At 33.1% G+C, this 108,373-nt stretch overlaps 1 protein-coding gene across 3 annotated transcripts; it reads right to left on the bottom strand.

Annotated features, from left to right (window-relative positions):
- Nucleotides 1-13,969: 13,969 nt before the first annotated feature.
- On the bottom strand, nucleotides 13,970-90,632 carry LOC133322012 (proton-coupled amino acid transporter-like protein CG1139). Of its 3 annotated transcripts, none has more exons than XM_061531081.1 (6): nucleotides 56,235-56,328; nucleotides 24,088-24,170; nucleotides 23,586-23,741; nucleotides 15,812-16,630; nucleotides 15,581-15,740; nucleotides 13,970-14,264 (listed from the first exon to the last, which is right to left on the bottom strand). In XM_061531081.1, the coding sequence occupies exons 1-6, from the start codon at nucleotides 56,286-56,288 to the stop codon at nucleotides 14,007-14,009; spliced, it is 1,530 nt and encodes a 509-aa protein (XP_061387065.1). In that variant the 5' UTR covers nucleotides 56,289-56,328; the 3' UTR covers nucleotides 13,970-14,006. The 3 variants fall into 3 exon arrangements, with proteins under 3 accessions (XP_061387065.1, XP_061387064.1, XP_061387066.1); XM_061531080.1 differs by lacking the exon at nucleotides 56,235-56,328 and adding an exon at nucleotides 90,516-90,632 and having other exon boundaries at nucleotides 13,971-14,264; XM_061531082.1 differs by lacking the exon at nucleotides 56,235-56,328 and adding an exon at nucleotides 28,621-28,840 and having other exon boundaries at nucleotides 13,971-14,264.
- Between the last annotated feature and the right edge of the window lie 17,741 nt (nucleotides 90,633-108,373).

Genomic DNA, 108,373 nt, shown 5'->3' with positions numbered 1-108,373 from the left:
AGCAAACAAACAAAATTATCAAATAAGTCGTTAAAAATGTATGAGAAAAAGAATTAATACAATAAAATTCAATTATATAAAAAATAAAAATTATTTGACAATTTCAATAATTATACCCTTCACCACACTGTGGTACAGGGTATTATGCCTTCGTGTATATGTTTGTAACAAGCAAAACCAGTAAGGGAAGTAGTAAAGTCGGGCGGGGCCGACCATATGATACCCTTCACCACTTTGGCTATATTCAACACATGAATCGTAACAGACGTCGCCTTTTTAAAGGCCTAGTAAAATAAATGGGATCCATAAACATGTCATTCTGGAACCGACACTAAATTTTCATTTGGTCAGATATAGAAGTTATATCTAAATCTGAACCCATTTTCAGGAAACTTAACACACATCATTCTATAACTAATTCATTACGCTGTGCCAAATACTGTACCGAAAATTGGGGGTACCCTTATATGGGGGCTACCCGAAAAAATTTACCTATATTTATAACTAGCTGGACCCGTGGCGCTTCGCTGTCCCTACTTAAGTATTAACACAGGGTAGTCCACGTAAATGCAATATTTTTTTAAAGAACCTACCATTTGATGGAATTTACCCTTCTGCAAAACCTACTGCAGTACCCTTCATTCCCATTACCACCTACTTTTATTTCCGTATTTTCAGCAGTTTAACCATAATATGATTTGGATCCCTTTCTCGCTCCGATTAATATCACAAAGATCCTTGCTGCATAATCCTTGCTAGCTTAAAATTTTGTATCTTTGTTTTATTGCCAAAAATAGGTTTCAAAAAGAATACATCATCACAACTTTATATTTTTACCGAACTTAGATATAGATATATATAATTGGACTTACCACGTAATTCCATGGTATTTTTAAGAAACTAAGATCAATTCCGAAGATGAAGTGACAATTAAGTTACTCATAATCATTTCAAGTTAGCTGTGATGATAATCCACCAGAGATTTTTGAATCTTATAACTCTTTATCCAAAATCCGTCTTTTTGCATTTGTATATCTCACTTATACTGTTGATACATACTTTTATAGAATTAATACGCCTTTTCCCCAATAGATGAAACCTAAAAACAAAACAAAATCTAAAATTGAAATGTTTATACCCTTCGCCACACTGTGGTACAGGGTATTATGTCTTTGTGCATATGTTTGTAACAGACAAAAGGAAACGAGATAGACACATGGTTCCTTTTGAGAATATGCATAGAATCACTTTCTAAGTCGATTTATGCATGTCTGTCCGTCTGTATGTCTGTCTGTCCATTTTAAATTGTAAACAAAGTACAGGTCGCATTTATGATCCGAATTGGATGAAATTTGGCATAGGTCACTTATTCGGCCCAAGGACGAACCCTATTGAAATTGGGAAAAATCGGTTCAGATTTAGATATAGCTCCCATATATATATTTAACCGATTTAATGTAAACGGTCCCTATATATCTTTCGATTTGCACGAAATTTGGTACAGCCTAATCATTTAGGTTTAGAATGATGTCTGCCAAGTTTCGTGAAAATCGGTCCAGATTTAGATATAGCTCCCATATATAGTTTAGTCCGATTTCATGTAAATGGTGCCACAAAGTCCCTATATATCTTTTGATTTGCACGAAATTTGGTATAACGTGCTGAATTAAGCCTAGAGTGATGTATGCCAAGTTTGGAGAAAATCGGTCCAGATTTAGATATAGCTCCCATATATAGTTTCGTCCGATTTCATGTAAATGGTGCCCCAAAGTCCCTATATATCTTTCGATTTGCACGAAATTTGGTACAGCCTAATCATTTAGGTCTAGAATGATGTCTGCCAAGTTTCGTGAAAATCGGTCCAGATTTAGATATAGCTCCCATATATAGTTTCGTCCGATTTCATGTAAATGGTGCCCCAAAGTCCCTATATATCTTTTGATTTGCACGAAATTTGGTATAACGTGCTGAATTAAGCTAGAGTGATGTATGCCAAGTTTGGAGAAAATCGGTCAAGATTTAGATATAGCTCCCATATATAGTTTCGTCCGATTTCATGTAAATGGTGCCCCAAAGTCCCTATATATCTTTCGATTTGCACGAAATTTGGTACAGCCTAATCATTTAGGTCTAGAATGATGTCTGCCAAGTTTCGTGAAAATCGGTCAAGATTTAGATATAGCTCCCATATATAGTACCGTCCGATTTCATGTAAATGGTGCCCAAAGTCCCTATATATCTTTTGATTGGCACGAAATTTGGCATAACGTACTGAATTAAGCCTAGAGTGATGTCTGCCAAGTTTGGAGAAAATCGGTCCAGATTTAGATATAGCTCCCATATATAGTTTCGTCCGATTTGATGTAAATGGTCCACCAAAGTCGCTAAATATCTTTCGATTTGCACAAATTTTGGCATAACGTACTGAATTGAGTCGAGAATGATGTCTGCCAAGTTTCGTGAAAATAGGTCAAGATTTAGATATAGCTCCCATATATAGTTTCGTCCGATTTCATGTAAATGGTGCACCAAAGTCCCTATATATCCTTCGATTTGCACGAAATTTGGCATAACGTACTTAATTGAGCCTAGAATGATGTCTGCCAAGTTTCGTGAAAATCGGTCCAGATTTAGATATAGCTCCCTTTTATTATAGATTAATTTTAAGTAATTGACGTACTAAGGAATCAATAGGAACAAAACGTTCTGAAATTAGTATAACCTAACCTGTGACAAGTTTGTTTGACATCGCTCAATATTTGGATAGAGCTTCCATATATATTTTCGCCCGATTTCAAATAAATTGGACATCAAACTCCTCATGTTAGTCAGATTGACATCAAATTTTGCACAACTTACAAAATTGAGCATAGAATTAGTTGCGTTTTCTAGAAGTGCAGACATAGCCCAACGGATGACCTATTTATATTTGTTTGAAGTCGATTGACATACTTTATGGATAGATCTAGGTAGATTCACATTTAGATAAATATCACATTTTTTTCATCCAGTTTTATGTTATAGTCCTGTTTAATATACCCATAGTGGTGAAGGGTATCATATAGTCGGCCCCGTCCGACTTTACTACTTTCCTTACTGGTTTTTGTTTTCAAACTGACAAAATGAAAAAAAAATAATGTCAATATTTTTCATTTTACACATATATTTATCAATTATATGATGATAATGAAGAGATGAAAAACAGCAGACGTTAACGGAATTATTCAACTGGTGGTTATTGTTATTACTGATAATGACATAATGTGACCAAAAATTATCAGTCGAAAATTCTTGATTTGAATTAATTTTTTAAATCCTGGTCATTTAAGATTGGATGTGTAATTATCTGAGTATAATACACACGTTTATGAACCAATTTATTTAAGATATGCATAGAAACTATATATTAGTTCAGAGGTATGATTACTTTTGATGCTATAAATTTCCCCCCATTGTGTCACGCCAATTTTTATATGGATGATGCGTATTTGTCACCAAGTTACACAGACAAATTTGGAAGTTGGAATCTGTAACCCTTCTTAATATATAAGCATAGAAATGTAATATTATTTCAGATGTACGATTACTTTCGATGCTATAACTCTATATCCACGCGGACTTTTTAAAGTGTGTATAGTCTATGTTATTTCCCTGGGATGGTACGACATGCGGTGAAAATCTCAGTAAAATAGGTTTAACGGTTTTTGAGTCTAGAAGCGAAACATTTTTTATTTCCTTCATGTAAATTATTTAAGTGCAACGGAGAGTGCATTTTCCCCCAATCGTTCCACGCTCAATTTTGTATGGATGATGTGTATTAACACCTACGATATTCAGACAAATTTTAAAGACGGTACATGTAACGGTTCTTAAGATATACGCATATTACATGTTCAGAAATTTTGAGGTATGTTTACTATTTATGCTATAACTCTGCATCCACGCGGAATTTTAGAAGTTTATATAGCCTATGTTACTTTCAGGGCATGCCCCGACATACAGTGTAAATCTCATTAAGATCTGTTCAGCGGTTTTTGCGTCTATCGGTAACATACAAACAAACAAACAAATTTTTTTCTATTTTATATATGGGCAATATTGCAAATTTTTTAATATTCCATTTTCAAAAAATTAGCTTTTTTGTTTTTGTGGCACATCAATGATTTTTGGTACACATATAGAGAAAAATGTTCTGACTCCGAAACCGTTCACGATCAAATTTTTGGTTGATGCGCGCAAAAGTTATCGAGGTTTTAATTTTGGGCATAAGAAAAAAATCTTAAAATTACGCCGTTTATTATATTGACCACACACTTTGATATATATCTTCCTTCGTAAAATTAGAATATGAATATATTATAATAATCGCGAAAAAGTTGCACATCTGCGCGAAATATGAGAAAAATAATAAAAATATAGGAGATTACGTCAATATTTTCATTATATTAATGACATACACACACCTAAAAATTAATTGAAAAATATCTACATAATCTAAACTCCATGATGAATCAAATGATATCAAAATCACACAAGTCCGTGTAGCGGTTTGTAAATCACACCGACAACAAAACAAGATATTGAGGAAAAATATTTGTTTTTAGTTTTTAGTCCTCATATTTATTTTTTTAATTTTATATAAGAAATTTCAGAAAAAAATGTTGGAGTTATTCTGCTATTTTACCCGAATTTCGCCGAAAAATTGACATATTTAATAATAATAACTTTTTGTGTATAAGTATACGCCTTGCGGATTATATCAAGACCCTTCCGATAAATCTTAGAATTCTATAAATAGGAATAAATCTTAAAATAAGATAATATTATGAAATATACATTTTAAATTGCGTCTAAATCGCGTAATTCTCAAAATCATCTGATGCGCATGTGGTTTTCAGGAAGTACTGAAGTTTATCTCCCAATCCATATATATTTTGCGAAATTTCATTTCACGGCTAAGATGTGCCACACGTTACATTGAAGTACCCAAAAAATCGTAAAACGCGAATAATTTCCTAAAACTCCATATGCCATTAACGCGCATCCGATTTAAGTGTGCACCCTAAAAAAATACATCGATCTATACCGATTTCAATGTGGTCCATTAAGAACCATGGATGTGCCAGCACAATCTATTTTTGAGATAAATTTTTTTTGAGATTGGCTGAAGTTTTTTAAGTTCTCTTATCGAAAAAGATCAAAATCCGTATGAGGTCATTTATTGAAGCGGAAATGATACACAGAAAACGCAAATAAATCCGCTATATTTTCAAAAACATTTTTTGCCAAATTTCATGTTTTTGGAAGGCCAGTTCCCGCCGTTCTAGTAGATGGATGGATATTGATCGCGGGTACCCATATCATTCAGTTGACAGATCTAAAAATTTGGCCCGAAAAATAGTTTTTTTAGAAATTTGATCGCACAAAATTCGCACCTTCGGATGAGTATTACTCTGAAGCTGTGCATACTACATACAAAAAATACATATCAAATTACGCAGATTCGCGACTACAATAATCTTATAATCGATTTTTATAAATTCCTGTTTGCGTATTAAAGCTAGAAGTAAAATTATTTCATATTTCATCATTTAAAGCAAGATGCAGTTAAAATTTTGAAAAATGATACATAAGGGGCGCAGTCCCCATTTTGTTGGCTTCTAGTTTTACTTTAACACGAAGACAGTGAAATGAGTGGCTTAATCACAAATCGATAGAGAACATAAAAAAACTGGTTCGCCTCAACCTGTTTTTACACATTTTTTTACATTAAAGTAGACACAGCTTCCACCAAAATAAAGTTTGGAGGTCAATATCATGAACACTTTGCAACGACAGATCAATTAACCCAAAACTATTCACTTTGTTTCATATACTTAAGTAGTTCCCGAGTTAAAAAGGGGTGAACCTCCGCTTCAGCTATGTTAAAAAATTGGCAATATTGCCCATATATAGATTTATAGTAGAGAGATTTGCTACCTAATAAGAACTCAACGTACTAAATTACAATCATTTCGGTCGAAAAATACGATCAGAACTCCCAAAATACAAAAAAATTGGGGGTACCGTTATATGGGGACTACCAGAAAAACTGGACCTATATTTATAATTTTTAGTGGAGTAATTTGGTGTCCAATAAGAACCCAATGTACAAAATTTCAGCGAATTCAGTTATAAAACGAGCCCAAGAACCCGAAAATACCGAAAATTGGTGGTACACCTATATGGGGGCTATCCGAAAAAATTGACTTTTATTTATAATTTTTGGTAGGTAGATTTGTTACCCAATAAGAACTCAAAGTACCAAATTTCACCGAATTCAGTTAAAAAACGCGCTCAAGAACCTCAAAATACCGAAAATTTGGGGGTACCCTTATATGAGAGCTATGCCTAAACGTGGACCTTTTTTATAATTTCAATAGGGTTCGTCCTTGGGCCAATTAAGTGACCTGTGCCAAATTTCATCCAAATTTTACCTGTACTTTCAGTTAAAAAAATACATGGGCGGACAGAACATGCATAAATCGACCAGAAAATTTATGCATATTCCCTTATAACCATGGGATCTCGTATTTTTGCCTGTTACAAACATATGCACAAAGCATAATACCCTGTACCACATTTCAAGGGTATAAAAAAGGGGTAGATCCATGGTTCCTTTTGGCCAATTTCTGAGTGACCTGTGTCAAAAATTTGGCACAGATCACTTAATTGGCGGATCATAAATTGGGAAAATCGGTTCTTTGTTAGCTCCCATATATAGTTTCGTCCGATTATAGGTAAATGGTGCACCAAACTTCCAATATTTTTCCGATTGAAAAAAAATTTTGCACAGCGTACTGAATTAGGTCCTGATTGATATATGCGAAGTTTTGTGAAAATCGGTTTCAGATTTAGTTTTGTCCGATTTTAGGTAAATTGTGCACCAAACTCGCAAAATTTGTCCGATTGAAACAAAATTTTGCACAGCCTACTAGATTAGGTACAGATTGATGTGTGCGAAGTTTTATGGAAATCGGTACAGATTTAAATATAGCTCCCATATATAGTTTCGTCCAATTTTAGGCAAATTGTGCACCAAATTCGCAAAGTTTGTCAGATTGAGACAAAATTTTTCACAGCGTACTAGATTAAGTCCTGTTTGATGTGTGCGAAGATTTGTGAAAATCGGTTCAGATTTAGATGTAACTACCATATATAGAATTGTCCGACATTAAATTGTACACAAAACTCGAAATTTTTGTCTGATTTGGACAAAATTTTGCACAGCGTACTAAATTAGGTTCAGTTTGATGTACGTGAAGTTTTGGTTCGGTTCGGTTCAGTTTTAGATATTTTTCTTCCATATATAGTTTATCCGATTTTATGTAAGTTGTGCACCAAATACAATACAAAATTTTGCACAACGTATTGAGATGGGTCCTTATTAATGTATACGACGTTTTGTGAAAATCGGTTCAGATTTAGATAGCGCTCCCATATATAGTTTCTTCCGATTTTTGGTAAATGATGCACCGAGAAACCTACGTCTGTTCCATATACATAAGATAAAACTTTGAACAGCGCTCTGTGCTCCAACATACCAAACGGTATATGCCACGGCTGCTCAATTAGGTCCAGATTTACATATAGCTCCACATACATGATTTTGCTCGATTTCATACAAATGGTACACAAAAGAATCCGATTGACATAACATTTTTCATAGATTTGAGAAAGGTATGTGCATTGAGTTTTTTACTTGATTCTGTTGTCTGTTCTTGTCTGTTCTATATACAGGATATTGTATATATTAGCATCTCTTGTATGTATCCAAAGTGGTGAAGGGTATCATATAGTCGTCCCCGTCCGTCTTTTGAACTTTCCTTACAGGTTTTAATATACGTTGCATCTGAGGTTTTATGGTTTAATATACTGCATCAATAGATGGCTTCCCAGTTGTAATTTTGATAGATCGTAACGGAAAATTGAGGTATTAGTAAAATTCAAATAACTTTAAAATGGGTAGACATATTTCGAAAAATCCAACGATTGTGTAAAGCTTCAAGAGTTCTTTTTCGATATAAAATTTTTATAATTCCGTTGACCTCCTTTATTTAAACCCCTGTTTCAAAAAAGAGGCAATGGTGTTTCTCATCATCAAATACCCAGAAAACCAATCACTACCCGGTAATTTCACTTTGGTTAACTATAGTTCCGTTCCAGAACCTAAAAGAATCTACTCATTTTACATGTTTTGTAACTTTTTACTCGAAAACCGTACCTCAACCCACAAAACTGTTAAAACATTGACTCAAATTTGAGAGAGCACAAAACAAAATGGCGTTCTCTTTGTAAACTTTTTACTCGAGAAATTTGGCCGAGTAAAAATGGTAAATTGGAATGCCTACTTCTGATTGGCTGTTATGTTGATTTTGAAGTATTGCCGTCTAATTTTGGCATATTTACTAGATTTGCGTTCCGGAACTTTGCAAATTATTTTGTACTCTGGGAGCAATTTTGAAATGTTTCCCTTTTACTAAATGTACTATTAAAAAAGTACTGGAACAGACCATATGCTATGTTAAGTAAATGGTTTGTGTCTTCGATAATATCATATTTATGGATTAATGTGATGTCAAAAAGAAAGTTTTTAATATTAGTGTAAAGGCAAAGCATACTTTTAGGAGTATATAATAAAACGAGAACAATTTTCATGTATAGATGTCGCGAAGTTGAATCTTGTAAAATGAAGTGCACAGGTCTACGCTTTTATTGTTATTTTCGAAACTATAAAATTACAAGTGAGGATTTCAAAAACTTATGAAAATATATGATCTATGGTGGTATCATCAAGTGGTGGTTATCATACTTGCATCCCAATTTTTTCACGAAACTGAGTTGTTACGACTACCGGATGTAATTACAAAAAACATATTTTTGGAAGTCCCTATCTGATATGAGCCTGCTGGGCGTTTGAACCCTGGTGATTATATCTCTCTTGTTGCCCTGTGCCTTAACGTTCAAAGGCACCTCCTTACAGAATACACATTTGTATACCATGGAAGAACAATATTGTAGGTTGTATGGAAAAAAGTCAGGTTGATAATGAAAAGCGATGTTCTGGTGTGATGTCAAATGCCCGAACCTTGACATGGTTGAATTTATTGCGTATATGCAATTTCGCAACAATATTGGACATAAATACAACAAGTCAAGTAACTACAATTGTAAGGCCCAATATGCTTTATAAGCCAATTAACCAATGGCGAAATGCGTCACATAATGGTGGGAATGTAGTATCTCGAAAGTGAAATAAATAACAAATACCCATGATTTGCTGTAAATTTGGCAGCACTGCCAACACTTGTCGTCACCGCCATCTATTAAATAGATAGATTCAAAAATCAATTGTGCTAAATTTAAACCTCACTTGTATTTCTTATAACTTTTGATCTACTATTAATTTCTAAATCAAATTGGTGTCATACTTTGGCAACTCTCTTATATGTTCTAAGCTATTAAAAAATTATGATTTTTATGATTTTCTCTAAAATCAGCAGTACTTGCAAACACTAGTCGTCAGCGCCATCTTTTGAATAGGTCGATTTAAAATTGGATTAAGAAAAACTTAAACCTTATTTGCTTTTTTATTGCTGTTGACTTACTGAAGATATTTTAATAAAATTTAGTCATATCAACGACACCATTACTTACTTTCTTGTAAAATAACAATAATTTTAGTTTTTTAATTATTTAATATGATATGTAGTATTACAATTTTCGATAATTTCTCTCGATAATATTTATGTTATAAGAATTGTTTGCTGATCATATGTAGATTATTTACTCCTTCATATGTTGAAATGCTATAATCTGTTCAAAAGTTTTACGCTTTGAAGGTTGGAACTAAAAACCTGACTTGCATGATTTGAATCATGCCCATCAGTAGATGGCGCTGACGACGAGGTTTATACCTCTTTATACGTATTGCAGGTATTCAAATGAAAGTGGCGTCATATGAAAGGTATAATCGTATACGTTCTTGTGAAAAATTTAAAAATAAGTTGAATATTAATATAAAATAAGTAAAGTATTGAATGGAATATTTTACTATGTGGATTTATCATAAGTTCAGTGAACCGATAGCTATACACTCGAGAAACGTTTAAAAATATTGGAATCGATGTGAGAATTTGTATCTAATAAGATATTTCATACGATTGCTATTGAATTAAAAATTTTTCAAAATGTAGATCATTTTGTGGCGGGATACTAGAAGGAATATGTTTATAAGACACTAAATGTTGTTGGAAGGTGGAATTTATCGGCGATATCCTTCCAGTAACTCCTCCACAAAGAGTCAAAATTAAAAAAAGTAGATTCAATATTAAGTGAATGGAATGTGCTGGGATGGGACCTATCGGACCATTCCATCTGGAAAATTAATTTTTTATATCATGCGAACAAACTATCCCATGTGAACTAAACTTTGCACAACGAAATTTTTTAACCATGCCTGATTAATGTTGTAAGATGGGACTTATCGGAGCATTCATCCTATTATCTCTCCCGCAAACAGTCAAATTTGTAAATATCATATGAAGCCATCCGAATATACACTTTCATCGAAACATTGCACATCGTAATAAGTTTACCTTACATAGATGAAGTCCGAAGATGGGACATCGGTCCGTGCTCTGCGTCTGTTATCTCCCCCAAGGCGTCAACATATTATAAAGGAACATATACATTTAATTTGTAGCGAATTGAATTGCCAATTTCACTCATTGTTGCACCTCGCAATATTTAAATACGACGATGGGTATATAGGGCAACCTCTTCTGGTACCTCTCCACAGATGGTAAATTCTATGGTAGAAACGGTATTATATTTCACTTTATATTAGGTATATTCTCATATAATGCGAAATATAATTCCGCAGACCACTGCAAACCATAGGATGAGGGTATATATCTGTCGTCAACATATATTGACAAATTTTTATACCCTTCACCACACTGTGGTACAGGGTATTATGTCTTTGTGCATATGTTTGTAACAGGCAAAAGGAATCGAGATAGACCCATGGTTCCTTTTGAGAATATGCATAGCATCACATTCTGAGTCGATTTATGCATGTCCGTCCGTCCATGTATTTTTGTGAGCAAAGTACAGGTCGCATTTATGATCCGAATTGGATGAAATTTGGCACGGTTCGCATTTAGATATAGCTCCCATATATATTTTCGCCCGATTTTAGGTAAATAGTACACCAAAGGCCCTGAAAATAATTAGATTTGCACTTATTTTGGCATAGCGTACTAAATTAAGTCGACAATGATGTGTGCTGAATTTTGGGAAAGTCGGTTCAGATTTAGATATAGCTCCCATATATAGTTTCATCCGATTTAAGGTAATTGGTACACCAAAGACCCTATATATCTTTCGATTAGCACGAAATTTGGCATAGCGTACTGAGTTGTGGATATAATAATATGTGCTAAGTTTCATGAAAATCGGTTCAGATTTGGATATATCTCTCATATATAATTTCGCCTGATTTTAGGTAAATGGTGCACCAAAGTCCCTGGAAATCTTTTCATTTGCACGAATTTCGGCATAGCGTACTGAATTAAGTGTAGAATGACGTGTGATATGTTTCGTTCAAATCGGTTCAGATTTAGATATAGCTCCTATATATAGTTTCGCCTGATTTTAGGTAAACCGTGCATCAAACTCCCTGCAAATCTTTTGATTTGAAGGAATATTGGCGCAGCGTATTAAATTAAGTCTAGAATGACGTGTGCTAAGTTTCGTGAAAATCGGTTCAGATTTAGATAACTCTCGTATATAGTTTCGCCCGATTTTAAGTAAATGGTGGACCCAAGTCCTGAAAATCATTAGATTTGCACGAATTTTGGCATAGCGTACTGAATTAAATCTAGAATGACGTGTGCTAAGTTTCGTGAAAATCGGTGCAAATTTAGATATAGCTCCTATATATAGTTTCGCCCGATTTTAGGCAAAAAGTACACCAAACTACCTGAAATTCATTCGATTTGCACGAATTTCGGTCTAGCGTACTCAATTAGGTCTAGAATGACGTGTGCTAAGTTTCGTTAAAATATGTTCAGATTTAGATATAGCTCCCATATATATTTTCGTCGGATTTAAGGTAAATGGTTTACCAAAGTCCCTATATATATTTCGATTTGCACAAAATTTGGCATATCGTACTGAATTAAGTCTAGAATGATGTGTGCAAAGTTTCGTGAAAATCGGTTCAGATTTAGATATAGCTCCCCATTTTTGTATAGGGTTCTAAATTAAGTCTAGAATGATGTTGCTAAGTTCCGTGAAAAGATCCATAGCTAGGCCGATTGATACAACGTACTGATGTAATATAATTTAGTCTCTGGCAAGTTTCCCTGAAATATATGAAATATAACAAAAACGCGACGTCTGTTAGGATACATATGTAGAATATACCCAAAGTGGTGAAGGGTATCATATCGTCGGCCCAGTCCGACTTTACTACTTTCCTTACTGGTTTTACTTGTTTTAATATAATATACAAACACAAATATATTTTTTTGTTTATTTTATTTATTTTTTAGTTGTTCTATCAAATTAATACATAATAATAAATGTAGTTTATCTGTTTTTGTTTTTCAAAATAGATGATAATAAATTTCAATCAAATGATGTATTTAATGAAAATATACATCTGCTTTTATTTTGTTTATTATTTTCTAAAATGTAAAACTTTAAGGCAATCCTATTATACATATGTAAGGGAAGAAAAATGTATAATATTACAATAATAAATAAGGATGGGGTCGAAAAAAGTGTAGCGTCTTTCTTAAAAACAAAATGTGGTTACCGTTAAGTTTTAAAGCTTATATGAGGGATTTTGATAAATTCCTGTTATAAAATATGCCTTAAAAATTAATGTTAATAGGAACCACAGACTTTTGAACTTGAATTGTTTTGTTGTTATTTCCTTAATAAAGAATTACAAATTACAGCCTTAAAACTTGTAGAATAATTTTGAAAAAGTTAAAGTAGTTAAGAGGGTCAGGATCAGAAATTAGGAGGTAAGAAATTGTTTAGTGGCCATAAGGCAGAGCTACACAAGTTTATAATACAAATATCTTGCTTTCATTTGTAACACACACCAATATTTAAATTCGAGTGAGCGTGTGTGTGTGGCTTATTCAGCCCTGCTTTAATGCACAATTCAATCTTACGTAAAAAGCCAATTGATTGCTATGTTTAAAGAAAATCATAGAAATAAATAAACGTATTTAGTGTTAGTAAAAAAATGTTTAAACTAAGCCAAAAAATAAATTTAAAATTCTTTCTGACTTAGCCATTATCTACATTCATAGGGTTATCATATATGATACTACAATTTCATTAGCAAAAGGTACTACGTTTTTCTTTGTATGTGTGTGTGTTGTCTAAACTAATCTAAGGGAACTTAATTAGCTTTTTAGTTTATTTTCAAATTTCAATAACTTCATCTGCCCCATTTTTTTGTTAAAATACCAGGTCAGATTTAAAATTTGAGCCAATATTTTTTCGGGTTTTCTGTTTTTTAATATCTCTAAAAAATAGTTGTCTTGTCTTTTTTGTGAATATCTGCCCTAAATAATGTGCACAGACATCACAGTCATTTTCAATTGGAACTTAAATAACTTATTAACTAATTATAGATGAATAAATTCTATAGAATTGTGGCCTTGTTTTTTGTATATAATTTGGTTAGATGATAATTAATTAATTAATAAAAAAACATCTGAGTTAGTTTTCCCTGTGGTTTTGTTGTTATATTTCTTTTTTCATAAATTATTATTGTTATTAAAATTACATTGTGTATTGTTAGCAAACGTCCTACTTTTGCTTTTAAAACTATTTAAAAAAATTATAAACATATCATTAGAAAATATCATCTCATGTAAAAACAATTAAACAAACAAAAAAGAAAATACTCTAGAAGTTGTTGTTGTTGTTTTTTGTTATTAATTACTGAATTCGGCATGGAACTCCAATATACTGACATAGGTACCGGTCACAAAACCAATAATGCCAAAGCAAATCAAGAAGACATTCTTCCACAGGCGCCATTTGAAACGTCCATATCCGGGATCTTCATGATAGACGGCTAATTCGATAATAGATGGCACAATCATGCCCAAAGTACTGAGGCACACAGCACCGATCAGGGAAATGAATGGACCCAGATTGGGTAGGGCAACAGCAATAGCACCACAGAGGATCTGGAAGAAGAAGAAAACGTTTTAATAAAAAAATACAAAAACAAAGTAAATAGGACGTTAAGGACGAACTTGGTATATCCTGCAACATTAGGTGTACATTAAAAGTAATTAAAATCGATGGGAACCTTTTCCTATGTGCATTACCATGGTAAATTCATGGTAGACAAATTTTTCGATTGAAAAACTTTCCCAAAATCCACCAATTGCCGAATAATGTGGGTGGTACCGCAAATTTGAAGTCAATATTGATTTTTATATTACAGCCAATTTGTTTAAAAACTTGTCCAAACTCACCGAAATACCGAAATTTGTTACCCTTATATGGGAGTTAAACTAAAAATTGTACCAATATTTAAAATTATTGGTAGGAGAGCCTAAAATACAATTTACTTCATACTTATGAGAGCCCAAAAACCGTAGTACAAAATGAAAAAAAATCGCTGTTGCAAACAAATATAATATATACCCTCGGGCACTCCATTCAACTTATATGAAACCTACAAGATCTCCAAATTATTGTTGAGGAAGTTATCTGTAGGAAATGACTGATATATCCCATCTTCGAAACGGGTCTACCTTTGGGTTTTTTTACGGACACTCAATTAGCTTCTTATCAATTTTACAATTTTAAAAATATTGACCTTTTCATGAGGTTCTACTAGAAGCGGAGACCTTTTTGGAGTTACCGGATGAGATATTCAAAATTTAGATCAATTGGAGGTTATACTAGAAGCGGAGACATTTTTGGAGTTACCGGGTGAGATATGCAAAATTTAGATCAATTGGCAATTTGTTCGCATTTTAAATAAATTTTAGTAGATGTCGACCAATACTAGCCAACTTCGAACTTTATGTTTTTGTTGTTTTGAAGAAATATGACGATGTGCAAATTTTGGATAGTTATCATGCGGGACAACTGCCAGAAAGACGGATATACGACCAAAGACACTTGGGGTCAAAATCCGATATTTCAATGAGGCATTCATTGGACTTAAGCCTGGTGGTATAAAAATTCAAATTTTGGCCTTAGGAATTCGGACCTTCTGACAATCTTTACATACTACGCTGACGGATGAAGGGACATTTTTAAATTGGTTTCGAATAGTTCCAACCGTATATGGACTAAAGACACTTGGGGTCAAAATCCGATATTTCAACGAGGCACTCAATGGCCTTAAGCCTGGTAGTATAAAAATTTAAATTTGGGCTATAGGAATTCGGACCTTCTGTCAATTTTTACACACTACGCTGTGGCATGATTTTATGTATTTTTATGATTTCTATTCTGCTAATTTTATTTATAATCGATTACTTACCACCAAACCAACTCTCAAAGCATATTCGGACACATTTTGTTTTTCAGGAGCGATTTTATGTTGGATACCCTTCCAGATAATGCTCATGGGTACATAGAATTGCAGAGTGAATGTGAAGAAAATTGCAATGGCAATCATCAGCTTCACAGATTGGGCCAACCTATAAAAAAAATAAATCAAAATCATTTTTAAAAATATTTATCACTTATTTAACAAATCATAGCTACTTACTTATCTTCTACAGGCAAATTCAAGGTAATACTGCCAGCCGTATCCGAACCATATTTCAAATAGCCAAAGAAACCAACAAAGGTGTACAAAGTGATGACAACACCCATACCCAAATTCAGCACCGATGGACAGCCAATAAAGTGAGTGGGATTTCTCATGTCATTTTCCAAGGACATAACTACACCGATACCTTCCAAAGCGAAGATGACAGTACCGAAGAACAATGGCCATTGGGCAACATCAGCCACGCCGACACGTTCCGTTGTCGACGGGGTATCGGTAAACAAGTAGGTACAGGTAATGATTATGCCAACAAACATCAATAGATTTGCCACCATTGAGAATGGAGTTAAGAATTTCAAATTTCTAACCAGGCACATAAAGATCAACGGCACGGTAATGATGACAATCCACAATCGTATACCAAATTCAGTTTCCTCCTCCATATAAAAGTCCACAACTTGTTTAACATTCGTGCCGACAAATACCAGATAAATACAACAGCATCCAATTAAATCGATGACCAGGAAAGTATTGACCACAAAACGTATAAAGCGAGACCAACGCTGAAGACCAACTGGACCATCAAGGAATGCTTGTTCGGCAACATCGGCAAAACCCATCATGGGGATTTTACGCCTCCGGCATAGAATGTGAGCGCATTTCACCAAAATGTGTACACAATAGGTGCACAGTGTGCCCACCAAGAAGGTAGCGACCAGACCGAACCAAAGACCGGCATTGAGGAAGGCCATTGGCATGGCCAAGATGCCCGAACCCAGGGAGCCCTTGAGCAGATGTACAAATGTTTCCAAATCACTGTAATGAAAATTATTTATCAATTATATTGAGTATAAAAAATGATGGGGCTTGAACACATTCATGAACCGGAACTTAAAGTTTGAAAAAATGTCATAAAAATCTAAGAAAAATTGAATGGTACTGAGTATCGAATTGAAAGTGAAGCAAAATCCCTATAATATCGTATTCATATATTGTCAATATTTTATGACGATGTTTATTTATTATTTGTCTACAAAATCAACTATAATTTTTATTTGTGTATAATATTATGTATTTTATATTAATTATTTATTTATATTGGCATTGTTTCAAAAAGCATTTTGCATGTATTACTTAAGATGTAAGGAAAGAAAAGAAAATTGAACAAAAAAACCTGAAAATACATTTTGTCAGTCTGTCTGCTTTTGTGTTCAATGAACTAAAACTATATCATGAGGGGATGCAATGCAAAATCACATTGACATTCATATATTAAATACCTCACACACACACATAGATATATCCGTACAAGCGCCACATTTAACGCCACGTTTAACTTGTTCTAACAGAGAAAATGGACAACTAGTTTCAGTGACCATCAAACACATTGATGGTCGGCTGCCAAGTGATGAAATGTATTTGTTTGTAACAACAAATTTGTTAATTTCCTGTTTAAATGTCAAATGTGAGCACCCTACATGGGTATATTATATACTATGAAAGGAATTGGTATTTCTTTTTATTATATAAAACAAATGATGAATAATTATTTTCCTTCAGAAAACAGGTTGAATAATAGATGAATGCCTCATAAAAGTCCTCTCCATTTTCATGATTTGGATATTTCGCATTTTCCCCTCGAAGTACCTTAAATTTTGCATTCTGTGTTCCTGGCGAATAAAAAAACTTTCTGAATATGCTCAAAATGAAACGTTTCCGATAGGTATTGGATTTATGAAAGGCCCTCTCCATAATCGGTAGTTTGAAATTGGTCTGTTCCCGTACTGCAAGAATCTACAATTTTTTACTCCGATAACACTTTTTTCCTTTATGATATCGAAGAAAATTGTAAAATCGAGTACATTCTTGCAGTACGGGAACAGAACAAATGTTAACCACTTATTTCCTTCGAAGTACCTTAAATTTTGCATTCTGTGTTACTGGCGAATAAAAAAACAACTTCTCTGAATATGTTCAATATGCAACGATGTGTATTGGATTTATAAAAGGCCCGCTCCATAATCGGTAGTTTGAATTTTTAACCACTTATTTCCTCCGAAGTACCTTAGAGTTGGAATTTGGGGTTCCTGGCGAACATCAAAACTGCTACTCTGAAAATGTTCAAATGTTGGTATGTTGAAATAATTTTTGGTATGTTGAAATTTCTAGATCAATTTCCCAACCTGATTTTCTGTAATTTGATATTTCACAATTCAGACAGGCTGAATTATTGTTTTCCACGATGAATATGTTTCCTTTGGAATAACTATATTCAGCTAGGATGAATAACATTTCTCACATTGTTTTCCTATAGAAAAAACTGTTCAGTCTGGCGGAATGATCAATTTGCTATAGAAAACAATTTGCTAATATTCCGACAAGCTAAATATTACTTACGTATAGAAAAAACTATATTCAGCCGGGATGAATTTTTTTCACCATTGTTTTCTTTCTGAAAATTCTATTCAGCCAGGAGGAATGATTGATTTCCCACAAATAAACTCTATTCAGCTCCAGGCTAACTAATATTTATTTCTAGAAAGCATTATTCAGCAAAATTAAGTTATTGTTTTCCCCTAGAAAATGTTATTCAGCCAGGTTGATTTTTTACCCTTCACCACACTGTGGTACAGGGCATTATGTATTTGTGCATATGTTTGTAACAGGCAAAAATAATCGAGATAGACCCATGGTTCCTTTTGAGAATATGCATAGAATCACTTTCTGAGTCGATTTATGCATGTCCGTCTGTCCGTCCGTCGGTCCGTCCATGTATTTTTGTTAACAAAGTACAGGTCGCATTTATCATCCGATTTGGATGAAATTTGGCACAGGTCACTTAATTGGCCCAAGGACGAACCCTATTGAAATTGGAGAAAATCGGTCCACGTTTAGGCATAGCTCCCATATAAGGGTACCCCCAAATTTTCGGTATTTTGAAATTTGGTGAAATTTGGTACTTTGAGTTCTTATTGGGTAACAAATCTACCTACCAAAAATTATAAATAAAAGTCAATTTTTTCGTATAGCCCCCATATAAGGGTACCGCCAATTTTCGGTATTTTCGGGTTCTTGGGCTCGTTTTATAACTGAATTCTCTGAAATTTTGTACATTGGGTTCTTATTGGACACCAAATTACTCCACTAAAAATTATAAATATAGGTCCAGTTTTTCTGGTAGTCCCCATATAACGGTACCCCCAAATTTTTGTTATTTTGGGAGTTCAGATCGTATTTTTCGACCGAAATGATTGTAATTTAGTACGTCGAGTTCTTATTAGGTAGCAAATCTCTCTACTATAATTTATAAATATAGGTAAATTTTTTCGGGTAGCCCACATATAAGGGTACCCCCAATTTTCGGTACAGCATTTGGCACAGCGTAATGAATTAGTTATAGAATGATGTGTGTTAAGTTTCCTGAAAATGGGTTCAGATTTAGATATAGCTCCCATATATATTTTCGTCCTATTAAATATAAATGGTGCACCAAAGTCCCTATATATCTTTCGATTTGCACGAAATTTGGCACAGCGTAATGAATTAGATCTAGAATGATATGTTAAGTTTCCTGAAAATCGGTTCAGATTTAGATATAGCTCCGTCCGATTTAAGGTAAATGGTGTACCAAAGCCCCCTAATATCTTTCGGTTTGCACGAAAATTCATACAGCGTAATGAATTAGGTCTAAAATGATGTGTGTTAAGTTTCCTGAATCGGTTCAGATTTAGATCTAACTTCTATATCTGACCAAATGAAAAATGTAGTGTCGGTTTCAGAATGACATTTTTATGGATCCAATTTATTTTACTAGGACTTTAAAAAGGCGACGTCTGTTAGGATTCATCTGTTGAATATAGCCAAAGTGGTGAAGGGTATTATATAATCGGCCCCGCCCGAGTTTACTACTTTCCTTACTGGTTTTAACCTATTATTAACCAACAAGAAACTGTATTCAGCATGTTTAAAATACACAATAGCATAATAACGGTACCGATATAAATTTTCTTTTTTAATTATTAAAAGAAAATATTACTTTTAATTCCATACTTTTATTGAATCATCCAATTATTCAGCCACGCTGAATGATAAAATACGTATGTTAATAAAACTAAAATGTAATAACAAGTGCCAATTTATTAATAGTGTGCAATCAAAATTGATTAACGATGCATTTATTCTGAATACAATTAATTGAAATTAAATCAAAACACTGTGAATCGAATCAATTTATTTCAATCGCTCAAAGTGCAATGCCGGCCAGCACAGAAACGTGTGCGTTTGGTCAGTTTATTGGCCATGCCAATTTAAAATGATCAATGAAGCGTTTACATCTACAAATATCGGACAAACATATTTCGAATTCGCTTTGCTTTAATGCACATTTTTCTGTGAGTTTAAAAAGTGTATGATTTTTTTGTAAATGTGTATAAAAAATTCTCGTGCTTACACACCTACGTATATGTGCATATATACATTATATGTAGCTATGTACATGCTTGTAAATTTTTTGGCAACAGTTTCATGACCAAGGTCTCTTTCCCACTGGCGTTTCTTTGGCGTTCAATGCATGTCTTGGTAGTTTTGACGTTATGTTCTTTTTGTGATTGTGTATGAGTGAATGTGTTTAACATATTTGTGTGCCAAGTGGAAAATTTCCGCTAACTCGTAAAATGCATGAGGATCCAAAAACACAAATAACAGCAACAAAAATGCCGGTATGTGCAATATGTGTGTGGTTGTATATTGGGGTGAAGTGTAAAATCTAAATTTAATGCTGATCTCAGAAGGTGCTATTAATATGTCATGAATAATTGAAATAGGAGACAAAAAATGTAAATGTAATGTTACAAGAGATAACAGCGGCGCCAGAAGTAGTAAATTGTAACTAGTTTCACTTTTAAGAGTCAGTAAAAACTATCTTAAATATTTTACATAACTTCAGGTAGGTCTGGCTAGTTACAGGGCATTGAGATGACACATATAATGAGTTGGCAAATGTCCTCCACATCAATATACAAAATGAGTTAGATACATGAAAAAAAATATATATAATTAAAATGTTGTGAATATTTTAAAATCCATCAATATTAATAAAAATAAAGGAGATGGATGCATCCGACATGAGTTTTATAGCACAATTCTACTTTGACCTGGCATAAAATAATGCAAAAAAAAAAAAAAAATGAGATGCTTCAAGGAAAATAATTGTAATGGGAATTGTTTCTTTGTGGCGTAGTGTAATCAATCTATCAACGTTTATCGTTCGTATGGTCATAATAAATTGTAATCAACATTTCAAACCCCAATTGTGAACGATGCCAATAGTTTCTTTGTGATAATCGGTTAATATTTAGAGAAAACGCCAAAGAAACATTATATTTGGAACTTTTTCTGATGGTACGATCCTCATGAAAATTTACACAGAGATATGTTTATGGCCCAATACATGAGGATGACAGGAGATAGCGTCACTCATATGAAAATTGTAACACTAAACAAGCAAAGACCCCAACCGCTGCAAAAACCAGTAAGGAAAGTAGTAAAGTCGGACGGGGCCGACTATATGATACCCTTTGGTGCACTATTTACCTAAAATCGGACGAAAATATATGGGATCTATATCTAAATCTGAACCGATTTTCTCGAAATTAAACACACATCGTTCTAGACTTAATTCAGTACGCTGTGCCAAATTTCGTGCAAATCGAAGGATATATACGGACTTTGGTGCACTATTTACCTAAAATCGGACAAAAGTATATATGGGAGCTATATCTAAATCTGAACCGAAATTAAACACACATCGTTCTAGGCTTATTTAAGAATGCTATGCCAAATTTCGTGGAAATCGAAGGATATATAGGGACTTTGGTGCACCATTTACATAAAATCGGACGAAAATATATATGGGAGCTTTATGGAAAACTTAACCGATTTTTTCCAATTTCAATAGGGTTCGTCCTTGGGCCAAATAAGTGAACTGTGCCAAATTTTATCCAAATCGGATCACAAATGCGACTTGTACTTTGTTAGCAAAAATACATGGACGGACGGACAGACGGACATGCATAAATCGACTTAAAAAGTGATTCTATACATATTCTCAAAAGGAACCATGTGTCTATCTCGTTTCCTTTTGCCTGTTACAAACAAATGCACAAATACATAATACCACAGTGTGGTGAAGGGTATAAAAATCGTGTTGTTTCTACACAAAAATTAATGGCAGCCCAATCACCTATAAAACAATTCAATGAACAGAAATATTAAATATAATCGATATTAATTATGAGCTACTATTCATATTTGAATAGCCTAAATGGCATAGAATTTTCCATATTGTACCAGCTGACATATCTCGACTATCATATCATTCTATCGATGTATGCCGTTCATCTATTCATTATAAATGGTATTAAAAATGTCAAACCGCAATTGTGGAAGACTCAATTTTTTCTTTGTAATAATCAATTAATATTTAGGGGACCAGAAGGAAATGAGACCTCTTTTTAACTTTTTTCTGATAATCCGATTATCACTAAAGTTTACACATATTTATAGATTTATGGCCAAAATTTTGAAATCACGATAGAGTCTTCACATAGCCTTCATATAAATGTCCCCCACATTTAGGTTATTTGAATGGATCTAAACAGAATTATCAAAAGAAAAGCATGTTATTTTTTATTATCTGTTCATAGCAGATGCAAAATGTTCGCAGGAGGTGTACAGCGGATTTTTTAATTTTTAGTTGCATTTGCTAATAAAAATAAATTCAATTGCAATTTTGTATTCCCTGGTTTTGGAGTGTGAAAAATATATTTTCATAAATAGCAGTGCTTTGATATCGCATTCATATACAGGTAGTGTGATGGACCTAGACTCAGATTTAGATTTTGCTGCCGAGGAGGTTGTAATTTTTCATTCTGTGTTAAAACACATAAAATAATACTTTACAGAAAATGTCCAATATATGTCCACGTTTCATCAAATGTTTTAAAATTGACATTTTTAACCGAAGCAATTGCTATCTGCCTTTCCGAGTTCATGGTGGGTAAATTTTATACAGAAAATTTTATATGATATATTCCTTCTCCAACCAAAGTATTTGTAATTCATCATTCCTCCTTTCTTTGGTAATAGAAAAACTTTTTCAAGTCAATTTATAATGTAGAAAATGTACAGACATATCCCCTGTATTAGGACCTCTTCGAGTTTACTTGTCCAACTCATTGTGGTCCAGGCCAGCATGAATCGTAGAAGCTTTTAGTTAATGAATTATGTATATGGTCGGATATGTCCGCATTTTCTTATATTATTACATTTTTGTCGCATATATAGGTCAAGAAAAAATTTCAGTCATACGAACTCGACACCCTTAGATCTTCCTAGCACAAGAGACCTTCTGTTATTCTATAAATTAAAATCTATCCATAAAATATAACCTTCTTTGGAAAGTAAGCCTTATATCTTCTTATATGATAAGCATACAGCATACTGATTTAAACGGACCTTTTATGTATAAAACGTCAGAAGGTGTTATAATATAAGTAGCATATTTGGTTATATAGACTGCCTTGTAGTATTTTACTGGCAACTATGTAATATGTTATTCTAAATCTTCATGGGATATATTATTATTATTATTTTTTTTTTTTTTTTTTGAAATTTCACATTTTAAGAGAACTATTTTTTTGTATTCCTGTAAAATATAAACCTAAAGTTCCGGTCCATAAATAATAAAAAAATGATTTCTCTGTATACTTACGATGTTGGATGTTCGACTTTCCGATGCTCGAACGGATTATAATTGACATCATCGGAATCATCTGCACCACCGCCTTTCTTCTTCGATATCACTAAAGGCAGTGTTGAGCCTGCCGCCTGCTGTACTGGGACATCGGCCATATCGGGTCGTATGAATCTATCCGAAGAAGTATACATTTCAAACATTGATGTTGATGATTCATTTTCAATATTTTTATAGATGGGCATTATAAAGGTGCTAGTTTCTAATTATTATTATTATTGTATACTTTTCCCGATGGGAAAACGAGAAAAGTTATTTTGGTGGTATATAAAAAAAACTATTATCACTACTTAGGAACCGAATCATAAACGAACTTAAGAAAATGTTAGTTGTATTTTTGTTTTTAAATAAATAATACGTGGTTAATGTTTATCAACTAAACCAAAAAGAAACTACGAAGAACCGTTGAAATAACGTTAAAACAATATGATGAAAGTTTAAAAAGTTTTTTAAAACATACTTTGTTTGATTTACGGACGCGTTATTACTCCTTGAGCCGTTATGCTTCTCGTTATCATAGCCCGCCGTAACTGTCGGTATTTTCTGCAAATAGATTTGAAAAGAGTTGAGAAATAAGAAATCAAAATCAATTTCTTTGCAAAAAACCAAAAAAACAAATAAAACAACAATATTGAAAAGGCAAATACGTACAATACAACAACAAAAGATGCATAATGGATTTTAATTGAATTTTTGTTTTTTGGTGGGTCTGTTGTGTTTTGTGTCTGGCAGCCCAACTAGAAGGTATCAACCAACCACTTAGACACGCACCATCCCCAAGTATGAAGAAACATACATATATACACATATCGTTATGTATATATATATATCAACATCACATGCCAAAGATCTCATCCCCCCAAAATAACAAATGCAGAGGCAAAATATTTAATTGAAACCAAAAGAATAAAAACACACACACATCACAAAAAAAAAATAAAACAAAAAAAAAATATATTTTTTTAAATCGACACTTTTTTGTTGAATACATTTTAATTGGCGTAAAATTTATTTTCGGTTTATTTCACATTTTGTTTCGCTCTCAAGTAGTTCATCATAAAATTGCGTATTTGGAAAATATTTGTTAGGTGTGTTAGAAAAATTTTTACTATTTTGGCAAAACTAAAAAAATCCAAGAATTACGAAAATTTAAAAAAATATACAATATAAGGTTTATATCTTAAATGTATGTTAAGCTCTAAGTAAAATTTGTTGCATCATTTACGAGAAATCGCACGAAAATACATATGTGGAGCCATATCTAAATCTGAATCGATTTGTACCAATAGGGGTTGTCCTTAAGTCATTTGTGTAACATTTTGCATAAAGGCAAAATACTCAGCTAGAGTTATACCATAAATATTTATACCCTACACTACTATGTTGTAATAGCTTTGTACAGCCCCAAGGGTTTGCAACGCCGCGAAATATTGATCCTAGATCCACGTTTAAGTTTACCGATACCGACTTGCTGAGTCGATCTACACTTGTCTGTCCGTTCGTCTGTCTGTCCATTATCATTGTAAACACAATACAGGACACAGTTATCGTCACGAAATTTTGCTGGGAGGGTAGGTTCTGGCCCAAGAAGACCTCAATTGATTTATGTCAATGATTGGTTAACATTTAGGGGATGAAATAGAGCAAAAACATTTGTGTCTGCTTTTCTGGTTGCTCTATAGGTCACAATTATGACCCGAACACCATGAAATTTTACACCTGTAACGGAATCTGTCCAAAGAACAAGGTTATGATTTTACGACTTTTGGGTAAAAAATTGCCAGTTTTTATTCTATGGTGCATATATTTACTCCTGAAGAATATAGACCCAAGATCTTGATACTATATCCAAGAGGAGTGGTTGCCCTTTAAATTGTCTGCTTTTCTGGTTGCTCTATAGGTCACAATTATGACCCGAACACCACGAAATTTTATACCAGTAACGGAATCTGTCCAAAGAACAAGGTTATGATTTTACGATTTTTGGGTGAAAAAATGTCCAGTTTGTATTCTATGGCGTATATATTTACTCCTGAAAAATATAGACCCGAAATCTTGATACTATATCCAAGAGGAGTGGTTGACCTTAAAAATTGCTGCTAATTATATTTTTTTATGTACTCGAATGTTGGAGTTATGCGTAAATATTTAAAGGTGTCTATATGTTATGATATTGCTCAGTATTGCTATTAGCCCACTAAAACGCCGAAATGTCGAGCTGATCGCTTTAGAATTTTACATGAAGTTCAGGTTATGGTCATGCCTATAATTTTCGGCGATGTTGAGATGATATTTAGGGGGTTGCAAAGAATCGAAAGCTTTATTTTTGTCATATTTCATGCGATATAGAGACCATTATTAAATGCAGAACATCACAAATTTTACACGGTGAAGGAGATCTGATCAAATATTTAGAACGGCTGTTTAAATGGGCAATACTCCGAGGGTCAAATCAACCAAAACCTAAAGTGACCAGATTTTTATTGTATGAGGTAAATATTCACCTCAGCAAAATAAGATTTGAAAAATATGCCAGGGTTATAAAGTGGAGCTGTTGATCTATAATCGATAAAGAGGGTGCAAATATCGCGAAATATTGCCAGTCTCAATAAATAGAACAGTTAGATTTTCGTGGTAGTTGTGTAGGGTATCATATGGAACTGCTCCGCTTACTAGTTTTGGTATAGATATGTACCATGTTCTGCTTAGCGCCATCTGACATTTCCATTCAAATGTTTGCAATTTTTAATTATTTTAATAAGCACCGTTTGTGCGTACCAACATGTGTTTTGTTTTTTACAATAACTTAAAAAATCAATTTGCAAACAAAAAAGCAAGTAAAAACTTTGTTAGATTCGGCTGGTGCCCACTATGAGAGGGACATTTAAAACATAGGCAAAGACACTTATAACGCCGGTCAAGCGACCAGCAAAATTTGTCACTACAGGCAATAGTCGTTATGAGCAATATCGCGACTAAATTCCTTTACAGATTTGGCAACCATTGACTTCATTAATTTTTGCACACCAAGAAAAACCCGTGATCAATTATTTTCGTCGCCAGAAGATGCTGTTGAACTGGTCAAAAGCTTGTATTGAAGGAGTGTATATCAGAGTGCAACAAATGCTGCGACAATTGATTTGAGCACACAAAAAACTGGTATAAATCCTGCTAAAGATTATTTCGAAAAACAATAAACCAAGTTTGGGGAATAAATATTCACATTACAGACCTCGATCTCAATATATTTTTTAAATGCCATTCTGTAATGATCGCTCAGAAAAAAATACGATACAGGCCTTGATCTCAATATATTTTTGTAAAAGCCCTTCTGTAATGGTCGCTCAGAGAAAAATACGATTATTTTTTTCAAATTTCCATTACACTGGGCCCTGATTTTATATATTTTGAAGTCCTAACGGAGCATTTTCAATCCACTTCTCAACGATATCCCAACCATTTTACTTGCTTGTTACATAGTGCAACAAGGCTGCTAAATCAAAAATCAATTTGTATAACAAGGATATAATAATATGGCTGTATATACATTTTTACTGTGGACCTCATATGTAAGTACGTACTCAGAGAACACGTTTCCATAATTTTTTCCAATTCTTTAAAAAAACACACACACACAATTCTTCTCTTCGCAAATTTTTGGAATATACAATTATAAACGATTTGTTTACAAATTTGAAATGCGTAGTCATATATCATTTCAATGGTACGATATTGGTTTTGAGGCATCATTGTAAACAAATAATTGTTTTTGTTTATACAAATACAAACCAAAAAAAAATATTTGCATATTTTTAACAATTGTTTATTTGTTACGTCACAATGTTTCAAGTGGTGTACGTGTGTGTGTTTTTTTTTTTATTTATTTGCCATTTGCCTTGATTTGAAATATTTGGGCCAATTATATATAAAACGTCATAACGCATTTTCTATTTAGAACAAATACAATTTTCTTTAATTAATTTAAAATAAAATAATTTGACTCTTTATGTGGTACATTGATCGTTAGTGAGTGTGTGTGTGTTAGTTTGTGAACTTGATCACATATGTCGATCAATTTTAATTCAAGTTCATTGCAAAGATAGGGAAATTTACAAAGCAACTAATGGCAAACTGTGACAGTTTTTTTTCGAACATTACCACAAAAAACAAACAAAATGTTTTTCTATGTCTAGAAAAAAATCACATAAAATGTGAGGAAAAGCGGAAACCGAGTAAACATACACACATGGGTAAATGTTCACATGTTCACGAGACTTTTTCTGTTGATTTTTTTCTATTCAAACACTATTACTGGCATGAAACTTGTTTGACAATAAATGTTGGCTAAAAATTGATTGTTTGAAATATTTTTCTATGTTGGTTGTAAGTGGTTGTAATTTCGTATTCCGGAGGAATAAAAAATGTACTCCCAAAAGACATGTCAATATAGCTCCATGTTCGTATGTAGTCCTCATATAAAGGTCCCACTTCCAATGCATTGAAGTTCCCAGTTAAGTATCTGTAATTGGGTATACCGAACCGAATTGTGTGCGCTTCTATAGAGAACACCAATGATCCTAGGAATAGTAAAACTGTCTGTTAGTTACCGCATAAAGGTCTGCATTGTTTTGATAAAATAGCGCCGCATTTGCTTATACAATTTCTAACGTTGGGATTCTCATTAACTCCTTTCCAAATAAACACCTTTTAAAAATATTTTAATTTTCAAAACATTACAACTTGTAACAACCTTGAATGAATTCTAATAAAATTGCGTATTACCGAATTCAATCATATGTTAATACGAACACTATTCGGACACAAAGAAAAATACCACTTGAGGAATAAAAAAAATCAAAACAAAACCGAAAGAATCTATCAACAATTTCACTTTGTTCACTAAAAAAAATAAATGAACAAGAAGAAACAAATATTCTTCGTCTTTTTTGCTATCAATTATCACCATCAAATGTTTCTTTTCACTAACACTAACATTTGTCGGTTGCGACAACATAGATATTTGTACTCCTGCCGCTCCTGTTGACGGTGCTGGCGGTGGTCCACCCTTTTTGAGGGACATTTTCAACTGGTGTCGTCGTAGGGCGGCCGAGGATAGCCTTGTTTCACGTGCCCGATTTATCGGTTTACTAAGGTTATGTTTTCGTATCGCATCCGCAAACGATTGTAGTTCGCAATCTTCGTCCTGAACGGTGGCGACACCAGCTTCCGCTTCGGTATTGTTGCCGGTGTAACGTTGTTTCACTTGCGGTGGCAACGGTGGTTTTGATGAGTTCAGCTTGAAGGATTTTCAGGGCACCAGCGTCACTGCGATACTGTTGACTACTATGCGACATATATCCGCTCTATAATATTTATTATTTTCCAGACGACCGATCACACGATTTTAAACTAACGCCGACGGTTAGCAAAATCACCGTATCGCATAGAATCAAAACAACAACACTTGGCCAATCCAAGCAATTTGTCCGCGTACTGAACGAAATAACAACTGAGAACCGAAACTATGCAGCAAAAAAATTAATAATTTCAATTCTTTGTGAGTTTTCCTGCTGGGCAAAATCTCTTGGGGGAATAATTTCGAATGTGGTTGTTGTTTTTGTTCTCTGCTTTTAATTTCGATAGCTTGTTGTATTATTTATTTAGTAGAGCGTCTAAAAGATCTTGTCTTCCGGATCATCTGACCTCAACTGATCATTGAACGAGAGTGTAAAAACAAATTTTATTCACCGTCCGTACCATCACCATCATCATCGTCCGCATCACAATTTTGGTGCACAAAATACAACATTTTTGGTTTATTTTGCAGGAGACAAATAGTAGAGGGTAGAAAAACAACAAAAAAAACCGCAGCAACAATCTAAACAAATTCACTTAAATTGTCCACCCCTGCAAAATATTTACAACCGAACGACCATATGGGATTGGGTGGGATAGGTGAAGAGTTCTGCCAAAAAAAAAACACAGCATTTTTGCTCTCCGTACAGGGTACGAGCGGTATACCGCCCGTATAAATGTGTATTTTTAAGTGAGCAATTTTTATATTTGTATGTAGAACTATAATTTTCATAAGGAAACATTAATTTAACTCTTTGTTGAGATTTAGAAGAGCAAATCAAATGATTGCATTGAATTTAATGTAATTGATGCGAAGCATATAGCGTTAATCCTCAAAGGCGAAAAACGAGGTACATGTGAAAACATGTACATTAACATGAAAATCTATTTTTGAATATCCCAAAAAAATACGACCTGAACGATATGTGCAATTTACGGATACTGCATTCGATTCAAATGAGATTAATATATTTTCTTTAATTTTTATCCTCTTTGGGAGGTTCCAGATAGGCTTCAAAGTAGATATTTTGGCCGTCTTCAAAATGTAAACCTTAATTTGGCTCAGGTATCAAAAGGAGGAATCCAATATGATCTAGATCTAGATTTATTTGGCACAGCTCATTTATTTGGCACAATGAAAAAACCTATTCAAATTGGGAAAAATCGGTTCAGATTTAGATATAGCTCCCATATATATTTTCGTCTGATTTTAAGAAAATTGTGCAGCAAAGATAGGCCGATTAACACAACATTTTGAAGAGCGTTCTGAATTAAGTCCAGATTGATGTATGCGAAGTTTTGTTGAAATCAGATTTAGATAAAGCTCTCATATATATTTCCGTCCGATTTTAAGAAAATGGGGCATCAAAGACCTCAATATAGGCCGATTGACACAACATTTTGCGAAGTATTGTTGAAATCGGTTCAGATTTATATATTGCTCGGTGCAGATTTACACAACGTACTGAAGTAAGTGTAGTCTAACCTGTGTCAAGTTTTTTTTTAATTCGGTTCAGATTTAGACATAGCTCCCATAAATAGTTTCGTCCGATTTTAAGTAAATGGTGCACCAAGGTCCAAAGTTAGGCCGATTGAAACAAAATTTTACACAACGTACTATATCTCCCATATATATTATCGATCGATGTTAAGGACCCAAAATATGTCAGTGAAGTCTAACCTGCGGCAAGTTTCGTAAAAATCTGTTTAGATTTGGATATAATTTTCATTTGGTCGCCAAATAATATATGGGTGTCTGATTGGGATTTGCTTCATTACATTGATTTACATAATTATACCCTACACACCTATGTTGGCAGGGTATTATAGCTTTGTGCAGCCCCAAGAGTTTGTAACGCAGCGAAATATTGGTCCCAGACCCAGCTTTAAGTATACCGATCATCATATCTCGACTAGCTGAATCGATCTAGACATGTGCGTCCGTCTGTCCGTCCGTCTGTCCATTATAATTTGTAAACACGATACAGGCCACATTTATGGACCAATCTTCACGAAATTTTGCATGTAGGATGGGTTCTGGCCAATGATTGTTTTTGGAAAAGATCAGTGAATATTTAGAGGAAGAAATGGACCAAAAACTTTATTTTTGTCTGATTTTCTGGTCGCTCCAGAGGGCGCAATTATGACCCAAATACCTGGACCCTGAATTTTGTGTGAAAAATTACAAAATTTGTATTCTATGGGGTATATATTAGCACCTGAAGGCCCTAGACCCAAGAAGTTGATAGTATGTTCAAGAGGAGTGGTTGACCTTTAAATTGATACCAATTATATTGTCGTATGTACTCCGATACGGGACTTACACATACATATTTACAGGTGCTTGCGTATTCATATATTATTTAGTAACCCATTACCACACTGGAGGGCGGAAATATAGCGCTGATCGCTTTGAAATTTTCCATGAGGTTCAAGTTATGGTCACCGACAACGCCTATAATTTTCGGTGATGATCAGATAATAATTTTGGGATGAAATGAACCGAAAACTTATTTTTTAGTTTTTTTTTCGAGTCGATCTATAGACCAAAATTGAAAGCCAAACATCACAACACAACCCACGGTGAAGGGAATCTGAACAAGTGATTAGAAGGGCTGTACCGAATATTTGTAAAATTTGTTGACCACTAGTCAGTGAAGAGAGTGCAAATATCGCGAAATATTGCCCAAGCTCAGAATATAGAACCACGGAAAGTTATAGTTTCGTGGAAGTTGTGTAGGGTATCATATGGTCGGCCCCGTCCGACTATACTGCTACGCTCACTGGTTTTATATATGGTCAAGTGAAAATTCATGAATTGATCTAAGACTGTTCACAATTAGATAAAGACACATACATTAGTTCATCCAATTTCATGTTAATGGTCCTACAAAAATGCGACGTCTGTTAGAAAGCATCTGTTGTTCATACCCAAAGTGCTGAAGGGTATCATAAAGGCGGCGCCGTCCGACTTTACTACTTTCCTTACTGGTCTTTAGTACAAAAATGTGCTATACCATGGGAATCCAAAATTCCATAATACTACCAATTCGGTTGGAAAACGTATCCAAAATCCCCAAAATACCGAATATTCTGGGGTACCGCTATATACGGGGTAGCCTAAAACTTGAGTCAATATTAATATCTTTGGTATGAGATGTGGTATACCATTAACAGCCAAAATGACGAATTACAACTAATTCGGTTGGAAAACGTCTCCAAAATGCCCTAAATAAACGGGACTGCCGTTATATGGGGGATACACCAAAACGTGAACCGATATATGCTATTTGTAATGCCAAACATCCTAGAAGTACTAACAATGTCTGTGCAAAATTTCAGAACTCAAATATTGCGATCTCATTCGTGATTTCAACAAACGGACATGCATGAATCGACATAAAACTTTACTCTGATCAAGAATATATATATATATATATATATATACTTTATGCGGTCTCCGGTGAATATTTCGAGGTATTGCAAACGGAATGACAAATTTATTATAGACTCCATCTTATGGTGGAGGGTACACAAATATATGGCATGAAAAAATATTTTATAGATGTTTTATTCAAAACCACAAAATGGACAATCCTGTACAGTGAAATCGTAAAAAGAAAACCAAAATACGAAATTATTTCCAAATAATCAGATAATGATTATACTTTGCGAACACCCCTCGTATAATGCAATGATGAACAATATCAGTTCATATGTATATTTTATTATATTGTTCAGCTTATTTATCTCAATATCAAATTAAGTCTGATTTAAAGTGAGACTAGTTTTTATGCTGAACATATGTGTTTATTAAAAAAATATATAAATTTAAGGACAATGTAAAGGATGATTTCTGTTTAATATATAAAATAATAAAACGTAATTTCCCAATCTACAAAATATCAACAGAATTTTAATTGTTCCGATGTGAAAAATATCAACCACCTCACAATTACGATGTTTGCTATACTTTTGTGCAAATATGCAAATTTTTCAAACCTCTGGATTTTATACACTTTCAGTCTATTTTCTATACATTAACGTATAATGTAAAAAATGTATACAAAAATTGTGTGCCAACTTTCAATGGAAAATCCCATTAAATCCCCAATAATGACGTCATTAAATAGTCATGATTATCACACTCTGATCATTAGAAATAAGATGTAATATAGGACGTTCAAATAATACATACAAACAAAATATATTTATTTGCATTTGAATTGAAATAGGCAGGGTGTGATAAAATTCAGGAACAATAAGAAAAAATAAAAAAACTAAATATTTATATACTTTTTTGCAATTTTTTTTCCTTTCCGAAGAATCTATTTTTTATTTTAACATTACCTTTTAGCCCACCCTGTTAAGATATGTATTTCTATATGCGATGTTCTTTTGTTTTGCTATTTTTGGCAATAGCATTTACAATAATATATAAAAACAAAAATAATGTAAATACAACAAAATACCTCCCAAAAAAAAGAGCAACAAAAATGCAGTCATATTAACGTCAGTAATTGGCGTCTACAATCAATTTATCATTGCTTTTTAAAATAGATTTAGAACACATAAAAACATTGACCAAAGTAGTGACAACTATTTACATCAACAATGCAACTAAATAAATGGTCTAAAGTCTAAATTAAATTAAGCCAAATTAATATAAATAGTCTTACAGGTCAACAACAACAGCAAAAAAACAACCAAGGGGTGCAGACGTCATTTGAATTGTTATTTTTTTTACATAGTATGATGGGGGTGATTTGGTGTTCTTTTGTCGTTTGGGAGGTACTGAAGAGATAACATAATTTTTTATATAAAAATTATATTATCATTAGTTGGGGCGACCATCGTTAACAAGATAATATGGAAATTGAATGAAAAAATTAGTTAAGCATGGGTGGATTTATTTGCTGTGATAGATATATACTACAATGTCATAAAACCCATCAATTATTCGGATTTAAGTGGGTGGTATGACAATTTTTTGAATAATATATTACTCAAATCAAATTATTGTAAACACGTCAAGGGGCCACTTTGTTAGCAAAACACTTCTTTAAAACAATACATTTGGTGGAAAAGGGGCCCCCAACTATCTTAACCCTTTCTAAGGCCCACCATCATCATCATCACCGCAACAACAAACAGCCCATTTACGATGATAACAAAACATCAGTGTTTGGGATGACAGTGGCATGACGTTGGACTGCATGCACGATATATATACATGAACCTGTGAAAAAATACAACAACAAAATTGTGACAATGTAAAATAATAACTAAGTGCCACATCGTCTTGTCTAAGCGCAATTTTTGTATTGTGGATCTGTTGCAATTTCGCTGTTATGTTTTTTTTATTTGTTGTACTTTTGTGATTTAAATTGAGGAAATTCACAATTTACACGATCGCCAGAAATCAAATGAAAACACAATTTAGAATCTCTAACAAAGAAATAGCAAATCTGATTTGATCTGATGGGACTAATTTGAATTTATATAGAAGGAAACATTTGCAAGTGGCGACAGTGGTCGTTGATATTGACACTCTTTTTTGTTTGTTTGGTTCCAATACATTTTATACCCTTTGATGCGACGAAAATGTTACTCATTGAGATATCGATTTTAGGACCCAAGTGTTTTTGGTACAAATTATTGGTCTGACCATTTGGAGTCGATTTAGCCTTTGTTTGTCTGGCTGGTACCCACAAATGTGAAATATCAGTTTTAGAACTCAGGTTTATTTGGACCAAAACCGAAATTAGACAATTTTTTGCCCACCTTAACTAACGATTTGATGTAAATTTTTAAAAATAATCTTAAAAACGTATACAAAGTAAAATCATATTTAATAAACCTCTACGGAATATACCAGCTCGCCCCTTCAGGTAATCTGATATAAAGCTGATTGAGAAATTGAATTGAAATCCAACCATACCCCAAGATTTGGTCCATTTGTATACCCTCCACCATAGTATTAGTTTTGTTTTTCCGTTTGTAACGCATCGAAATAATAATTTCCGACCATATAAAGTATATATATTCTTGATCAGCGTAAAAATTTTTGAAGAGCTAACCATGTCCGTCTGTCTGTTGTAATCACTCTAGCGTCGAAACGAATTGAGACAGAACGCAAGCAGGTCAAGTTCGGAGATGGGCTATATCGGTCCACGTTTAAGCATAGCTTCCATATAAGGGTACCCCCAAATTTTCAGTATTTTGGGGTTCTTGAGCGCGTTTTTCAACCAAATTCGCTGAATTTTGGTAAAATGAGTTCTTTTTGGATACCAAATTTCACCACTAAAAATTATAAATATAGGTCCACATTTTCTGGTAGCCCCCTATATAACGGTACCTCTCAATTTTCAGTTTTTGTGGGAGTTTTGAATTGGCTGTAATTTAGTACTTTGTGTTCTTATTGGGTATCAAATCTCTTCACAAAAAATTATAAATATAGGTCCATGTTTTCCGGTAGCCCTCATATAAGGGTTCCCCCAATTTTCGGTATTTTGGGGTTCTTGAGCCCGTTTTTCAACCGAATTCGCTGAAATTTGGTACGTTGAGTTCTTATTGCGTAGCAAATCTCTCCACTTAAATTATAAATATAGGTTCATTTTTTCGGGTAGCCCCCATATAACCCCTTTTTATACCCTTCAATTTATGGTATTTTGGGAAACTTGGTTTCGGGTTTCAACCGAATTCACTGTAATTTGGAATTTTGTAGTCGTATATGGTAACAAACCTCCCTATAAAAAATTATTAACATTCATCCCCTTTTTATACCCTTCACCACACTGTGTCTTTGGGCATATGCCCTATAAGATTGGTTCCTTTTGGGAATATGCATAGAATCACTTTCTAAATCGATTTACGCATGTCCGTCCGTCCGTCTGTCCATGTTAAATTGTAAACAAAGTACAGGTCGCATTTTTGATCCGAAATGGACGAATCAGATTTAGATATAGCTCCCATATATATTTTCGTCCGATTTAATGTAAACGGTGTACGAAAATTGGCATAGCGTAATGAATTAGGTCTAGAATGATGTGTGTCGAGTTTCCTGAATATCGGTCCAGATTTAGATATAGCTTCCATTTATATTTTTGTCCGATTTAATGTAAATGGTGACCCAAAGTCCTTATATATCTTTCGATTTGAACAAAATTTGATACAGCGTACTGAATTTGTTCTAAAATTAAGTGTGTTAAGTTTCCTGAAAATCGGTCCAGATTTAGGTATAGCTCACATATATATTTTCGTCCGATTTAATGTAAATGGTGAATCAAAGTCGCTATATATATTTCGATTTGCACGAAATTTGGCAAATCGTAATGAGTTAGATTTAGATATAGCTCCCATATATATTTTCGTCCGATTTAATGTAAATGATGTATCAAAGAATATATATATATATATATATATATATCTTTCGATTTGCACGGCATAGCGTAATGTCTTAGGTCTAGAATGATGTGTGAAAATCGGTTCAGATTTAGATATAGCTCCTATATATCTTTTCTTCCAATTTTATGTAAATTGTGCGCTAAAGACCCAAAGTTTGTCCGACTGTCACACAACTTTATAAAATGAACTGTAGTGAATATAAGTTAATTTCTGTCAAGTCTCATTGAAATCGGTTCACAATGACATGTTTAGGGATTCATGATCGTGTGTGGTCCTTCAACGTCATTTAGGATTCATCTGTTGAATATACCCAAAGTGGTGAAGGGTATCATATAGTCGGCCCCGTCCGACTTTACTACTTTCCTTACTGGTTTATTTTAAAATAGTTAGCTGATTTTTTCCGTGTGTTGGGGTTATCCCATATAGATGTATTCAACCATAGTAGGGGGATATTCGGTAGACGAAATTTTCAGTTCATACCCCACATAGTATGGAATTCTAAATCGATTTAGTCGATTTAGCCATATGTTGTAATCATTTTTCTTTCGGAGGATATCGACATAAAAACTAAAACGTAAGTTTTGAGAATGAACTGTATCGACCCGCATTTCGGACCAGGTCCTATATAAAACATCCTACCTGTTTAATATTTAGCGTGATGGACGGTATTGGGATTCAAAACTAAAATATTAGCTTGGAACTTGAACTACATCGGCTATATCTTCAAAAGTTGTTGAGATTTTATCTTGGAAATTTAATGTAATATTCTTGAGAAGTTATAGGTTCGTGTTAAATAAAAATTAAAGAAAAGATTTTTGAAACTGAGATAAGTGGTCCCCTTGAAATATAGGTCCATATTTGTACATAGCTTTTATATAATTATCATCTTGACGCAATTTTTTATTGGACTGAAAGCAATAAAGCAATAATTCAGGCTTGACCATTAAGGTATTAAAAAAATTATTTTAATTGCATTTTCTGACTTTTCAATACATTATAACAGAATATTTACCTATTTATTCACTTTTCCCTTTACTATTTATGCACTGTGTGACTGATGGCTGTGTTTGTATGTATGTCGGTGACGATAAATAGTTTATCTGATAAGCGATATTAGATGACGTTTTTTTTTGCGTTAATGAATTTTTATGGGAAATGCGTAATAATATACTAATTAAATTATTTTTATAATAGATAACAAAAAATAGCAAATTGAATAATTGATAAAGTTAAAGGAAATCATTGGAGCTGCCCAAGTGGTTATTTATTTTTTTTTCAATTAATTAATGCGGAAAATGTTAAAAAATAAAAAATGATAAATTATATTAACTATAAAAACAACTAAACAGGAAGTTGGGCTTATCAAATTTTTAATATCAATCTGGGGAATAATATTAAAAACTTTCCCTGATTCATGGTATACAATGTTTACTATGACCCCTCAATACATTAATATGGGTCATATACATAAGATTTATAATTCAACCACATGAGATCTGTATAACCACTTGAAACTAATTTAATTTTTGTATAAAAATATATCATTTGTTGGCCAAATCTAGGTTTGTTCAAAAATATATGAAATATTTTAAAAATATAAAATATTTTAAAACGTTATACATATATATTTAATTTACTATGGTATTTAAGGGATACAGATATCAGCTTCACCAAGGAAAATAATTCAACTACGAATTAGTAATTAAAAGATCATGATACTCTTTATTTTTGTGAAAAAAATTTTCTTTACTTTTTCCTCGCTCAATATTTACAAACCATATTTCGCCAAATTTTTCAGACCAAAGTATCACCCAAAAAGCATGCACACAAACGCACATCCTCGATGCAATTAAATATTTTCTAATTAGACAACTGTTTTTGTCTGCCAACCAGATTTCATAGCGCAAAACAACAATACTTATATCTGTGAGATTCTATTGTCATTTCGAATTTTACATATTCAAAATTTATAAACAATTGTTTGTTTGAATATTACGTTTAACCACCATCAGCACCCACACAGCAGTATTTCCAACAAATGCAACAGATTGTCAAACCAACCATTTAATAATAAAAATACAAATAAAACGATCATTGCTTTTTCTTTCGGGTTTTTGTGCAATTTTATAATGGCCTTGACATTTTTAATTTCATACTGAATGATGGCGAGTAATATTTTAAATGCATTTAAAGACATGCAAACATTATTACTAAATGTTAGCGAGAGAGAGAAAGAGATTTCTTGTAAATTGTGTCTGAAGCAGGCGTAGAAAATGCACAACATTACAAAAAATATAAAAATGTCGACATTTTCGGATTTGAATGGGAACTGAATGTTCCATGGCGCCATCTAACATTTCTATTGGAATGTTCGTGATTTTAAGCATAAACGTGATTGCGTACTACCATGTGTTGTGGTGTTTTGCTTACTGTTTACCAAAAGAGTATTTTGATACCTCAATATTTAGCACAGAGATTCGACATGTTGCACATACATTTTTATACCCTCCTCCATAATATGGAGGGTATATTAATTTTGTTTTTCCGTTTGTAACTCATCGAAATAATCATTTCCGGCCCTATAAAGTGTACAGATTCTTGATCAGCGTAACATTCTATGACGATATAGCAATGTCCGTCTGTCTGTTGTAATCACTCTAGCGTCTAGCGAATGATAGATCGCCAAAATTTTGCATAGAGTCGTCTTTTGTCTGCAGGCAGGTCAAGTTCGAAGATGAGCTTTATCAGTCCACCTTTACGCATAGCTCCCACATAAGGGTACCCTCCAATTTTCGGTATTTTGAGGTTCTTGAGCGCATTTTTCAACTGAATTCGCTGAAATTTGGTACATTGAGTTCTTATTGGGTAGCAAATCTCTCCACTAAAAATTATAAATATAGGTCCATATTTTCGGATAGCCCCCATATAAGGGTACTCCCAATTTTGCGGTATTTTGGGGGTTTGGTCGCATTTTTCGACAGAATTCGCTGAAATTCGGTACTTTGAGTTCTTATTGGGTAGCAAATCTCTATACTAAAAATTACAAATATAGGTCAATTTTTTTCGGGTACCCCCCATATAAAAATACCCCCAAATTTTCGGTATTTTAGGGTTTTTGAGCGCGGTTTTCAACCGAATTCGCTGAAATTTGGTACATTGGGTTCTTATTGGGTATCAAATTTCCCTACTAAAAATTATAAATATACGTCCACTTTTTCTGGTAGCCCCCATATAAGGGTACCTCCCAATTTCCAGTTTTTTGGGGTTTTGACCGGATTTTTCCACCGAATTGGCTGTAACTTAGTAATTTCAGTTAATATTGGGTAGCAAATATCTGCACAAAAAATTATAAATATAGGTCAATTTTTTTGGATAGGTTTAGGTATTTTAGGGTTCTTGTGCGCGGTTTTCAACCGAATTCGCTGAAATTTGGTATTTTGTAGCAGTATATGATAACAAATCTCCCCACCAAAAATTATTAATATTCACCCCTTTTTAGGAGTAGTCCCCCATATAACCCCCTTTTTTATATTAGGGGAACCTCACCCATTCTTGATTTTAATTTTTGAAGATTTTCAATGGGCTGGTAAATCAATACCAATGCTTGTTAAGTTTTGTAACTTTGCACATATATAATTGAAGATTTAAAAGAGAAGAAAAATAATTTACAAAATTTTTTTGTTATTGTTTTTTGTAATTAAAGAAAACTCCTTATTTTTTATGGCGGGCATGATAACTCCTCACTGGAACATCGGAATCCGAAAAGTCCAACGGTGTTAGAAAGAGTACATGTGTGGCTCTCGTATGAACTAGGATTATAGACTTCGCTCTTTTTTGACCAAAAACCAAGTTAAAAAATAAGGAAGATCTTCACCGATTGGCTTTATCCTAGTTCATACGAGAGATATACACTCCCAGAGAAACGTTGCAAAATTTGGAACCGATTGGATTATTAGTTTTGGAGTTATCGTGCCCGCCATTCGCAAAGAAATGTTTAGAGAAAAACTCGTTTAAAGTTTGAGAAGCCCTTTAGCCGTCACTTGATGCGATATATCTTCAAGAGTTCTTGAGATTTTCACTTGAAATTTTGTAGGGACATTCTTTAATTAGAGTAGATTCGAATTATACCAACAAAAATTTTGACCCCGAGAATGGGGGGGTCCCCTTAAACTAGTTATCTGTGTTGGGGTAGTGTGTTGGGTAATCGTTACGGTGAATAGTCAATTTCTACCCTACAAAGACTATTTAGCCATCAGTGGTTTCTAAATGATATCACCAAATATTCATTATTTCCTACACTATGTAAACAATATTGGTCCCCCTTTAGGCATAGCCTCATATAACTTTGTAATCTAAACTACAGTAGTTTGAGGATTTTATACTCTACCATGCGTTATCAGTATCAGTCCACTTTTTGGGTCTTACAGATTTTAGGAAAAATCGTCATTAAAAATTGCTGAAGTTTGTATTTGGTGTACATAATGGTTTACATAAATCGGTTTGTAGAATTATCGGTATATGCCCACTTTTTGGTATGTTCCCTATATTTTCATTGCATGTATCTGTCATCTGGTGGAGGGTATCCAAAGTTCGACCCGGCCGAACTTAAAGTTTTTTCACTTGTTATTGATATATCAACGGTACAACACCATATAATGGTCCCTCCAATAATCGCGATTTTGGGACTCATTTTTCATTCTAATTGACTATATTTTGTTATTTTGGGTTCTCATTCAATATTAGATATTCCTACTACAAATTATGAATATGGGTTCCTTTTTTTTTAAATATAGGCCCTATATAATTAAAACAATTAATTAATAAATGTGAAATTAATATATATATATATATATATATATATTTGTTTAAGCATTTGACAACCATTTCCAATTGGGTCTCAGCAAATTGAAAAGAAAAAAAGTTTACTAAACATTTAAATGCCGCAACATTGTTTATATTCATTTGCTGTTAATATTGGCACCTTTTTTTCTCACAGTCAGTTTTTATGGTAGACATGCTAGACAAGGTCGTTAAAATCGTATATGTATGTGTGTGTGTGTATGTTTGGGGGGGATGCGATAAAATTGAAGTAGAGACAAAAAACGAAAATTATTTCAATAGAGGAAATCACACAGTGAACTTTAATTGATATTATATATTAGTTATAATCTTCATTTTTATTTTAAAGGCACATGTCATTGCCTTATTGAGTGAGAAAAGTATGGCAAATCATAAAAACAAACTTTTATTTATAATTGTTTTTTGTTTTTAATTTTTAAATGACTGTCTATTCTGCTGATGATAATTATATTGTAATTTAGCGATCACTAAATTACACAATAATTATTGTTGTAAAATTAATACAAACACACACAAGCATATATTTTTCAAAATTAATATCCTATTAAAATCTGAGAAGTTATAAAAAAACAAAATATAAATTATTTACAAATATGTCCAAATACAAATACTACCTACGCCTCTGTATTTAACAACAAACAATTGTTCCGCTTGAATGCTTTTCCAAATCTATTTTTGTCACAATATATTTACTAAGACGCAATAAACCTTTTTGAAAAAATAATACAAATTTTTACAGCTATTTGCCAATTTTTGTTTTCATTTTGTTTGCCATTTATGTTTGTAAAATTCAAAAATGAAAAAAATTGTCTTTATGGAAAATCATTGTTTAGATCACCTGGGTTTGAGAACAAAAGCCACAATTTCACCAAAGTAGAAAATAATAAAAACAATGAGCCCACCGGATATTAATATTGGCGCCAAATATGGCATTTAGCACGTGTCTCGCTGCACAATGGACATATGAAGCCGATTTATGACAGATTTGTAACAAGTCTCGAGTGGTGGGGAGGAGGGAGAAGTAGTTCGGTGATTTGCATATAGAAAAAGTTTTCGTCATAGTGGATAATTTATGTTCCAATAAATGGGTGATTAATAACGATTTAATAATGATAATTAAACAAAAATTAACGTAACTAATCGTTATTGAAATATGAAATATATTCAAATGTAACTATTTCTATTTTGATACATTCTAACTAAAAATTAAATAGAAATAATGGTAGAAGACAAACTTTGAACGGAAAATATTGTGGATTCTAAAATGAAATTCAATATAGAATTTTTTATTTTTATGTGGAACAGATTTTTTACAAGTCAATTCGGTAAATACATGTTGCAAAGCCATCCGACTACTTAAACTCTGGAGATTTAATATAATGATATGACTAACACAGCCGAAAATATATCAAATCGGCCCCGATTGATACTGATGAAGCACTGACTATTAGGGGCCCATGTACACATAAGATTATGGGTTTAAAAACTGATAAGAATATAATCCCTGGAAATATGTATAAATGAACCTAGCATAACTCATCTACAATCGAAACCCGCTTTTTATACCAAATGCCGATTATAACGGCGAAATAGAAAGGTCCCAAAATGTTCTGTTTTTTATACAAACTACCATAAGTTGGAGGGTATTTAAGATAAAGTTGTAGGATAGCCTCCATAAAAAGATACCAAAAAATATGGGCCGTTTTAATACGAATTTGGTGTTATGGGTTCTTATTGATTAGGGTTCTCATTGATTATGATATGACTAACACAGCCGTAAATATATCAAATCGGCTCCGATTGATACTGATGAAGCACTGACTATTAGGGCCCCATGTACACATAAGATTATCGGTTCAAAACCTGACAAGAATATAATCCCTGGAAATATGTATAAATCCTAACCTAGCATAACTTATCTACAATCGAAAACCGCTTTTTATAACAAATGCCGATTATAACGGCGAAATCGAAAGGTCCCAAAAAGTTCTGCTCTTTTTATACCATCTACCACAAGTTGGAGGGTATTTAAGGGGGTAAACATTTTTGTTGATATAATTCGAATCTACACTAATTAAAGAATGTCTCTACAAAATTTCAAGTGAAAATCTCAAGAACTCTTGAAGATATATCCGATTTTTTGTGTCAGCATCAAGTGACGGCTGAAGGACTTCTCAAACTTTAAACACGTTTTTCTCTAAACATTTTTTGCGAATGGCGGGCACGATAACTCAAAAACTAATAACCCAATCGATTCCAAATTTTTACACGTTCCTCTGTGGGTGTATAGCTATCGTATGAACTAGGATAAAGCCTATCGGTGAAGATCTTCCTTATTATACCCTTCACCACACTGTGGTACAGGGTATTATGTCTTTGTGCATATGTTTGTAACAGGCAAAAGGAAACGAGATAGACACATGGTTCCTTTTGAGAATATGCATAGAATCACTTTCTAAGTCGATTTAAGCATGTCCGTCCGTCCGTCTGTCCGTCTGTCTGTCTGTCCATGTTAAATTGTAAACAAAGTACAGGTCGCATTTATGATCCGAATTGGATGAAATTTGGCATAGGTCACTTATTCGGCCCAAGGACGAACCCTATTGAAATTGGGAAAAATCGGTTCAGATTTAGATATAGCTCCCATATATATTTAACCGATTTAATTTAATTTAATTTATCTTTATTTACTTTGTAATTGAAGCCAAATTACAATTTAATGGCCAATTTATGTATAATTACAAAGAATCCACCTTAATGTAAACGGTCCCTATATATCTTTCGATTTGCACGAAATTTGGTACAGCGTAATCATTTAAGTCTAGAATGATGTCTGCCAAGTTTCGTGAAAATCGGTCCAGATTTAGATATAGCTCCCATATATAGTTTCGTCCGATTTCATGTAAATGGTGCCCCAAAGTCCCTATATATATTTCGATTTGCACGAAAATTGGCATAACGTATTAAATTAAGCCTAGAGTGATGTCTGCCAAGTTTCGAGAAAATCGGTTCAGATTTAGATATAGCTCCCATATATAGTTTCGTCCGATTTCATGTAAATGGTGCCCCAAAGTCCCTATATATCTTTCGATTTGCACGAAATTTGGCATAACGTATTAAATTAAGCCTAGAGTGATGTCTGCCAAGTTTCGAGAAAATCGGTTCAGATTTAGATATAGCTCCCATATATAGTTTCGTCCGATTTCATGTAAATGGTGCCCCAAAGTCCCTATATAGCCTTCGATTTGCTCGAAATTTGGCATAGCGAAATGGATTAGGTCTAGATTGATGTGTGTTAAGTTTGCTGAAAATCGGTTCAGATTTAGATATAGCTCCCATATATATTTGCGTCCGATTTAAGGTAAATGGAGTACCAAAGTCCCTATATATCTTTCGATTTGCACGAAATTTGGCATAACGTATTAAATTAAGCCTAGAGTGATGTCTGCCAAGTTTCGAGAAAATCGGTTCAGATTTAGATATAGCTCCCATATATAGTTTCGTCCGATTTCATGTAAATGGTGCCCCAAATTCCCTATATATCTTTCGATTTGCACGAAATTTGGCATAACGTATTAAATTAAGCCTTGAGTGATGTTTGCGAAGTTTCGAGAAAATCGGTTCAGATTTAGATATAGCTCCATATATAGTTTCGTCCGATTTGATGTAAATGGTGCCCCAAAGTCCCTATATATCCTTCGATTTGCTCGAAATTTGGCATAGCGAAATGGATTAGGTCTAGATTTATGTGTGTTAAGTTTGCTGAAAATCGGTTCAGATTTAGATATAGCTCCCATATATATTTTCGTCCGATTTAAGGTAAATGGTGTACCAAAGTCCCTATATATCCTTCGATTTGCACGAAATTTGGCATATCGTACTTAATTAAGTCTAGAATAGTGCACGTTAAGTTTCTCGAAAATCGGTTTGGATTTAAATATAGCTCCTATATAAATTTTCGTCCGATTTAATGTAAATAGTGTACCGAAGTCCCTATACATATTTCGATTTGCACAAAATTTGGCATAGTGTACTAAAATGAGTCTGGAGATTTAAGTGAAATGAGATTTATATATAGCTCCTATATATTTTTGCTTCCGATTTTATGTAAATTGTGCACTAAAGACCCAAAGTTTGTCCGATTGCCACACAATTATGTACAATACAGAAGTTAATATAAGATAATCTCTGCCATTCTCATTGAAATCGGTTCAGATTTTGATATAGCTTCTACATATATATTTTCGTCCAATTTTACACAAAATTGACACAAATTTTGCACAACGTACTAAAATTTTGAAATTTGGAAAGTGTAGAAATCGGTTCAGATTTTGATAGAGCTTCTATATATATTTTCTGCCGAGTTTTGGTAATTTTGTCCCATTGTAAGAAGCAACCGTATATCTGAACAAATGAAAAATTTAGTATAGGTTGCAGAATTCGACGTCTATTAGCATTCATCTGTTGAATATACCCAAAGTGGTGAAGGGTATCATATAGTCGGCCCCGCCCGACTTTTCTACTTTCCTTACTGGTTTTTTAACTTGGTTTTTGGTCAAAAATCGGCAATTTTCCAAAAATATTTTTTCAAAGGTCCGCCATTTTGTTAATTTTAGAGCGAAGTCAGTAATCCTAGTTCATACGAGAGCCAGACATGTACTCTTTCTAACACCGTTGGAATTTTCGGATTCCGATGTTCCAGTGAGCAGTTATCATGCCCGCCATCAAAAATAAGATGTTTTCTTTGATCACAAAAAACAACAACAACAATTTTTTGTAAATTATTTTTCTTCATTCTTAAATCTTCAAATATATATGTGCAAAGTTACAAACCTTAACAAGCATTGGTATAGATTTACCATCCCATTGAAAATCATGAAAAATTAAAATCGAGAAGCGGGGGTTCCCTTAAATTTCAGAGCACACCCGGTATACCCATTATTGTGTATTTTTGGATTTTTAGGCACGTTTCTCAACAACATTGGCTAATGTTTGATATGTTAGGTTATATTGGAAGTCAAATCTTCGTACCTAAAATTTGCCATGGCAATGTCGTCACATAGAAGTCCCGACCGATTTAAATTATTTTAACTACGCTCCTCATGGTGGAGGGTTATAAAATGGGCTCGGTCGAAATTAACAACGATTTTACTTGTCTTACTATCTCTTATAGAAATCAATTTTCCTCGACACTTTTCGACCAATTACCAGGTTGAAATCAGTGCTGCTTCGCTAGGTAATTATTAGCAGCAGTGTACCATTCCAGAAGTTAATTATATTTATTGTAACTTCAATTTAGAATTTTGCCGTATATAACGAAAATCGATAAGACATGTTAGGGACCATTTTCGGTAGGTATTTCTATATTTTTAAGACAAAGCCCTCGTTTTCGGTATTTTACTTGTTAAAGCCGTATTTTGCAGGTCAATGTTTAGACATAGCCCCAATATGCAGGTCAAGCACGATTTTTGCTCATTGATCTAGATGTATTTAACCAAATTTGCTGTATTTTAAAAATGAGGATTCATAGAGATAACAAAATTGGCTAAAAATTTGGAAGGTAAGTCCATTCGCCACATAGCCTCTATATAAAGATCCATTTCGGTGTGTTGAAGTCCCTACCCAGGCTATGGAAGTAGGATAACAAATTTCCTGCAGACAATTTACAATGGATATTCAAACCAAACCCCCTAAATAATGGGCCCAACCAATTTTAAATACTTTGAAGGCGCCTGCTGATTCTTTGCATCAAATTTTATTTTGATCTACAAAAACTTCGATTTTGGGCTCAGTTGAGTAGAGTGTCACATTGTCGGTTTCATCCATGTTCATTTATACATTGACGTTGTTGACCCCTAATTTTGTCCGCCACAATTATTTTGGCTTAGAATTATTATAACCATATTTCGTAATTACGTTATTCTGTTCATTTCAAGATAATGATTCCAAGTGCAGACCATGACCGAGACCGAGTGAGAGATATGGAAAAAAATGCCGGCTCATAATAATGGAAAATAAAATGAATGGAAGTTTTTTTGTGTTACAGAACTCTTTGTTTTTTATTTATTTTTTGTTCTTATTTCGCAATCATGTAAACAATAAACAGTGCATTTTGAAGCAGATATTGTGTTTTACAGACATTGTTTTTGTTGTATTTGTTTTTTGCTATTATATAATGAAATAAATAAATATAACAAAAAAATAAACAGTGGCAACAACAACGACACATTAAAAAATAAATAAACAATAACAACAACAAACGATCGCGTGGCAAAATTCATTCGTTAAAAAAAGTGAAATGTGTGCTCGAAGAATTATTGACTTCAATTTCATCATCATCGTTATTATCAATACTGTCACGATGACATTCAATAAAGATATTGAACTAAACTCTGTGATCTTTGTGGGGATGTAAACATTTATAGGAATTTATTACAGTGAATTGGAAGGGGTTAAAATTAAACCGGTGAGCGGAGAAGTATAGTCGGACGGGGACGACCATACGATACCCTACACAACTACCACGAAACTCTAACTTTATGCGGATGTTTTTTTCCGAGCCTGAGCAACATTTCGTGATATTTGCAGCCTCTTGCCCGATAAGAGGTCAACAGCACCTCTTCCATAGACTGACATATTTTCCGAATATAATTAATATTCAGTACAGCGCTTCTAATTACTTTTCCAGATTCCCTTCGCCGTGGGTTGTAATGTTTGGCTTATAATTGTGGCCTATAAATCGAAAAAAACACAAAAATTCTACATCCCAAAATTACTATCTGACCATCACCGAAAATGATAGATGTTCTTCTTGACCTTAAGTGGAACCTCATGCAAAATTTCAAACCGATCAGGGCTAAATTTCCGCCCTCTAGTGTGGTAACGGTTTACTAAATAATATCTAAATACGTAATTACCTGTAAATATTTAAGTGTAACTCCCACATCCGAGTACCTACGAAATTTGTATTCTATATACACTATAGAATACAAATTTTGCAATTTTTCACACAAAAGTCAGGGTCCATTTGACCCGCTAAATATTGGCAGATCTTTATCAAAACAGACATGCTTATTCCTTGGCCCAATCCCCTTGTCCATGTAAACTTTCGCGACATTTGGGCCATAATTGCGACCTCTGGAGCGATCAGAAAATCAGACAAAAATAAAGTTTTTGATCCATTTCATCCCCTAAATATTAACCGATCTTTAACAAAAAAACAATAGGGGTCTTCATTGGCCAGAACCCATCCTACATGCAAAATTTCGTAAAGATTGGTTCATAACTGTGGCCTGTATCGTGTTTACAAATTATAATGGACAGATGGGCGGACCGACGGACACACATCTCTAGATCGACTCAGCTAGTCGAGATATGACGATCGGTATACTTAAAGGTGGGTCTAGGACCAATATAGCAGAAAGCTATAATACCCTGACAACATAGTGTTGTAGGGTATAATAATATATAATAATATACAGTTTCCACAAAAGATTAAGAATAAATTCCTATTCGATTTAATTGAACTATTACAATAATTCTATTACATTATATAGTGAGCGGACCCCAATCAATTTATATTTCACATGGACTATAAAACTATGCTAATTGGAATTATTTTTCTTATTTACAAATATTAAATAACAAATAAAACAAAATACCTTCACTCAAATTGTGTTTTCAAGTGTTTTACTTGAAAAAAAATATATATATATATATATATATATATATATAATAAAAATATTAACATATCGTATGCATAGAAAGAAAGACCATTTAACCGCGTACTTATACAGTAATATGGCATGATGAAGCCCCTCCTTTTTCTAGAGGTGAGAGCCATTCTTGTTGGAAACCACAAAATTCTTTGAAATGGCACATTTTAGTAATAATAATATTTTTTAAAGGAAATAGATCAAAAAAACTATCCGACAAACTTAGAAAGAGATAAGTTATTGGCATTTCCATGTAGGTGCCTCTTGGTATTGTGGTCACATGGAAAAAAATTATATTATTTATTCATTGCGAGCTCTAATGCATAGTTACTGGCTATTCATGTAGGAAAGGTGGATAGCATCTTGAAAAATAACGCGGTATTACAATTTCACAATGAGATGGACTTTGAAAATTTTGAAAATCGATCGGGACTTTTATGTGGCCAGGATGATATAGCAGAAGTTAATGGCTACCATTATATAGAGACTATTCGCGAATTTGGACTGATATTGGTAATTTTTATTTTATTGTATTTGCCACAAAATGAGAACCAATCTATATAAGTATAACCCAGTTGATCCAGGCATGTGTACCACCCGTCCGTCCGTCTGTCCATTATAATTTCTAAACCTTGCTTGATCAATATCAATCTCAACGAAACGTGCCACGACTTTATATACCCGATTGATACATTTTTTTAGAAAAGTAAATTATGTAATATTACTTATAATTCAACTTTCTCAGACCAATAATTTTCGTAATTTATTTAAGACGGAATTTTATTCATTATCTTGGAATATCACAGAAATATTCATTTATTTGTTCATACCTAAAATAATTTGTCATTTAGATTAAGCGCAGTAAAATAACACCCTTAAAATGACTAATAATATTCATTGGAAGAAAAAAAAAACACAGTTTTCAATGTTTACAAAACTAATTAAGACATTTCCAGGTGAATTTTGCAGTCAGTCAGATAACTACTATTCAAATATGTATTCTAAATAAGATGCATTGTTACACAATTATCAGTAAAATATATAATTTCCAGAAAAAAATAGTTATTTCATCACCGTTTGCAAACTTATTACAAATGAAGAAAAAAATAAAAAAAATTGTTACGTTCAAATGTTGAAATGTTTGGTTTATGAGTTATTCCTACTACAGTTCTAAGTTTCCTACTTCAGTACTAAGATTTTTCAGAGAGAAAAAATTTTACGGTTTTCAAAATCAACACGAATTCGAATTAAAACATTTTCTCATAGCCTAGCATCCAATTATTATCACTAATTTTTCTTTATTTATTTTTATTATTTTTGAAATATTTTCATTATATTTTACTTCCATAATATTCTAACTCTCTGTCACACTCTCAACATTTTGCCATAAATTGCTTATTTTGTTCCGGTACAGAAAACAAAAATGCAAATTCATGTTACGACGTCTCGAGATAAAAACATGACATAAAATCCCCCAGTTCTTGTTACAAAACTTGTTTTTTCTTTAACAATTCATCTAATTTGCATAGGGTAACATTAGAATCTCATTAATACGATGTTTTTTTTTTTCATTGAAAAAAAGTACTTGTAGCGGAAAAAAAATTATTTAGCGACATTTAAAGACAAAAAAACATGGAAAAATTGTCATAAATTATAATGAAATGTGGATTAAAGACAATACAACAGTAGAATCCTGATAAATGACAACATATTTTACACCCAAAGAAAATCAAGACATAATAATAGGGCTAACGTTATATTGGGCTCTCCATAAAAAAAAACTAATAATTATAATTATACCCTTCACCACACTGTGGTACAGGGTATTATGTCTTTGTGCATATGTTTGTAACAGGCCTATTGAAATTGGTGAAAATCGGTTCAAATTTAGATATAGCTCTCATATATATTTTCGACCGATATAGGCACAAAAGTCTCTATATATATTTCGATTTGCACGAAATTTGGCATATCGTATTGAATTAGGTGCAGAATGATGTGTGCCAAGTTTTGAGAAAATCGGTTCAGATTTAGATATAGCTCCCATATACAGTTTCGTCCGATTTAAGGTAAATGGTGCACCAAAGTCCTTGTATATCTTTCGATTTGCACGAAATTTGGGACAGCGTAATGAGTTAAGTCTAGAATGACATGTGCCAAGTTTCGAGAAAATCGGGTCAGATTTATATATAGCTCCCATAAATATTTCGTTCGATTTAAGGTAAATGTGGCACCAAAGTTCCTATATATATTTCGATTTACACGAAATTCGGCATAGAGTACTGAATTAGGTCTAGTTTCGAGAAAATCGGGTCAGATTTATATATAGCTCCCATATATATTTCGTTCGATTTTAGGTAAATGGGACACCAAAGTTCCTATATATCTTTCGATTTACACGAAATTTGACATAGAGTACTGAATTAGGTCTAGAATTATGTGTGCCAAGTTTCGAGAAAATCGGTTCAGATTTAGATATAGCTCCCATATATATTTTCGTCCGATTTTATGTAAATGGTGCACCATAGTTCCTATATATCTTTCGATTTGCGCGAAATTTGGTATACCGCATTGAATTCAGTCCAGAATTACATATGCTAAGTTTCGTGAAAATCGGTTCAGATTTAGATATAGCTCCCATATATATCTTCGTCCGATTTTATGTAAATAGTGTTCCAAAGTCCCTATATATTCCTCGATTTTCACGAAATTTGGCATGACGTATATTAAGTCTAGAATGAAGTGTGCTAAATTCCGAGAAAATCGGCTCACATTTAGATAAAGCTCCCATATATATTTTCGTCCTATTTAATGTAAATTGTGTACCAAAGCCACTATATATATTTTGATTGTCGGATTGACACGAAATTTTTCACAACGTATCATATATATTTCGAAAGGGTGTCTGATTGAGGCTATATTTTTAACAGTGCAATATACTGAGTAGCGTGTATCGTTTGCTATAAATCGATTTCCATAAATGTGTCCCAACCGGTTCTAAATTGCCCGAAATTGTGTATGCAACCAGTTCTAAATTGCCCGATTGAAACTAAATTTAACATAGGTTGCTGAAAAGTGTATGCCCCTTCGAGGGAACATTGACACGAAATTGTTAGGATACATATGTTCAACATACATAAAGTGGTGAAAGTCATATAGTCGGCCTAGTCCTTCCTTACTGGTTTTTGGTATGAAAATGTTCTACCTAATATGAATTCAAAATACCGTCTTACAGCCAATTCGGTTAAAAAACGTGCCCAAACTCCATAAAATATCGGAATTTGAGGTGGGCCGATCATAAAAAGTAGACCAATGTTGATAATTTTTATTAGGACGATTTTCCACCCAATGTGAACCCAAAATACATAATTGGAGCTGTAAGGTAGAAAACCGTCAGGTTGACATGTGTGAGAGTGTGAAGGCTTCAAGAAAGCAAACTGCGGTGTACCGCACACAAGTTGACCGCCGAAGATCTACTTCGACGAACATCTTTCGTTTTTGTGGCTCATCCTCAAGGTTCACATATAATTTTGTCATTCAATTGGCAACACCTCGAAATATTCGATGCAGTTAAAGTTCATCAATACTCAAAAGCCGTAAAAAAATGATTTCCCGAAAAATCACTGTAAACAACACAATACATGGTGGTACGTTTGTATTAAAAACAGAATTTCATAGCCCTTGTAATTGGAATATATAAAGAGCTTGAAATTGGAAAAAGCCTTTATTTATCACCCTCATAGTGTTCCTTTTCGATAAAAATAACTCCAGAAGACCTTTGGAATTAAGTCTGCGAAGATGTGTATACACTTCACTCAAGTGTATGTCCTTCCTTATAATACTGTCATTAACTTTGCAACACCTTGAAATATTCTAAGCAGTTAATGTTCATTAATACTCAAAAGTTGTGAAAAATTATTTTAAGTCATTATTTTAAGTCAAATCACTGTAAATAACACAACACATGGTGGTACGTTTGTACAAAAAAAATTAACTCGCCCTTGTAATGGTTAGCATGTCCTTTTCCGAATTGTGTATCCTTCCTTATAACAGTTGTAAAAAAAAAATTCAAAGATCTTGATGATTTGTGGTTATATGCATGCCTTTACCGAATTCTGTATCCTTCCTTATAATGTTCTAATTCAATTTGAAATACTTCGAAAGGATATGAATTTTTATTATCTATTTATTTTTGAATTCCTCATGATCGTGGGTAGAAAACCTTCGCCCGGATAATCTTCAGATTAATAAAATATGAATTTACCAAATCTGGAATATAGTTTGAAACCAGTATCTCTCCACTAGTTACCTGAAGAACATTTTCTGTATAATGTTCTAACTCTGTCATCTGTCAAAAATAATGTATGGGCAATAATTTTGACATTTCCCTTTTGTACATATATGATAATGTATATTAACTTACATTTAACAACTGTCATACTTCAAAACTAGATCTAATATATTATAGGTAGATTTAAATATTTCCGTGACTGATTATCTGATTACCGTGTAACATAGACTCTACACCATTTAAAATCATTTTACCCGTTCTCAATTCACAGTGGGCTGAAATGGATACCAAAACAATGTGCTGACACAGTAGGTAGTAAGAACACAAAACACAAAAAAAAAACTCTAACCAGTATTTATTAATTGTATTTATTTTTTTTGAAACGAGAATTTTTATGCTGATCATGAAAAAGATTTGAGCATGTCTGCGTGCCAATGTATGAGAGACTGTGTGCAGGGTGATGTATTCCTCTGCAGTTATGATCGCATTGTTTGCACAATGGAAATTTCCATTGGTAAATTGGGTGTTTTGTGGTAACATTAGGGCGTAGTGGACATGTGAGGCGTTTTAAAAACAAACGAAAATTTACAGCTGCTGGTCAGCGTGTCAAAATGTTTTAGAAAACAACAGAAAACAATACAGGAAATATGGTGGTGTGTCCACTACCAGAAAGAAGTAGACAATAGTTGTGAAAAGTGATTTTTTTTAATTTTGAAAACTTTAAATGATACTACAGCCAATATAACTGAAAGATAAAATCCGAATTACCATATTTTATCGAAGTATTTTAGAAAAGTAACTATTCGAAATTTTCGTAATTCGGTCAATAAAATTAAAACGTTAGCCATTTCCTCTAAAGAATTTCTGTAAGACAAATCATTTTCTATAGCGAATATTTTAAATAAGTATAATTGTTAATACTCATATAGAATATTTTGAATGCATCGAATTTAAAATATAACATAGTAATTTCAGTCGAACAGGCTCGACTGAAAATTTTTTTGAATCATAATTATTTCCGATTTTCAATCTGACAATCATTCATAGTCTGATGACAAATTGTATCGGTTTGGTTACCGTAGGCATTTAGGTATTTAATTTAGGTATTTAATAAATGAAATTACAAATCACTACAATCCACCCTATTATCAGTCGGATATGTAGCTATGTATGAGCGTATTTGTATGTCATTATTTATATATATTAGAAAAGTGTAATGTTATAATACTGAGTGTTTTATGACAAAAAGCTTGTGTTCATAGCGTAATTAGGTATGTCAAAATGTGAGTCATTAAAAGCAATAAAATAGACTATGTTAGATATGTGTAGAACCGAACAAAACTTTTGGGAATTATGCCCAATTTGAAATAGACCTATCTATATTCATTTCAATAATTTATGAAATCTAAATTTGTGGTAATTTAGATCGTGTGTTCAACATAAATTCAAAGACAAGGATACGGTCGAAGTGGTCCGTTTAGAAAAATTTAAAGAAAATTCCATGCTTGTAAACGCCTTCGTTTCTGTCCTGTAGTTAGAATCTTAAATTCATGCCGGCAGTTAGTCTACTAAAAAATTCGAAATAATATTGAACCTTGGAAGTGCAAAAAATCAGTCAAACATAATTTTCCAGGTATTCTGCCCTCTGGTTACCCGAAATACCAAATGTCAGCCTCTTCGGTAGGAAAATATGAGGTCCATGTCTTATAAATAACTAAAATCGTTTGGGATCCTTACATGGGAGCCATGTCAATGTATGGACCTATCTTCTCATCTTCTGCCAAGATTTTGTTTATCCTTTGAGAAACCAAACTACAAAACCTTAAATTGCAAACTGCGTAAAAGCTTGGTAGTATTTTACCCTCTAAGAACCCGAAAATCGAATATTCCAAAAATACCAATTAAATCAATATACCTTATACCTGGAGTATGTTATTGTAAAGAAGGAAATTAGATATATCCAAATAACCCCACTCTTTAGAACAACAAAATTCCAGATACTTTGAACATAAATGTATGAAACTTTCCGATCTTAAGCTGTTGCATGAAGACTACAAAACTTCGTAGCGTTTATACAGGCAAGCGGCTTTTAAACATTCATAATAGATTCCCTGACTTCAGTTGTTCTTTTAGAAATCATACTTCAACACTCCTACTAAGGCTCCAATCATATCGTTTATAGAAAATCTCTCTATGCACCTCGTCCTAAATCGATCACAGCTTTCAGCTTATCTATAAAGGCTCACAATACTCTCTGCATCAGCACGGCTATGTAGGTACCCTTCAAATCATCTAAAATCACTCGAAGCTTCAGCTCATATATAAAGAGTCAGCTCGTCTATAAAGATTCCATTCACTCACTTCAGTTCGTCTTTAAAGACTCACATCAGTTCGTCTAAAAAGACTCACTTCAGTTCGTCTATAAAGACTCTTGTCACCTGGTCTATAAAGACACACGTCAGCACGTATATAACGATTCACTTCAGCTCGTCTACAAAGACTCACTTCCGCTCCTCTACAAAAGACTCTCTTTCGCTCGTCTATTAAGATTCCCATAAGCTCGTCTATAAAGAGTTATTCAGCCCTCCTCCAAAGTTTAATTTATTCTGTTATTTTCATCTATATAACATAACACTCTTGGGGTTCCCCCTGCACATAACGTCAAACCTTTACCACCACAATGTCAGGAATGTCATTGATAATAATATTTTCCAATATTCTATATCTACGTATGTCTGTATATATAAATGTTTATAAAATTGCATGGAATTTATCTATGTTAGATACTTAAATAAATACCCATTCCAAAAGGGGAGGTTTTGTTGTTGTTTTGTTACTGGTAGTTATAACAACAGACATAGTAATTGTTTTGTTAAAAAATTATTTTATAAATTGCATCATAAATATTGATTTATCACTCTATGGCCACTAATTTTCAAATTACTTTTTTATATACAAAAATTAGAAAAAAAAACTTACGGTATATTCGGTTGGCGCCAAAGGCGTCCGAGAGTTACTTTTGTGGAAACTCATTGTGAACTTCCGTCAACTATTCCCAAATAATAGAAATTGTGTATATCCTTTAATTATCCGGAATTCCTGAGTTGGTCTTATTGATTTTCAAATAGGCGCCAAATGCCGATAACCACGTTGTCCACAATCCACAGTGAAAAGAAGAAGAATCGATGTAAACAGTACTTATGTACCGGCAGCTGGTTGCCAAAGTGTTTCAAACTGTTGTATGTTTATGTTGGCAATGCAACAATTCCAGAAATTTCGAAACACGCAGAATATTAACTTGCAGACCGGTCTCGGAATTTAACTTCGATTTTCGTTATCTTTACCGACTGCTTATTCAACTAAATTTTATTTTAAACCGAATTTTTAAGTAAATTTCAAATAAAATTTTTTACTTAAATTCCGGTAGTATTCTAATAATTAAGTACAAAATTAAACTAGCTTTATGTTACACACAAAAATTTATATTAGCAAATCAGATTCTAATTTGACGTTAATGAAATGCAAAGAAATACACAGTTTTGACGTTTAAAAAAAATACTCTCTCTTTGAGCGTTTACAGAAAAGAGACAACCGCACAGTTTGCAATACAAAATAAGAATGCTGGCATTGCCATTTCATTACACACTGTTCTACCCGCCGAAGCGTTAATACTTTCGAATCAGCAGAACCCAGGCAACAACAATTTCATTTACTCATTAAATGTATATGAAATGGAGTTTTACATTACTGCAATACAGACACAATGAAACACGTGCACACACACATATACCAACACATTCGTAGGTACATTAATTCTATCTCTGTTTTCTTTTTTGGGTTTTAGTGAATAGATTGAAAAACATGGCAATTTGAAATGTTTGGTAGCATATTTAGGGGATGAGTTTGCACCCTCTTTATGTTATTTAAGTAAACTCACACACACAGACACTCTAGAATACCCGTAAGAAACCTAAAGGTCGATAGATATGTACATACGAAGTAAAGATCGGTATTATCGCTGCACAGTGTTTTAATTTCTGGAAAGTTTATTGAAAATTAAGTTAAATTTCTCTTCGTTTTTTTATTTTTTTTTTTTTTTTTTAAATTTTTTTTTTTTTTTTTTTTTTTTTTTTTTTTTTTTTAATTTTTTTTTTTTTTTGTGTGTTTAAAATATTTTAAATTTTTTTTTTTTTTTTTTTTTGAACATTTTCTGTTAGAAAGTTAACATTTTCAGTGTCAAAAAAAAAATTTTGTCGGAATAAAAATCTAAAATTTTGTATTTAAAATCATATGAAGGTACAGAGTTTAAAAAAAAGCAATTCTTATTTTAACCCTCGGACAGTTTTGTCTGTCTTTCATCAAAAACAAAGACATCCATTGTAACGGTACATAGGCTAACCGAAAATTTGTAAAGAAAGAGAGTAATTTTAAATGTCGAATATATTCGACAAAAATACTGAAAGGGTTAAGAAATCAGATTAAAGAATCTCATGTAAAATAATTGTAGTTAAAACCTTCGAAATGTCTAAAAGGACCTCTATATGCGGAAGTACACTGTTAAAACCCGAAAAGCAAATTATTGTAGCTTCGGATTTAAAATACTGATTGGATACAAAATGCCCAAGGATATTAGAGGATGGGAAAAAATATTTCGAAGAAAATGATGTATGTATATTAATTAATATAAAAACTTCCTTAAAGTTGTCTAAAAGGACCCTTCTCCCTTCTATAAAGACTCCCTTCAGCTCGTCTATAAAGACTCCCTTCAGCTCGTCTATAAAGACTCCCTTCAGCTCGTCTATAAAGACTCCCTTCAGCTCGTCTATAAAGACTCCCTTCAGCTCGTCTATAGAGACTCTCCCTTCAGCTCGTCTATAAAGACTCCCTTCAGCTCGTCTATAAAGACTCCCTTCAGCTCGTCTATAAAGACTCCCTTCAGCTCGTCTATAAAGACTCCCTTCAGCTCGTCTATAAAGACTCCCTTCAGCTCGTCTATAAAGACTCCCTTCAGCTCGTCTATAAAGACTCCCTTCAGCTCGTCTATAAAGACTCCCTTCAGCTCGTCTATAAAGACTCCCTTCAGCTCGTCTATAAAGACTCCCTTCAGCTCGTCTATAAAGACTCCCTTCAGCTCGTCTATAAAGACTCCCTTCAGCTCGTCTATAAAGACTCCCTTCAGCTCGTCTATAAAGACTCCCTTCAGCTCGTCTATAAAGACTCCCTTCAGCTCGTCTATAAAGACCCTTCAGCTCGACTATAAAGACTCCCTTCAGCTCGTCTATAAAGACTCCCTTCAGCTCGTCTATAAAGACTCCCTTCAGCTCGTCTATAAAGACTCCCTTCAGCTCGTCTATAAAGACTCCCTTCAGCTCGTCTATAAAGACTCCCTTCAGCTCGTCTATAAAGACTCCCTTCAGCTCGTCTATAAACACTTCTCGTTTTTAAAACAATTTATTCATTACATATTAAAAAAATCCACGCCTATTATTTTTGATTTGTAAGATTTAATATTAATTTAATATTTTTCAAAAATTAGATATTAGAAAAGTTTATTAATGTCGATGTAGTTCATATTTTCGAATTTGTTCACATTTTCGATTTGACCAGCTATTTACCACTAATTCACTGATTTTTTTCAATACTTTAATGTCAGTTTGACTGTTTACATTATCGAGAGTTCACTGTATATGTATATTTTGAAAACAGTTAAATTTTGAAAAAAAATACATATTTTTAATCATCCAATTTCAAAATGTTTGCTACCTAGACATAATCCACTCTGCAGGGGATCGATATTGTTTCTACATAAATCCATTTGAAACCACTGTGCTGTTGTTCATACTTGAAACCAAATTGGTAGCATTTCTATTCTATTCTTCGTTTCAAATAACTATGTATGTGTACATAGTCAATTTACAGCCCCTATCGACCCTTACCACTAGCCCCTATTCCAAACACTAACAAAACAACAACATCAACAAACATATTCTGCACTATCTACACAGGGCTGTATTTGCTGTGTAGGTAGAAAATTCAAATTCAGGAATGTTTTTTTTATTTTCAATTTCTTTTAGTATTTGTAAATTAAAATTTGCGTTTTGTAGATAATGACGAAGCCAGCCACGACTGTTGATGTTGGAATTAAGGTTCAGTTGTTATACCAAGTGTAAATGCATTGGGGTTTCGTTTTTTGCTAGTTGGTGCATTATTATCGACAACCGTTTCGATATATTTTATTTAAACAAAAAAAGCTAATATTTGATTTTGTTTATGTATATATATATATATGTATATATATATTGCCATCAGAGATGACATAAAATTATGATTTTCATTTAATGTCAAAAACTTGTATGAAATGTATTTATCGGTCAAGTTGGCTTGGACATGATGGCTTTAAGTTAGTTCAGACACTTTAAGAAATAATATGACATCGATCTGAAAGATTATATTAAACACCATTAACAATAGATTCAGACTTGGTCGAATTTAAATTATTGACCATTTACCAATAGTTGCACTCAAACAGAAGTATAAATGTTGCTGAAATTATTTACGCCACATCTTTATCTGAATCTTGCAAAAATGTATTCATATCTAACCATCTCTAATTATCACTGAAACCACAAAGTGCAAAAAAAAAAAATAACAAAATAAATATAGAAAACAATCAAATCATTATTCTTTCACCCAGATTTATTTGTTGTTGGGGTTTTTTTGTGAGCATTGCCATTGCCAACGTTATCTCTGTAGGTTGCATATTTCCGTATCATTTTTTTGATATTGCTTGCCACTGTCAACTAGAAATATTTGTTGGTATCTAATGCAATTTAATTCTCCTGCATATCCATTAGCTACACGTACATATCATATACGAGTCATTACTAAGAAATTTTAGTAGACTTTGTCTATGGCATGTTTGTTAGAAACGTAGTTTTTATCGTTTTTGTAAAGGGTGCGGTTAGTTGCATATATTTTTTCAAATTTTATTTTACAAATTTTAAATACAAATTTTTTATTTTATATATTTAAAAGATGGAATATTTTTTAATTTTATATATTTTTTTCTTCTTCCAAAAAAAATGTCAGCACCAGGAAATATTGTCTCAAGATGAAATTCTTTTAATTGGTCCATACAGATAAGAGCTGCACATGTCTTTCTTTTTTTTTGGGGTAAAATCTGTCATAATATATCATTGAAAACAAATTGAGGTTTATATGTGACGAAAGACTGTAGGCGATTGGCCAGACAGTGCAATTTTACATAATATAATTTTTTTTTTACATAATATCATAAGAAATCTCCTCACAGAATCAATTTTTTGATGCGAAGAAATTATTCAGAATTAAAGTTTTTGTTTGATATCAGCAGCAATTGATCTTCCAGAACTTTCAGTGCCACTGCCACACCACAAAAAAATTTAAACTACCCTGTATCCATTTGGTGGAGGGTATAATAAATTTGACATTCTGTTTGGAACACCTTGGAAATATTATATGGTCTTCATCGGAATACATTTCTATGTATCTATGTCCACAGATTCGTTCTTCTGCCTGTGTGTTGATATCTCGATAGAGATTGCAATATTTAAAATTGAGCTTCACAATTTTTATACCCTACACAACTATGTTGTCAGGGTATTATAGCTTTGTGCAGCCCCAAGAGTTTGTAACGCCGCGAAATATTGGTCCTAGACCCACCTTTAAGTATACCGATCATATCCGGTCATATCTCGACTAGCTGAGTTGATCTAGACATGTGTGTCCATCCGTCTGTCCATTATAATTTGTAAACACGATACAGACCACAGTTATGGACCAATCTTCACGAAATTTTGCGTGTAGAATGGGTTTTGGTCTTCATTGACGGTTAATATTTAGGGGATGAAATGGACCAAATACTAAATTTTTGTCGGTTTTTCTGGTCGCTCCAGAGGCCGCAATTATGGCCCGAACATCGTGAAATTTTACATGGAGAAGGGGATCGGGCCAAAGAAAAGGCAGGCCTGTTTTGATAAAGATCGGTCAATATTTAGCGGGTCAAATGGACCCTGACTTTTGTGTGAAAAATGACAAAATTTGGATTCTATGGCGTATATATTTACTCCTAAAGGACATAGACCCGAGATGTTGATAGTATATTCAAGATAAGTGGCTGACCTTTAAATTGAGACCAATTATATTGTAGTATGTTCTCGAATGTGGGAGTTACACTTAAATATTTACAGGTGCTTACGTATTCAGATATTATATAGTAACCCTTACCACACTGGAGGGCGGAAATATAACGCTGATCGATTTGACTTTTTCCATGGGTGTCCAGTCAATCTGGACAAGTAATAAGAAGGGCTGTACTGAATATTAGCAATATTCGGAAAATATGTCAGTGTATGGAAGGTGTGCTGTTGACCTCTAATCGGGCAAGAGGGTGCAAATGTCACGTAATATTTCCCAGGCTCGGAATAAAGTTCTTTAGAAAGTTAGAACTCCGTCGTAGTTGTATAGGGTATCGTATGGTCGGCCCCGTCCGACTATACAGCTCCGCTCACTGGTTGTTTATAAGGACCTTATTTTGACATAAACACAAAAAAGTCCTTCCCACAATAAAAATAGGTCATCAGCGGCTTTTGAAAAAATACCCAAGTAATGTCACTCCATAACTGCAGTTGTTCTCATCGATAAATAGTTGGTCCTCAGTGACTGAAGCCCTTTTCAAGAAAACCGATAAAGAACTTATTTTTATAGAACAAAATGTTCCTCAATGACTGCGAACTTTTTCACCATGATAAAATATTTTTTCCATAGAAATTGACTACTTTTTCTATAGAAAATAAAATAAATAAAAAGGGATTAAGATTTTTTTGTGTAGAAAATATTTTGTTCCCAGTAACTGAGAACTTTTTCACATAAAAAAATATTTTCGGAGATTGAGAAAATGGTCTTCAGTGACGAGAAATGTTGTTCTATACATTTTGTAAATTAAAAAATAGTACTTCTTTAAAAAATACTCATATACTAACAACAGTGGTCCTGGGCCTCTGTTTAGACATCTCTGTCAAAAGCTATGGCGTTGCCAGATGGGTCCGTCGAATATGGTCAACCCTGTAATTTTATCACCCACGCCAATTCAATTTTAGGAACGATATCTACCTAGAGACAAAATATATCAAAAAATTTGCCAAAATTTTACTATCTAATCTGTAATAGAAAAATAAATATTATTGTCTGACATTTTATTTTCACCTTAGTAATTAATTGACGTATTTGCAAACAAATTCAAAATTCAATTCTATTGGTGTTGGTATACCAAGAAAATGATTAATGAATCACTTGACAGCATAGATATAAGTTTTTGGGGGTAAATATGAAACAAAGATATCCACAACCATGGAAACTTCCATAATATTTACCTTACCCTACCTACCTATCTTCGTCTAATTTTTGTCAATAAAATTATAAATTATCAAAAACAGTAAAGTTTCGACCAGCAAAAGCTTATAATCGCCAAACGCCAGTCATTCGCATTAATAACGAGGAAAAAAAATACACCGTTGAATTATTATTCTAAAACAAAATACTAATAGGAGGATTAAATTTTAAGTTCAATATTATTTATTTTAACATTAAAATGAAAACTTAGCAACTCGTAGGCATTGCTCATAAATATTTTATATCCCTTCAAAACCCATATATACATATATTTTTGAAGATTTCTGAACGTTTATAGTTGATTTTTAATTTCGCAATATTTGAAAGTGACCTATATTTATACCCTACACAACTATGTTGTCAGGGTATTATAGCTTTGTGCAGGCCCAAAAGTTTGTAACGCCGCGAAATATTGGTCCTAGACCCACCTTTAAGTATACCAATCGTCATATCTCGACTAGCTGAGTCGATCTAGACATGTGTGTCCGTCTGTCCATTATAATTTGTAAACACGATAATGGACCAATCTTCACGAAATTTTGCATGTAGGATGGGTTCTGGCCAATGAAGACCCCTATTGTTTTTGGTAAAGATCGGTTAATATTCAGGTGATGAAATGGACCAAATACTTAATTTGTGTCGGTTTTTCTAGTCGCTCCAGAGGACCCAGTTATGGTCCGAACATCGTGAAATTTTACATGGAGAAAGTGATCGGGCCAAAGAAGATCGGTTAATATTAATAGACCCTGACTTTTGTGTGAAAAATTACAAAATTTTTATTCTGGGGCGTATATACTTGCTCCTGAAGGATAGTATATTCAAGAGAAGTTGTTGACTTTCAAATTGATACCAATTATATGGCTGTATGTACTCTGATGTGGGAGTTATACGTAATTAGGTAGTAATGTGCATAGTCGGAAATTTCGCGCTGATCGCTTTGAAATTGCACATGAAGTTCCGATTATGGTCAAGGATGACGACTATACTTTTCGGCGAAGTTGAGATTTCATTCAGGGTGTGCAATGAACCGAAAAGTTTAATTTTGTCAGATTTTCTAGTCGCTCTAGAGGCAATTATTATATGCAGAATATCGCATATTTTACAAGGTGGAGGGGATCTGACCAAATACTTAGAGCGGCCGTTTAAATGATGATCGGTCAATATTCCGAGGGTCAAATCAACCAAAACCTAAAGTGTCCAATTATTTATATTATGGCGAAAATTTCACATCAAGAAAAACAAATTTGGAAAATATGCCGGGCTTAGAATGTGGAGTTGTTGATCTATAATCGGTAAAAAGGGTGCAAATATCACGAAATATTGCCCAGGCTCAGAATATAGAACCGCAGAAAGTTTGCTTTTCGTGATAGTTGGGTACGGTATCATATGGTCGGCCCCGTACGACTATACTGCTCCGCTCACTGGTTTCTAACTAAATTATACTTTAAATTTCAGATACGTTCGTGGAGTTTGTTAAAAAATCACGAATCTACACATAAAATCCCAAATCAAAACAACAATCAATAATTTGGGGATTTTCTGGAAGCAGTTCGTGCAAGAAATACAAAGAAAAAAATGAAATGGATGTTTTATTTATTACGGTCATGTGGCAATAGTGTCTTTAGCGGAACATATGACAACTAATCCTATTGGTATACAATAATCGTTCAAATTTGTTCAGAGAAACAGAACAATGAAAGCGGCAAATAATTTAAAACACTGGGCTCTATGAGAACTTTAAATTTCAAATTGATGATTCATGTTTCTATTGCATGAATAATCGTCGTAAATAAATATTTCTTAGTCGGAGTGGAAATAACGGAGTGGAATTAACGATTCTAATGTAGATCGATGTCCTCTACACCTAGTAAACACGATGTGCGAAGTAAAGGCATACGTTGAGGGTGAACATTTTAATTTATTATTTTTATATTCCATAACATAAGTTGAATTATATATTAATTTGGTCATAGACCCCTGTAGGCAATATAGGTATATGGAAATAGGATCATAGTAAAATTGTATAACAGACTTAGCCATGTCCGCATGTTTAGTGCATAAACATCCAGTGTGATCCGCTAACGTAAGTTCAACACAATGGAAAAACAATAAATCCTACTAGTATGAAGTCCTAAGGATTGCATTAGGATATCTCCCAAAGACTCCAATATATCACTTACATGTGTGCCAACACAACAAGTTAGGGTGTTACACAAGCAGTCATCCGAACCATCACCTTATGGATAAGCATCCACCAACCAGACAGGAAGTATCTTCATGAATTCGGGAGAGAGGTCCAGAGGAAAAAAGTGAACCTATAGGTCAACAGACCTATCAAACAGAATTGAATAGTAATCAATAGGAGTAATCGGAGAACACTTGCCACCAATAGTAGCAGAAGAGTGGCAGCTAGCGCGACAAACCACAATTAATATGTGGTGTAGTCGTCTTAACTCGTATTGGGTACGGTGGTCCACACGACATTCTACATCACTTCAACAGAGAAACCTACTCACCTAGCCCAATTTCACTATGGACACAAACTGTACAGGTCGCTGTTGATATTTGAACCGGAAGTTAGAAACAGAACTAAATTAAGCTTTATAATTTTCTACAAAAACAGGATCTTATGCCTTTGTGAATTTGTATTTAACATGCAGAAAAAAACAAGATAGACCCATAGTAACCCCTTTTATATACATAAATTCGATTAGATTTAGGAATGTACATGCGTCTGTCAATTTTTTATTGCGATGAAATTTTACAAGACTTATTTAATTGGTCGATGGACACTAAAGGTTGCATAGCATACTGAGTCTAAACTGACATGTGTTTGTCTGTTTTAAATCGACTCAGAATTAAATATACCTCCCATTTATAACATTATTCGATTTAAAGTGAATCGCACACGATCTATTCAATTGACACGAAATTTTGCCTGGGTTCCCGAATAAAGCCTGAGATTCCGCCAATGACTAAAATGTCGTGTGTTGAGATCATACTTATATGTAGGTTTAAAGGCTAATGTTAGAATGAAATTCTTGGAACACATCCTGTATATATCGAAATGATGTAGGGTCATGTAGTCGTCTCCGTTAAGCTCTTTTTAATAGGAAAGTGTGTGGTTCTCAGAGACAAATGATGGTTTTCTGAACGATCTTCGGAGAATAAGGATTTTTCCTATAAAAAATCGTGGCTGATTCCTTTTTTATATATTTTTATACCCTTCACCACACTGTGGTACAGGGTATTATGTATTTGTGCATATGTTTGTAACAGTCAAAAATAATCGAGATAGACCCATGGTTCCTTTTGAGAATATGCATAGAATCACTTTCTAAGTCGATTTATGCATGTCCGTCCGTCCGTCTGTCCGTCTGTTGGTGTTAAATTGTAAACAAAGTACAGGTCGCATTTATGATCCGAATTGGATGAAATTTGGCATATGTCATTTATTCGGCGCAAGGACGAACCCTATTGCAATTGGGCAAAATCGGTTTAGATTTAGATATAGCTCCCATATATATATTTAACCGATTTAATGTAAACGGTCCCTATATATCTTTCGATTTGCACGAAATTTGGTACACCCTAATCATTTAGGTCTAAAATGATGTCTGCAAAGTTTCGTAAAAATCGGTCCAGATTTAGATATAGCTCCCATATATAGTTTCGTCCGATTTCATGTAAATGGTGCCCCAAAGTTCCTATATATCTTTCGATTTGCACGAAATTTGGCATAACGTACTGAATTGAGCCTAGAATGATGTCTGCCAAGTTTCATGAAAAGCGGTCCCATATATAGTTTCGTCCGATTTCATGTAAATGGTGCCCCAAAGTTCCTATATATCTTTTGATTTGCACGAAATTTGGCATAACATACTTAATTGGGCCTAGAACGATGTCTGCCAAGTTTCATGAAAATCGGTCCTGATTTAGATATATCTCCCATATGTAGTGCCCCATAGTCCCTACATATCTTGCCCCAAAGTCCCTACATATCTTTCGATTTGCACGAAAATTTGGTACAGCCTAATCATTTAGGTCTAGAATGATGTCTGCCAAGTTTCGTGAAAATCGGTCCAGATTTAGATAGATATAGCTCCCTTTTATTATAGATTGATTTTAAGTAATTGACGCACCTTTTAGATAAATATCACACATTTTATTTCATCCAATTTCATGCTAATAGTCCTATTTAATATACCCACAGTAGTGAAGGGTACCATATAGTCGGCCCCGTCTGACTTTACTACTTCCCTTACTGGTTTATTTTCATATTTCATCATTAGCCATGAATAGTTGCAATACTTCTTAGACCATAACAATATTTAAACGATCAACATATTTCCTTATATTATATAGAGCACATCAGTTATGGCCCAATCAAATATATAAATGCCACAAATATACCCGATATTTGAATTTAATTTAAATTTTGTGAATCAAACGGCAGCAACGCCCACTTTTTTCAATAACAGCTTCAATAGCAATTCATCATCAGTTCTATTCTACAGACGTAGTTTACAGCACGTGATGTGAACTGGGCAAACACACTCATAGACATACACATATCGTTTTCTGCTCACAAATTGTCTGATGAGCCAATACAGAAGCAAAACTTGTTTGATATTCATCTCAAAAAAAAAAAATAAATAAATAAATAAAAATAAAACAAAAGTAATGACGAAATTTGATGCACACTTCTGATTTTGACCAAATTCTATTGAACTCACTAAATAACACACGAATTGTTTCGATATGGGAAATATAAAAAAATTCCATTCAAACTTTAGATATCTTCACAGAACTTCATTGTTGGTATTGTTGGTGTGCTGGAAATTTACCCAAAAACGAAAACAGAAAAAAGAAGGATAGTAAGTGTAGAGTTGGCAAGTTATTATACGTAAAACTTTTGCGGAATATAGGGGAACTACGCAGTCATGGATTTAAAAAGAAATTAAAATATATATTTAAAATTCTGCATTGCTTCAGAAAAAGTACAACTAGAAAGGGACAATTTCACATTTGGGCGCCACTTAAGTTATAAATTGTTGACATATATTATTCCGATTTATATATTCTTTGAGAAAAAATAACCACAACTTAATAGAGACGATTTCACATTTGGGCGCCACCTATGAACGCAGGTCCATACGACATTTGGAACTCTCCTTGAATATAATTTGGAAAAATATACATATTTTTCAAGACTCAAAGTATCCTACATCACTACAAGGCTAATGGAAGATCTCATGACAGTTTCCTCATATTTGCCCCCCTTGTGTGATAAGGACAAACAATATAAGTCATAAAATTGGTTTGACCGTCTGTCCGTTATATCTTGATAGTTATAATGGACAGACAATAGTGTGATCGATTAAATAGATTTAAGAGTGTTACACTTTTTGAGCGTTTGAGGCTTTGTCTCTTTTTTCGCCTCCTTTGACTGTACCTCACAAGTATTGTTTACCCAAAAATTATTTTTTGATTGTTGCACTGTGTAAATATGCATACTTTACATTTGACGACCCTCGTTCTGAGTTTATTGTTCTCGTGTTTAATTATTTTTAATTGATTTTTGGCCAGTACTTGTCATATTCTCTCTCTTCATCATCATCATTTTTTGATGTATGACGATTCGATTTTTTGTTGATTTTTCTTTATAGCATTAACAATAACGAATGTATAGTGGAGTGCGGTGTCATTGTTATATATATATACATTTATATTGACAAAAAATTGAAATCAATTTACGCCTCGATTGCGATTTATTGATGGAATGCGCGACGTAATTTAATACGTAACGGTTTCATTTTGACTTTTGTTCTTAAGCATGATTGTTTTTACTGTTTGCGTTTTATTTTTTATTTTTGTTTATGGTTTTTTTGTCTGGGATAATTTCGTATGGGAGAGTCTACTTTTATCAAACAAAAATTTGGTTTTTTTATCATGAATATGGTTGGGGTCTATCATTAGTGGAATCCCCCTCTTTTGTTAGCAAAATTAATTTTTTTTCTATAATCAAATTGTGATGATTACACACGTGAGTATCTGCTTTAGCCGTTCGCATGGTTTGGCATACCACCCACCTACAAATCAAGTAATCAGGTGATCAAACCTGCCGCACAAAATATACTTACTGGAAGCTATCATTAGACACATTTAATTTCAACATTAGCAGACGGCAGTGTATGGAGCATTCAAAGCATTAAACTATTTCCTGAAATGGTCCTTCGTTCTCTGAAACTATGAATTGCCAAATAACAGACACTTCGGTTGCAACAAGAGGCTAAACACGGAAATTGGATGATATGGCCTACAACAAGTTTATTTTTACAACAGAGAAAATGTCATATTGCATCAGAGGAGACCGACGACATTTTTTATAACGACATATCGGTTATAACGCATGTCCTAAAAGTCCCGATTTGATATCGATTTATATTTGATATCGCCTATAGCGACCAATTTTGCCGGTTATAAGATTTATATAGTTTTAAACCAGTGAACGGAGCAGTATAGTCGAACGGGGCCGACCATATGATACCCTACACAACTACCACGAAAAGCACACTTTCGGCGGTTCTATATTCTGAGCCTTGGCAATATTTCGTGATATTTGCAACCTTTTTACAGATTATAAATCAACAACTCCTATTTCTAAGTCTTGCATATTTTCTAAAATGTTTTTTCTTGAAGAGAATTTTTACGCCATACAATAAAAAATTGGTCACTTTAGGTTTTGGTTGATTTGACCCTCGGAAAATTGACCGATCATCATCTAAACAGCCGCTCTAAGTATTTGGTCAGATCCCCTTCACCTTGTAATTGTAAAATATATGATGTTCTGTATATAATAAAGCGACTAGAAAATCTGACAAAATTAAATTTTTCGGTTCATTGCACCCCCTGAATGAAATCTCAACTTCGCCGAAAACTATAGGCGTCGTCCTTGGCCATAATCGGAACTTCATGTACAATTTCAAAGCGATCAGCGGGACATTTCCGTCCTCTAATGGAGTAATAGTAATAATATGCACATAGTCACCTTTACTTAATTACGTATAACTCCCGCATCGGAGTACATACAGCCATATAATTGGTATCAATTTGAAGGTCAACAACTCATCTTGGACATACTATCAACATCTCGAGTATATGTCCTTCACACAAAAGTCAGGGTCTATTTGACCCGCTAAATATTGACCGATCTTTATCAAAACAGGCATGCTTATTCTTAGGCCCGATACCCTTCTCCGTGTAAAATTTCACGATGTTCGGATCATAACTGCGGCCTCTGGAGCGACCAGAAAAACCGACAAAAATTTAGTATTTGGTTCATTTCATCCCCTAAATATTAACCGATCTTTATCAAAAATCAATAGGGGTCTTCATTGTCCTGAACCCATCCTACATGCAAAATTTCGTGAAGATTGGTCCATAACTGTGGCCTGTATCGTGTTTACAAATTATAATGGACAGACCGACGGACGGACGGACACACATGTCTAGATCGACTCAACTAGTCGAGATATGACGATCGGTATACTTAAAGGTGGGTCTAGGACCAATATTTCGTGGCGTTACAAAATCTTGGGGCTGCACAAAGCTATAATACCCTAACAACATAGTTGTGTAGGGTATAAAAACTAATTCACGATAACTTCGAGAACTGATAATGTCCACAGATCTGTTTGTATGACCTTTTATCACATCTCATTTATAGGATTAGAAGTTTAAAAATATGTTCTACCACACCTCCTTTGTCAAACATTACTTGACAAAAAATTCAAATTTTGCTAATTTATTTTTTTGGAAATTTTCCATTATCATTTGTTGTGTTTATGAACAAGCATGCTCGGAAGCAAAAACTTCCACACAAGAATTCCATTTATTACCTGAGTAAAACAACCGGCATTCAACCCTCCTGACTCATAACAATCTGTTGCCCCGAATACAATTCATTCAATGTGCGTGTTATGAATGAATGGATAGATGGATGTGTTACGTACAACAAGTAAAACTGTTGTTGGCCAGCAGCAACAATGTTTATAAACATTTTAAAAGCACAACACTCATATATTTTAGTGGAGACAAAAACCTACAAGCAAATAATTATTTATGCCGTTGCCATACCATATGAACTTTTCCCAATTGGAGATTTCATATTATATGACACAAATTAGAATATGTCATACAAATCGAAATATTGATAAATATATATCCCCCTGCAAAGATTTGGAAGTGGGCTACTAAATTCTTATACCTATAATTCCTTTTTCCAACACTTCCTCTTCTTGTGAAAATATAAAAATAGTGATTTTAAAAATAAAAAATCATCATAGTTTGTGGAGGTCATTAGTTTACTTTTGAAAATACATTTTATTTGTTAACTGACTTATATTTATACTCAGGATGTATTTAATATGTTGTAAGTGACTATTATATGGATTTACAACTATACGTTGTGCAAAAGTTTGTGCCAATCGGCCTGAATTTGACTTATTGGTGCACAATTTACTAAAAGTCGGACGAAAATATATATGGAAGCTAGATATAGCTCTGAATCTGAACCGATTTCAATAAAACATGCCACAAGCTAGATTATACTAACTTCAGTACGTTGAACAAAATTTCGTGTCAATCGGCCTAAATTTAACTCTTTGGTGCATCATTTACTAAAATTCGGACGAAAATATACATATATGGGAGCTATACTAAATCTGAACCGATTTCTACGAAACTTAACACACATAATTCTAGACTCAATTCAGTACATTATGCCAAATTACGCACAAATCGAAATAAATTTAGGGGCTTTCGTACATTATTTACGTAAAATCGGACGAAAATATATATCGGAGCTGAACTGATTTTCACGAATCTTGTCACACACTGCTCCAGGCTTAAATCAGTACGCTATGCTAAATTTCGTGCAAATTGAAAGAAATATAGAAGCTTTGGTGCTCCATTAACATAAAATCGGACGAAAATATATATGGAAGCTATATCTAAATGTGAATCGATTTTCACGAAACTTAACACGCATCATTCTAGACTCAATTCAGTATGCTAATCCAAATTTCGTGCAAGTGGCAAGAAATACAGAGGCTTTCAGACACTATTTACATAAACTCAGATGAAAATATATATGCATGACATAATTATACAAGGTAGTTTTTAAATTTTTTCAAAAATTTGCCTTTGACAGTATATAGCTTTCAAAATTTAAATGAAAATATCTCCCTTCGAAATATAGGTATATTATGTGTTCAGTGGTAAAAATTGCTGAACTATTTGTTCAGGGTCAAAAATTGCTAAATAATGTATATATATATATATATATATATACATATTTTGAAATTCCCTGGCTCTTAAACGTATAAATATAAGTTGTAACAACCATTGTTAAATTTTGAGAGCAATGTTCAGTTTTAGAAAATATATTTTGTATAAGTTATTTAAAATTTGTCAAACGACATACAAAATTTTATGGAATTTATTTTTCATTTTATTTGAAATTGATATATGAATTCCAAATTAAAAAGAGTTGCCATCATCAAATTCTCAAATGAGACTACCTTGTGTAATTATGCCATGTATATATGGGAGCTATACTAAATCTGAAATCATTCCAAATTGCCAAATTTTGTGCAGTATGTTTAAGGTTTTATTTAAGTTTACTTTTGAAACCACAAAATGGATATCCCTGAACAATAAAATCTTTTATGAAAAAAAAACAAATACACAATTCCCACATAATAACTAAAACCACTCCGGCAACTCGGTTTACTTAACAAATGATAGCTTTTACAGCTGTAAGAAAACAATAAAATTCAAGTTCAAGTTTATCGACTGCATTATTTAACGGAAAATCTTAAATGGATGAAAGCTTTTTTCATTCATAAATGCCAAAGCTTTTTAGTATCAACTTTCAAATAAATGAAACGTGTTGTATACTGAGGAAATTTCATAAAGAGTCTGTTGTTACTTATTATACATTAGCGTGGTTCCGATTTTATTATATTAGTTTTATATATTTTAAAATAAATATTTATTTTATTCTCTAAATTATTTCTGTATTTCTCAATCGCCATTTCAAGAGTTGGTTTAAACCCTGTTGGTCATACCTATAATATCACCACAATATTTTACTAACATTCATTCCATACCTCCGCCAATGCCAGACGTAATCTATGACACATTCGTTTCACTTAATTACAAAATAAATCTAGATTATAGTATTTTGTAAAGACCGCCACAAAACTTGGCATGCAACAATAGTTGAAAACAAATAATAATTACATATTAGAACAATCCGTGGAAATATTTAAAGCAGATTGAAATACAAAAAAATTAAATAAACTACAAATAGAATAATTACTCAACTCAATTTAAGATTCTCCCACACAGATGCATGTGGTATAACAGACACTACAATTAACAAAACAAGTGAAAAAGCGTTAAGTTCGGCCGGGCCGAACTTTGGATACCCTCCACCATAGATATACTGACAGGTACTTGAAATGAACATATAAGGAAAATACCAAAAAGTGGACATATACCGACATTTCTACAAACCTATTATATAAACCATAATAAAAATTTCAAAATGGATAATTATACCCTCAGCCTTATGGCTAATGAGGGTGTATACACTTTGACACGGTGAAAATGTGCCTCATCGAAATATATTTGTTTTAGACCCCATGTTTCTGTGGACAAAATCCGTTTCAGAAAATTTAGATTTCATCCAAACTTTGTCCATCTTACTATTTCTTCTAAATTTAGTTCAATTTCGTAGATGGGGAATATCGGTCCACTCCTTCTGGTACCTCCCACACAGGGGCTAGGTCTAAATGCGGGTTATAGTTCATTATCGAACCTTACGTTCTAGTTTTTTATCTCGATATCCTCCGCAGGTGAAAAGATTACAACAGTGTCTTAGAACCAAACCCAAAACACAGAACAAATCAGAAAACGATTTTAATATAAAAAATGGAGTTATATGGGGACTACCCCAAAAAGGGGGTGAATATTAATAATTTTTGGTGGAGAGATTTGTTACCATATACGACTACAAAATACCAAATTGCAGCGAATTCGCTTGAAAAATGCGCTCAAGAACCCCAAAATACCGAAAATTAGGGGTACCCTTATACGGGGGTTACCCGAAAAAATGAACCTATATTCATAATTTTTTGTGGAGAGATTTGGAACCTATTAAGAACTCAAAATACTAAATTACATCCAATTTGGTGAAAAAATACGACCAAGACCCCCAAAAATACTGAAAATTAGGAGATACCGTTATATGGGGGCTACCAGAAAAAGTGGACCTATATTTATACTTTTTTGTGGAGACATTTAGTATCCAATAGTAACCCAATAGACCAAATTTCAGTGAATTCGGTTGAAAAAACGCGCTCAAGAACCTCAAAATACCGAAAATTGGGGGGTACCCTTATATGGGAGCTATGCCTAAACGTGGACCGATATATCCTATCTTCGAACTTGACCTGCATGCAGACAAAAGACAACCTTATGCAAAATTTCAGCACCCTATCTCAATTCCTTCAGAAGATAGCGAGATTACAACAGACGGACAGACGGACGGTTATTGCTAGATCGTCTTAAAATTTTACTCTGATCAAGAATACATATACTTTATAGGGTCGAAAATCAATATTTCGATGAGTTACAAACGGAATGACAAAATTAATATACCCTTCATACTATGGTGGGGGGTATAAAAAAAAACAAAAACAAATGCGGAAAATATTTCACAGATTTGATCTTGGAGGAAAATTGCAATGTAATGAACATCATGAAGGTTATAGATATTACAGTGGTCGGCATATTTATTGGGCGAATTTAGTCGTACTACCGTATTATTATTGAAACCATAATTGAGTTTTAGAAATAGCTTATCTTTTGAGATGTAGGGTTAAACTAAACTAAACGATATGTTTGTCATGCTGAACGTAATTTTGTTTTTATTTCCAACTGCAATTGATATATCTATTTTTTTTTTGTTTTTTTTTTTATTTTACTGATATAAAAAATACATCTTCAACAATAATCTAAACACTTCATATAGAGTAGTTGAAATCTATAATTGTGTTCATTATATTTTAATTTTGATAAAAGGTTTATAAATTGTTCTAATAAATAATAATTTTAACACGTCCATTATCTATGTGGGAAATAAATATATAAAAAAAAAAACTTTTTTAACCTTATCATAAATATATTTACTTCTGCACTTAATTTTTTTTTCATCTTTAAAATTGCTTACAATTTAAAAAAATAATAATTTTAAGTAGGTAGTCTTCCGAATAACACAAGTCATTTTCGTTAAGAGTACACGTCTAAGGGTTTGATTTTTACATTTATATTTAAATAATTTGTAATTTTATAATAAACGTGTCAAACCACTGGAGCCGCATACAAATATAATAAAACCAGCTTATAGTATTCTTATACAAAAGAAATATATCCTAAAATATTTAATAAATTCACAATTTGAACTAGATATTCATTTCAAACAAATCTATCAACATTTCTTCTTAGTCATATTTTTAGTGCAGTTTCTTAATATTATATTATTAAATTATACTTGAATTATTTTATTTCAACATGATTTAAACTTTCCCATGAAATATGACATAATTTTTTTTAATAACACTTTAACATTATTTGCAATTCAAATATCAAATGCAAGTATATTTACCAACGAGTTGAATAATTATTGAAACACAAATGTTGCATACAAGTAGTATAATGTGAGTTATGTCATTTCTCATTGTCTGGCTCAAATATGCAATTAAAATTCCATAAAACCAAAAAAAGAGAAACATGACAATTGAAATAGTATACAGGTTTTGCCATCGCGTCACCATACTGTCAATGTGATTTTTAGCTCCCAACATTAGATCATTACAAAAAACTGATGTTTTGATTTGGTTTTCATAGAAGTAATAAAAACAAAAGTTGTGTTAAATATCTAGATTTTAAATTGGTAAAATAATTCCGTGCAATGCCTATTTGCATATTCAAAAAAAAATTCTAAAAAAAAAACAGAAACACACATGGTGTTCAATTAACAATTAAATACAGTTTAATTTTAATTGTGTGCTTATTGTTTTATATTTATGTATTTATATTCAGAACACCTAAATAAAATTGTGGTAGACCCAAGTTTTAATTATTTCCCATTAAAGATTTTTTTGATGGAAATGTTCAAGGAACTACGTGATTTGAGACATTATGCATTTATTATTTAAAAATATTTTTGATTTGTCATTATTGTAATAAAATATATTGCTTGTTTTTTTTTTATTTGAGGTTATAGAGAATCGTTCATTGCCAATTTTTGTCAATATTGATGTTGAACGTGCAATGATTTTTAAAATCAGGAAGAATTATATTACAATTTAAAAAACTAGTGAGTAGTACACAACTACCACGAAAAGTTGATTTGACCCTCGGAATATTGAGCGATCATCATCTAAACAGCCGCTCTAAGTATTTGGTCACATCCCTTTCACCTTGTACAATATTCGATGTTCTGCCTATAATAATTGCCTCAGGAGCGACTAAAAAATCTGGCAAAATTAAAGTTATCGGTTCAATGCACACGCTGAATGAAATCTCTCGGAACTTCATGTACAATTTCAAAGCGATCAACGCGACATTTCCGTCCTCGCCTTTACCTAATTACGTATAACTGTCACATCAATTTGAAGGTCAACAACTCCTCTTGGATGATAGTATATCCAAGAGGAGTTGTTCCAGGGTATATGTCCTTCAGGAGCAAGTATATACGCCCCAGAATAAACATTTTGTAATTTTTCACACAAAAGTCAGTGTCCATTTGACCCGCTAAATATTGACCGATCTTTATCAAAAAAGGTATGCTTATTCTTTGGCCCGATCCCCTTCTCCATGTAAAATTTCACGATGTTCGGACCATAACTGTGGCCTCTGGAGCGACCAGAAAAACCGACAAAAATTAAGTTTTTGGTCAATTTCATCCCCTAAATATTAACCGATGTTTACCAAAAACAATAGGGGTCTTCATTAACCAAAACCCATCCTACATGCAAAATTTTGTGAAGATTGGTCCATAACTGTGGCAAAAATTGTAATGGACATATGGACGGACGGACGGACACACATGTCTAGATCGCCTCACCTAGTCGAGATATGACGATCGCGGCGTTACAAACTTTTGGGGCTGCACAAAGCTATAATACCCTGACATCATAGTTGTGTAGGGTATAAAAAGTGATAAAATATGTGCAGACATTGCTAGTACTCCTAGCATGTTTGGTATTGCAATTGGAATATATTGATCAAAATTTTGGTGTATCCTCCATATACGATACCCCCAATAATCGTGTTTTAGGGATTTTGATTTGTTTGGTGATTTTGGAATTTTTTTCAACTGAAACACGTCTAACAGAAGCTCCTATAATATGATACCCCAATAAGGGGATTTTTACACGTTTTTAATCAAATTGGCTGGAAATTGGTATTTTGGGTTCTCAAAAGATACCATCTCGTCTCGGCACTAAAAATTATGAATATTGACCCGAGTCGGTATTTTGCGAATTTTGGAAAGTCTCTTTAACTGAATTGACTGTAATTTGGTATTTTGTATTCTCACTGACAGTCAAATCTCTCTACCAAAAATACAAATATTAATTTATTATAGCCCCATAAAACCGTACCCCACTCTTAGATATTATGAGAATTTCAATAATTTTTTATGACTTATTTTTCATTATGTTCAACGTATGTTCTCTAAGATATGTACGTTCTCTAAGAAGTCCCCACTAATTTTAGATATTTTGATTGCCATTCTTATGGTAACATCGTTTTTACTTGTTTATAATATTTTTCTTCTTTGAATACATTTGAATCCACGAAAAAAGTCCACGGTACCTTAAGGCAGTTTTTCGTATTTTTCTTCCTGAGCATATTATCTTGTGTTTTATTAAAAAAAACTTGAAAATGTTACTTTGTTAGATCAATCAAATTAAAGTTTCTGCCCGGTGTAGACATTAAAACCGGATTTCAACATAACACTCAAACCTTAAATAGAAATTTGCAGAGAAGATTCACTCGTTTCACAAAACAATAGTGAAAATGAAAAAAATACAATTTTCAAATTGCCACAGTTCATGATGATTTCTTTTTTTTTCATTTTTTAATTTCTTACACTATTAACATAATGCAAAATGACTCAGTCCCTCCAACACTTCACAACATACCCACTGTTTTATTGTTTCTTGGCAAGCCTAACTTTAAGAGAAGCTTTAATGTCAAAGAAACACAAAACAATTAACTTGGCTTACTTTTCACTTTTGCTGTTGTATTATATTTTTATTTTGTATTTGTTTTATTCAGTTATAATATTTTATTCTTAAGGGGTTATTACCTCAGGTTCGGCCAACACACTACTAAAATGTCCACTCTGCTGTGACCATAAAAGTGAACTCGCCCCACAGGCTAAACGTGCAAATATCTTCTTAAGGTAAATACTGATATGGATTTATATATTAGAATATCTCTATATATTGTCGCCTAGATAATGAATGCAACATTTATCCAGATAAACTATAGCCGCCGCCACCAATCAGCATGAGTCAAGGTTCACATTTTTTGGGGCTATACATAAAAGACACATTTGACGATTTTTTTTCTTCTGACTTATTTTAATATGGCGCAATATTCTCTTCTTCTTTCAGTTTATTTATTTAATTAAAATAAATTCGATTTATTTGTTGTTATCTAAAAAACGTAACTAGCTAACACACCTCCATTGTGGTATATTTATTTATTATCTTCATATATAAAGATTTTTTTCTTTTTGTAGAATATAATTAATTTAGAATTTCCACCAACTAATTTTTTGGGTATTGATAACTAGACGGGGGTTTAAATTTAAATATAAGCAGAAGACGTCTTGTAATTAACGTCAAATGTGAAGTATTTTAGGATAACTCGAATTTTTTTTATAATGACCTTGAGTCTTTGTCCAAATGCCGCTTTGGGCAGAGGAGGAAACATGAAAGAGTTAGGTGATTAGTGAAAACCAACGAGCAGATGAAACACTTGGAATTTTGCAATACATTGAAATATTCATCGAAGACGAATATGACAAAGGGTTTGGTGACAGTGGTCATTGTAAGCGATATTGAAGAAAAGGCAGACTTTTTTCGGGACTATAACCAATAGGTCGTTATAAATAATTTCGACTGCGTATTCTTCATAAGAATAAAATTGTATGTCCATTTAGGTGTTCCTATCTAATTACATCAAAATTTGCACATATATTTGTTAATACTGCACTCTCGCTTTGAAATAGCCCCATATATGTTTTATTGGCATAGTTTTCCAATTGAAGTGACCATACAAAATATTTTGGGCTTCGTAACATACTTTTTCCAATCATAGAGGCTGTGCCTCCATGAATATACATGGTATAATAATAGAAGGTAACAGCAAGTGTTGTTGTACAACAAACGATACAACAACCACATGGAAATTTGTTGTTGTAAGTTATATTAGTGTCAACGTCTTTTGACAGAAAAATGTAAACAGACAAATTATCAACAAATTATTTTATTTTGAAAATTAAATATTTTCGAATCTTAAAAATAAAATTTGAAAAACATGAATGAAAATCTATCTAATTTATATTTCTATCGCTTCCACGTCTTTCCTATAATTAAGCCATTGCCACTTATATGTGTAATACCTATGAAAATGCAGGGAATTGCAAGTTATTCCATGAAGAAAGATTTGCTTCCTCAAACTTTCCCAGTAGGCAGATTGAGTAAATGTAATACGAGAGCACATTTAATAAAGAACAATTTCAAATTGTATGCGTTACCAATTTTCCTGTTGGGTGATTTTTAAAAACATAATTTTTCATATTCATATTGACACTAGTATTACGTTGGAATCAAATCAGGTGGGATTTGCTGTTACCTTTTATAATTGAACCATGATGAATATACATATATTGTTTTGTTTCGTTTCTCCTTATTGGCATATGTTTATGTTCTGTTTCATTAGAACAAACAAAATAATTTTATTTCTCCTCAATATAGTGTGAACCCATATCTATTTACTTTTAATTCCTGTTTTCCATTTTTTCTGAAAATATTGCTGTTTTAAACACAATTTTATATATAAACCAGTAAGGAAAGTAGTAAAGTCGGACTGGGCCGACGATATGATACCCTTCACCACTTTGGGTATCATATCGTCAAGACTTTTATGCCATGTACAGACGAGCGTTGTTCGCTCTCTCATTCGTTGTTCGACCCTTAATTATGAAGTTATTACTTAGTTCCCCATACAAAATTGTCTGAGCGAACACCGACTTTTGTACGTTGTTCAATTCGAATCACTCTCTGAATAACCAATAAATTTGTCCCATCCCTAACAATTGAGAGTATTTATCGAAAATAAATTCATTTTGACAGTTTGAAAATATTTATGAAATTTTCAAACTTTTTCAGTAAAATTGAAAATCATAAATGAAAAGTAAAAAATTGTATAGTTGCAGGATAGGATGTAAATTTTGTTTTCTACATAATGCAATATGCATTTCATTTTCCTTGATTCTAATTAACGTACAAAACAAGAAACAAATGTGGGGAAACTCAAACAAAAAATTCTCCAAATTTGTATATGTGAAAGTATGTGACATTTGAATTGAGAAAATATAAAAATGTATTAAAAACAACAAAATTTTCAGAAAAAATGGAAAACATGAATGAAAAGTAAATAGATATGGGTTCTACTATAGTCAGGAGAAAGAGAATTATTTTTTTTTTTTAGATCCCTATGTAATTCACTAAAATATGTTACATTTTTGGTGTAAAACAAGAAACAAAAAGTTTGAAATAAAAAACTCTGATGACATGAATTATGAATAGTGTTGTATGAATTACGTACATGAATTAACCCATGTACGTAATTCTGAGAGCGAACTACGTTGCTCGGATGCCCGTCAGAACATGGCATTATAATATATTGTAATTAGAATTTATATCAAAATAATTTAGAAAATACATATGCGAATTTTGTAACACCAATGTCTGAAATAAAGAAACAATGGAATGCAAAACTAGTCACAATTGAGTGAGAGGAAAGTCGGTGGTTATTAGCAACAGAAACGGTTGTCGCCGAACAAGGAAAGGTGGTTGTGGTGGTGTGTTTATTTCGTACAATCAATACATTTGTTTTGTCACAAGAGAGGGAGAGGGAGTGGTAAAATCAGCAAACTAGTGATTAAGTGGTCGAAAAAATAGTGGCTTGGTCATAACTATAAGAAATTTTACTTGTATTCAAAGCGAGGTACATTTACAATATGAAAAAAATTAACTATGAATGAAATTATGAAAATATCAAGAAAGTTCTTTAATTTCTGAAATGAATCGGAAAGCCAGATTACCAGAGTTCACAACAGCTCATATTATTTGCAATTCAAGTCAGTGGGGAAATATTATGCTCTCGGATGTATTAAAGTTAAATATTAAAGACTCAGACGTGAACAGTGATGGTTCACGTGACGAATTTTTAGGTTTTGGGCTGTCAAAAAGGTGTAAACGTCGAAAATATAATATAACTGTATAAAATGTAATGAATGTAGTAAACGTCATTTATTTAAATATTATCACTCTATATAGTTATTTTCAAGAATATACATTATTTTTACATATATGTATCAGACTATTCCTTACTAGAACTGATAAAAAATTCTTAATTTTTGCACATGTCAAAATTAATTTGGAACTCATCTATCACTTTTAAATAAGATTTAATCATGGTTGTTACATCTTATATTTATAAATTTTAGGGGCAGAGAACTTCATAATATTTATTAATATAAATTATTTAGCAATTTTTGCCACTGAACACATGATGTGCGCACATTTCGAAAGAAAATATTTTGAAGCAATCCACTATTTTAAACAAATCAAGATTACTATGAATTGATGTAAACTTCATTTACTTTATTTATCCAACTAGATTTAAGTCTATAAATGCAGCTCTAGTTTGAATTTAAAATGTAACTACAACACTGTAAATAATATTAGAATCTTATCGATCTTTTAAGAATGATATCGATAACGATTAACATATTTTGTAACCCAGAAAAGGGTATAAAAGAGCGAAGGAAATACTAGAAGTCGCTCATTAAGCAATCTCCATTCAAACACGATACATCGGATTCATCTGATAAGAAATATTTTCAATCTCCATTCAAACACGATACATTGCAGTATCCATCTGATAAGGTTGCGCTGAATAGTAATAAGGTCGGTCTTTAAAAATAATCAAGTCGTGTATTCATTTATGGCTAAATTTATGAAAAAATTTCATCGCTGGAAATTTTCATTTACATTTTGAAAGCTGAATGCTCTCAAAGGCAAATTTATGAAAAAATTGGAAACCTATGACTGCATGAGACTACCTTGTATAATTATGCCATGATTTTTTGTAGAAAAAATTTTGGAAAATTTGATATAGATTTAAGAAAAGCATACGCAATTTACAAATGGATTAATGGAATTCGCTATTTTGTCAAAAACCTAATGGTTTTTGGCGGGTTTCCGACGTTTCTGACGTATGTATTTTACGTCGGAAATGTATGTCATATACGTCACTATATCTGACGGATCATCTCTGGACTTGAACAAAAATTACCATGAGAAAGTCCAAAACTAAAAGGCTCATTCCAAGAATACTGGGAAGCATGGAGCTTCAGTTTTGACCATGCAAAAATTGTGTCCATTTGATTTTCCATAAAATAGTTTTTATTTCAAAATAAATATTTGCGTTTATATTTTTTGTTGTTTTTTTTTTTTAATGAATAAATTACCTATATATTTCTGAAACCCCGTTCACTATAGCTTTAGGTTTTGCATCCAGTGTATATTGAATAATTTCTGGAAATACATTTTTTTATTCACCAAGAATCCTATTTGCCAAATTATAGGCACATCGATGAGAAATTTCGTTTTAAATCTTCAAAATGGGGTAGGACATTTATGTGGGGGCAATATACAAAATTGAACGCACATAGAACTTTTTCCGCAAATGCGTTATACCCAAGAAAAACAATTGATAATTTTCTTTATATAGTATATACTCAACCTTCCAAACCCATTTATGAAAAAGAATGGCCACATCCGTGAAAAAATGTGGCTAAAGTCTTCAAAATAGCGAAATTGGCTACCATACCACAATTGAATAACGACCACCTGATTTTCGGACCAACAACAAATTGCGATAATTTATTTTGTCTACAAACTAGAATTAATGCATATCTTTTGTCAGGGTATGCACACTATATTTAGAAGTGTCTTATCTCTCTTGCTATAAAACGTTGAGGTAATACATTAATAAAGATAAATTATTCGATTTAAGTTTTTCACACATCTTAAATATACATTGACGATGTAATTGCATTTTTTTGAAAAATTCAATTGTAACAATTGAATTTTATTGCTAGTTGACGCTATTGCTCCAATTCATCATGACTACAGTCAATTTCTATTTTATAACGAGCATATTCCTGCAACATGAGCTGAACAATTCAAATGTCATAAATCGGCCAGCCAATTATTCTATTTTGTGAGCTTTATTAAAACATAGAACTGCATTTGAAAAAAAAGGAAATTGTTGTCCTCTGAGCAAATGAACTCCCAAATTGCATGGGGGTTGGACAATTCGGCTAGGCCTTTAACACGCCGAATATAGGGCAGGATTTTTTTTTCTTTTTTGAAAATAATATATTTATATTTTGTATACCACCATGAAATGTGGGGTATATGTTAGAAAATACCTAACATTTTCGTTAATTTGAAACTAAAATAGTGCACTCTATTGTGCATTAGGTCCATTCGCACCGGCCAAAATCTCTTTTAACCGGTTTTTTAATGTGTGCCATACACACTTTTCACACAATTGTAAATATTTTATCTACACAATTTAACTCATAATTGCAAACGTGAAAAGACTTTGTTTTTATTTTTATTATATTATAAACCAATATAGTTATCATCAACATCAGGTTGCAAGGTATTTACAATTGTCTCGAACAAAACAAAAAACACGTTCGCGTATCAAAATGTCTATACTGTGAAGATGCAATTAAAACAAATGGTTCACATTTTACGTCAAAATATGCAAGGGCAATACAAAATAAGTTTTCTTTTTTATTTTTGCAAATCTTGTCTGTATTTTATAACATGTATTTTATGGTGAAATTAAGTCTTAAGAAGATTCTAAAAATGTGGTCTACAGAAATAATCATAACGTAAATGTATATGCAACTGTAAGTTAATTTAATTTAAATTCATCTTTTTCCAAGCTTTGCATTCATTGATTTAGCTATGACCATCGGAATCAATTGGCTCCAAACTTATTATTTTGAATTCTCATTAAGTAGCAAATCTCCTTACCAACAATTTTTATACCCTTCACCACACTGTGGTACAGGGTATTATGCCTTTGTGCATATGTTTGTAACAGGCAAAAGGAAACGAGATAGACACATGGTTCCTTTTGAGAATATGCATAGAATCACTTTCTAAGTCGATTTATGCATGTCCGTCCGTCTGTCTGTCCATGTTAAATTGTAAACAAAGTACAGGTCGCATTTATGATCCGAATTGGATGAAATTTGGCATAGGTCACTTATTCGTCCGAACCCTATAAATATCTTTTGATTTATATAGCTTGCAACCGATTTAATGTAAACGGTCCCTATATATATTTCGATTTGCACGAAATTTGGTACAGCCTAATCATTTAGGTCTAGAATGATGTCTGCCAAGTTTCGTGAAAATTGGTCCAGATTTAGATATAGCTCCCATATATAGTTTCGTCCCATTTCATGTAAATGGTGCCCCAATGTCCCAATATATCTTTTGGTTTGCACGAAATTTGGTATAACGTGCTGAATTAAGCCCAGAGTGATGTAAGCCAAGTTTGGAGAAAATCGGTCCAGATTTAGATATAGCTCCCATATATAGTTTCGTCCGATTTCATGTAAATGGTGCCCCAAAGTCCCTGTATATTTTTCGATTTGCCCGAAATTTGGCATAACGTACTGAATTGAGCCTAGAATGATGTCTGCCAAGTTTCGTGAAAATTGGTCCAGATTTAGATATAGCTCCCATATACAGTTTCGTCCGATTTCATGTAGATGGTGCACCAAAGTCCCTATATATCCTTCGATTTGCACGAAATTTGGCATAACGTACTTAATTGAGCCTAGAATGATGTCTGCCAAGTTTCGTGAAAATTATGATATAGCTCCCTTTTATTATAGATTGATTTTAAGTAATTGACGTACTAAGGAACCAATAGGAACAAAACGTTCTGCAATTAGTATAACCTAACCTGTGACAAGTTTGTTTGAAATCGCTCAATATTTGGATAGAGCTTCCATATATATTTTCGCCCGATTTCAAGTAAATTGGGCATCAAACTCCTCATGTTAGTCAGATTGACATCAAATTTTGCACAACGTGCAAAATTGAGCATAGAATTACGTAGTTGCGTTTTCTAGAAGTACAGACATAGCCCAACGGATGACCTATTTATATTTGTTTGAAGTCGATTAATTTACTTTATGGATAGATCTAGGTAGATTCACATTTAGATAAATATCACATTTTCTTTCATCCAATTTTATGTTAAGGGTATCATATAGTCGGCCCCGTCCGACTTTACTACTTTCCTTACTGGTTAAAATTGGTGCAATTTCTATGGTAGATTGGGTTAGAGCTCATATATCGGTCCCCAATTATTCCGTATTTGCACGAAATTGGGACTAATTTGATATTTTAGGTTATCAATGGGTGTCCAATCCTCCTAAAAAACCGATCTATTTAATTATTTTGATTTTCCATTAAATGGTGTCCGGTAACAAAACTAAAGAACTTATCGATATAAAAAATCAGAATGCTATTATTATAAGCAAAAAAAAATCGTCATAATAACCACAAGAAGATCAGGAAACAAAAATACTGCAGCTTAGTGATATTTTTAATTTTAACACATTTTTTAGTAATTTCAAACCGCTATGTGTTGAAAGGTATAACAAATGACCCGCACAATTTAGAATAAAAAGTGTACTTTAAAACGACAATATATGCTTATAAGTGATTCATAAAGTGTCCATGTGATTTTGTCATAAATGGGTTATATATTACATAGAAAAAAAATTTAATTATTATTATTTTAAATTTTTCTCTACATTCTTTTTTACAAGAATCAACCACAATTCTGATGGCAGAATTAGTACATTTACAATACGAAGCGATTTAAATAATTTGGACTGTATACACAAATTAGTACTGTACACATTTTTGCTCTCATCTCTATATTAAAAAGCTCATAACTTTACAAAAAAAAAAATTGAATTTTTTGGATTTTTCTTTTGATATGAGTTGTCCATAATCAGGTCTTGACATAGGAAATCCAAAAAATGCATATATAATAGCTGTATAATAAATATAAGCTCTAAAACGTTTTGTTGCCTGTGGGCAACATTTTAGCCAACTTGCTGTAGTAGCCAACTTACTGTAGTAAGGTCAAAGTAGTAACATATGTCCGGGCTAGACCTTTATACGGGGGAAATGGCAAAACATGGATGTTTTTCTCACTCCGAGAACCCGGTGGACTCACACAGAAAAAAATTAATGAATATTTACTTAATTTCATTCATAGCATATTGTACATTTAGCTCCTTCTGAATAGATGCAAAAATTCTTCTAATCATGAGGAATACGATATTTATCCAAAAAATGTAAACATTTCATAAATATCATAACTTTTTTCCTACATCGCTCTACTTCACCGTTATTTGCGCTCATTTTTCCTCTCTCTCTCTCTCTCTCTCTCTCTATTTCCATAGAAACACGCCACCACCCTCAAACACATTCCTTCCAAGTTGTTTTTTCTTACTCTTTGACAAGAAACCAGTATTTCAAGTTTTATGAATTACATTCATAAAATGCAGAAATCCCGACTTTGGCAAACATTTTATGAACACTATTCATAAATATATGTGTTTTATGTGTACTGCCATGAACATACATCGAAAATTATCTCATGTTATTTACACTTCAAGAATTCTGAATAACAGTCACATCGTTGTGGCTAAGATCTTCAAAAAATGACAATTAAAAAAAATCGTTAAGTTTGGCCGAACAGAAATTTGTATGCCCTTTGCTTTAAATAAATAAATAAAGAATATATCATTAGAATGTATATACTATTAAGTAAAATTGAAAAAAAATATTTGGATTCGTTGCCATGTATACGCCTGTCCATAGGGGAAATCCTTAAGCCCCGGCCGAAGGCCGGCTACTTAAAAACAATACATTTAATTCTGAAATTGCTCTTAAAAAAGGATATGGATTGCGTAGGCATGTATGCGCCTGTCCATAGGTGAAATCTTAAGCCCCGGCCGAAGCCCGCTGCTTAAATTGGAAACACGAGAATACATACCCGCTATGTTTATGCTTTTTTGGGAAAGTACTCGTTATAAGCTATAAAATAATACCCATATTGCCTTTGTGGCATTAGTAAAACGGACGTTATAATCAAGATATGCTCCGAAATTTTAAGGCCCATATCTCGGGAAGTATGCATTTCCCCCACATAAAATATATTTTACTGTAATCAGCTCAACGAGGACTACTTACGGATCCGAGTGGAGCCCCTAAACTAGACTCGATAATTTTTGGTGGTGAAATTTGACATCCAAAGACAATTCAAAAATACCAACTTATAACCAATTTGATTGAAACTGGTGCTAAAAATCAGAAAAATACTGAATATTTGGGATTACCTTTAAAATGGAAACTATGCTAAAAAGTGCACCAATATTGACAGTTTTTGATAGGAAGATTTTCTGCCCAATGTAAATTCAAACATGTCCATACTTCACAAATAACGAAATTTGGGATGTAACGTTATATGGGGGATTTTCGAAAAAGGAACCAACATGAACCAATATTAAATATTTATTTTCGGTTTAAAAATGCTGCCAATTTTTTTTTAATAATAGAGCCGTGTCGTAGTATGGGGCCTATATCAAAACATTGACCAATATAACCCAGTTCCAATGACAAATATCAAGGCTAATACGGCATATAAATTTATGCTGATTTTATCTATCTATACTTTAAGTGATCTCCGACGAATATTCGAGTAATTGCAATTGAAATGAAAACTTCAAAAAGCACTCCACCTAGTGGAGCAGTGTACAAAAAGAACTTGTTGCAGGTACTTCACCTAGTGATGCAGTCGGTGCATGAAAATAACTTGTTTGCAGGTAATTCCCCAGAAAATGTGGCATACTAAACCACTAAACCAAGCCATGATTGTGAATATATTTGACAGTTTATATTAGTAACATATTCGAGTAGACTGCACACTATTTTACAGAGTCTCAGCATATGTCGGGAGATAAGAAACAAAAATTACATATTTGAGACTTCATGTTGTTTACGACTGGTTCAGTAATATCATAAACAAGTGAAAAAGCATTAAGTTCGGCCGGGCCGAACATTGGATACCCTCTACCATAGATATAATGACAGGTACTTCAAATAAAAAAAAGGGAACATACCAAAAAGTGTGGCTATACCGACATTTCTACAAACCGATCATGGTTCTAAATATTGACCCTAGACCCCATGTTTCTTTGGACCAAATTTTTTTTCTCTTTCAAAATTAGTTCAAGTTCGAACATGGGAAATATCGGCCCACTCCTTCTGGTACCTCCCACACAGGGGCTAGGCCTAAATGCGGGTTACAGTTCATATATATGAATATATATATAATGTTAATTCCGCAGATGAAATGATTTCAACAGAGTCTTAGAACCAAACACAAACAAATCATATAACTATTTTAATATAAACCAGTGAGCGGAGCAGTATAGTCGGACGGGGGCGACCATATGATACCCTACACAACTTCCACGAAAGTCTAACTTTCTGTATTTCTATGTTCTGAGCTTGGGCAACATTTCGCGATATTTGTACCCTCTTGACCGACTAGAGGTCAACAAATATTACTAATATTCATAAGAGCCCTTCTAATTACTTGTCCAGATTCCATTCACCCTTTGTGTTGTGAAGTCCGGCTATCAATTGTGGCCTATAGATCGACTCGAAATTATACAAAAAATTAAGTTTTCGGTCCACTTCACCCCAAAATTATTATCTGATCATCACCGAAAATTATTGGCGTTGTCCTTGACCATACCTGGATCCTCATCACAAATTTCAAAGCGATCAGCTCTATATTTCCGCCCTTTAGTGTGGTAATGGGTTACTAAATAATATCTGAATACCTAAACACCTGTAAATATTTAAGTGTTACTCCCACATCCGTGCACATACGACAATATAATTGGTTTATATAAAAGTTTTTGGTCCATTTTATCCCCTAAATATTAACTGAACTTTTCCAAAAACAATAGGGGTCTTCATTGGCCAGAACCCATCCTATATCGCGTTTACAAATTATAATGGACAGCCTGTATCGCGTTTACAAATTATAATGGACAGACGGACGGACGGATAGACATGTCTAGTCAAGATATGACGATCGGTATATCTTAAGGTGGGTCTAGGACCAATATTTCACGGCGTTACAAACTTTTGGGCTGCACAAAGCTATAATACCCTGACAATATAGTTGTGTAGGGTATAAAAAGTGGGTTATAAGGGGACGACACCAAAAAGGGGGCGAATATTAATAATTTTTGGTAGGGATATTTGTTACCATATACCACTACAAAATACCAATTGCAACAACTTCGGTTGAAATCGCACTCAAGAACCCCAAAATACGGAAAATTGGGGGTACCCTTATATGGGGGCTATTAAGAACTCAAAATACTAAATTACAGTTAATTCGGTGTAAATTACGATCAAAAACCCCAAAATACTCAGTTAGGAGGTACCGTTATATGCGGGCTACCAAAAAAATGGACATATATTTATAATTTTTTGTGGAGACATTTAGTACCCAATAAGAACCCAATGTACCTAATTTCAGCGTATTGGGTTGAAAAACTAGGGTCGGAAATGAATATTTCGATGAGTTACAAACGGAATGACAAAATTAATATACCCTCCATACTATGGTGGAGGGGTATGAAAAGAATGGTCAACAATGCTCCTGTATAAATTATTTCACATTCATTGATTTTTTCAAAACCAATCATGTCATAAATCATAAGTAAATCATAAATAAATCAAAAATTCTTAATCCAGGATATTTTAAAGAATATTTTTACAAGGTGTATCATAAGCGTGGACTTCAATATTTTTCATGGTGTATCATATCCGTGAATTTTATAAAGAATATTTTTATCAGCGTCTATCATAGCATAACACATTTGAGACATTGTGACTTCATGTTGCCTTCGAAGAACAGACAACAATGCTCCTTCCACTACATATTAATAATATGCATCACACACACACATTCATAAAATATATCGCCTTAAAAATCACATTATTTTCTACGTTCTGCGTAATAACTGTGTAAATTATTTCAAATCTATTGATTTTTATTTTATTTCAAAGCCAACTTGAGAAAAAGTTAAATATCTTTATATTTAATAACCGGTTAAATAAAATTTGTGTTTTAAACGTATACCCAAAAAAAAAACAATAACAAATGCAATTTAATTAAAATTCACTTGTGGTATTAACCTTAAATGCTCTTTAAAAGTCGTCATAACAATCACTCATAACGTTCACTTACATGATCCATAGATCCATTTGTGGTTGTTGTTCCATTACCCACGGATCCATTGCGTTGTGTTATCGTCGACACGGTCATCTTATCGGCTAATCTTTATATGGTGAGTTTGTTTGTTGTCTTTTGGTGTCACCTTTTCGGTTGGCGGGGTTGGTGCGAATTAAAATGTCTTTATATTCACCCAAAAAAATACACCAACAAAATTACATTCGTAAAATAATAATGAACTTCCGATTCTTGCAACCACACAATTACACTTAACAATAAAGGTTATGGGAATTTTCGTTTTATTATTTTTTAACGGTGTCTGCATCCAACCGTCATCATTTAGTATTTTTGAAACACAATAGAAAAAAATAATTACTATAACCAACAAAACTTAAAACTCGTTATTATAGTAACAATCACGTCAAATGAACTTTTGAGTTCAGCAACAAATGTTGTTGCTTGAAACAGCAAACGTTAAATAAATTCAAAATTCTATCAAAAAATGTTTTAAAACAAAACACACAAATAAAAGTAACAACATAAACAAACTCGATTTGTTTGCAATTTACTTTGCTTTGGAGCAGTGTAATCGACATTCGGCATTTCCACTCAAATTCAGTTGTTAATGCCAATCGTGCACAATGGGTTGTGATATGTGGTTTATTTTAACAGATTTATGTGGGCCGTTTGAGAATTATAATAAAATAAAATTGGGTCAAAGTTTAACACAGCTAGTCTATTTGGCCCTATTGAAAGTGGGGAAAATCGGTTCAGATTTAGATATAGCTCCCATATATATTTTCGTCCGATTTCATGTAAATGGTGTACCAAAGTCCTATATTTTTCCGATTTGCATGAAATTTGGCATAGCGTACTGACTTGAGTCTAGAATGATATGTGTAAAATTTCTTGGAGATCGGTTCCAATTTAGATATAGCTCCCATATATATTTTCGTCCGATTTCATGTAAATGGTGTACCAATGTCCCTATATATCTTCCGATTTACACGAAATTTGGCATAGCGCACTGACTTGAGTCTAGAATAATATGTGTACAATTTCTTGAAAATCGGTTCAGATTTAGATATAGCTCCCATATATAGATCCCATATATATTTTCCCCTGATTGGTGCAACAAAGTCCCTATATATCTTTCGATTTGGACGAAATTTGGCATAGCTTACTGAATTATTGTCCTATTATAAGATCCAAAGTTAGGACGATTGCAACACAATTTTGCACAACGGAATAAAGTACGTAACTAGTTTTGCTGAAATCATTTCGGATTTAGATATAGCCCCCATATATATTTCTTCCGATTTTAAATAAATGGTGCACCATAGACTCAAAGTAAGGCCGATTGACACAAAATTTAGCACAACGTACTTAAGACAGTATAGTTTTATAGTCAAGTTATGTTGGAATCCGTCCAAATTTAGATATAGCTCCCATATAGTTTCATCTGATTTTAAATGGGACCCAAGGACCCAAAATATGTCCATTAGTTACAAAACGTGCATAAATTAGTCTAACTTAGTATATAGCTTCCATATCTATTTTCATCCTATTTTAAGTAAATGGTGCACCAAACTCTTTATGTATTTCAGAATAGAATGACGTAATTGAGTGTTACTTGAGCTCTAAATATTCAACGGGTGCGCGATTGATATTTGCTTTAAATCGGTTTACAGAATTTAGTCCCATTGTAACAATCGAATGACATGTTTATGGATTGATCTATGTCGGTTCACATTTAGATAAAGGTCATATATTTTAGTTCATCCAATTTAATGTTAATGACCTTTTTAATATACCCATAGTGCACTATAGGTAATTTGGACAGTTTTTTTGGCAAAAAGTCATTTTTTCAATTTTGGAAAATTAAATCTTTTTTGATGTCATTAAAAAGAAAACATGTCAAATTTTATGAATCTGTAGGATTCTTTGCGTAAAAGTGTCTTAAAAGCGGTGAAAATCGTTGCCAAACTCTAAACTTTGAAAATAAAATTAAAGAAATAAAAAAATTTAACAAATCAAGGCGTATTTTAAAACGTTTAAAACCGCTAAATTCAAAGCATAAACATAAAAATTAAACATGGAGAGTATTAACGGTGGTGTGCGCTATTTATTTAATATATAATATTTGTAAATACGTTTGTGTAGCGATTCAAAATTTACATAGTTGACTATAATAAAAGAAATCTTTCTATTTTTTACACATAAGTCATTTTAGATAGACTTTTACTAAAATGTTTAAATTTGTCTGATCTTTTGACAACTGTAATATATAAATGAAAGCCTTCTAAATTGATTCCAATAGGTCTCAAATTGCGATTTTTTGCGTTTTTCAAGATATATCAGTTTTTTGTAGGGAACTTCAGGATAAAAAATAATATTTTCAATATTTGGTTTGATGAAAGAAATAACAGCAAGGAAATATATTGTTGTTCACAACGTCCCCGCAAGTAAAATTGCCAATAACAACAATGTGGACGAAAAATACGTCAAATTAAAATAGGAAATTAGGTTATTTTGCATGCATTTGTCAAGATGCACCGAATGACATAAGAAGATAAAACTTTTCCGCGAAAAAACGAATACGCACGAATTTTGATTACAAAACAAATAACGTGACTCTTAAGCCGAAAATAGGTTGTCGAAGGAAAGATTATGAGAAAAAATCTAAATAGCGGAGAACAGAATATGACGGGCTTGAGTTTCCCTTAGAATATAAACCATCAAACATTTACTTTTTTACTTTTTTCAGGATTGATTAAAAATAAGAAAGTGGCATATAAAAATTTTTGTTCAGTATATCCAGTGTTTACTATAATCGTGTTCGACTGTAGTGTTCGACTGTAGTATTAATACTCCTTAAGGACATATTAATGTCCTTAAGGAGTATTAATGGGTACATTATTAATAGTTATTAATGCATTCTGCAAAAACATACCACATTGTAATAATTATTCCTTTAAAAGTATAATCGCGGGGTCGAAATTTTATTAACTTACTACCCTAATCGTTTTCAACCGTTTGTTGTGTATAAAACAACTAATGTAAATATCTGAGAAAGTAGTAACTTTGTTCGTTATATGTGTAGTTGCTTATAACCGTTGTTCGTTATATCCGTTTTTTACTGTAGAAATCTGCGTTTTCTCTTTCTTTTACATATACATCATTTAAAAAGTCAAAAAATCGTTTAAAAGCGCTGTTATTAATTTTTTCCTAAAAACAGGGCAAATTACCTATAGTGTAGTGGTGAAAGGTATCATATAGTCGGCCCGCCCGACTTTACTACTTTCCTTACTGGTTAAAGTCTATAATAAGCATGAATTTTAAAAGAAATATCTTCCTGGTCTATCATAAACGTGGATTTTATAAAAAATATTTTTTCAAGGTGTTTTATAAGCGTTGATTTTGTAAAGAATATTTTATTAAGGCCTTTCATAAGCGGGGATTTTGTAAAGAATATTTTTTCAAGGCCTATCATAAACGTGGATCTTATAAAGAATATTTTTCAATGTCTATCATATGCGTGGATTTTATAAAGTATATTCTTAAAGGTATATAATTAGCATGGATTTTATAAAGTATATTTTTCAAAGGTCTATCATTAACATGGATTTTATAAAGAATATTTTTTAAAGCTCTATCATAAGCATAGCTTTTTTTGAGAAGATTTTCTTAAGGCCTATGATAAACGTGGATTTTATAAAGAATCGTTTTCATTAATAAGTGTACAATTTGTTCGTATCGTAATTATGATCGGCCTAACCCCGTTTTCATTATGCAATATTAATAATTAAATATTCTCTATTTAAATGTACCGATCCTTATAAGCAAATATATTCTCCACCAACCCATTGTGCAATGAGTACCTAATCAGTAGTTATAAAGTGTAACACAAAAAAAGAAGCACAATGGCAAGCTAGAAGAAAAAACTCACTCATTCAACAAATATCTCATCAAAATATCTCCGCTATGGCCAAGCCGTCAGTCAGCTAGCCAGTTTACACTCAGTAGCTGACTGGGTTAACCACTGCTCTTTAACTTTTGTTAACTCATTCCGTTTGAATGTGCGTTTTTTTTCTTTTTGCCATAAACGTAGCATTGAATTTCAAATTTTTTTGTTAACATTGTTTCTTACCTATTTCGCCCCATCATTGACCATTGCTCATAAATAAATCAGTTAATCAAAATTTGGAATATTAAGATTTATGATTATATCGCTAAAGATTTTTTGAAATTGTTACCATTGGCGAATGCCAATAAAATAATCATGCCAATAATATAAATGTTATAAATATTGCAAATTGTTTTCCTTTAAAGTTTTCTATAATGGGCATAAATATTTTTTTCAATTTAATTTTGCCTATTATTGAGGTCCATTGATTTTTAATAAATTTAAATTGAAAATAAAATATTTTTTGAAAACACTCACCTTAGGAAGTTGTCATAATACGGCATGGAAGTCATGTCTCCTGTTGTCTCAGGTACCCTGCTACCGTCATAATAATAATCACGACTGCCGTCAGACTTATTTTTAAGATAAAAAATATAATCCAACTAAAATATAAATAAAAACGAAAAAATATTTTTTATTTAACTTTTGTTTATTATACCGCAATGGAAGTCTAAAAACCAAATGAGCGGAACCGACATTATTGTGCTCTACATCTACTCAATGATGTTTGGTAAAAAGTTCATATTTAATGACTAATGAGGACTCCTTTTACGATATTTAATTTTTGGAAACCCTACTTATGACCTACTATCTATATCAGACACTTTGACTAAAGATGATCCTATATACTTCTATAAAAGATCTTTGCTCTCCCGTCTCTTGAAAACCTCGAGTTATTTATAACCTTTGATCATTTCGAGTAAATATTACAATGAGCGACAATATGTTGGGAGGTGGAAAACTCCCATTGGGGATGAAATAACGAAATATGTAGGTATCATTATATGGGGGCTAGGTTGAGGGCTTTAGTTCATTATCGAACCTTAAGTTCTAGTTTTTTTCTCGATAACCTCCACAGGTGAAATGATTACAACAGAGTCTTAGAACAAAACCCAAATGGCAGAACAAATCAGTTATCTATATTAATATAAACCAGCAGACGAACTGATAGATTGCAAGTCCCTAGTGTGGTCAAAATGTATACAAAACTGTCACATTTCCATGTCGTTATAGTTAACAAGAATTGGATAAAAAAATAAATAAAGGACAACTAAGACCAGTAAGGAAAGTAGTAATGTCAGACTGGGTTGACTATATGATACCCTTTGGGTATATTGTATCATTACAATTGCATGTCACTGTTCCCTCGAAGGAACATAATCATGCCTATATGCAAACTATTATAATTTTAATTCCATTCGGGCAGATTTAGAGTCGTCTGCGTACCATGGGACAAATTTGTGGAAAACGATTTAAAGCAAAATTGATACACGATATTCGGTACGTCGCACTGTTGAAAATATGGAAGCTAAGGTTGCATCTGCACCAATTTCAACAAAACGCAATAACGTCATTCAAGTCACAAAATTTCGAGTTAATCGGACAACCATTAGGAGTTTGGCGAACCATTTATGTAAAATCGGACGAATATATATGTATATGTGGGAGCTATATAGAAATCTGAACCGATTTTCCCGAAACATATCACACAGCATTCTATACTCAATTCAGTACGCTGTACCAATTTTCGTCCAAAACGAAGGATATATAGAATCGGAAGAAAATATATATGGGAGGTATATCTACATCTGAACGGATTTTCACAAAACTTAACACATATCATTGTAGACTTAATTTAGTACGCTATGCAAATTTCGTGCAAATCGAAATATATGTAGGGACTTTGGTACACTATTTGCATAAAATCGGACGAAAATATATATGGGAGCTATATCTAAATCTGAACCGATTTTCACGAAACTTGACACACGCCACTCTAGACTTACTTCAGTAAGCTATCCCAAATTTCGTGCAATGCGAAAGATATATAGGGACTTTGGTGCACAATTTACATAAAATCGGACAAAAATATATATAGAAGCTATATCTAAATCTGAATCCATTTTCAAGAAACATTACTCTAGACTTAATTCAGCACGCTATGCCAAATTTCGTGCAAATCGAAGGATATAAAGGGACTTTGGTGCAATATTTACCTAAAATCGGACGAAAATATGTATGGGAGCTATATCTAAATCTGAACCGATTTTCGCAAATCTTAGCACACATCATTCCAGACTTAATTCAAATCAAAGTTTATATAGAGACTTTGGTGCACCATTTTCATTAAATCGGATACAAGTATATATGGGAGCTGTATCTAAATCTGAACCGATTTATTCTAGACCCAATTCATGACACCATGCCAAATTTCGTGCAAATCGAAGGATATATAGGGACTTTGGTGCACCATTTATATGAAATCGGACGAAAATATATATGGGAGCTATATCTAAATCTGAAACGATTTTTCCCAATTTCAATAGGGTTCTTCCTTGGGCCAAGTAAATGAGCTGTGCCAAATTTCATCCATTTGGGATCAAAAATGCGATCTGTACTTTGTTTTCAATTTAACATAAACAGACAGACGGACGGACGTACATGCATAAATCGACTTAAAAAGAGATTCTATGCATATTCTCAAAAGGAACTATGTGTCTATCTCGTTTCCTTTTGCCTGTTACAAACATATGCACAAAGACATAATACCACAGTGTGGTGAAGGGTATACAAAGGGATAACCCCCCTGGGGACTACCCCAAAAAGGGGGCGAATATTATTACATTTTGGTAGGGAGATTTGTTACCATATACGACTACAAAATACCAAATTACAGCGAATTCGGTTAAAAAACACACTCAACAACCTCAAAATTCCGAAAATTGGGGGTACCCATTTATGGGGGCTACCTGAAAAAGTGGACCGATATTTATAATTTTTAGTAGAAATATTTGGTACCCAATAAGAACCCAATTTCAGCGAATTCGGTTGAAAAATGCGCTCAAGAACCCTAAAATACCGATAATTGGGGGGTAACCTTATATGGGAGCTATGCCTAAACGTGGACCGATAAAGCCCATCTTTGAAATTGACCTGCCTGCAGACAAGAGGCGACTTTATGCAAAATTTTGGCGATCTATCTCAATTCGTTTTGAGAAAATCGGTTCAGATTTAGATATAGCTCCCATATATACCTTCGCCCGATTTTAGGAAAATAGTCCACTAAAGTCCTTGGAAATCGTTTGACTTGCACGAAATTTGGCAAAGCGTAATGAATAAGGTCTAGAATGATGTTTGCCAAATTTCGTGAAAATCGGTTCAGATTTAGATATAGCTCCAATATATATCTTCATCCGATTTAAGGTTAATTGTGCACCAAATGCTAAATTGAGTAAAGAATGATGTGTACAAAGTTTCATGAATATCGGTTCAGATTTAGATATAGCTCCCATATGTATTTTCATCCGATTTAAGGTAATTGGTGCACCAAATACCCTGTATATCTTTCGATTTGCTAGAATGGTGTTGCTAAGCTTCATGAAAACTTCCATAGCTAGGCCGATTGACACATCTTACTGTTGTTATATAAATTAGTCTCTGGCAAGTTTCCCTGAAATCGGTTCGGATATAGATTTATAACAAAACGCGTCGTTTGTTAGGATACATATGTAAAATATACCCAAAGTGGTGAAGGGTATCGTATAGTTGGCCCAGTCCGACTTTACTACTTTCCTTACTGGTTTTTTTTTTTTTTTTTAAACAGGGTTCCATAGATGTTGGAGATATGTAGCTAGTTTTTACACGAAACCTATATTTAGTATCAATATGTTTTTATACTTTTTTTTTATCAACATTAAAGCTTCTAATCTCTTCGAACTTTATGGTGCACACTAACCAGTGAAACGAAGGGACGTTTGACTGATTAAGATTATGTAAAGAAATGTAATCAATTTCAAATTCTAACGAAGCCACTTGGAGTCTTAAACCGATATTTACCTCATTAGACTTTAGACTGAGGCAACAAATTTAAATGAAATCAAATTATTCAAATTCACATATCATCTTAAAAGTATGCTACAAAAAGTAGCCACAAATTAATATTAATCAATTTCATAAATAGAGATTTACCGTGATAAGTTAAATAAGACGATAAAACTACTTGCGATATTGTCAACACATTTCACCCACACTAGCATTGAAAAATAATCTTATCTACGGTTGCACTTCTGTCTAACAGAGATTAGCTACACCGTTAACACCTTGAGATCCCCTGAAATAGAAACATTTGGAAATGTTTATATTGTAACATATATGGTTTAAAACAGCTAAACATATCAGTAAGAATTTCCTACATTTTACCGCCTTTTATTGGGAAATTTCATTGGGCAAAATGTATGGGTTTATAGGTTCTCTTTTTTTATCGCCACACAGACCAATAAACTATAAATCGTATTAATTGAACCAGTTTCAATAGCCGAAATATATGTAGCTCGTTATAGATTATTAACAATATAAATAATAATTAGCCATCTAATCGGTGTATGTGTGAATTGCCAACAATTAAACGATTTGTTGTTATTAAGGTGGCTAAGTTATGTCCAATTTTGAAATATTTATAACATTTATGAATTATTTAATTTAAATTGATAATATAAAAGAATGCATTTTTTGTCTCAATGGGTTTGTAAATAAGCAGAATTGTCGATTTTGAGAATATTTGTCTAGGGAATATTTGGAAATAGCTGTCTAGCTGTTCGAATATTGGGAATATCGGTCCTCTCCTTCTGATGGCAGCCTCACAAATTTTACAAAATTTAGTTGAAAATATAGCAGACTATCCGATTTAAATCACATTTTGCAGAACATATTATCTTTACCAAGCATAGATCAAATCCGAAGATGGGACCCATTGGTTTAGTCCTTCTGGTACTTCCTCCACAAAGGCTCAACGAGTTCACCTCAAACTCAATATTATGCCAATCTGTTGCCCGGATTGACGTCCGATTTCATCCAAATAGAGCACGTCGTAAAATTTCATTTAAACTCATATTAAATTCGAAGATGGGGAAAATCGGTCCACTTCTTCTGGTGTTTACAAAATGGTCAAAATTGAGATGGTGGGGCCTATCGGTCCATTCCTTTTAGTACCTCGTACCTTAGTACCTCGCCACAAAATGTTGTTTTAAATGTCATATGAAGCGAACGATATATACAATTTCATCCAAACATTGCACATAGTAATATTTTTATCTAGGCTAGATTGAATCCAACAATGGGACCCATCGGACTACTCGATCTGCTACCTCCCCCACAATGGTTCATAATTTTGAAAATTTGTTAATCCAACAATAATGGCATGAAACAAAATTCAAATTGGAAGATATGAATCATCGGTTTACTCCTTCTTCCACACAAAATAGTCAAAAATTTTCTGAAAATTAATTCTATATTATCATGCGAACCAAATATTTTTTTATGGAAGTTATTGGTCCACTCCTTGCGGTACCTTCCCCACAATGGGTTAACATTTTTAAAACATGTAAATTGCATATGGTGCGAACGGATTATACAATTTTATCCAAACTTTGCACATAGTAATATTTACCTCTCCTACATCAAGCTTGAAAATGGGGCCAGTTGGTCCATTTCTCTTGATACCTTCCCCACAATGTGTCAACGCGTCAAAATTTGCTAATCCAATATCAAGATAATGGAATGTCTGATTTGATCCAAACTCTGCAAATCGTAATATTTTTCCAAGCATTAGATCCTAAGATGGGGTCTATAGAAAAAACCTCTTCTGGTACTTTTACAAAGATGGTCAATTCTTTAATAAAACCAGTAAGGAAAGTATAAAGTCGGACGGGGCCGACTATATGATACCCTTCACAACTATGGGTATATTAAACAGGACCATTAGCATGAAATTGGATGAAAAAAATATGTTATATTTATCTAAATGTGAAACTACTTCATACAAATATAAATAGGTCATCCTTTGGGCTATGTCTGTACTTCTAGAAAACGCAACTATATCAAACTTGGCAGACATCATTCTAGGCTCAATTAAGTACGTTATCCCAAATTTCGTGCAAATCGAAGGATATATAGGGACTTTGGTGCACCATTTACATGAAATCGGACGAAACTATATATGGGAGCTATATCTAAATCTGGACCGATTTTCTCGAAACTTGGCAGACATCATTCTAGGCTCAATTCAGTACGTTATGCCAAATTTCGTGCAAATCGAAAGATATATAGGGACTTTGGGGCACCATTTACATGAAATCAGACGAAACTATATATGGGAGCTATATCTAAATCTGGACCGATTTTCTCGAAACTTGGCAGACATCACTCTAGGCTTAATTCAGTACGTTATGCCAAATTTCGTGCAAATCAGAAGATATATAGGGACTTTGGGGCACCATTTACATGAAATCGGACGAAACTATATATGGGAGATATATCTAAATCTGGACCGATTTTCTCGAAAGTTGGCAGACATCACTCTAGGCTTAATTCAGTACGTTATGCCAAATTTCGTGCAAATCAAAAGATATATAGGGACTTTGGGGCACCATTTACCTTAAATCGGACGAAACTATATATGGGAGCTATATCTAAATCTGGACCGTTTTTTACGAAACTTGGCAGACATCATTCTAGATCTAAATGATTAGGCTGCACCAAATTTCGTGCAAATCGAAATATATATAGGGACCGTTTATATTAAATCAGTTAAATATATATATATATGGGAGCTATATCTAAATCTGAACCGATTTTTCCCAATTTCAATAGGGTTTGTCCTTGGGCCGAATAAGTGACATATGCCAAATTTCATCCAATTCGGATCTTAAATGCGACCTGTACTTTGTTTACAATTTAACATGGCAGACAGACGGACGGACATGCATAAATCGATTTAGAAAGTGATTCTATGCATATTCTCAAAAGGAACCATGGGTCTATCTCGATTATTTTTGCCTGTTACAAACATATGCACAAATACATAATACCCTGTACCACAGTGTGGTGAAGGGTATAAACATATACCTCATACTGATCCATACATTGCATATCGCAAGATTTTCCCAAGCCTACATTAAATCATGAATATATAACTATATAAAACGAATAATAAAACCTTTGTTTTATTTCGAAGACCTCCGTCAACCATAGGCTGAGGGTTTATATCTGTCGGCAACACCGACAGATAAAACCAGTAAGGAAAGAAGTAAAGTCGGACTGGGCCGACTATATGATACCCTTCACCACTATGGGTATATTTAAAAGAAGCATCCAGAAGGGCCATTAACATGAAATTGGGTGAACTAAAATATGTGACTTTTATATAAATGTGAATCGACTTAGATCAATCCATAAACATGCAGTTCATTGTTACAACGTGACAAAATTATGTAAATCGATTTAAAGCAAATATCAATTGTACACCCGTTGAATACTTGGAACACGAAGTGGGTTCCAAATATATATGGGCTACATCTGTACTTCCACACGCAACTACGTCATTCTATTCTGAAAAAAAAACATGAAGAGTATGTTGCAACATTTACATAAAATCGGGTGAAAATAGATATGAAAGCTATAACCAAATATGAACGGATTTCAACGATACTTGTCACAGTTTAGGTTCGACTAATTTATGCACGTTTTGTTCCTAATAGACATATTTTGGGCCCTACTTAAAATCGGACGGAATCATAAGGGGCCTATTTATAAATCTGGCACACGTTTGGCTAAACTATCTTAAGTACGTTGTGTAAAATTTTGTGTAAATCTGAGCCGATTTTCACGAAACTTCACACACATCATTCTAGATTTAATTCAGTACGCTATGCCAAATTTTGTCCAAATCGAAAGAAATGTAGGGACTTTGGTACACCATTTACATTTAATCAGGCGAAAATATATATGAGAGCTATATCTAAATCTGAACCGATTTTCATGGAACTTAACACACATCGTTCTAGGGTTTATTTAGTATGCTATGCCAAATTTCGTGCAAATCGAAGGATATATAGGGACTTTGGTACATCATTTACATTAAATCGGCCGAACATATATATGGGAGGTATATCTAAATCTGGACCAATTTTCACGAAACTTAACACACATCATCCCAGACTTAATTTAGTACGCTGCACCAAATTTCGTGCAAATCGAATGATTTTCAGGGACTTTGGTGGACCATTTACTTCAAATCGGGCGAAACTATATATGGGAGGTATATCTAAATCTGAACCAATTTTCACTAAACTTAGCACACATCATTCCAAACTTAATTTAGTACGCTGTGCCAAATTTCGTGCAAATCGAATGATTTTTAGGGACTTTGGTGGACCATTTACCTCAAATCGGGCGAAACTATATATGGGAGGTATATCTAAATCTGACTTAATTTAGTATGCTGTACCAAATTTCGTGCAAATCGAATGTTTTTCAGGGATTTTGGTGGACCATTTACCTAAAATCGGGCGAAACTATATATGGGAGCTATATCTAAATCTGAACCGATTTTCACGAAACTTAGCACACGTCATTCTAGACTTAATTTAGTACGCTATGTCAAACTTCGTGTAAATCGAAAGATATATAGGGACTTTGGTGCACCATTAACATTAAATCGAACGAAAATATATATGGGAGCTATATCTAAATCTGAACCGATTTTTTCCAATTTCAATAGGGTTCGTCCTTGGGCCCAATAAGTGACCTAGACCAAATTTCATCCAATTAGGACCATAAATGCGACCTGTACTTTGTTTACAATTTAACATGGACAGACAGATGAACAGACGGACGGACATGCATAAATCGACTCCGAATGTGATTCTATGCATATTCTCAAAAGGAATCATGGGTCTATCTCGATTCCTTTTGCCTGTTACAAACATATGCACAAAGACAGAATACCCTTTACCCTTCACCCTGGTGAAGGGTATAAAAATACCAATAGTAAATAGATCGGACCCTATACTTTCGACTGTAATTCGTGAAAAATCTTCTCGAAGGAATTCGCCACTTCTACGCTCGGCGGAAGTAGTGTGCCTTTTACGAATTGTATGTTTGTTGAGCATACTCTAGGAGCTTCTGATACCAAATAGAAGCTAATTATATAACAATAATTAGTGGCATGACTTAACCGAATTGAAGTACGTTATTTATAATATTTTCAAAAATTAAATACATATACAACACCACTCATCTAAAGAGGCTACGGATTATATCAATTCCAGACAGTGGCCAACAACTAAGTACCATTTAAATTTGTCAATTAAATGAGGTTTTTTTATCATAATCAATTTTGTTAACAGGTGTCTTAGTACGATTTAAGTACTTGAGGGCTACATTATTTTATATCAATAATCAAATTTTCGATAAGTGACTGACGGATCACGGCCATTTTTTCCGCATACAGGAGGTATGCCTTTCACGTACCAATAAACAATAATTATTTGTTTGTTGGTCTATTTTATTTCTTTTTTTTAGGTATCGAAGTCTGGCAAACAAATTTTGATAGACGAATTTAACGATTAAATCTATCAATAAAATTGAGTATTTAAAATTGCAAATAAACAAAACTAAATAGGTGATGAATTATGTTTTTTTTGTTTTTATTTTTATTAATTCTAAATGTGTTAAAATTGTCCGAGAAGTTCATCCTTACCTTCATTGAAATCACTACTGACTCAATTTGGCATGTCATATTATTCATAGTAAAAAAATACTTACATTTTTTTTGTAATGTCACAAAAACAGTTCTCGGTAAAAATGCGGAACCAACATTTAAAACAAATGGCAATGTAATGACATACATATTCGTTGTACCCAAGTGACTGTGATCATTTTTCATTTGTACGACTATGTAAATTTTAATTCTAAATGACTTAATTAAATTTAATTAACCGTGTACAACGACAACAACAACATTTTAGAGTAAACTGTAAAAATCAACAGTACGTCCACGCATAAAAACAACCCGTTCGACCTTCAAGATCATCATCCCCCAACTATCACAACATCATACTCCATCATCCATACACACAAACAAGGTAATCAAACAATCAAAAACAAAAAAAAAACTGTTTTGGACGTGATTTTGATCAAGATGTCGGACCTGAGACAAAATATCATTGGAATTGATTTATTGAATAGAGCATAAAACATATTTGTTTATATCATCGCACTTGATTTTTGATTACAGCCCGGCCAGTGGGTATAGCAACGACTATTATTGACACGGGTTATCTGAATAGCAAGTTGTTATTGATATAAAATTTTGCAAATAAGAAAATATTTTCCACCATAAAACACATTGACGTAGTTGTGATAGCCACTGGGGAGGGGTGGTATGCAGTACACTATAATAAAAAATTTCCAGTCCACTTCAGAAATCACCATAAATTTGAAATGTATTGCAATTTGTGCATTTTCACCATGTCATAAACACATTTGTAGTGTCCCCTGGAAAATCAAAATATTAAAGAGGAAATAGTCGTTTTAGCTACGCCAATGCTTTTCCCAACATTTTCACATGATCATTTATTACAAGCTGAGTATTAAAGGGGGAGAAATCATAATTTTATTATTTAATATTATTAACCTTTGAATTCCGTTGGAAGTTTATTGACTTCTCGTGTGTTTGGACATGTAAGGCTGGCTCTCGACTTTTAAAATAAAAACATATTTACATATTTATAGATGTAGTAACATATGTATGTAAATTCAAAAGTATGCAATAAGATGCGGGTTAAATAGGGTATACTATCATGTAAAAACGGCAGAAGTAAACATTTCACATGTTAATTTTGTTTCGATCTGCAACTCATTCATATAGAAACAGACGCACCATTTTTATACCCTTCACCACACTGTGGTACAGGGTATTATGTCTTTGTGCATATGTTTGTAACAGGCAAAATGAAACGAGATAGACCCATGGTTCCTTTTGAGAATATGCATAGAATCACTTTTGTCTGTCCATGTATTTTTGTGAGCAAAGTTCAGGTCGCAATTATGATCCGAATTGGATGAAATTTGGCACAGCTCATTTGTTTGGCCCAAGGACGAACCCTATTGAAATTGGGAAAAATCGGTTCAGATTTAGAAATAGCTCCCATATATAGTTTCGTCCGATTTCATGTAAATTGTGCACCAAAGTCCCTATATATCTTTCGATTTGCACGAAATTTGGTATAACGTACTGAATTGGGCCTAGAGTGATGTCTGCAAAATTTCGTAAAAATCGGTCCAGATTTAGATATAGCTCCCATATATAGTTTCGTCCGATTTCATGTAAATAGTGCACCAAAATCCCTATATATCTTTCGATTTGCACGAAATTTGGCATAACGTACTGAATTGAGCCTAGAGTTATGTCTGCCAAGTTTCATGAAAATCGGTCTAGATTTAGATATAGCTCCCATATATCGTTTCGTCCGATTTCATGTATATTGTGCACCAAAGTCCCTATATATCTTTCGATTTGCACGAAATTTGGCATAACGTACTGAATTGAGCCTAGAGTGATGTCTGCCAAGTTTCATGAAAATCGGTCCAGATTTAGATATAACTACCATATATCGTTTCGTCCGATTTCATGTAAATTGTGCACCAAAGTCCCTATATATCATTCCATTTGCACGAAATTTGGCATAACGTACTGAATTGAGCATAGAGTGATGTCTGCCAAGTTTCGTGAAAATCGGTCCAAATTTAGATATAGCTCCCATATATAGTTTCGCCCGATTTCATGTAAATGGTGCACCAAAGTCCCTATATATCTTTCGATTTGCACGAAAACGTACTGAACATAACGTACTGAATTGAGCCTAGAATGATGTCTGGTATGTTTCGTGAAAATCGGTCCAGATTTAGATATAGCTCCCATATATATTTTCGTCCGATTTAATGTAAATGGTGCACCACATGTATCCTTCGATTGGCACAAATTTTGGCATAGCGTTCTGAATTGATGCTGGAATGATGTGTGCTGAGTTTCGTGAAAATCGATTCAGATCTTGATATATATTTTCGTCCGATTTAGTCTAAATAATGTACCAAGTTCTTATGTTGCATAGCGTTTTTAATTTAATCCAGAATAATGTGTGCCAAGTTTAGTGAAAATCGGTTGAGATTTAGATATAGCTCTTTATATTATAGATTGATTTTAAGTAATTGACGCACCAAGGAACCAATATATGGCTGATAGGAACAAAACGTACTGAAATTAGTATAACCTAACCTGTGACAAGTTTCGTTGAAATCGGTTCATATTTAGATATAGTATCCATATATAAGTAAATTATGCATCAAACTCCTAATATTTGTTAGATTGACATTAAATTTTGCACAACGTACAAAATTGAGCATAGAATAACGTATTTGGGTTTTCTAGAAGTACAGACCTAGCTCAACGGATGAACTATTGACATTTGTTTGAAGTCGATTTACATACTTTTGTTCCATTGTAACAAACGAATGACATGTTTATGGATAGATCTAGGTCGTTTCACATTTAGATAAATATCACATATTTTATTTTATACAATTTCATGATAATAGTCCTGTTTAATATACCCATATTAGTGAAGGGTATCATATAGTCGGCCCCGTCCGACTTTACTACTTTCCTTACTGGTTTAACAATGGAAAAATGCGTGCTGTAATTAAATATTTACATAAAAATGGTTTATCGGGACAAGAAATTCATAATGATATGGTGAATGTGTTAGGTGAAATTGCTCCTTCATATGCAACAGTTTTGGCCAGCCGAATGACGAAGTATTGATTTCATCACCAAATTTTTTAGCAAAATACCAACAATTTCAGGGAAAAATTACAAATACAGTTTCATAAACCTAAAAATTGGCAAAAATTCAAAGTTCGAAGTTTTTTTAAATTTAAATAAAACTTCAGTAGTGTTGGCGGTTTATTTGGGATACCAAAAAAAATTAAATAAAACAAATAAAAACATTAAACTGAGCAGTATAGTCGGACGGGGCCGACCATACGATACCCTACACAACTACCACGGTACTCTAACTTTCTGCGGATGTTTATTTTGAGCCTGGGCAATATTTCGTGATATTTGTACCCTCTTCACCGATTAGAGATTAAAAGTACCTCTTTCTTACACTGACATATTTTCCGAATATTCCCAATATTCAGTACAGGCCTGCTAATTACTTAACTAGATTCCCTTGACCGTGGGTTGTGTTGTTATGTTCGGCTTGTGGCCTATAGATCGACTCGAAAAAAAATAAGTTTACGGTTCACATCATCCCAATAATATTATCTGATCATCGAAAACTACAGGCGTTGTCCTTGACCGTTGTCAGCGCTATATTTTCTCCTTCTAGTGAGATAATGGCTTAAGTGTAACCCCCACATCCGAGTACATACAACAATATAATTGGTATCAATTTAAAGGTCAACCACGCCTCCTTGATATAGTATCATCTTCTCGGGTCTATGTCCTTCACCAGTAAATATATACGCTATAGAATATAAATTTTCTAATTTTTCACACAAAAGTCAGTGTTCATTTGACCCGCTAAATATTGACCGATCTTTATCAAAACACGTATGCTTATTCTTTGGCCCGATTCCCTTTCAGACAAAAAAAGTTTTTGGTCCATTTCATCCCCTAAATATTACGATCGGTATACTTAAAGGAGGGTCTAGGACCAATATTTCGCGGCGTTACAAACTCTTGAGGCTGCACAAAACTATAATACGCTGACAACATACTTGTACAGGGTATAAAAATGTCAGTCGGTGTTGTCGCAGGTATGCACCCTCGGCCTATATTATG

This window comes from Musca vetustissima, unplaced genomic scaffold, assembly GCF_032173495.1.
Source record: "Musca vetustissima isolate MV318-11 ecotype Yass unplaced genomic scaffold, APGP_CSIRO_Mvet_v1 utg8651, whole genome shotgun sequence".
Classification (NCBI taxonomy): Eukaryota; Metazoa; Arthropoda; class Insecta; order Diptera; family Muscidae; genus Musca; species Musca vetustissima.
Note: the sequence above shows the minus strand (reverse complement) of the source record. Positions and strands in the feature narration are given on the sequence as shown.

Excerpts from the sequence above, each read along its gene's own strand:
- LOC133322012 (XM_061531082.1), bottom strand. The coding sequence starts at position 28,707 with ATGTCCCTCAAAAAGGGTGGACCACCGCCAGCACCGTCAACAGGAGCG. Across the intron at positions 24,171-28,620 it reads TGTTGTCGCAACCGACAAAT|AAAATACCGACAGTTACGGC; the intron begins GTTAGTGTTAGT and ends ATCTATTTGCAG. Across the intron at positions 16,631-23,585 it reads AAAGTCGAACATCCAACATC|TGATTTGGAAACATTTGTAC; the intron begins GTAAGTATACAG and ends TTTTCATTACAG.